At 44.0% G+C, this 144,179-nt stretch overlaps 1 protein-coding gene across 1 annotated transcript; it reads right to left on the reverse strand.

The window, feature by feature from the left end:
- Positions 1–5,173: 5,173 nt before the first annotated feature.
- LOC143925686 (glutamate dehydrogenase 1, mitochondrial-like) lies at positions 5,174–77,315 on the reverse strand. The gene is made up of 2 exons (XM_077450148.1): positions 77,214–77,315; positions 5,174–5,962 (listed from the first exon to the last, which is right to left on the reverse strand). Exons 1-2 carry the CDS (start codon positions 77,313–77,315, stop codon positions 5,174–5,176), a joined length of 891 nt encoding a protein of 296 aa, XP_077306274.1.
- Between the last annotated feature and the right edge of the window lie 66,864 nt (positions 77,316–144,179).

Here is a 144,179-nt window from a genome sequence, read left to right on the forward strand (position 1 = left end):
ATAAACGCCAAGATCTGCTTCATATATTCCAAGTCTGCTGTGAACTGTGTCCAAACACACCCTACCCCGGGAAGATCCCTTACAGGATATATATTTATGTTTGTCTTTCTTTTTAAGATAGATAAAAACCTTCTGAAGAAGACCCCCAAGAGGGTCGAAACGCATAAAGGGTCTATATTATCCATCCTTTATTGCAATTACAGTTACAATAAGGTTCAAGTGCCACAAACATTGTATGCACATGTAATATTATATATTTTAACTTATTCAGTGGAGCTCAGTCCCTGACCATCGTGTTGCCTGTCTAATCCTCTTTTTTTTATTAATAAAATATTTATATTATTTACTACCCGTTCTATGTCGGTATTTGATACACAATTATTAACATTCACAGGTAATCTTTGCTGTAAAAAACCCCATTTTGGGGATATTTTCTCTTTTTTGTTTTCAGTTGCGTAATTTAGCTTAATTTATTCTGGGGGGAAAACTTTTCTATATTTTTTTTGGTCTGTGGTGGCTGCTATTTTTACTGGTCAGTTCAGGTCTATTACTGCTTTAAAAAAAATCAGATGTTGCAACCAAAACTAACTTCAAAAGACAATTTTTTATGTTAAAATTATTCAGATGGGGCACTGCTGTTGTATTTAGGCCAATCTAAATGTAAAAGTTAAAAGAAAATCTATTACACATCCAATATATATTATGCCAGGATACAATATTGCTAATGCTTCCTTTGAAAATCATACATGACACCAGATACAGCTTTGAGGCCTTTCCCAAGCATGTAATTAAAGGATTGGGTCGTTTTTTATTCGTTGTCATCCTTAACCGCTTGAGATCCGCACTTTAGCCAAATGGCGGCTACAGCGCGGACCTGCTTTGCCGGGACGACGTCTATTGACGGTGTCCCGTGCACGAGCGGCCTGCGCGCCCCCTGAGGGGCGCGCGCGGCGCGCTCTGTGATCAGTGAGTCTATGAGACTCGCCTGATCACAGATCGGAGCAAGGGGTTGATCCCGACCCCTTACCATGTGATCAGCTGACAGCTGATCATGTGATCACAACAGAGCCGGTAATCGGCTATTTTTCCTCCTCGCGCTGTCAGCAGATCACTGTCAGACTTCAGTCCCAATCACGGCGAGCTGGGGCCAAGTCATCAGTGCCCACCTGCCCCCTGCCAGTGCCACCTAATTATAGTAAAAGTGCCACCCATCAGTACCACCCCTTAGTGCCCATAGTGCCACCCATTAGTGCCCATAGTGCCACCCATCAGTGCCCATAGTGCCACCTATCAGTGCCCACAGTGCCACCTATCAGTGCCCACAATATGCCTCAACAACAGTGCTGCACCTCATATGCCACATATCCGTGCCCATCAGTGTCATCTACCAGTGCACATCAGTGCCCATCAGTGCCGCCCATCAGTGCCCTGCAGTGCCACCTATCAGTGCCACCTACCAGTGCCCATCAGTCCCATCTATCAGTGGTACCTATCCGCGCCCATCCATGCCACCAATCCGTCCCACCCATCTGTGCCACCCATCCGTGCCATCTTATCTGTGCCCATCTTTGCCCATCAGTGCCGCCTTATCTGTGCCCATTAGTGCTGCCTTATCTGTGCCTATCGGTGCCACCTTAACTGTGCCTATCAGTGCCCACCAGTGCAGCCTATCAGTGCCCACCAGTGTAGCCTATCAGTGCGCACCAGTGCCGCCTCATCAGCGCATTTCAATGAAGGAGAAAAATGACCTGTTTGCTAAATTTTATATCAAACTATTAAACATGATTTTTTATTTTTTTTTATTTTGCATCTTTTTTTGTTTGTTTAGCAAAAAAAACTCCCAGCTGTAATTAAATACCACCAAAAGAAAGCTCTATTTGTGGGGAAAAAAATGATAAAAATTTCATTTGGGTATGGTGTTGTATGACCGCGCAATTGTCATTCAAATTGCATCAGCGCTGAAAGCTGAAAATTGGTCTGGGCAGGAGGGGGGTTTAAGTGCCCAGTAAGCAAGTGGTTAAAGAAGCATTAGTATGGTCTTCTGGGTGTATGGTATTTTTAACAATTGTGACCAGCAACCAAGACCTTTTTTGACAATCCCTTGCCTATTAGCCTTGGAAATGGCCATGATTTCATATCAAGGTTCACCTCCCATAACCTTCAATGGAATTTATTGCTAAGTTTAGGTTTGGAAAATTTCAAACAGGATTAAATCCTATGAATCAAATGTACCCTTCCTTCTTTATAAAGTCATTTGTGTTTGTTTTACTAAGGACATACTGGGGGTTATTTACTAAAGGAAAATCCACTTTGCACTGCACTGCAGTGCACTTAAAGTAAAGTCGCTGTAGATCTGAGGGGGGCATGCAAGGAAAATAAAAAAACATCATTTTAGTGTGCGCATGATTGGATGATAAAATCAGCAGAGCTTCCACTCATTCAGATCTACCCCTTAGATTTAGAGCAACTGCACTTTCAAGTGCACTTACAGCACAAAGGGGATTTGCCTTTCCTAAATAACGCCCACTATATTGTCCAAAACCTGTAGGTACTTTTCATTTTTATATTGTTTAGTAAATAAAAGTTTTATGGACATACTGTACAGATAACCTGCTGATTGGAGTGTTCTGGCAGTGGAGCAGTCCCCTTGTCAGGAAACAATAGCTCAGAGGCGGTGATTGCTGTACTAACATCAGATTGTTTGTACATCAGCTCCTCCTGAGCTCCTCAGTTTTTTTGTTCATTCAGCCCACTGGGTTTGAATGGAAAAAAAACTGTTATGCCGCGTACATGAGGTGGGAATTTCCGACAACAAATATTCGATGTGAGCTTGTTGTCAGAAAATCCGACCATGTGTATGCTCCATCGGATATGTGCTGTCGGAATTTCTGACAACAAATGTTTGATAGCAAGTTCTCAAATTTTTTTCAAAATTCCGAGCGTGTCTACACAATTCCGACGCACAAAATTCCATATGTGCTCGGAATCAAGCAGAAGAGCAACACTGGCTATTGAATTTCATTTTTCTTGGCTCGTCGTACATGTTGTATGTCACGGCGTTCTTGACGTTTGAAATTTCTGACAACATTTGTGTGACCGTGTGTATGCAAGACAAGTTTGAGTCAACATCCGTCGGAAAAAAATCCACTGTTTTATTGTCGGAATGTCAGATCGTCTGTACGTGGCATTAGTGTGTACTAGACTTAATTGTATAGGATATGTTTCCTGAACATCCATGTTTATACTCAAAGCAGATATCGCGGATGGTTGCCTTACCTCCAAGAACAATAGCAGCTAGCTGTGTAAATCTGTCCATGAAAATTCCTTCAAGATTGTATTTGCCACAGACACACCACAGAACTTGCTCTCCAATCTGACAATTTGCTCTCCAATCTGACCCTATTTGCAGTAATATTTATCTCAGGCCTATAGGCAAATTTAGATAACTCTACGTTTCACTGATTAGGTAGCCTTTTTTACTCTTTGCCCAATGAACACTGAGTTGCTTACAGCTAAAATTATAATGCATGCTTACGCATTTTCATAAATGAGGAACAGATATCATGATTAACGCAGCCAGTAATTTGATTCTGCAGTAGTCACTGTCAGCTTAACAATAGCTCAGTTATATTGTTTTGTGTAACCACCTGTTAACAATATTGTTTGGCAGGAAATCTAATCAGTAAGTCTTGCATTACCATCGCAGTTGGTTAAAATAGCTCAATAAAAACCGCCAATGATTGTGTTAATGATGGGTAGTCATCAGTCACTAAGGCCGCGTACACACGGGCGGATTGTCTGCCCAACTTAGTCCGCTGAACCGTGTTTCAGCGGACAATCCGCTCGTGTGTGGGCTTCAGCGGACTTTTTCAGTGGACAGTCTGACGGACTAAGTCTTTCGGAATTTCCGTAGTTTTGTCCGTCCAAACTTGGTTTTGTCCGTCCAAACTTGGTTTCAGCGGACAGTCCGCTCGTGTGTAGGCAAGTTGGACGGACTAAGTATGGCGTATGCTCAGAAAGGATTTACACGGCCGAAGGTTGCATTGCAGTGTATTGGACGTCGTATTTCTAGGCCCTCGTACGTGCTGTATACGTCATCGCGCAAGCTTTCAGCGGACTGTCTGTTCATCGTGTGTGGTCAAGTCCGTTCATTCAAAAGTTGAACGGACTGTCTGTCGGATTGTCTGACGAACTTAGTTGGGCAGACAATCCGCCCATGTGTACGCGGCCTAAGAGGATGTATACTGTAAGGGATCTTCCCGGGGTAGGGTGTGTTTGGACACAGTTCACAGCAGACTTGGAATTTGATAAAGCAGATCTTGGCGTTTATTCGTGGTACAAACAGTCCAGCAAACAAAATATACAGCAACACCGTGCTTTCTAAGTACAACAAAAATAAAAAGTCCTAGCCCGGCTGGGCGCTTACTAACAGGTTCTGCTCACCTATCTGACACTTACAAACACAGCGTCTTTCGCCTGGATATCGCAGGGTGAGTTTTAGCTCCAGCAGTGGCTGTGCTTGCAGCTTCCTTCAACACACAGATTGTTCATTCCCTGGCTGACAAGCAATCACCTGCAGACCCTACAGAGCCTTTAGCTTCCCAGGCTAATTAGGATCCAAGCTCACCTGATCCCAAACCCAGAACTGGATCGGGGGATGTGGAATGACAGGTCCCTCTACCAAACCTACCTGCCATTCCATATAAACCCAGGCCCGGCAAAATTAAATAACAACTCAGCAGCATATCGCTGCTGAGAAACTGATCCATCCTGGATTTACCATCTCACACTGTGTAGCAACCTAGGTGAGATGTACACCCCCTCGATCACTTCTCCAGTGACATGTCTACATATCCCCCCCCTCTTTTTCAGACCGGAGGGCTGAGCCTTTTGTCCCCACAGACAACTTACCCTTGACAATGCGTCAGCATTTGCCTGTAATTTCCCTGGCCTGTGTTCCACAGTGAAATTAAAGTTTTGTAGGGAGAGAAACCATCTAGTCACTCTTGCATTTCTCTCCTTGTTTAACTTCATCCATGTTAGGGGGGCATGGTCTGTCACCAACTTGAATTTCCTGCCTAGCAAGTAATACTTTAAAGATTCTAGGGCCCACTTCACTGCCAAACATTCTCGCTCCACAATGGCATAATTTTTCTCGGCCGGGGTTAGTTTTCTACTCAAGTAAGATTTTGTCAGCTTCTGGGGTTGTGGGACCGTTGGCACCTTCAGCAATAATCTTTGCCTTGATTCTATGTGCATTCGATTTTGTTAGCTGTTTCTCACTGGCTGCTGGAATTAGAATATCACAGTCAGCCTCCAAGATGTTTCCATCATAAGCCTGGGCTTTTGGGAATCCAACTATTGTTCCATGTTGCAACTTGTAATCTTCAAGTTCTTTTGGATCAATGCCATCAGGATTCCAGATGGTCCCATCTATTTCACCAATTCCAACACACTTTGCACCAAAGCGATGAAGGTAACGCATAGAATGTAGACCTACATTACCAAATCCCTGAATAGCAAAAGTTTTGTCACCGAACCCAGGAGTCATTCCCAGCTGGCTCATGTATGAAGCCTCATTAATGAAGTTCTCAATGCCATGAAATACACCTCGGCCAGTTGCAGAAACACGTCCATGGATGCCACCTTGGCTTATGGGTTTCCCTGTGACACATGCATGTGCATTGATATCAGTGTGCCCAATTGTGTTGGCATACGTGTCTGCAATCCAAGACATCTCCCTCTCTCCTGTGCTCATGTCCGGGGCAGGGACATCAATTCCGGGTCCAATAAATCCCTTCTTTGCGAGCTCTATCGTAAACCTTCTGGTAATCTTTTCAAGTTCTGCATCTGAATAATTCTTCGTATTGATTTTCACTCCAGCTTTGGCACCACCAAAAGGCACCTCTATAATAGGGAGCGAAACCAAAGGACTGCGAAAATGTGACACTGGGGCACTAACCTGACATGTGGGGCACGACTCACAGTATTTTTTAATGTCATCATATATGGCCGGCCAAAAAAACCTCTGGAGAACCCTCTCTCGCGTTTTGTCAGTCCCCAAGTGTCCCCCAAGAACATGGTTATGTGCCATGTCAAGCACCTGACGCCGGTACGGCTTAGGTACCAGAAGCTGTTCCACAATCTCATCCTTAACCTTATTAACCCTATAGAAAAGATCATTAGTCACCGAAAAATGTGGAAATCTTTTTTCAGCATCTGGTTCCTGAGGTACCCCATTCATTACAGCAACCTGCTCTCTCGCATTTTTGAGAGTGGGGTCCTGTAATTGTGCAGCCCCAAAATTATCTCTAGACACCTCTAAGTCTAGTATATTTTGCTCAGTGGGAGGAGCCTCCTCCTCCCCAGCCAGGACCTGTAAAGGAAAACAATCATTTTCATCCTGCATACTTTTATCATTCACAGTGGACAAGGCAACCCCCTTAGAGGTATCCTCACTCCTTTTGGGGATTTTTCTTTTTTCCCAGAGAGCCCAGAATAATGGAAAATCGCGCCCCAATCTTACATTATGCATGAGGTTTTTAACCACACCCACTTCATATTGTACGGTGCCTTGTTCAGTCCCGACTTTAGCCAGCACTATAGGGTACAGTTTTGTATCACCATGTATGCACACAACACTCATATGCTTTTTAGACTCTAAGTCCCCAGTCACCAGGCTAGCATGCACCAAGGTTACAAGGCTTCCTGAGTCCATTAACGCTTTAACAGGAAAGTCATTGATTGTAATATCGCAGATTTGCGGTTCAGTCTCTAGTCCAGGAACTGCAGCACAAGATGGTTCCGCAAATAGCGACTGACGCCGGCTAGCGTCACATTCCATGGGTTCAGAGGTAAGAGGGCAATGGGCCGACACGTGTCCCGCCTCATGGCATCTCCAACACTGGATAGGGCCTGGTCTCTTTGGCAAGGAGTCCTTTTCAGAGCCCCTTAGCCACCCGGGACCATCACCAGTCTTTTGTCCCTGAGACACCACTTGAGCCCTTTTCCCCCCATCAGCACCCCTCCACACTCCCCCAATAGATGGAAGTCTCTTACCAGCTGACGGCACAGATCTGGCGCTCCGGGGAGGTGAAGATGCTGCAGGAACATCACGGAGGTAGTCCTCAGTCGCCTGGAACCTCTCCACAAGGTTGACAAGTTCGTTTGCATTCTTAGGATCACCTTGTCCCACCCAGCGTTGCAAGTCAGTAGGAAGGGCTCGGAGGTAGCGATCCATCACGACCTTCTCTAGGATTTGTGCAGGAGTAGAAGTGTCTGGCTCCAACCACTTTCTTGCCAAATGGATTAGGTCATACATCTGGGACCTCGCTGATTTGTCCAGACTGTAGCTCCAGTTGCGTACCCTCCGGGCACGGACTGCAGTAGTAACTCCTAGTCGGGCAAGTATCTCCTCTTTTAGCCGAGTATAGTCCTTAACCTCTTGCTCACTGAGGTCATAGTAGGCCTTTTGGGGTTCACCTGTTAAATAGGGCGCAATTACCTCTGCCCACTCAGCGGCTGGTAACTTCTCTCGCTCAGCCACGCGCTCAAATACTGTTAGATAGGCCTCAACATCGTCCTCAGCAGTCATCTTTTGCAGCGCTTTCTGCACAGTCCTTCTCCCAGAAAAAATCTCTGGAGCAGCTCCCATCACCACAGGCGCCTCTCGATTTGCTATCAGGTGCTCAATAAGTTGTTGTTGTGCAGCCATGGACTGTTCATGTCGTCTATTGGCCTCTATCTGAGCCTGCTGTTGTGCAGCCATCATCTGCTGTTGTTCAGCCATGGACTGTTCATGTCGTCTGTTGGCCTCTGTCTGAGCCTGCTGTTGTTGCAAACTCACTTGCATAAACTGCTTCAGCATCTCCTCCATGTTGCTGGACTGTTTTTGGAGTGTAGTTGCAGCTTTCACCCAGGACATCAGCAGCTGTAGCCAAGTCTGTCCACACCGTTGCCCCTAGCAACCGCGTTGCCCGCATTCTCCACCAATTGTAAGGGATCTTCCCGGGGTAGGGTGTGTTTGGACACAGTTCACAGCAGACTTGGAATTTGATAAAGCAGATCTTGGCGTTTATTCGTGGTACAAACAGTCCAGCAAACAAAATATACAGCAACACCGTGCTTTCTAAGTACAACAAAAATAAAAAGTCCTAGCCCGGCTGGGCGCTTACTAACAGGTTCTGCTCACCTATCTGACACTTACAAACACAGCGTCTTTCGCCTGGATATCGCAGGGTGAGTTTTAGCTCCAGCAGTGGCTGTGCTTGCAGCTTCCTTCAACACACAGATTGTTCATTCCCTGGCTGACAAGCAATCACCTGCAGACCCTACAGAGCCTTTAGCTTCCCAGGCTAATTAGGATCCAAGCTCACCTGATCCCAAACCCAGAACTGGATCGGGGGATGTGGAATGACAGGTCCCTCTACCAAACCTACCTGCCATTCCATATAAACCCAGGCCCGGCAAAATTAAATAACAACTCAGCAGCATATCGCTGCTGAGAAACTGATCCATCCTGGATTTACCATCTCACACTGTGTAGCAACCTAGGTGAGATGTACACCCCCTCGATCACTTCTCCAGTGACATGTCTACAATACTTATTGGCAAAAAATATAAACGGAAGATAAAGGGGCATTTTGGTTGATATTAAAATCACTGACATTTTGTACAATAACAGGTTTATGATAAGAAGAACCAAAATAGTTACATTAATGAAAAGTCAATTGCCCTGGTGTGAAATTCTCAGGTAATTCCTCACAGACTTGCTGTGAACTCTGACAGGGGTTATCCTGGTGCCATGTTCAAAGTACACTGCTCAAAAAAAATTAAAGGAACACTTTGAAAACACATCAGATCTCAATGGGAAAAAATATCATGCCGGATATCTATACTGATATTGACTGGGTAAAGTGTTAGGAACGAAAGGATGCCACTGTTTTTGATGGAAATGAAAATTATCAACTTACAGAGGGCTGAATTCAAAGACACCCCAAAAATCAAAGTGAAAACATTATGCAGCAAGCTAGTCCATTTTGCTGCAATTTAATTGCAGCAACTCAAAATGATACTCAGTAGTTTGTATGGCCCCCACGTGCTTGTATGCATGCCTGACAATGTTGGAACATGCTCCTAAGGAGACTACAGATGGAGTCCTTAGGTATTTCCTCCCAGATCTGGACCAGGGCATCACTGAGCTCCTGAACAGACTGAGGTGCAACCTGGCAGCATTGAATGGACCAAAACATAATGTCCCAGAGGTGTTCTATTGGATTTAGGTCAGGCGAGCATGGGGGCCATTCAATGGTATCAATTCCTTCATTCTTCAGAAACTGGCTGCATACTCTCACCACATGAGGCCCAGCATTGTCGTGCACCAGGAGCAACCCAGGACCCACTGCACCAGCTTAGGCTCTGACAATGGGTCCAATGATTTAATCCCCATACCTAATGGCAGTCAGGGTGCCATTGTTTATCCTGTAGAGGTCTGTGCATCCCTCCATGGATATGCTTCTCCAGACCATCACTGGCCCACCACCAAACCGGTCATGCTGAACGATGTTACAGGCAGCATAATGTTCTCCAAGGCTTCTCCAGACTCTTTCATGTCTGTCACATATGCTCAGGGTGAACCTGCGCTCATCTGTGAAAAGCACAGGACACCAGTGGCGGACCTGCCAATTCTGGTGTTCAATGGCAAATGCCAAACAAGCTCCACGGAGTCGGGCAGTGAGCACAGGGCCCACTAGAGGATGTTGGGCCCTCAGCCGACCCTTATGAAGTCTGTTTCTGATTGTTTGGTCAGAGACATCCATACCAGTGGCCTGCTAGAGGTCATTTTGCAAGGCTCTGGAAGTGCTGATCCTGTCCCTCTTTGCACAAAAGAGCAGATACCGGTCCTGCTGATGGGTTAAGGAAATTCTATGCCCCTCCCATCCTCGAGGAGTTGGACTGCCTGTGCAACCTTTATAGGGGCCAGGTATCGCCTCATGCTACAAGTAGTGACATTGACCCTAGCCAAATGCAAAACTAGTGAAAAACAGTCACAAAAGAGGAGTAGGGGGAAAAAAATATCAGTGGCCTCCACCTGTAAAACCCGTAAAACCACTCCTGGAGGTTGTCTCATTGTTGCTGATCTAGTGCACCTGTTGTTAATTTCATTAACAACAAAGCAGCTGAAACTGATTAAAAACCCCTCTGCTACTCAACTGACCAGATCAATATCCCAGGAGTTTAATTGACTTGATGTTATACTCTGATTAAAAAAATGTCCTTTAATTTTTTTTTTAGCAGTGTATATCTAATTTAATACAGAGATCCCCAACCTTGTTTTGTTAATTAATTATAATTTAAACTTCTTTCAAAGGAACACAACAACTAACACAAAACAGTGTATGATATTTAAAAAGGAAAGAATTGGCAATTCTGGCAGCCAGTTTTTTTTTCATATTTCTTGTATAGGGCAATTATAGTGATTGTGTTGATATTTCCTCTTCTTAGCCATATATCTTTCACAGCAACATGGACAGTAAATGTAGGCATACCCCATGGGGTTTATTTACTAAAGCTGGAAAGTGCAAAATCAGGCTCACTTTTGTATAGAAACCAATGAGCTTCTAACTCCAGCTTGTTCAATTAAGCTTTGGTAATAAAATCTGGAAGCTAATTGGTTTATATGGCAAAGTGAGCCTGATGTTACACTTTCCAGCTTTAGTAAATAAACCCCATTGTGTACTTAAAAGTGGGGTATGCCTGTATATTTTTAATGCTTTATCTCTTCTACCTTACTGTAATTGGACTTACCTACTGGCATATTCATACACTATGTTTTCCTAAAAATCGACTTTAGGATGTTTTAAAAATATTCCATCCAGATCCTCCTTGATTCCTCTTATTTCAGAGTTCTTTATCATGCCAAATCCATCCAGTTATCTTACACATTTTCTATTTCCTTCAATTCTTTATTCTATTCTGTTTTTCTCTCTACATCTTTTCTTGTTGTTCTAGTTGCTTTTTCCCCATGAAGTCACTAATGTTTACTCGTGTTTGGTTAAGCATCTTAAGTCATGCTGTATTGTTACCTGCAATTATAATTTCTCATTGCACCAGTCATTAAACTTGGTTTCCTTTGTTTAGGTATAAGCACTGCAATAAAAGCAATATAAACACATTCAGTGGGTAAATATTACACATTTTGTATAGAGATCTGCATATCTGACCTAACATAATGAGGGCATGAGTTGGGTCCAAAAGGGACTGTCCAAAACAAGGGCCACATGGTGCTGTTTTAGATACATTTCATTCTAATCAGTTGTACTAACTCTGGCCAAGTGGACTTTAAGTCAAATTACCAAAGGCTCTGTTACAATATTATATCATCATTGGAAAAGTCATGTATTACAATATGCAGGAATCTTTTCCCAAATGGGCAGTAATTCCTTTGTGTAGGCCAGAGTTATGATTCATTTATAGCTGAGTGACAACATAATGCTTAGGTGTCACAATCTATTAATGCTGTTCAGTGTCTTCTATTTATTTTTAGAAAAGGTTGAAACTTAACTGATGGTGAAAAATATACAGCTACTGTGTTTACTTCACCTTTGCAAAGAATCTGCTATAGAACCAATTAATTTGTTATTCCTGTCACAACTGGTAGAGTATACTTCACAAATGCCATTGCTTTCTGTGTCTCTGCAACTTGACAGCTATACTGTTCTTAAACCCATCATCACATCCTCTTCAAATAAGACATTTCTTATGTTTGTATTAATTAATGGATTAGATAAAGCGGGAACAGAAATGTACATATCTGTCGTTTATCAATTTCCAGGTATCTTTCCTTTTTTTATGAAATCAGTAATACTAATTCATTTGAGAATTTTCTAAATGAATAGGAGTATAAACAATTTTGAAATGTAATTTTAGGCCACATAAAGCAGACCTAAATCCTATTCTAAAAATAACCTTTTTATATCTCCCTAGTGTCCTTACACTTAACTTGATGCTATAATACCAGGCTCCTTGCAGCCACAGGCACCCAAACACATTCACAGTGTTGAGCCACAAGGTCATTGTTAAAAAGCAGGATTTGTGTTCAGAGACAATGATTGGTTGAATCTGCTAGGATGTAACCTGTTATCAGTTCAGGTGTCCTACCATGGTTGCTGTGATCAGGAGCAAACATTAAGTCACTGAAAGGTTTGTGTTACAAAGCTTTTTTTATCAGTTTAGGTGATACTACAGCTGCATTTGTAACATTGTGTTTATTGTATATTTTTTTTTAGACCTGTTCTGCGTAGACACTGACAGCAAGCTAAGCTGAATCAGTTTTTATATTTGATATTTTTCAAAAACAATTGAAGGGGAAACATTTATAGCATCCAACATTTGCTCGGTATGTTTTATTTCTTTTTAAGACTTGTCAGCAATAGACCTACATAGTTATAACTCAGGGAAGGACTTCCTCCTTTGAACTATGCAAATGGATGGTTTTTCATTAAACACTACATATAATTTGTTATTTTAAGTTTTCTCCTTTAACATCACATTCTATGTATTTCATGTATGCTATCGTTTTGTATTTCTTTCATAATTCCCTAATTACCATGATTGGAATATGCTGTGAATGTCCTCTTTATCCTCATGCATGCTTTATACTTTTAATGCTCCTTTTTTGGCCTACATGCATATTTGCATTTACTAACCTCCCCAGCATGCTATCCTTGGCCCATACACACCTAGCCTAGTCACTCCATTGTGTCATATTTTGTCAGCTCCATTGTAGTGCTTTACCCTAAACACTTCCTAAAAGGTGTGCAAATGTTATTGTTGTCCTTAAATTAAGGCAGAGTGCCAGAGGCTTTTTTTTGGGGTCCCAAACTCATTTATAACCCTCCCTCCCCTAAAATTTTTCCAATGGGCCATCAGAGGAGGTAAGGAATCTGATAAGTGGACATTATATTTTTGTCTTTAAATACTCCTTAAAATAAATGTTATACTGATGTTGGCCAAGAATGTTTGTGTCTAATCTGCTTGCAATGTTAGGTGCAAAAGTACTATTTTTTTTATTTTTTGACTCCACACTTTCCTTTAACGCCACAGGAATGGCAGACTGTGGCCTCCCATTTTGCTGAATGTTGGGACTTTCCTAACTCAGAGGGGCAATCGATGGGAAACATGTCCACATTGTCCCACCACCCCACTTGGGGTCATACTATAATGCCACATACACATGACAGGACTATGATGAGAAGCATGGATAAGACTATGATGGATAGCATGGATTCCGGCAGAAAAGGTCAGACGGAATCATTCTGTTGGATATTATGTGTGTATCATGTGTATGGGCTTCATCTGACTTTTTTCTTCAAAAATTCAGACGACCCAGTAATAGAACATGTTTCAAATCAATTTCTATCGGGAAAACCATTCGTCTGTATGCTGGTCCGATGGACCAAATACGACACAAGGGCAGCTATTGGCTACTGGCTATTGAACTTCCTTTTCTAGTCCTGTCGTATGTCATCATGTTCAAAAGCAAACAGACTTTGGTCCATTCGTGTGTAGGCAAGACCGTTCGGTCGAAAGTCCATCGGAACTCCGTCAGAACTCCATCAGGAAGACTGTCAGACCCTTTCAGACAGAAATTCCGGTCGTGTGTACGCAGCATTAGGGGTTTAATAGTATTGTGAGATAATAAAAATAAATATAAAAACTATAATTAATTAACAGATAAATAATTAATACAATTATGCAAAACATCTTGTTTTCGTCAGGTATGACGAAACGCGTCTGGGAAGGCACGCAGTGACGCCACCACGTTGTAGGAGAGGAGGACGGGTTCCTGTTTGCCGGCCGGCTTTTTACATTGCTCCTATATGCTGTGTTTTATCTACATACTTGTAAGTGCATTACTTTTATTTTATTAAACTGTGCCTACGTTATTACGCTATGTCAGTCCCTTTCTTTTCTGTGGGCCTCTGAGTTTTTTATTTTGAGACCACGGAACAGATTACTATCCTGGAAATACCGCTAAGAGAAGGAGTGCTGACCCAGTGAAGGAAGGTTAACTTGGACGTGATCCACCGACCATATATATATGCTTCATTTCATATATTTTCTGGTAAGCGCATTCAACATATGGTGACGGGCACTTCATGCGCTTCGGAAAGTGTTGAACCACTGTGGTGCTGTTATTTAGGAACACTAACGTTCATTATTTGGATTCACCTATGAACTTTTCCTAGATTGGACTTTTTTTCTTTTGCCATTTTTTGACTTTTTTTGCTATCTATACACAATTTGTGGTGTTTTGCATAATTGTATTAATTATTTATCTGTTAATTAATTATAGTTTTTATATTTATTTTTATTATCTCACATTACACATATTGGAGGGTTGGCGCGGCTTTATATATTTTTCTATTGCTGTTGAGTGCTATATCGCATTTATTGCTGCTGCCTATTTTGTTAGTTTGTTAGCTTTACACTATTTTTCCTAGCGCGGTTTACATTTTTCCTATTTAATAGTATTGTGTTGATGGTGGTGGCGTCGACGACATATGAATTTTTATATGTGGACGTGTGGAAGAATGGCCGGATGTCTGATGGTGAAGTCTTTGCCCAGACCGAGTTCTACCGACGTCTCCAGAGTGGTGGCTTGGGATTGCCACCTGCAGAAGAGAATGTGGAAGGACTCCCATTTGTGTTTGTCGCAGATGAAGCATTTGGTCTGGGTGATCACCTGATGAGGCCATTCCCCCAGAGGACCCTCACACCGGAAAAGAGGGTTTTTAATTACCGGATGGCCAGAGCCCGAAGAGTCTTGGGGAAAGCCTTTGGGATAATGGCCAGTCGGTTCCATCTTTTTCTTACGGTAATAAATATGGAGGAGTACAAACTGAAGCACATTGTTCTAGCATGCTGCATACTTCACAACTTTATAAAGAGAAATGCTCCTAATTATGTTGCCTCAGTTGGGCCTGATGCGGGACTTCCTGAAGCTACCCTGATGGCCCTGGAAGCTGTCCATCCTGGCTTGCCCCCCCAAAGCGCCCATGAAGTACGGAAAAAATATGTGGGTTATTTTACGAGTAAGGGGTCCATTGCTATGCCAGCAAATTTGTAAATAATTTCTATTTAAAAAAAATGTATCTGATAAAATCTTGATTTTTGATTTACTGCTTGTGTTTCTTTTAGCTGTCTCCTAGGTTCTCCTAGTGCACTTTTAGTGCTAAGTGGTTTTTACATTATTAGCTAACCCCCATTGTCACTGTAAACATCAACTTAATAAAAAAAATTTGAACCACACATTGTTGAGTATAAAACCTTTTTACTCAGTGCACATGCAGATGTGCGTTAGAAAATCTATTTTGGTAAAAAAACACCATCTTGGTTTTATAAAGTTTTACCTTGAAATTGTTTTTTAAGTACATAAACAGGCATGTTTCAAAACATAACACACATCTCAGGAACTTTACAAAGTTCAACATTGAAAAACTGAAGGCAATGTGTTGGTCTTGCCTTTGTCACATGGGGTGATGTCACCCCTGTAAAAGCCAAATTTTGAAGATGCACACAAATTGAGAGTCAAACTGGAGATTTCCCTCCTGACCCCATGCCTAATGTCAACATGTGCTATCTTCCAACATGGGGGCTCAATGGACGTGTTTTGGGGGTGCTACTAGAGTTGTGAGGAAGGACTGGCACCCATAAATTGCGTACATTGAAATCCCCTGATGGCAGATAGCACATGTTGACACACTGTGTGCATCTTCAAAATCTGGCTTTTAAAATGCGAGAAAAATGTTGTAAAAATGTTGTAAAAATGTTACAAAAACAAAATAATGGTGGCATTTTGTGGTTATTTAGATTCTCCCTGACACATCAATCATGTTCTTCATTTTTTGTTCAACCTCATTTTTTTTTTGCTGTATGTCTAAATCCCGACTACATACCATTATGTCTTGGATTATTCTTTGTGCACTGTCACTGGTGACAACCTGCACATCACCTAGAAGAAAAAAATACACACCATGTATTATAAATATGCAGCCATAACTCTTTTACCTGAATCTGTGGTGTCTGACACTGACCTGTTGTTGTATCAATTTCAACCACTTCTTCCACCTCTCCTTCCTTTACATCCTGAGGTTGTGGTGTCCTCTGTCCCCCTTACATAGTTACATAGTTAGTAAGGTTAAATAAAGACACAAGTCCATCCAGTTCAACCTGAGTGAGTGTCTACAATTGTACCTATCCCTGTACATTGCACACTCACATCGGTCCCTACCCTCAAGGAGCCCACAATCCAAGGTACCCATTTATATACTAGGGCCAATTTTGGACAGAAGCCAATTAACCTACATGCATGTCTTTGGAGTGTGGGAGGAAACTGAAGTACCCAGAGTAAACCCACACAGGCACAGGGAGAACATGCAAACTCCAGGCAGGTAGTGTTGTGGTTGGGATTTGAACCAGCGATCCTTTTTACTGCTAGGTGAGAGTGCTCACCACTACACCACTGTGCCACCCTTCTTTTGGAGGTGGGGGGTCCCTGTTGTCCTCTGATGTCCTGAGTCTTTTTCCCTCTATGAGGATGAAACAAAAGGTATACTTAGCACATAGATATTTGAGGCCAGAAATAGGAATATGAAACATTGCTTGGAAGTGGGGTGCAATTGTCTGTTTTGAGTTCCAAGCTGAAGACATGATTTTTTTCCTTTAACAAAGCTGGAATATTTACCTTTTTTGGACAAGTTTTACAGATGGAGGCACCCCAAGTATCCACTGCTGCACCTGTGTGGGTCACCCTAAAAATTTTGCTCTGGTGTCCCACACTAGTGCTCCTGAGTCTAGATGTGGAAAGAGCTGCTGAGTGTCCTCTCCTTACATTACACTGAATCAAGTTTGCAATTCATTCTAGTTTCAAAGACATGCCAATTCAAACAATGTCCCCAACTTCTTTTCATACAAATTGGCATAACCAAATGTAGTTAACTCTTTATCTGCCATAAATATCGTATTTAGTTGGCAAACGAGCAATGATTCCTACGACTGATTACTGTGCCCATGAACATGAAATTAGCCATTTAAAACTGTACAACAGTGCACAAGAAAAGCACATGGAGCAACATGCAAGTAATAATAATAATAGGAACACATGACAAATACTTAATTTTTAGAAGCACTTTCTTGATCCTTCTGTACTGATCTTGCTCCCTCAATTTCAGGTCTGACCAGTGTTTCCTCAGTTGCTCCTTGGATCGTCGTACCCCAAAATTCCGGTGCAGACTCTTCACAACTTTAGTCACGATTTTGGCCTTTCTCACATTTGGGTTTGGGTACGGTCCATGCTTCCTATCATAGTCGGCCCTCTTCAAGATGTCCAACATCTCCACCATCTCAGCAAAGGACATATTTAACGCCTTAAATCTCCTCCTGGATTGGATTTTCTTGCTCCGGGCTTTCCTCCGTCTCATTACTGCTATTATGCACCTGCTGTGTCTCCGACCATGTTCCTCTCCCACTGTGACAAAAGAGACGGGGCAGAGAATAATGTAGAAAGAACGTCATGGGCGGGCGAAGCAGAGGGAGTTTCACGCATGCGCAGTGTATATAAAGTTAACACGCATGTGTCATACGTATGTTCTGTGTGCGGAGGAAGGAGGACGAACGTTCTAACAAAGGTAACATTTTAACTTGGGACATCAGTGAATGAATGAATGAATGAAATACTTGTATAGCGCACAATGCGAACTGAATCGCCTCTAGGCGCTGTGGCGAGCTTTGATCATCTGCTAAAAGTGGCCTTTACTGATTCGAGATTGAGGCCTATATTGGGTTAAAATTAGGAGAGTTTAGCTTGATATTAGTGTTTTTGTCTTGTGTTTTGTCTTGCAGCAAAGATGAAACAATTCAAAGACCCTGAATTCATGGGCCAGTTCATAGACAGATACAGGTATATGAGAAATTTGTGGGAGGTTAAAAACCCCTTATATCGAAATAAACCATCTAGGAAGGCATCGCTGGAGAAATTGCTGCAATTCGTGAAGAAGCAGGTCCCCGATGCAGATATCGAGTTTGTGGATAAGAAAATTGGTAGCTTGAGAAGCACGTATAGGAAGGAGCTTAATAAGGTCCAGGCTTCAATTAAATCAGAAGCAGCAGCAAAGGATGTGTATGTACCTAGTCTGTCGTACTACAACAGGATGTGTTTTCTGGAAGACCAAATTGAAGCCAGGGAATCACTTTTTACACTTCCACACACCCTTCCGTCAACCCCAGCTGAGGCTTCCAAGGACCAACCTGGGCCTTCCATCCCGGAAGATGTTGAGGAGCCCAGCTGGAGCCAGGTATAGTATTTTTTAACATATTTATTGGTTGAAGATTATTGTTGTTAACTAGATGTTATTATTGATAACAAATGAATTATTTAACAAAGTGTTTTACATATCAATAGACAGTAGGGGCCAAAAAGGATTGTGACAAGAATGAAAAATACTGGAGTCAGAATGATAGTCTTTTCCATTTATTAACATTCAATTTGAAAACCTGGGCCTTCCATCCAGGAAGTGATTGAGGAGCCCAGTTGGAGCCAGGTATAGTATTTTTATACATAGTTTTTATGGGAAAATGATTGTTGGTAACTAGATGTTATTATTGATAAGAAATGAATGATTTAACAAAAAGTGTATCACATATCACTAGACAGTTGGGGCCAAAAATGATTGGGACAAGAATGAAAAATGCTGGGCTCAGAATGATAGTCTTTTCTATTTATTAAAACAGTGAATTTGCAACAGTCATGAGCTGAAAATTGTGTGTGATTGATGAATCAAAAACGAAAACTATGTCCCTTTTTCATACACAGGAAGACCTCAGCCAGGACGAGGCTCTGGAATGTGTCAGCCAGGAGGTGGGGATAAGTGTAAGCCAGGAGGTGGCCAGGCCCAGTAGCCTCACCCAATCCCAGGTGCCTCCCCTCCGCCTTACAACAAAAAGGGCCAGGAAGGTGAGTAACGGGGAGGAGGAAGCATATTATTATTATTTTTCAGGCCCTTCAGAAGGGGTTGAGGGGCCAAATGAGTGATAACATGCACTTATGTGAGCTCGCCCATCCTCCTCCTCCTCCTCCTCCTCCTCCTGCCAAAAGTCCACCTCCAGAGCCGCAGCCTCCAAGGAAGGCTGCAGGGAAGTGTGGAGGGAAGGCTGTAGGGAAGACAAATAAGTGATGGCCTGGGTTCAGTCTGGTCTGGCAGAAGACGCAGGCTTTTGTAGTACCACAGCCTGGGGACATATATGTCATCTGCTGCTGTTCCTGATATCTTGGAGTCCTGGACCAGATTGTGCTCCCTATTCTATGGACTTCTCAGGCTACCAATTTTTAGTTACAAAGAGTTGATGTGTGCCCTAGAGTACAAAGGCTTTGCAAATTAAAGTAATTTCTCCAGCATTGCCTTCCTCTTTATTTTGTTATGAGCTACAATAAATGGAGATATTTTGATATGAAAATACTTGGCTATGTGTTTTTCTTCAAATAGGACAGTGTGTTTGTGAGTAGGCAGGTACATTTCAAAAATACAATGTCTAATTAACATGGGACACCAACCAACCTCCTTGAGGTTAAAAAATGCAAGATAATAATGTTGTTGTTGAAACTTGACACACAATAAACAAAACAATTATGAGATCACTGGAAAATAATTTAAAATGATCAAAAACAAGTAGCTCTTGATTGAAAAAAAAAAAGATGGCAATAAATTTTTTTTCTAAACATTATTATGGAGATTTGGCTTGAAAAACAAAAAAAAAGATTATTCAGGAGATATAATCAAGAAATACGTTTATGAGACCTCTGTGATGAATATGAGCAACAAAACAACTTCATTCTTCTAACATTATAAAGAAGAAGGGAATGCGCTGCATTAAACTATTTAAAAAATTGCAGCATGACGAATGTGCTATCTCCATTATGAACAGTAATTTTACCAGACCGAGTGCTTCCGTCTCGTACTTGATTCTGAGCATGCGTGAGTTTTTGTGCATCTGAATTGCATACAGGTGAACACTTTTTCGGAAAAGGTACTTTTTCCGACCGAAAAATAGGGAACCTGCTCTCAATCTGAATCGGAAATTCCCGCCAGCAAAAGTCCGATGGAGCATACACACGGTAGCATTTTCCGACCAAAAACTCTCTTCCGACTTTTGCTGGCAGAATTTCCAATCGTGTGTACGGGGCATAAGGCTCGCCAGTTCCTAAATATCTTGCAGGACAATTTCATGAGTCAGATGGTAGATGCACCAACTAGAAAAAAGGTGTTACTAGATCTACTGATTACCAACAATACAGTCCTGATCACGGATGTGGAAATACGGGGCAATTTAGGAGACAGCGATCCCAGGTCAATTGGCTTCAGTATAAATCACACAAATAGGAAACATAAGGGGAATACAAAAAAATTAATTTCAAAAGAGCCAACTACGAACCTTGGTAGAAGGTATGAATTGGGATAAAATCTTAGGAACAAAGAACACGGAGGAGAGATGGATTTGCTTTAAGAGCATATTAGATAAGGGTTTTAGCCAATTCATCCCATTGGGTAATAAATGTAAAAGAGCGAACAAAAGTCCTGGATGGCTTAATTCCAATGTAAAAATGCATATAAAAGCAAAGGAGAAGGCCTTCAAAAAAAACAAAGTTGAGGGATCATCATCAGCATTCAGACTTTATAAAGAATGCAACAAGAAATGTAAAGGTGCAATTAGAGTGGCTAAGATAAAGCAGGAAGAACACATAACGGAGGAGAACAAAAAAAATCCCAAGAAATTCTTTAAGTATGTAAACAGTAAAAAAGGGCCATATTGGCCCCATAGAAAATGAGGAAGGACATCTGGTTATAAAGAATGGGGAGATGGCGAAGGTATTGGTGAAGGTATTTATTCTTCTCTTTAGTCTTCACAAAGGAATCAGGGGGGCTTCAGTAACCAAAACTGCAATGTTTATCCTTATGACACATCGCAGGAAGAATCTTCATGGTTAACAGATGACAGAATTAAAATTAGACTTGGGAAACGTAACATTAATAAATCACCGGGACCAGATGGCTTGCATCCGAGGGTACTTAGGGAACTCAGTCAAGTAATTGCCAGACCACTGTTTCTAATTTTTACTGACAGTCTACTGACTGGAATAATGCCAGCTTATTGGAGAAAAGCCAATGTAGCACCAATATTTGAAAAGGGCCCAAACTACAGCCCTGGGAATTACAGACCAGTTAGCCTAACATCAATAGTATGCAAGCTCTTGGAGGGGATGATAAGGGACTATATACAAGATTTTAGTAATGAGAACAGTATCATTAGCAGTAATCAGCATAGATTCATGAAGAATCGTTCTTGCCAAACCAATCTATTAACCTTCTATGAGGAGGTGAGTTGCCATCTAGATAAAGGAAGGCCCGTAGACATGGTGTAACTGGATTTTGCAAAAGCATTTGACACAGTTCCCCATAAACGTTTACTATACAAAATAAGGTCTGTTTGCATGGACCATAGGGTGAGTACATGGATTGAAAACTGGCTATAAGGGCGACTTCAGAGGGTGGTCATAAATGGGGAATACTCGGAATAGTCAGGGGTGGGTAGTGGGGCCGCCAAGGGTTCTGTGCTCGGACCAATCCTATTTAATTTGTTCAGAAATTGACCTATAGGATGGGGTAAACAGTTCAATCTCTGTATTTGCAGATGATTTTAAGCTAAGCAGGTCAATATCTTCTGCGCAGGATGTGGAAACCTTACAAAAAGATCTGAACAAATTAATGGGGTGGGCAACTACATGGCAAATGAGGTTTAGAGTAGAAAAATAATGCATTTGGGTGGCAAAAATATGAATGCAATCTATTTACTGGGGGAAGGACCTCTGGGGGAATCTAGGATGGAAAAGGACCTGGGGGCCCTAGTAGATGATAGGCTCAGCAATGGCATGCAATGCCAAGCTGCTGCTAACAAAGCAAACAGAATATTGACATGCATTAAAAAGGGGATTAATTCCAGAGATAAAATGATAATTTTCCCGCTCCACAAAATTCTGGTCCATTCGCACCTGTATTCGCAACATTAAAAATAAAAATATCTTGCTTTGTTAAACCAGATTTCTTTTTTAAAGCCCAGTTCCAGCCAAAACATTTTGATTTGGATAAAACCAGGAAAGGGTTAGGTCTATTCATTTTTTTTCTTACTGTTGATCTGTGTTCCTATTACAAACATTTCTTTAAAAATGTTTTTCTATTACCAGGGCAGGAAATTGGAGAAACCTCCAAAAAAGGGACATGGAAAGCAATTAAAAAAAGTAGTAGTGGTGGGAAAGACTAGAATCTCTAGCAGCTCTTAATTGTTAACTGGAGAAAATGGCAAAAAAATGTGCCATGTTTAAAATGAGTGGAAGCAATTAAACAAAATTAAGGTTTAAAGAATAATACATCACTGTATTACTGATACAGGCGGTCCCCTTGTTACAAACATCCAACTTACAAACGACTCCTACTTACAAACGGAGGGAGACAACAGGAAGTGAGAGGAAATCTACCCCTAGGAAGGGAAATTCACTCCTGTAAGAGTTATTATGGGAAAAAGTTACCTCCACTGATGCTTTATCACCAAGGCTTGTTTCCACGACAACCCAAATTTTTCAAAATCCAATTGTCATTGGGACAGAAAGTGAGGTGAAATCTTCTGAACAGGGGCACAAACAGCAAAACAAACAATGCAAGGGTGTAACCCTTCCCTATGCTATCCAAAAAGCTTTTTTTTTGGCTGGACCTACACTGTTCCGAATTACAAACAGTTTCATCTTAAGAACAAACCTACAGACCCTGTCTTGTTTGCAACCCGGGGACCGCCTGTATACAGTATGGGTTTTAATTTTTAGTTCACAGTTTAATCTACGCCTTTTTTATATACAGTATATCACAAATGTGCCATTATTACTTTCTTAAAGTGATTGTAAGGGTTTTTTTTTTTTTTTTAAATAACAAACATATTATACTTACCTCCACTGTGCAGCTCATTTTGCATAGAGTGGCCCCAAACCTCATCTTCTGGGGTCCCCCGATGGCTCTCATGGCTCCTCCCTACATCAGATAACCCCCTAGGAGAAGCGCTCTCCCGAAGGCGCGCTCCCAAGTCCAGCATTTGGCGTCCATAGCCGTTGTATGTATGATTCGACCCCGCTCCCTGGCGACCGCCTCATTGGATTTGATTGACAGCAATGGGAGCCAATGGCTGTGCTGTTATCAATCTATCCAATCAAAAGCCGAGAACCCTGGGCAGAGAGACAGTGCGTCCCCACCGGGTCAAGTTCCTGGGCTCAGGTAAGTAAAATGGGGGGGGGGGGCTGGGGGGCGGTCACTGCCAGGAGTTTTTTCACCTTAATGCATAGTATGCATTAAGGTGAAAAACATGAAGGTTTACAACCCCTTTAAAGTCACAGGCCCCATTCAAAAGCATAATTTAAATACAACTAGAACATTTAGGTAGTCCAAGTCTAAAGCTGGACATATACTATACCCGTAGAGGGCAATTTATTGAGACTGAAGAAGCCAGAATCTGGAGCATTTGTGCATGACAAATCAGCTTCTAGTTTTCATTTTCACAGCAAAATTGAACAAGCAGAAATGAGAAGCTGATTAGTTACTATTCACATCTGATCCAGATTTTGTCTGCTCCAGTTTTAGTAAATTCTCGATATAAACTCTAAACTCTATACACCGCGACTAATGTATTGATTCAATGCAGGCTCTGTTTGACCGACAATTTTCACCTGGCTACTACGAATGCAAAATGTCATGTCAGTGGTGTGGTGCTGAAAGAGCAACCAGATGAAATTCATGCTTTATATGGGCAGAATTAGGTTCAAATAAGGGCTTAGCAGGAATGATAACAGCACTGTTTTCCCTAACAAAAAGGGGGTTTGGTGTGGGGGTATTGGGACAGCTGTCTGATCTCTTATTAACCAACCAACTGTTTTCCCTAAGATGATAAAAAAAACTAACATAAAGTCTCACCGTGCAGTTTAATTAAAGCAGTAGGCTTCCAACATAGTCTCTGTCCTAAGCCACACCCATCAAGGATGATATTGATGGACCACCACTGATCCAAAAAACATTTGTAGAGATGAGATGGCCCACTAAAAGTTTCCAAATGTTGAAGGTACAGATAAAGGTATCCTTCAAAGATATAATATTTCCTATCCTTCAATGTCCCATCCAGCCATACGTGCACACAGAGATACATTAATTAAGTCTCCAGTAGTTCTTGTGTTCAGTATGAAAATTTGCTTATTGCGGTTTGTTTTCAAATTAAAGTCCATATAATACATACCATTTTCTTGAATTAAACAATAATTAAGATGGTTCAACAAACTGTAATAACCAGAAATGTATCCAACACTGGCATCATCACTGGGTGTCAGTACAAGGAAGTTGGATCAGTAAGAAAAATTTAAGCAGATCTTCATCCTAATTGAAGGACCTTAAAGTGATTCTAAAATAAAATACAAAACACTTTTGTATACATGTAAAAAAATTATAAATACCTTTTTTCCCTTTTTTATAAGTGATCACATTCCCTCTGTTTTCAGCTGCATAAGAGCTGGGGGGAGGAGAAGCAGGGGCACACTGATTTTCCCACTGAATGGCTGTGCAGCGGAGGCATGTCAGGACAAGTCTGATCATTGGAGGATAGCATGCTGAGTTCCCAGCATAGCTAGAGAACAGACCATGGTGTGCTCTCCTGCTTAGAGTGGTCAGTTTATAATAGGAAAGCAAGAGAACTAGCAGGAACACCGGGGATTTCACACAAAGGAAACAATGCAAAGAGAACAGGATACTTTCTCATGCAAGTACATGGTACAGCAGTCACATATCAGGAATATGACGTACTGGGGTAACAAATGCTTTAAGTTTACTAAAGCAACATGTATCATAAACAGTTGCCATTTTTTTTAAATAAAATACAGTACTTGATTTCTAGTTAAAAAAATGTTGTCATCTTTATTTGCATCTGTGATCATCTGCTGCTGATCTTGTTCTGCCTCTTTCAGATACTATGGGGTTGCCTTACTAAAGCTGGAATGTGCAAAATCTGGTGCAGCTCTGCATAGAAACCAATCAGCTACCAGGTTTTATTGTCAAAGCTTAACTGTGCAAGCTGAAGTTAGAACCTGATTTGCTACTATGCACAGCTGCACCAGATTCTGAGTGCAACAGTTTTAGTAAATCACCCCATAAGCCGAACATATTATTATTATACACGATTTATAAAGTGACAACAGTTTACTCAGCGCTTTACAATGTAGAGGGGAGACAGCACAATTACAGTACAGTTCAATACAGAAGGGACAGGAGAGCATACATTCTAAAGGGAAGGGGTGGTGGTACAAAAACTAATAGATGCGGGGAATGATTTGATGGGGCTGGCTTGGGGACAGTTGTTAGGTGGATGTGGGATACGCTTCCCTGAATAAGTTAGTTTTCAGGGATCTCCTAAAGGTGGACAGGTTAGGGGGTGATCGGACATAACGGGGCAGGGAGTTCCAGAGGATGAGAGAGGCTCTGGAGAAGTCCTGAAGGCGAGCATGGGAGGAGGTAACAAGGGAGCTAGAGAGCAGGAGGTGCTAGGACAAGCAGAGGGGATGATTTTGGCAAAATCTGCAGATAAAGTTGGTGATGTAGTTGGGGGATGATGTTGTGGATGGCCTTGTATGTTGTGGCTAGCATTTTGAATCTTAGGCCGCGTACACACGGGCGGACTGTTCGCCCAACCTTGTCCGCTGAACAGTGTTTGGGCGGACAGTCCGCCCGTGTGTGGGCTTTCAGCGGACAGTTTCAGCGGACAGTTGGACGGACAAAGTCTTTCGGAAATTCCGAAAAACTGTCCGCTGAAACTGTGTTTGAGCGAACAGTCCGCCCGTGTGTGGGCCTGTCCGCTGTACTTTCGAAATGAGCGGACTGTTCCCGCTCGGAAAGTCCGCCCATTTCGAGCGCGTGTACAGGTAGGCGGGGCCCGCGAAGGAGACGTCGCGGGCTCCGCCGCCTGGAATGGGCTTAAAGGGGAACCCCAACGCCGAAAAAAATCGGCGTGGGGGTTCCCCCAAAGTCCACACCAGACCCTTGTCCGAGCACGCTACCCGGCCGGCCAGGAAAGGGGGGCGAGCGAGCGCGCCCCCCCTCCTGAGCCGTACCAGGCCGCGTGCCCTCAACATGGGGGGGTGCCTTGGGGAAGGGGGGGCCGTGCGGCCCCCCCACCCCAAAGCACCTTGTCCCCATGTTGATGAGGACAAGGGCCTCTTCCCGACAACCCTGGCCGTTGGTTGTCGGGGTCTGCGGGCGGGGGGCTTATCGGAATCCGGGAGCCCCCTTTAAGAAGGGGGCCCCCGGATACCGGCCCCCCACCCTATGTGAATGAGTATGGGGTACAATGTACCCCTACCCATTCACCTGTGAAATAAAGTACAAAAAAAAACACAACACAGGGAAAAAATATTTTATTGCACAGCTCCGGGGGGTCTTCCGTCTTCGGGGGTCTTCTCGCCGAAGTCCGGCTTTCTTCCTCCCCGCCGCCGGCCTCTTCTCCCGACTTCGGGGGTCTTGTCCCCCTCTTCGGTTCTTCTGCTGGGCCACCGCGCCTTCTTGTAGCTCTTTTACAGGCGGTGGCCCGGTCTTCTGTCGCCGCTGCCTTCCGTTCTTCTGTCGCCGCCTTCGGTTCTTCTGCCGGGCCACCGCGCCTTCTTGTAGCTCTTTTACAGGCGGTGGCCCGGTCTTCTGTCGCCGCTGTCGTCGCCGCCGCCGCCTTCCGTTCTTGTTCTTCTTCTTGTTCTTCTTCTTCTTCTCCTGGAGATGTTGACTCGACGAGCTCTCCGGCCGGAATGCCAGAGCCGCGCTGTGCGGTCACTTATATAGTGACAATGGGGCGGTGTCACATGGTATATGTCACATGGGTTGGTCACATGGGTTGATGTCACATGGGGACTATGACATCGTAAGGGGGCGGGGTCACCATGTGACCAACCCATGTGACATATACCATGTGACACCGCCCCATTGTCACTATATAAGTGGCAGCGGAGCGTGTCCCTGGCATTCCGGCCGGAGAGCTCGTCGAGTCAACATCTCCAGGAGAAGAAGAAGAAGAACAAGAAGAAGAACAAGAACGGAAGGCGGCGGCGGCGACGACAGCGGCGACAGAAGACCGGGCCACCGCCTGTAAAAGAGCTACAAGAAGGCGCGGTGGCCCGGCAGAAGAACCGAAGAGGGGGACAAGACCCCCGAAGTCGGGAGAAGAGGCCGGCGGCGGGGAGGAAGAAAGCCGGACTCCTCCGCTAGTAAAAGAGCTACACACACATAGCGGAGGAGTCCGGCGAGAAGACCCCCGAAGACGGAAGACCCCCCGGAGCTGTGCAATAAAATATTTTTTCCCTGTGTTGTGTTTTTTTTTGTACTTTATTTCACAGGTGAATGGGTAGGGGTACATTGTACCCCATACTCATTCACATAGGGTGGGGGGCCGGTATCCGGGGGCCCCCTTCTTAAAGGGGGCTCCCGGATTCCGATAAGCCCCCCGCCCGCAGACCCCGACAACCAACGGCCAGGGTTGTCGGGAAGAGGCCCTTGTCCTCATCAACATGGGGACAAGGTGCTTTGGGGTGGGGGGGCCGCGCGGCCCCCCCTTGCCCAAGGCACCCCCCCATGTTGAGGGCACGCGGCCTGGTACGGCTCAGGAGGGGGGGCGCGCTCGCTCGCCCCCCTTTCCTGGCCGGCCGGGTAGCGTGCTCGGACAAGGGTCTGGTGTGGACTTTGGGGGAACCCCCACGCCGATTTTTTTCGGCATTGGGGTTCCCCTTTAAGCCCATTCCAGGCGGCGGAGCCCGCGACGTCTCCTTCGCGGGCCCCGCCTACCTGTACACGCGCTCGAAATGGGCGGATTTGCCACCTCCTTACGTGGGCGAGTCCGTTCATTTCAAAAGTTGAGCGAACTGTTTGCCCAACCTTGTTCGTCAAACAGTCCGCTCGTGTGTGGGCAAGTCCGCTCATGCAAATTTTGAGCGGACTGTTTGCCGAAACTGTTTGACGAACAAGGTTGGGCAAACAGTCCGTGCGTGTGTACGCGGCCTTATATCGTGGGGTGGAGAAGCCAGTGAAGGATTTGGCAGAGAGGAGCAACAGTCACGGCAGTTAGTGAGATGCATTAGTCTAGCAGCAGCTTTCATAATAGACTGAAGGGGGGATAGCCTGCATAAGGGTAGGCCATTAAGGAGAGAGTTGCAGTAGTCATGGTGGGAAATAATCAAGGAGTGAATAAGTTGCTTTGTCGTTTCAGTAGTTGGGAAGGGTCGAATTCTGGAGATATTGCGGAGGTTAATGCGGCAGGATTAAGCCAGTGATTGGATGTGGGGGCTGAAGGAGAGGTAAAAGTCAAGGATTACACCCAGCACCCTGGCATGTGTGGAGGGACCAATGGCTGTGGTGTTGATCTTAATGGTAAAGTCATGGGGGGGGCGGGAAGAAGGAATTATAACAAGCTCAATTTTAGAAAGATTGAGTTTGAGAAAGTAATGTGACATCCATACCGATATGTCATTCAGTAAGTTTGAGGTCCGTGAGGTGATCAAAGGGGTGAGTTGAGGAGTGGAGAGATAGATCTGGGTGTCGTCGGCATAGAGGTGGTATTGGAAGCCATGGAAGGTTATCAACTGGCCCACGGAAGAGGTATAGAGCAAGAATAGGAGGAGCCCAAGGATGGAGCCTTGGGGTACACCAACAGAAAGAGGAAGAGGAGTGGAGGAGAGGGAGTTGTGACACTGAAAGTGCGCTGAAATAGGTAGGAGGAGAATCAGATAAAGCAGAATCACGGAGGCCGAGGGAGTGTAGTTGGCTGAGGAAGAGCAGGTGGTCAACTGTGTCAAAGGCAGCAGAGAGGTCTAAGAGTATGAGTATGGAGTAATGGCCATCGGTTTTAGCTGTTAGTAGGTTATTGGTGAGTTTTAGTAGGGCAGTTTCAGTGGAATGTTGTGGACAGAAGCCAGACTGTAGGGGGCGAGAAGGTTCTTGTCCGTGAGGTAGCGACTAATTCGGTCATGGGCAAGGCGTTCAATGAGCTTTGGGACAAATGGGAGCAGGAAGATGGGTCTTAAGTTATTCAAACAGGTGGGGTATAGTGAGGGTTTTTGAAGTATGGGGGTAACCAGTGCATGTTTGAGCAGGGAAGGAAAGGTGCTGGAGGAGAGGGAGAGGTTGAAGATGCGGGTTAGGAAGTTTAGGATACAGCGGGAAGGTGGTCTCATTAATTGTGAGGGGAGAGGGTCCAGGGGACAGGTAGTGAGGTAGGCCATGGAGAGGAGTTTATCAACTTCATTGGTGGTAACTGGGCAAAAGGAGGAGAGTATTGAGTGTGGTGTTGGACCTAATGTGTTGGGTAGGGGAGGAAGTTGAATGCTGGATATCTCCTTGTGAATTGTGTCGATTTTGCTTTTGAAATGGTTGGCAATCTGTTGAGCGGTAAGCAAGTTGGTGTGTGGGGGTGAAGTAAGGAATTAAGCAAGTACGTCTAGGGAGGATGACAGCATGTTGTTGTAGATGGAAGTGGTTAGGTCTGGGCAGGACAGTGGTACGATTTTGACATAAAGGCCATCAGTATCAGCATAAAGAAGGGAAGGCTTGAGGTTGCGAAGGTTTCTGTGGTTAGTGGTTTGTGGGTTGGCAGAATGGGAGGCAGGAGACAAGGAGAGTGTGAAACAGATACGGTTGTGATCAGAGAGAGGAAAGGGAGTGTTAGAGAGGTTGCAGGGAGTACAGCGATGGGAGAATACAAGGTTGAGAGTATTGCCGTTGGAGTGAGTGGTGGCTTGTATCCATTATGTTAGGTTAAAATAGGAGGTTAGGTTAAGTAGTTGAGAAGTGATTGCAGTATTAACATTGATTGGAATGTTAGTCACCTAGGATAATGGCAGAGAAAATAGGGTAGCCATGCAGAGAAGTCATCCAGAAAGCGTGACACTGGTCCAGGAGGTCGATAAATGACTGTGACACTCAGACCAGTTGGAGAGAAAAGACAAAGGCAGTGCACTTCGAAAGAGCAGGGGGAAAGAGAGGGAGGTGTGGGAAGAACCTGGAAGGTGCATTGTGGGGAGAGGAGAAGTCCGACGCCACCTCCTTTTCGTCCACTGGGTCCATAGGAGGCCACTGTGGGACAGGGCAGCTGGAGAGGTGTCGAATTGCTGGAGCCAGATTTTGGTAACAGAAAATAGATTAAGGGATTTGGAGAGGAAAAGGTCATTGACAGAAGCTAGTTTGTTGAAGACTGAGCGGGCATTCCAGAGGGCACATGAAAGAGGGGAGCTGGCTTGTGGAATATGGGGAATTGGGATGAGAAAGTGGGAGTTATGACTACTCTTGGAGGACGTAGACAGCCAATTTTGGGGTGGAAATTAAGTGTAGGAAGGCCGGGGTTTGGTGCGATGTCCCCAGACTTTAGGAATAGTGGGAGGGTGAGGAGAACAACATAGAAGCAGAACTTGGATTTGATTGTCATCTGATAACAGAAGGTGCCTAAACAAAGAACATGGTAGTTTGCCAGGCATTCTGTTACTGAAAGCTGTAGATTTCAAAAGATGAAAATATATTTTGAAATTACAATTAGCATGTTAAAATGTTCATAAGTTTTACATTTATTTTAATTGTATTTTTATGCTACATTTTTCCATATTGGTCAGGCATGTTTGTAGCTTTGAGAACCACATGATGTTCCCCAAGAAGAAATAAGATATCTACGGTTGGTCAGGCCTCCATATTTGCCGTCTATCATTTTTTTAGCCTTTCCAAAATAAGCCTGAGTGCACATCTAAAACTGTGTGGCAGTATATGCTCTTAGATTTGCTTTCTCAACCAATGTGCTATTTTGCCTCCATTTGTCATAGTTATTTTACTAGACAGCCTTACAATGAAACGCAACACAATTTCAAAACAGCTATCAGCAGCCATCTTACACAGCACAGAGCCAAGATATGTTTTCTCCTTATTTGCTGTGTAAACTTCACTACTTTTAATCCTTTGTAGCTTTAGGAAAACCCTGAAAGAATTACGCTTAAGCACTAACCAGGCTTGTGCAGAATGTGATATAAAAAGCTCACAAACAAGCTACAAGGATTTTTGTGCGCGCAGTTATGGTCTATCATTATTAAACGTCTCTGGCTGGACGGAAGAGGTGCTTTATCACAAACAGCCATTCATCAGCGCTTGCCAAGCCAGCTCACATCTGACCTCTGCAGCAATAATGCTGCATCAAGTAGGCCAACTACCCAGTTTAGCTGCAGAGCAGGGAGCATAAGATGGCTTGAAGATTAAGTGCGCTGCTTCATGTTTTCATTCCCAGGAGCCTTGCGGGCTGATGTTGTATTGATTGGTAAAGTTTACCAGTAAGTATCACAAACAACAATAGCCAGGTCAACGATCGGTGATGCCTGAATGTGAATTCCCCTGTGGAGCTCAGGAATGCTGGACTAAGGCAATGCTATCATGATGTCTGAGTGCAGGTTGAATAAGGTTTCGTCGGAAATCGAGAGACTGAAAACCCGCTGGCTGAAATGACATTTAAACAAGCTGCTTGTGGGAGCATGGCAAGCAGTAATGGAACAATTACATACAGCCGAACAGTGAATCCCCAGGAAAACAAGACCTGCTTGTTAAATAAATTGCCAGTTTAAGGATGATTAATTAATATATAATGACGAATTAATATCAGAGCCTCTACACTGCACATAAAAGGAGAATATAATTGTAGTTAACTAAGTGCATTAAATTGAACCGTTGATGTGTTCTATCACAACATATTTGTGTCTATTTTCTTTTGTGCTTTTGTGGAGATGGTTGTACACAGCCCAAATTTTTTTGAATGATGCCACTGATAGCAGCATTACTTGTAAACATTAGATGTGAAGGAGTTAAAATTCAGATGCATCTAGAAAAAATTTAATATCATAAAAAAGTTAATTTATTTCAGTTATTGAATCTCGACTGTAAAAATAGGATCAATTCAGATTCTGGACCAGAGGCTTTAGCCGGCTGTTGGCTGAAAATGGGTCACAGGAGTGCAAAATGAACTGCACTCCTGTGATCCATAGAAGTAGGGCCAAAATAGCTTTGACCCTACTTCTCCTTTAACCTCCCTGGCGGTATGATTCAGTCTGGATTTAGGTGCTGAAAGCGGTACAATTATTTTGCATGGAAATTTGGCGTCTTATATTGTAGTCATGTAATTCTTAGGAATAACTCTCTTAAATATGTTCAAACCAGAGTCTAGCAGACATCCCGGGTATGATAAAGTTTATAATATAATAAAGAATAATAAAAATTATTCAATAATGTAATCAAATCCTAAAACATTGAAAAAGGGACACTTTTTGGTTGCTATGGACAATCTCCAAATTCCAGGCAGAAAAAACAGTATTTATAATATAAAAGTGCATGCAGGGCACTGCACAGACCACTAGGGACAAAGGGGGTGTGTAATTTTGTAATACAGTACTGTAATCTGTAAGATTACAGTGCTGTGTGTGTTTTGTGTACTTTTACTTTTTTGAATTTGCCGCCGTTCTCCGCTCCCATGCGCCGTAACGTCGCAGGGAACGGAGCTCGGCGGCATTCGGCACTGTGAATCGAGCGGAGGACAACTCGATCACACAGCGCGGGGGACATCTCTGGATCCAGGGGACAAGGTAAGTAACTCTCACTGTGTCCTCCCCTGCATCCAGCGAAGCGATCCCGAGTCTGGCTCGGGGTTACCGCTCCTATCAGTAAAATCCTAACCCGAGCCAGCCTCGGGATTACCGCTAGGGGGGTTAATAAAGACACACAAAGAAATTCACTCAGGACCTTACTGGGGCTCTAACAACAGACATTGGGGTTGATTTACTAAAACTGGAGAGTGCACAATTGGGTGCAGCTGTGCAAAGAAACCAATCAGCTTCCAGTTTAAAATTTTAATTGAACAAGCTGAAGTTAGAAGCTGATTGGCTACCATGCAAAGCTGCACCAGATTTTGCACTCTCCAGTTTTAGTAAATCAACCCCATTATCCCATTATATACAGTTTAGTATGTATATATATATATATATATATATATATATATATATATATATATATATATATATTGTGGATACTATGTACAGTATATATACAGCTTCAGTGTAAATCACACAAATAGGAAACATAAGGGGAACACAAAGACACTGTATTTTAAAAGAGCCAACTTCCCTAAACAACGACTCTTGCTAGAAGGCATGAATTGGGATAAAATCGTAGGAACAAAGAACATGGAGGAGAGATGGGTTTGCTTTAAGAGCATATTAAATAAGAGCATTAGCCAATGCATCCCATTGGGTAATACATTTAAAAGAACAAACAAAAGTCCTGGATGTCTTAATTCCAATGTAAAAATGCATATAAATATAAAGGAGAAGGCCTTCAAAAATATAAGGTTGAGGGATCATCATCAGCATTCAGACGTCATAGAGAATGCAACAAGAAATGCAAGGGTGCAATAAGGACGGGTAAGATAGAACATGAAAGACACATAGCGGAGGAAAACAAAAAAAAAAAAACAAGAAATTCTTTAAGTATGTAAACAGTAAAAAAGGGAGGACAGACCATATTGGCCCCATAAAGAATGAGGAAGGATATCTGGTGACAAAGGATGGGGAGATGGCGAAGGTATTGAATTTCTTTTTCTCCTCAGTCTTCATGAGGGAATCGGGGGGCTTCAGTAACCAAAACTGCAGTGTTTACCCTCATGACACATTACAGGAAGCACCTGCATGGATAACAGCAGACAGAATTAAAATTAGACTTGGGAAACTTAACATTAATAAATCACCGGGACCAGATGGCTTGCATCCAAGAGTACTTAGGGAACTCAGTCAAGTAATTGCCAGACCATTGTTTCTAATTTTTACTGACAGTCTACTGACTGGAATAATGGCAGCTGATTGGAGAAAAGCCAATGTAGCACCAATATTTGAAAAGGGCCCAAACTACAGCCCTGGGAATTACAGACCAGTTAGCCTAACATTAATAGTATGTAAACTCTTGGAGGGGATGATAAGGGACTATATACAAGATTTTAGTAATGAGAACGGTATCATTAGCGGTAATCAGCATGGATTCATGAAGAATTGTTCTTGCCAAACCAATCTATTAGCCTTCTATGAGGAGGAGGTGAGTTGCCACCTAGATAAAGGAAGGTCCGTAGACATGGTGTATCTGGATTTTACAAAAGCATTTTACACAGTTCCCCATAAATGTTTACTGTACAAAATAAGGTCTGTTGGCATGGACCATTTGGTGAGTACATGGATTGAAAAATGGCTACAAGGGCGAATTCAGAGGGTGGTGATAAATGGGGAGTATTCTGAATGGTCAGGGGTGGGTAGTGGGGTCCCCCAGGGTTCTGTGCTGGGACCAATCCTATTTAATTTGTTCATAAACGACCTGGAGGATGGGGTAAACAGTTCAATCCGCAGGATGCGGAAACCTTACAAAAAGATCTGAACAAATGAATGGGGTGGGCAACTACATGGCAAATGAGGTTCAATGTAGAAAATGTAAAATAATGCATTTGGGTGTCAAAAATATCAATGCAATCTATATACTGGGGGGAGAACCTCTGGGGGAATCTAGGATGGAAAAGGACCTGGGGGTCCTAGTAGATGATAGGCTCAGCAATGGCATGCAATGCCAAGCTGCTGCTAACAAAGCAAACAGAATATTGACATGCATTAAAAAGGGGATTAATTCCAGAGATAAAACTATAATTCTCCTGCTCTACAAGACTCTAGTCTGGCCACACCTAGAGTATGCTGTCCAGTTCTGGGCACCAGTCCTCAGGAAGGATGTGCTGGAAATGAAGCGAGTACAAAGAAGGGCAACAAAGCTAATAAAGGGTCTGGAGGATATTAGTTATGAGGAAAGGTTGCGAGCACTGAACTTATTCTCTCTGGAAAAGAGACGCTTGAGAAGGGATATGCTTTCAATTTACAAATACCGTACTGGTGAGCCCACAATAGGGATACAACTTTTTTGCGGAAGGGAGTTAACAAGACACTCATTAAAATTAGAAGAAAAGAGGTTTAACCTTAAACTTCGTAGAGGGTTCTTTACTGTAAGAGCAGCAAGGATGTGGAATTCCCTTCCACAGGTGGTGGTCTTAGCGGGGAGCATCAATTGTTTCAAGAAACTATTAGATAATCACCTGAACGACCACAACATACAGAGTTATACAAGGTAATACTGACATATAATCACACACATAGTTTGGACTTGATGGACTTGAGTCTTTTTTCAACCTCACCTACTATGTAACTATGTAAAAGAGGTGAGATGGATCAAAATCACATCTATGATTTCATAATAGAAGCACAGTAGAAATATAGTATCTCACAAAAGTTAGTACACCCTCACATTTTTGTAAGTATTTTATTCTATCTTTTCTGACAACACTGAAGAAATTACACTTTCAAGTAGTGAGTGTACAGCTTGTATAACAGTGTACATTTTCTGTCCCCTCAAAATAACTCAACACAGCCATTAATGTCTAAACCTCTGGTAACAAAAGGGAGTACACCCCTAAGTAAAAATGTCCAAATTGAGCCCAAAGGGTCAATATTTTGTGTGGCCACCATTATTTCCCTGCACTGCCTTAACCCTCATGGCCACCCCCTCGCGTTCGCTCCCGACGAATGGAAATGCTCCGTGACATCACTTCCTCTCCTGTAATGTAAACACAGGAGAGGAAGTGATGTAATCTCTCCTCCGTGTCGGTATTTTTCGTTCCGGCACCGAGGAGAGAGGATCGGTGAGTTGCACCAACACGACACTACACAGTAGAACATGCCAGGCACACTCACACCCCCCCTTCACCCCCCGATCACCCCCCCAATTACCCCTGCCCCCCCAGTCACAGTGACACCAATTGCATTTTTTTTTTTGCATTGGTGTCATTTGTGACTGTAATAACTGTTAGGGCAGTTAGGTTTAGCCCCCTTTAGTTCTAATGTACCCCCCTAACCCCCCCCCAATAAAGGTTTAACCCCGTTAAATGAGAGAGATCGGATGTGATTTGCACTGCAGTGCGGTGCGAATCACATCCGATCTCTGTGCGATTCGAGTTCAGCCATACAGATAGTATGGCTGAATTCGCGCCGCACCCGCCGCACCCGCCGCAAATTCGCACGGGACCCTTTTTTTGGTCCGCAGCAGAATCGGATCGCATGGGTGTTCACACCATGCGATCCGAGTTTGCAGATCGCACTGCGATATGCGAACTGATCTGGGGGTGTCATTAACATTTCACTGACTCTCCCAGCAGTTCGCATAGGGCAGTGTGAACTGCCGCCGGAAGGCATGCGATGCGGGAACCCGCCGCGGATTCGTGGCATTCCTGCATCGCTCCAGTGTGAACCCAGCCTAATAAGCGATCATTTTTCTGATCGCTGTATTAGTGTCACAGGTGACGCTAGTTAGTCAGGTAGGTATTTAGGTTCGCCGCAGCTTTTTATAGTGCCAGGGACCCCCATATACTACCGCATAAAGCCCCCTGATTGCCCCCTAGTTAACCCTTTCACCAGTGATCACCATATAACTGTTACAGGTGACGCTGGTTGGTTAGTTATTTTTTTATAGTTTCAGGGCACCCGCCATTTATTACCTAATAAAGGTTTAACCCCCTGATCACCCGGCGGGTGTCATTTGTGACTGTAATAACTGTTAGGGCAGTTAGGGTTAGCCCCCTTTAGTTCTAAGGTACCCCCCTAACCCCCCCCAATAAAGGTTTAACCCCGTTATCACCCCCCATCGCCAGTGTCACTAAGGCTGGGTTCACATTGCAGCGGTTTATGAGAACGGATGTGATTCGCACCGCACTGCAGTGCAAATCACATCCGATCTCTGTGCGATTCGAGTTCAGCCATACAGATAGTATGGCTGAATTCGTGTCGCACCCGCCGCACCCGCCGCAAACTCGCACGGGACCCTTTTTTTGGTCCGCAGCAGAATCGGATCGCATGGGTGTTCACACCATGCGATCCGAGTTTGCAGATCGCACTGCGATATGCGAACTGATCTGGGGGTGTCATTAACATTTCACTGACACTCCCAGCAGTTCGCATAGGGCAGTGTGAACTGCCGCCGGGAGGCATGCGATGCGGGAACCCGCCGCGGATTCGTGGCGTTCCTGCATCGCTCCAGTGTGAACCCAGCCTAATAAGCGATCGTTTTTCTGATCGCTGTATTAGTGTCACAGGTGACGCTAGTTAGGCAGGTAGGTATTTAGGTTCGCCGCAGCTTTTTATAGCGCCAGGGACCCCCATATACTACCGCATAAAGCCCCCTGATTGCCCCCTAGTTAACCCTTTCACCAGTGATCACCATATAACTGTTACAGGTGACGCTGGTTGGTTAGTTATTTTTTTATAGTTTCAGGGCACCCGCCATTTATTACCTAATAAAGGTTTAACCCCCTGATCACCCGGCGGGTGTCATTTGTGACTGTAATAACTGTTAGGGCAGTTAGGGTTAGCCCCCTTTAGTTCTAAGGTACCCCCCTAACCCCCCCCAATAAAGGTTTAACCCCGTTATCACCCCCCATCGCCAGTGTCACTAAGGCTGGGTTCACATTGCAGCGGTTTATGAGAACGGATGTGATTCGCACCGCACTGCAGTGCAAATCACATCCGATCTCTGTGCGATTCGAGTTCAGCCATACAGATAGTATGGCTGAATTCGTGTCGCACCCGCCGCACCCGCCGCAAACTCGCACGGGACCCTTTTTTTGGTCCGCAGCAGAATCGGATCGCATGGGTGTTCACACCATGCGATCCGAGTTTGCAGATCGCACTGCGATATGCGAACTGATCTGGGGGTGTCATTAACATTTCACTGACACTCCCAGCAGTTCGCATAGGGCAGTGTGAACTGCCGCCGGGAGGCATGCGATGCGGGAACCCGCCGCGGATTCGTGGCGTTCCTGCATCGCTCCAGTGTGAACCCAGCCTAATAAGCGATCGTTTTTCTGATCGCTGTATTAGTGTCACAGGTGACGCTAGTTAGGCAGGTAGGTATTTAGGTTCGCCGCAGCTTTTTATAGCGCCAGGGACCCCCATATACTACCGCATAAAGCCCCCTGATTGCCCCCTAGTTAACCCTTTCACCAGTGATCACCATATAACTGTTACAGGTGACGCTGGTTGGTTAGTTATTTTTTTATAGTTTCAGGGCACCCGCCATTTATTACCTAGTCTCACTAGTGTACCCCTAAATTTAGGGGTGTCTACTTTCCAAAATGGGGTCATTGGGGGGGGTTTGTGCCATCTTGGCATTTTATGGCCTTCAAAACTGTAACGCCCTTAGAAAGCCTGAAGGCGGTGCTTGGTTTTCGGGGCCCCGTACGCGGCTAGGCTCCCAAAAAGTCCCACATATGTGGTATCCCCGTACTCAGGAGAAGCAGCAGAATTTATTTTGGGGTGTCATTTCACATATGCCCATGGCATGCGTGAGCAATATATCATTTAGTGACAACTTTGTGAAAAAAAAAAGTAAAAAAAAAAAGTTTGTAATATTCCCGCAACTTGTGGCAAAATATAAAATATTCCATGGACTCAACATGCCTCTCAGCAAATAGCTTGGGGTGTCTACTTTCTAAAATGGGGTCATTTGTGGGGGTTTTGTGCCATCTTGGCATTTTATGGCCTTCAAAACTGTAATAGGTAGTGAGGAGTGAAGTCAAATATTTACGCCCTTAGAAAACCTGAAGGCGGTTCTTGGCTTTCGGGGCCCCGTACGCGGCTAGGCTCCCAAAAAATCCCACACATGTGGTATCCCCGTACTCAGGAGAAGCAGCAGAATTTATTTTGGGGTGTCATTTTTTACATATGCCCATGGCATGTGTGAGCAATATATCATTTAGTGACAACTTTGTGAAAAAAAAATAAAAAAAAATTAAAGTTTGTAATTTTCCCGCAACTTGTGGCAAAATATAAAATATTCCATGGACTCAACATGCCTCTCAGCAAATAGCTTGGGGTGTCTACTTTCTAAAATGGGGTCATTTGTGGGGGTTTTGTGCCATCTTGGCATTTTATGGCCTTCAAAACTGTAATAGGTAGTGAGAAGTGAAATCAAAAATTTACGCCCTTAGAAAGCCTGAAGGCGGTGCTTGGTTTTCGGGGCCCCGTACGCGGCTAGGCTCCCAAAAAGTCCCACATATGTGGTATCCCCGTACTCAGGAGAAGTAGCAGAATTTATTTTGGGGTGTCATTTCACATATGCCCATAGCATGTGTGAGCAATATATCATTTAGTGACAACTTTGTGTAAAAAAAAAAAAAAATTTTTTTTTGTCATTATTCAATCGCTTGAGGCAAAAAAATAAAATATTCAATGGGCTCAACATGCCACTTATAAATTTCCTTAGGGGGTCTACTTTCCAAAATGGGGTCATTTGGGGGGGTTTTGTACTGCCCTGCCATTTTAGCACCTCAAGAAATGAGGTAGTCGTAAACTAAAAGCTGCGTAAATTCCAGAAAACGTACCTTAGTTTGTAGATGTGACAACTTTTGCGCAAACCAATAAATATACAGTTATTGACTTTTTTTTTTACCAAAGACATGTGGCTGAATACATTTTGGCCTAAATGTATGACTAAAATTGAGTTTATTGGATTTTTCTAATAACAAAAAGTAGAAAATATCATTTTTTTTCAAAATTTGCGGTCTTTTTACGTTTATATCGCAAAAAATAAAAATCGCAGAGGCAATCAAATACCATCAAAAGAAAGCTCTATTTGTGGGAAGAAAAGGACGCAAATTTTGTTTGGGTACAACATTGCATGACCGCGCAATTACCAGTTAAAGCAGGGCAGTGCCACATTGTAAAAAGACCTCTGGTCATTGACCAGCAAAATGGTCCGGTCTGAAAGTGGTTAAAGAGAAACAATAAAAATGCTTGGGGAACCCCTTCATCTGCCTGTAAAGTGAAGCATCTGTACCGCGTAGAGAACCTGCTGCTACAAAACTGACATACATAAAGAAAAAAAATTACATTTAAATAGATTTTTCTCTGCAAGCTTTCTTTATTTGGACAAGCTGGAATTTAGATGCTGGGCATGTGGGTGGTATGGAGTGTAATTTTTTTTGATGCAGCAGCTCGGGCAGAGAAATTTGCCTGCAATACTCTACAACTGGTGGTGTGCTGTTGGCAGACGTGTTGCAAGGACCTGTGACACCCTTTGCTACACCATCATCCCTGTCAGTGGAGGCTGCTGAGAGGTCATGAGATATAGCAGGGGTAGACATGAAAGTTGAGAAGTGAGGAGGAGAAGAATTGTGTCCCATATGTATGGCTTTCAGGTTCTCTTGCTAAGGGGTGGTGGGAGGTTAGATGCCTTGTCAAGCATGTAGTACCCAAATCGTTGGTGTTTTTGCCACACTGGAGCTGCTTGTGGCAGAGATTGCAAATTACCACAGTGCGATCAGCTGCACATGTGCTAAAAAAAGGCCCAGACAGCTGAGCTGTGGGAAGTGGGCTAGGCGATAACAGCTTCACAATCTGATGGAATAGAGTGGCTGCTCTCTACTCTTCCATGATGGCTGCCTTGTTGGGGTTGTGCCTCACCCTCACTTTCCTCCTCTGCTCTATCTGGCAACCACGTTACATCAGTGACCTCATCATCATCATCTCCATCCTCATCATTACTGGAGCCAACTTGGCAATATGCTGTGGCTGGGGGAACACGACTAACAATTTGTTGTTTATCAGTGTTCTCCCTCTCTGTAGGCCCATGTTACCCCCTTCATCTACCTTAGAACCAACATCAGAATCAAGTAATGTCTGTGCATCCTCAAGAAGCAAGTAGCTGACACTGTGTTCAAAAAATTCAGCTGACTACTCCATGCCTGATGCTGGGGCTATGACAGGATTAGCTGTGGACAAGGAGGTAGAATAAGCTGCTCTGGCAGCTGCAGTGGACTGCGCACTAATGTTAGCTTGGGTCATAGAGTGTGAGGAGGATGAGTGTGGTTTAGTAAGCTAGTCCACCATCTCCTTTGCAAATGTGACCCTGCCCGAGGACAGACCATGTCCAACTTTGCCTGAAGACACAGACTAGGGATGAGCCGAACACCCCCCGGTTCGGTTCGTACCAGAACTTTCGAACGGACCCCACGTTCGTTACGAACGTTAGAACCCCATTGAAGTCTATGGGACTCGAATGTTCGAAATGAAAAGTGCTAATTTTAATGGCTAATATGCAAGATACTGTCCTAAAAAGGGTTTGGGGACCTGGCTCCTGCTCCAGGGGACATGGGTCAATGCCTAAAATGTTTTTAAAAATGGCACTGATTTTAATGACGATTAAAGTGAAAAAAAAAGTGAAATATTCCTGTAAATATGGTGCCTGGGGGGTGTCTGTAGTATGCCTGTGAAGTGCCACGTGTTTCCCGTGTTTAGAACAGTCCCTGCACAAAATGACATTTAACGGAAATAACACCATTTAAAACTGCTTGCGGTTTTAATGTTATATCTGGTTCCTGCAATATGGTTGAAAATCATTGAGAAAAATGGCATGGGTAGCCCTCCCTGCCCATTACCAGCCTATTTGGGTCTTGTATGCATATTAAGGGGAACCCCGTACCCATATTAAAAAAAGGAAATGCGTGTGGCCCCCAAGCCCTATATACTCAGAACAGCAGTATACAGGCGGTGCAAACAAGACAGGGACTGTGTAGGTTTGTTGTGTTAAGTTGAATCTGTTTGTAATTTTCAAATGGTACATTTTGAAAGTGTAGCTCCAGTCAAAAAAAAGATTTTTAAGCTTTTTGGAAAACATAGGGAAGGGTTATCACCCCTGTATAATTTGTTTTGTCGTCCATCTTTTTTCATCTCACTTGCTGTTGTCTCCTTCCGATTGCAAGTAGGAGATGTTTGTAAGTTGGATGTTTGAAAGTAGGGGCCTGCCCTATATGCTCTGCAGAAATGGCGGAACAAGGTGTTGGTTTTGCCACAACATTGTAAGCCCTCAAAGTGACTCTTGGTGGGCGCTGGAGCGCCCTGCTGTGAACGATTATATCAAGAATTGTAATTACATGCCATTGTTGAACAGTGGTAGAAAAATTGACCTTTGGTGGTTGTGGTGCTGGTGCCACAACACTATAAGTCCTCACCGTTACTCTGGGTGGGCACAGGAAGGGGCCCTCCTGTGAAATATTATATCAAGAATTGTAATTACATGTCCCTGTTAAACAGGGGCAGAAAAATTGGGCCTTAGGCACTGCTGCTGGTGCCACCACACTGCAACCTCTTCCATATACTCTAGTTTTTATGCTGGAATTAGCACTGCTGCAAAGCATTGCATCAAAAATTGTACTTAAACGCCCCTGTTAAACAGGGGCAGAAAAATTGGGCCTTAGGCACTGGTGCTGGTGCCACCACACTGCAACCTCTGCCATATACTGTAGTTTTATTGCAGGAATTAGCCCTGCTGCAAAGCATTGCATCAAAAATTGTACTTAAACGCCCCTGTTAAACAGGGGCAGAAAAATTGGGCCTTAGGCACTGGTGCTGGTGCCACCACACTGCAACCTCTGCCATATACTCTAGTTTTATTGCAGGAATTAGCCCTGCTGCAAAGCATTGCATCAAAAATTGTACTTAAACGCCCCTGTTAAACAGGGGCAGAAAAATTGGGCCTTAGGCACTGGTGCTGGTGCCACCACACTGCAACCTCTGCCATATACTCTAGTTTTATTGCAGGAATTAGCCCTGCTGCAAAGCATTGCATCAAAAATTGTACTTAAACGCCCCTGTTAAACAGGGGCAGAAAAATTGGGCTGCTGGCATCACCCAGAACCAAAAATGTTCTTCCAACATATCAGCGGAGGAGGAAGAGGATAGACAATCAACATAATAGGACAGTCACTCAGCATCAGCATAGGCAGTCTTGAAGGGATGTGGTATTTCAAAAAAAATTATTCGGTTACATCAGCTTCAGGTGCTTGGTAGCTGTGGGTGATCCAAGACTGATTCATTTTGATGAAGGTCAGTCGATCAACTGATTCGGTGGACAGGCGCACCCTGTGATCGGTAACAAAGCCACCAGCAGCACTGAAGGTGCGTTCCGAAAGAACGCTGGATGCAGGACAGGCCAGTAGCTCAATTGCATACTGTGCAAGCTCTGGCCAGTGATCCATCCTCAAGACCCAGTAAGCCAGAGGATTTTCGGTGGGAAAGGTGTCCAAGTCTGACCTTGCCCCTAGGTATTCCTGTACCATGTAAATCAGACGCTGGCGATGGGTGCTGGAACCGATCATACCTTGGGGCTGCGGACTAAAAAATTGTCTGAAAGCATCAGTCAGACGGCCACCTTCTCCACCGCTCCTTCTGACCGATGCCTCAGCAACACGTTGTCCAGGACCAGGAGTTTGTAACCTCCCAGTCTCTGGGAACGCGTTGCACAGAGCTTTCTGCAAGGCCTCCCGGAGATGTCTCATCCTCTGCTCCCTCTGCGATGGCAAGATAAGGTCGGCAACCTTACCCTTGTACCGTGGATCAAGGAGAGTGGCCAGCCAGTAATGGTCCCTCTCCTTGATCCGAAGAATACGAGGATCCTTCCGCAGGCTTTGCAGGATCAGGGAGGCCATGCAGAGTAGGTTAGCTGAGGCATTCGGTCCGGAGTCCTCTGGGTCACTAAGGACAACATGATCCACAGCTACCTCCTCCCAGCCACGTACAAGTCCACGTGTTTCTTGGGACTGTAAATCATCCCTATAAGACTGCTGCTGCTGCTGCTGCTGCTGATGCTGAGTGCCAGCCTCCACCTCCATGCTGACACAATCATCCTCCTCCTCCTCTTCCTCCTCCTCATCCTCTTCCTGTGTGATGGGTGGCACAGCAGGAACACTGTCTGGATAAAGGGGGCCTTGAGAGGCAAGGAAGTCCTCCTCTTCCTGCCTCTGTTCTGCCTCAAGTGCCCTGTCCATTATTCCACGCAGTGTATGCTCCAAGAGGTGGACAAGAGGTACAGTGTCACTGATGCATGCACTGTCACTGCTCACCATCCTTGTGGCCTCCTCAAACGGTGACAGGACAGTGCATGCATCCCTGATCATGCCCCACTGGCGTGGTGAGAAAAAACCAAGCTCCCCTGACCCTGTCCTGGTGCCGTAGTCGCACAGGTACTCATTGATGGCCCTCTGCTGCGTGTGCAGCCGCTGCAGCATGGCCAATGTTGAGTTCCATCTGGTGGGCATGTCACATATAAGGCGGTTCTTGGGCAGGTTCAACTCCTTTTGGAGCTCAGCCAGCCGAGCACAGGCATTAAATGATCGGCGGAAATGCACACAGACTTTCCTGGCCTGCTTCAGGACATCCTGTAAGCCGGGGTACCTGCCCAAGAACTGCTACACCACCAGGTTAAGGACGTGAGCTACACAGGGCACATGGGTCAGTTGTCCCTGTCGGAGGGCGGAGAGGAGGTTGGTGCCATTGTCGCAAACCACCATTCCTGGCTTAAGCTGGCGTGGCGTCATCCACCTCTCGGCCTGCCCCTGCAGAGCTGACAAAACATCCGCCCCAGTGTGGCTCCTGTCCCCCAAACAAACCAGCGCAAGCACGGCATGGCATCGTTTTGCCTGCGTACTTGCGTAGCCCCTGGAACGCCTACGGAGCACCGCTGGTTCTGAGGACAGAGCACTGGAAGAGGCCATGGAGGAAGAAGAAGAGGAGGGGGTGGAGGAGAGAGGTGTGTCACAACCAATAGTAGCATTTTGGAGGCGTGGTGGCGGAACAACCTCCAACACTACTGCACCTTGTCCTGCATCCTTCCCAGCAGCCAGAAGAGTGACCCAATGGGCCGTGAAAGACAGGTAATGTCCCTGTCCATGCCTGCTGGACCATGAGTCAGCGGTAATATGCACCTTACCGCTGACCGCCCTGTCCAGCGAGGCAAGGACATTGCCTTCCACATGCCGGTAGAGAGCCGGAATCGCCTTCCGTGAGAAAAAGTGGCGTTTGGGGACCTGCCACTGAGGAACCGCACATTGTACAAACTCACGGAAGGGGGCCGAGTCTACCAACTGAAAAGGCAGCAGTTGAAGTGCTAGCAATTTAGCCAAGCTAGCATTCAACCGCTGGGCATGTGGATGGCTGGGAGTAAACTTCTTCCGCCGGTCCAGCAGCTGGGGCAGGGACATTTGCCTGCTATAATCGGACGTGGGTGTACCACTAGCAGAGTTCCCGGAAGCACTTGGCTGTGACACACCTAATTCTACACCTTCATTCCTCTCAGAGCAGGTTTCAGAGAGGACTGAAGGTCTAGTGGGGTTGGAGATGCCAGCTGATGAGGAGCAAGGAGAGGTCCGCTTTGTTCTTTGGTGTGGGTCTTTGAGGTACGCTTGCCAACGAGCTGCATGGCAGGTCAACATATGTCTGGTCAAGCATGTGGTGCCCACGTGAGATACGCTTGAGACATATGTTGCAAATAGCAGCGGTGCGATCTGATGCACTCGTCTCAAAAAAGGCCCACACCAAAGAACTTTTAGAATAACGCGCAGAGGCAGCGCTCTGCACAGGCGGAGCTCTGCGGTGTGATTCAGTCGGTGTGCTGCCCCTAAGCTGGCCCCTGCCTCGTTGGACATGTGCCTCCTCTTCCTCCTCCCTCCTTCCAGGCACCCACGTGGAGTCAGTGCCCTCATCTTCCCCTCCCTCTTCATCGCTGTAGCAAACCTGGCAGTATGCTGCAGCTTGTGGAACATGACTGCCAGATTGCTGTCCTTCTTGAGCATCCCCTCTCTCTGCGCTCACGCTACTGCCTTCCTCTAGCTGAGTGTCATCATCAGAGCCCACCAAACACTGGGCATCCTCCTGGAGCATGTACCCAACACTGTGCTCAAAGAGTTCAGGAGACTCCTCAGGAGGACGTGGTGGGTCTAGGGAAGGAGTCACTGATGATGACATTGAGAGGAGGGAAGACGATGCGTTGGCAGCTGCTTTGCTACTACCCTGAGACTGGGTGAGAGAGGATGAGGAGGATGAAGAGGGCTTGGTCATCCACTCTACCAAGTCGTTGGCATGTTGCGGTTCAACATGTCCAGCTGCCGAAAAGAAGGACAAGCATGTCCCATGGCCACGTGCTGATGACAATGCACCACGTCCACGACCAGCACTGTTGTCTCTAGACACAGAGCCTGCTTGCCCTCTTTTATCGGCTCGCGCCTGTCTGCCTCTCCTTGCTGGCCTTCCAGACATGGTAATGGCCTGAAGGGAGTTGGGTAAAACAGCAGTTGGGTAGTTTATATTGTGCTGGAGGCACACAACACCCACTAACTCCTGCAGATGCCTTTTTTATAGAACACCAGAGCTAAAGGGGTATATACAGATGTATACTGTGCTGTGCTGGAGGCACACACAACTTCCAATAACTCCTGCAGATGGCAATTGGGCTCAAATAGAGAACAGCTATGTAGGTGGATTATAGCGGTATGTACTGGGTACAGAGCACGCAGACAGCACGCACTATCTCCTAACACTACTGACTGCAAGCTCTATTATTAAAGATAGATCACTAGCTATATAGGTGAGGTGAATATAGTGGTGTATACTGCGGTCAGGGCACAGACAATAACCACTACACAACAGCAAGATAGGAAATCAGCCAAAAACGATCGGTGTGTACTGTGTTGAAGGTACACAGAACACCCACTGCTTCAGATGCCAACACACTACACGAGGCCGCCTCAATGGCGGCCTTATATAGTGTGGGGCGTGCACTACACAGCCTGAGCTATGATTGGCCACAGGCATCCTGCCTGTGGCCAATCATGGCTCTCCTCGCTGCTGGCGCTGCGATTGGCCAAGCATGCGGGGTCACAGTGCATGCTTGGCCAATCATGAGCCAGCAATGCACTGCGCCATCGCAGTGCATTGTGGGCCGTGAGCGCCACGCGAATTTTGACGCGAACGGACCAAGTGTTCGGATTTCGCCGAACGGACGAACAGCCAATGTTCGAGTCGAACGTACGTTCGACTCGAACACGAAGCTCATCCCTAACACAGACACTGCTGGCCCTCTCATAGTGGCATGGGAACATCTGCCTCTCCTTGTTGGCCTCCCACACATGATGGGGGGCTTATTACCCAAATTTAATAGAAACTGGGAAATGTGTGATTGGATGCACTTTAAATTGAAGACTGACGCTGACAGAGATGTAAAAAAAATATGAAAAAAAAGAAAAGAAAGGGGAACACCAGCATCACAGTCAGAAAAACTGCGGCTGACAATTTAAAAAAAGGGGGGCAGGCAGGGGACAAAAAAATAACTCCCCCTAAAAAAAGATATACAGCACTAAATGTTGTGTAAAGCGGTGTTAAACATTGCACTACCCTAACACACAACACTATACTCATACTATACTGACACACTACACTATACTCACACTATATTCACACTATACTGACACACTACACTACTGTATACTTATACTATACTCACACTATGCTGACACACTATACTCACACTATACTGACACACTATACTGACACACAACACTATACTAACACTATACTGACACACTATACTCACACTATACTGACACACAACACTATACTAACACTATACTGATACACTATACTGACACTACACTATACTCACATGACACTATACTGATACACTATACTCACACTACACTATACTCACATGACACTATACTAATACACTATACTCACACTACACTAACACTCTACACAGTGTCATAATAAGTGAACACACCAACTCGTTAGTAGCAAACCGAGCCCTGCTCTATCTCCACTACAGCAAAACACACTGCAAAAGCTTCCTGTGGGTAGGATATAGTGTTGGGTTGGACTATAAGCACTGAGCACTAATTGGACAAAGTCATCATCACTTTGTCCAATCAGGGCTCTGACAGTGCTCCGGATCATTTGATCCAATTAATGGTAGCTGGGTACCTGCCACTGTGGTGTAGCACAGGTTAAAAAAAAAAGGGGACACATTAGCAGTCCAATAAAAAAGGCTGCTCTGGTCCCTTAAGGTGAAGGGGGAAAAAAGCCATATATGGAATCAAAATAAATAGATGATCTGCACCGTTGTGGAGGAGTGTGATGGATCACCTGGAACCCCACTTGGGTGCCTCCACCAACATACAGCTTCCTCCACTCTGGGACCAGGAAACAGGTATTATAACTGAGAATTGCACCCAAGAATTAGATGACACTAGCTTAGGTGCAAACTGGAACTAGCTTTATTGTAAATTCACACATAATATATGCCACACAAAATCAGATAAGAGCTTGATTACATTATCCTAAAAAAATAAAAATTTTAAACAGTAATATCTTCAGTACATATAACAGTACATTTAAAGAACAGCTAACATAAACATAAACAGTAAGCTAATCAACAGCTAGCAACTAACAGCTATCAGTGATCTCATAACAGTAAGCTAATCAGCAGCCAAGCACCCAGACAATGCTTTTTTTTTTTTTTCAAATATAAACTTTATTCATTTTAGAGATGCCCAACATGGGCGTTAACAAAGCATTACATGTACATAAAAGGAGCAAAGGGGAAGGAAGGGAAGAGAAAAAGAAAGAAAAAAAAGAGAAAATAAATAAATAAATAAATAAAATAAAATAAAAAAGGGGGGGGGGGCATGCTACCTCCATCACATGGACGGAAGGAGAGGCAGATAAAATATACATTGCAGACATATCAATATACATCGGGTATAAGATCCTTCTTGACCTGGCATCATGAGGTCGAAACCTTCTTGAACACATAATAAACACATAAAAAAAAACCCAGACAATGCTTTGATTAATCGGGAAGTCCACCACAGTCTGGCAACAAGCCCACCCTAGAATACACAAAGTATATCACATATGCTGTCTTTCAGGTACAGTAGAAAAGTAATTTTAAGAAATACTGACATTTATTTATCTTCATAGATTTCTTGAGGGAAATTGTTGATAAATATTTATGTGCCAAGTGCAGGAACTTCTCCAACCCAGTCTGCAGGAGGGCCACCCTATTTTCTCTCACCATTAACCTGTACAAGACTAATATTACACCTTTCAATCCACTCCAGAAGGGAGGCTTTATTATTATTATACAGGATTTATATAGCACTGACAGTTTATGCAGCGCTTTACAACATTAGGGCAGACATTACAATACAATACAATTCAAGACAGGAGGAATCAGAGGACCCTGCTCATTAGAGCTTACAATCTAGGAGGGAGGGTCAAGTTATACAAAAGGGTAATAGCTGTGGGGGATGAGCGCATGGAGAAAATAGTGCAGTTGTTAGATGGAGGCAGCATAGGCTTCTCTGAAGAGGAAAGTTTTCAGGGATCGCCTAAAAGTGGATAAATTTGGAGACATTGTGACAGATTGGGGTAGTGAGTTCCAGAGGATGGGCGAGGCTCGGGAGAAGTCCCGGAGGCAGATATGGGTGGAGGTGATGAGGGAGCTAGAGAGCAGGAGGTCTTGGGAGAAACAAAGTGGACGATTATGTTTCTATTTTGAGACTAGGCTAGTGATGTTGCTGGGGGCAGAATTGTGGGTGGCTTTGTAAGTAAGTGTTAGTATTTTGAATTTAATTTGTTGGGCAAGTGGCAGCTAATGGAGGGATTGGCAGAGAGCGGTAGCAGACACTGTACGGTTTGTAAGGTGGATGAGTCTGGCAGCAGCATTCATGATGGACTGAAAGGGGGATAGTCTATTTAAAGGTAAGCCAATGAGGAGGGAGTTGCAGTAGTCAAGGCGAGAGATAACCAGGGAGTGAATCAGGAGCTTTGTGGTTTCATTGGTTATAAAGGGACGTAGTTTAGAGAAGTTTCGGAGGTTGAGGCAGCAAGCTTTGGAAAGTGATTGGATGTGGGGCTGAAAGGAGAGTTCAGAGTCCAGGATAACACCTAGCATCCTGACATGTGGGGATGGGTGGATGGTTGTGCCATTGCTCTTGACAGAGAAGTCAGGGGAAGAAGCATGGGGGGGAGGAAATATTATAAATTCGGTTTTGGACAAGTTGAGTTTGAGGAAGTGGTGTGACATCCATACAGATATGTCTGTTAGTAAGTTAATGATGCGTGAGGAGACTGATGGAGTGAGTTGAGGGGTGGAGAGATAGATTTGTGTGTCCTCATGCGTAGAAATGATATTGAAAGTTGTGAGTGGCTATCAGCTGACCCAGGGAAGAGGTGTAGATTGAAAATAAGAGAGGTCCAAGTACAGAACCTTGGGGGAGTGGAGGAAGTAGAATTGTAAGTGACACTGAAGGTGCGTTGGGATAGGTAGAATGAGTTTCACTGAAGAGCACAGTCACAGAGACCAAGGGAGTAAAGTTTTTTTTAGGAGGAGGGGGTGGTCAACCGTGTCAAAGGCAACTGAAAGGTCCAGACGTAGGAGTACAGAATAGTGTCCATTGGTTTTTGCAGTTAGTAGGTCATTTGTGAGTTTTAAAAGAGCAGTTTCTGTTGAGTGTTGAGGGCGAAATCCAGATTGAAGGGGATCAAGAAGGTTATTTTTAATGAGGTAGTCACTCAGTTGGTATACTACCAAAGCCATGAAAAAAGATCATAGTAAAATAAGATAAAACATACCTTCATAAAATAGAAACCTTAATTTGGAAAAATGCAGGCAGCCTAGGGCTGTAGAATTGTACACTCAAGTTTTGCTACTGCCTTGCTTTCTCCTGGTCTATTGGATTTTCCACCTCCATTTAACTTCCCTTCCCTGGCCATAGGTTTCCCCCCTGCAGCTATGCCTCCAGTGCAGGGGGATCCTTGCACTATCAAGAAATATGGAAAATAAGTTGTCACAGTTCAAATCCCCAAGGTAGGGCATGTTAGACTGGCAGTAGATTTACCCGATTGTACCCCAGTATTGGGGAGAGTTGAAATGTCCCCTTTGAAGCCTCCCACCAATTTTCTCCTCACCACCAACCCCCTCCAACTTCTTATCACCGCCAGCACCGCAAAACTCCTCCCCACCATCAGCACCCCAACCATCCTAAACACCAGTACCACAACATTCCTTCTCCTCACCTCCAGCACCCCTACCCTACCCCTCCTTCTCACCCCCAGAACCTAACCCTTGTCCTCCTCATACTGATCCTCTGCCTTCTGCTGCCTTGTGGCACGCCACATGCTGGTGCATGACAAGAATTACCTGGTGGGATTTGCCATGCTGGAATGAAGCATGGCAAATGGAATGATTTAGGGAGGTTTTGATGGAGGTTTTGATGGAATGATTTAGGGAGGTTTTTCTTCGACTTTCCGCAGCAAGCAGGGGTCTGTGGACCACCCCTGTGGAAAGCAGTCAAAAAATTCTGCTGACTCCTAATAGCTATTTTGCAGGAAAATGGCAGGAATAGCTGAAAAGGAGGAGGAAAAGGGTGCATAAGCATCACTAGAAAGTAAAGTGGTTGCAGTGTGCCCCTGAGGACAAGGAAAAGGAAATAAAGAAACCAAAGAGGAATATTTTGTAAATATTTGCAGGGGTATGGCAGTATATAAGGAGGTAATGGCCACATTAGCGGCACTTAAAAAGTGGCTGCTATATTTTCATGAGGAGGAGGAGGAAAAGAGGACATAAGCAGACCAAATAGCAGCTATGCAACTTAAGGAGTAGAAAAGGGGCACATTAGCAGTGTCACGTACCTGGTTTGTGAGCCTGACACGTAGAGGAGGGCTTCTCATACCACTCTGGCTTGTGGGTTACTGAAGGTGAGACTGCAGCCCCAGAGTAGGACCCAGATGTGGATTGCAGAACAGAGCCATGACAGGCTGGATGAGCAGGTGCAGCGTCAGTCAAGCCGGGCCAGTAATGTTCAGGCAGATAAATAGAGCAGCAGGCAGAAGAGGAGTCCAAAACAAGCCAGGGTCGGGGTATCAAGCAGACAACGTTAGTGAGAACAAGACGGATCACGATCAAAGGACAGCACAGGTAATAGGTCAGAACACACAGAAGCTGCCGACCAAACTGCAATGAGTCTATGCAGAAGCTCAGTTTAAATAGCCCGCCTTGTGTATGCCAATGCGCGAGTGCACATGTACGTACGTTGATGTGCCAATCTGCCAAGAACCTCTAAATGTACTGCGGACCTGTCTTTCCTGACAAGCAGGCCCAAAAAATGGCTGCTATGGGTTCTTGAGGAGAAAAGAAAGAAGGAAGGAAATAGCATATTAACAGTAGACATGTGCACATGGAAATATTTTGTTTTCGTCCAAAAAATAAATTTATTTAGTTACTCCTGAAATTAGTTTTTTCTTTTAAATATCTCTTTATTCGTTTTTTTACATATCCATTATACATTTCACCATTCACATTCATTCTTTTTTTTCTCCCTCTTTTGGTGTGGCTTGCCCTATCTCCATACTGTTTTATCCTGATGCCGTTATGCAATTTTCTATCCAACTTGCCCATACTCTCTCATATTTCTCTCCATGTCCTCTACTCCAATATGTTTCCCTATATAGTGGTAGATTACTATTTAATAAATGTTTCCACTATGTTAACGTTGGAGCTTCCGCCTTCTTCCAATTCAGCACTATTGTCTTTCTAGCATAAAAAAGCAACAGACCCACCTGTATTCTCCTTCCTATAGGGGTGATATTATTCCCTAATAGTCCTAATAGGCAGATCTCTGCCTCTTGATTTAAATAGACTGATATTACTATAGTAATTACTCTCAAAACATCCCTCCAGAATATCACTATCTTTGGACAAGACCAGAAAATGTGGATGAAATTTCCTGGGGTGCCTGCACATCTCCAGCAGTTTTGAGTTTGTTGGAAATATTTTGTATAATTTGTATGGTGTATAATAACTTCTATGTATTATTTTAAATTGTATTAATTTATCTTGCAGAGATACCGTATATACTCGAGTATAAGCCGAGATTTTCAGCCTCTTTTTTGAGGCTGAAAGTGCCCCCCTCGGCTTATACTCGAGTCACCGCTGTCTGACTGCCCGAACAGCGTGTCGAGCAGACAGACAGCGGCCATTCTACCTTTCAAAAGCCGCGCCTCCGCCTCCGCCTCCGCCTGTGATAGGCGGAACACTCAATTTCCCAGCAGTCAGTGTTCCGCCTATCACGGACATCGGCTCATCCTCGGATGAGCCGATGTCCGTGATAGGCGGAACACTGACTGCTGGGAAATTGAGTGTTCCGCCTATCACAGGCGGAGGCGGACGCGCGGCTTTTGAACAGGGGAATGGCCGACAGGGCGCCGACGAAGAGCGGCGATCCTGGCATGGGACGACACGGAGGCTCGGGACGGGACGACACGGAGGCTCGGGACGGGACGACACGGAGGCTCGGGACGGGACGACACGGAGGCTCGGGACGGGACGACACGGAGGCTCGGGACGGGACCGGACGGAGGCTCGGGGCACAGGTAGGCTGGACACACAAGGCTGCACGGACACACACACACACACACACACACACACACACACACACACACACACACACACACAGGGATGGATGGATGGACACACACACACACACACACAGGGATGGATGGATGGATGGACACACACACACACACACACACAGGGATGGATGGATGGACGCACACACACACAGGGATGGATGGATGGATGGACACACACACACAGGGATGGATGGATGGACACACACACAGGGATGGATGGATGGACACACACACAGGGATGGATGGATGGACACACACACAGGGATGGACGGACACACAGGGATGGACGGACACAGAGGGATGGACGGACACAGAGGGATGGACGGACACACACAGGGATGGACAGGCATATCTCACCCTCGGCTTATACACGAGTCAATAGGTTTCCCAGTTTTTTGGGGGTAAATTGGGGGCCTCGGCTTATACTCGGGTCGGCCTATACTCGAGTATATACGGTACTAATATTTAGGCCGCGTACACACGGGCGGACTGTTCGCCCAACCTTGTCCGCTGAACAGTGTTTGGGCGGACAGTCCGCTCGTGTGTGGGCTTTCAGCGGACAGTTTCAGCGGACAGTTGGACGGACAAAGTCTTTCGGAAATTCCGAAAAACTGTCCGCTGAAACTGTGTTTGAGCGAACAGTCCGCCCGTGTGTGGGCCTGTCCGCTGTACTTTCGAAATGAGCGGACTGTTCCCGCTCGGAAAGTCCGCCCATTTCGAGCGCGTGTACAGGTAGGCGGGGCCCGCGAAGGAGACGTCGCGGGCTCCGCCGCCTGGAATGGGCTTAAAGGGGAACCCCAACGCCGAAAAAAATCGGCGTGGGGGTTCCCCCAAAGTCCACACCAGACCCTTGTCCGAGCACGCTACCCGGCCGGCCAGGAAAGGGGGCGAGCGAGCGCGCCCCCCCTCCTGAGCCGTACCAGGCCGCGTGCCCTCAACATGGGGGGTGCCTTGGGGAAGGGGGGGCCGCGCAGCCCCCCCACCCCAAAGCACCTTGTCCCCATGTTGATGAGGACAAGGGCCTCTTCCCGACAACCCTGGCCGTTGGTTGTCGGGGTCTGCGGGCGGGGGGCTTATCGGAATCCGGGAGCCCCCTTTAAGAAGGGGGCCCCCGGATACCGGCCCCCCACCCTATGTGAATGAGTATGGGGTACAATGTACCCCTACCCATTCACCTGTGAAATAAAGTACAAAAAAAAACACAACACATGGAAAAAGTATTTTATTGCACAGCTCCGGGGGTCTTCCGTCTTCGGGGGTCTTCTCGCCGGACTCCTCCGCTATGTGTGTGTAGCTCTTTTGCTAGCGGAGGAGTCCGGCTTTCTTCCTCCCCGCCGCCGGCCTCTTCTCCCGACTTCGGGGGTCTTGTCCCCCTCTTCGGTTCTTCTGCCGGGCCACCGCGCCTGGTCCGGTGGCCCGGTCTTCTGTCGCCGTCTTCCGTTCTTCTGTCGCCGCCTTCGGTTCTTCTGCCGGGCCACCGCGCCTTCTTGTAGCTCTTTTACAGGCGGTGGCCCGGTCTTCTGTCGCCGCTGTCGTCGTCGCCGCCGCCGCCGCCTTCCGTTCTTGTTCTTCTTCTTGTTCTTCTTCTCCTGGAGATGTTGACTCGACGAGCTCTCCGGCCGGAATGCCAGAGCCGCGCTGTGCGGTCACTTATATAGTGACAATGGGGCGGTGTCACATGGTATATGTCACATGGGTTGGTCACATGGTGACCCCGCCCCCTTACGATGTCATAGTCCCCATGTGACATCAACCCATGTGACCAACCCATGTGACATATACCATGTGACACCGCCCCATTGTCACTATATAAGTGGCAGCGGAGCGTGTCCCTGGCATTCCGGCCGGAGAGCTCGTCGAGTCAACATCTCCAGGAGAAGAAGAAGAAGAACAAGAACGGAAGGCGGCGGCGGCGACGACGACAGCGGCGACAGAAGACCGGGCCACCGCCTGTAAAAGAGCTACAAGAAGGCGCGGTGGCCCGGCAGAAGAACCGAAGGCGGCGACAGAAGAACGGAAGACGGCGACAGAAGACCGGGCCACCGGACCAGGCGCGATGGCCCGGCAGAAGAACCGAAGAGGGGGACAAGACCCCGAAGTCGGGAGAAGAGGCCGGCGGCGGGGAGGAAGAAAGCCGGACTCCTCCGCTAGTAAAAGAGCTACACACACATAGCGGAGGAGTCCGGCGAGAAGACCCCCGAAGACGGAAGACCCCCGGAGCTGTGCAATAAAATATTTTTTCCCTGTGTTGTGTTTTTTTTTGTACTTTATTTCACAGGTGAATGGGTAGGGGTACATTGTACCCCATACTCATTCACATAGGGTGGGGGGCCGGTATCCGGGGGCCCCCTTCTTAAAGGGGGCTCCCGGATTCCCATAAGCCCCCCGCCCGCAGACCCCGACAACCAACGGCCAGGGTTGTCGGGAAGAGGCCCTTGTCCTCATCAACATGGGGACAAGGTGCTTTGGGGTGGGGGGGGCCGCGCGGCCCCCCCTTCCCCAAGGCACCCCCCATGTTGAGGGCACGCGGCCTGGTACGGCTCAGGAGGGGGGGCACGCTCGCTCGCCCCCCTTTCCTGGCCGGCCGGGTAGCGTGCTCGGACAAGGGTCTGGTGTGGACTTTGGGGGAACCCCCACGCCGATTTTTTTCGGCGTTGGGGTTCCCCTTTAAGCCCATTCCAGGCGGCGGAGCCCGCGAAGTATCCTTCGCGGGCCCCGCCTACCTGTACACGCGCTCGAAATGGGCGGATTTGCCTCCTCCTTACGTGGGCGAGTCCGTTCATTTCAAAAGTTGAGCGAACTGTTTGCCCAACCTTGTTCGTCAAACAGTCCGCTCGTGTGTGGGCAAGTCCGCTCATGCAAATTTTGAGCGGACTGTTTGCCGAAACTGTTTGACGAACAAGGTTGGGCAAACAGTCCGCGCGTGTGTACGCGGCCTTAGAGTGGAGATCTCCATGTCTCCTCCCAGTTTTTATCTGCTAATGTTGGAACATCTCTTGTCCAGCTTTCACATAGCTTACTTATATCTGAAAATGTAGTTTTGGATAAGTAGCTATATAAAATCGAAATTTTATTTTTTTTGGTCTTTTTCCTTACCATTTGCTCTAATTCTGTTCCTATCAATTGTGGGATCCCCTCCGGGAACTGAGCCAATAAAGTATGGATCAACTGCATGTATCTAAAAGTGTAGTTCCCAGGTATATTCCAAAGTTTCCTTATTTCGGCAAATTAAATTACTCTCCCTTCAGGTACAACTTGTGATAGTTTTTTAATCCCAAATCTAGTCCATGCCCCTGGATCTTGGATGGAATCCAAATGTGGGAGCTCTGGATTTCTCCATAATGGAGAGTTTGGGGATAAATCCCCTCTCAAATGATCCTCTTTTGCCATGACTGCTCTCCATATTATGTCGTAATCATCGAGGGAGTCAGATCTGACCTATATTTTAATCCACTGAACGGCAATGACTGCAGTGCCTCCCACGAATGGACCACTGCGGCCTCTACCATTGTGGCAGAGTCAAATCCATCCGGATTCAGCCATCTCCCTATCGTCACCAACTGTGTAGCCATATAATATTTATAAAGGTCTGGGAAAGCCAATCCCCCCTGTACCACGGACGCATAAGTACGCTTAGTTTAATTATAGCTGGTTTGCCTTTCCATATAAATGTAGAAAACATACCGTGTAGCTGTGTAAAAAACTTCTTAGGCAACCACTGTGGAGAATTTCTAAATAAATACAGAAATTTAGGAAGAATCTTCATCTTTATTAAATGTATACGTCCCAGCAGCGATAGGGGCTATGCCTCCCAGATCTTTAACTTTTTCTTACACTCCTATATTACTGAATCTAAATTCAGCATTTTAACGTCTTTGACCTGTCGAGATATTATTATACCTAGATACTTAAATTCTGATACCCATTTTAACGGTAGATCTGGGGGAGCTGTGTCTCGGGCCCCTTTGTCAATAAAGAATAACAAAAACTTATCCCAATTCACTTTAAGTTCTGTAAACACTGAAAACGTATTCAGTAGTTCTAGAGCTCCTTTCAATGAAGGACTGCATCTCTCAAAAACAGCAACATATCATTGGCATACAGGGCTACCCTGTCCTCCAGCCCCCCAATCCAAAGTCCCTGAATATTCAGCGAGGTCCTGAGAGCCTCTGCCACTGGCTCTATTGCAATCACAAAGAGTGCTGGAGAGAGAGGGCAGCCCAGCCTCTATGCAGCTGAAATGGGAACGAGAGCCTTCCTCCCAATTTTACAGATGACATGGGTTTTTTATATATTGTTTGTATCCATTTAATAAATATGAATGGAAATCCCATCCTTCTAAGTATTTCCCAAAGAAAAGGCCATATCAAAGGCATTCTCTAGATCCCTCACATACGTGGTGGGTATGTATGTTTGTATGTAATCTACGTAGATTAACATCTGTCGTTCTCTCTGGCATGAATCCTGTCTGATCCGAATCTATGATATTCTTTAATAAATGTTGTAATCTCAATGTTAATATTTTCCTCAGTATTTTCAGATCTATATTTAATAAAGCTATCGGCCTGTATGAAGAACATAGTTTTGGGTCTTTCACTTCCTTGTATAATAAGGTTATATTTGCATACCTCATTGAGTCTGGAAGGACTCCTTTCAATAGACCATTTGTAAATACTTCTGCTAATTTTGGAGCTAGTAAAGCTCCATATTTCTTATAAAATTTCATAGGAATTCCATCTGGGCCTGGTGCTTTCTCCCCTGGGAATGTATGTATGACCTTTATGATCTCCTCACCTGTAATTGGACATATCAATGCCTCTCTCTCCCTATCCGACAACCACCCGAGGGCTACATGGTCTAAAGGGTCTACCATAGCTGTCGGGCGGAAGTCGGAGGGGAGAGAAGAGGCATAGAACCGGCCATAGTACTCTCTGAAGGTCTCTAAAATCTCCTCAGGTTCTTTTACTCTCTTTTTCTGTAGGGTTTCGATTTCTGATATAGTTGTAGGTTGATATTCTTGTTGCTCTAATCTTGCTAGAAATCTCCCACCTTTATCTCCTTGCTCAAAAATATTTTGTCTATTTTTATGTAGTTCCAACCTTGTTATTTCTACCATATGTAAATGGAGATCTCTTTGTGCAGCCATCATTTGCTCAAAATTTACAACACTGGAGTCTTGACCATATTTCTCCTTTTTTATTTCTATCTGTTTTTACAATTCCTGTATCCTAACCTTCTGTTTTTTTTTATGAATCGCAGCAATATTTGAGATGTATTGTCCCAGTATATATGCTTTAAACGCATCCCAGACAATGTCCACCGAGGACGACCCTGCATTATTTTCCCAGTACTCCATTATTAGGGATGCCATTTTTCCTTCTATCTCGGGGTGTGACACCCACTACGGAGTTAACCTCCACAATGATGCACTCCTCGGGGTGGGGACACGTATTGACAAAAATAAAGGAGAATGATCTGATAGGCCACTAGGTAAGTAAGTTACTTCTGAAATGTCCATTAACATTGTTACATCTGCAAATGCTATTCTGGACGCTGTTTTATAGGAGGCAGAAAAACAGGAATAGACTCTTTTTTCTGGATTTCTCCAACTCCAAATTTTCGTTACTCCTGTCACCTGAGCCCAATTACACAAGTCCGCTGAATATTGCTTAGGAGGTTTTGGTCTATCCAGCTCTGGCAATAGAACTGAATTAAAATCTCCAATAAATAATAACTTTGCTGGGAGATATTCGATTTTTTTCTCCATTATCTCATTCAAAATTCCCACCACAAATGGGGGTGGTATATAAATTGCTACTGTAATGTATCGTTGCTGCCCAATTGTATAGAATAAAATAACATATTTCCCTTGTATGTCTAAAAAGGCCTTCTCTATTTCTCCCGGAAAAGTTTTATTTACTAAGACGGATACTCCTCTAGCATAGGAGGAATACGTGGCATGGTATGTTTTTTTATCCAGGCTTTTTTTAAAGTTGTTAATCTTTCACCCATTAAATGTGTCTCCTGAAGTATGATCAATTGAGGACTATATTTTCTTATATATTGAAACATTAATGCTCGCTTAAACTTTGAGTTCAATCCTCGGACATTCCATGAGAGTATTGAATAGCTATTATTTTTACCTATCATTATATTGGAAGTGTGGGAAGGTTAATCATCATAGAGAACGTCCATAGGGTTCTAAAGCCACACCCTTGTTGCACCCATCCATACTTCCCCCTTACACTTCCTTCACCTCTCTCCCCCCCATCCCCCCCCTTCTCCTTCCACACCTCTCTCCACATTCACTTCACCCCCCTACTCCCATCCCACCCTGTCCCCTTTCACTCCCTTCCCTGTTCTGCAACCCCATCCATTCATGGATGGGAATGGAGAGGAACTTCTCCTTACCCCTTCTTCACTGAACATAGTATATATTCCATGTTCAGTACCCAACATATCCAAACAAAACTACAAAAAAACTGTCACCCTTCTATTCCATTGTGGGGCGGGCTCTCTATTAATGGGTCTCAAACCGCACCTTTATACATAAAAAATTATAATTTGTTTTTATTTATTTCTTTTTTCATAAAAAAAAATGCATTCGTCCGAAAATCCAAATTAATTAAGGTTGAATCTGTCATTGAAGGCTTATGGTGTCGACTTTTGTATGTTTTTCGCTGCTTTGTCGAATCTTTGTCATTCATGTTGAATGTACATAGTTCAAACAGAAAATGGACTGGTGATAGTGATCACTGATCAGACAGGTAACAAGATAGGGAATATGGAATCTATATAGAATCTCAATCTATAATATAGAATCTATAATAATAAATCCCCCCCACAACACGGGCAGCCTCTGAGGCTATCACAACACTAGCAACACTAGTATCACTATCAAGTTTACAACACTAACACAGATTATTATGAAATATAAAAAAATAATTATATGCTTCACTATTGTTCTGCTGCTGTGCTTATGCTTAATTGCTAAATAATTCAGGTTCTCTGACAAACGGACCAGATAAGATTGATTGTCTTCTGAAATTATTCAGTGTGTGTGTCTCTCTCTGTTAGCAATCGTAAGTGAAAGTAAGTTGGCTGTACATGTGTACTTAGTTCTAGCTACCGTATTTATGGGTGTATAACACGCACCCCAAGTTTAGGAGGGAAGTTTAATGAAAAAAAACTTTTAGGAGGCAAGTTTAAGGAAAAAACCTTACATTTTAAATGCCCATCAATGTAGCCTTCCACTGTCCCCCTGCAGCCCTACACTGTTCTCCTGCAGCCTTCCACTGTCCCCCTGCAGCCCTACACTGTCCCCCTGCAGCCTTCCACTGTCCCCCTGCAGCCTTCCACTGTCCCCTGCAGCCCTACTCTGCCCCCCTGCAGCCCTACACTGTCTCCCTGCAGCCTTCCACAAAATTGCAGTATGGTTAGTTTTAAATTTACCGCCGCCGACGCCATCTTCGGCTCCTCCCGCCGCCATCTTCGGCTCCTCCCGCCACGATCTTCGGCTCCTCCCGCCGCCGTCGTCGAGATCTTCGGCTCCTCCCGCCGCCGCCGCCGATCTTCGGCTCCTCCCGACATAGACCAAGCCCAAGCCGAGCCGAGGGTACTCAGCTACTCGGCTCTGCTCGCAGTAACGCCCCCGTCCCGCCCCTTGTCCTGGCTCCTGTGATGGACACAACACCGGGCCAATGGTGGGACGTATAGGCTAGGAGGCAGGACTGGGCGTGACTGAGAGCAGAGCCGAGTACACAGTACACTCGGCTCAGCTCGGTAAATGTCGGCGGCACTCCACAGAGCGCAGATCGGTGTATAACACGCACCCATGATTTCCCCCTGATTTTAAGGGGAAAAAAGTGTGTGTTATACACCGATAAATACGGTATTTTACTGGTCCTCCTCTTTGGTTACAATCAGCCAATAACATTCATCATCATCATTATTTTAATTTTACTTGCCCCACCCAATTCATGCAGCTATCTTTTCTCTCTATGTCAAATCTTTCCTTCTATGTCGAATCTTTTCTCTCTATGTCAAATCTTTTCCCTCTATGTAGAATAATCCTGGACCAATAAGTTAAGGTTAGGCACGTTCGACCACAGGTTCGATAGACACAGATTGTTATTGTCAGCATCATGTCGAATCTCCTATCTATATCGAACTGTTGTCACAACAAAAACAAAAATAAAGAATCTTTTTATGTCGGATCTTTTGTTTTTCGGATTCTGCACTTTCGTTATCGTTTGTTAAAATGATAACAAAAATACCTGAAATTCAGACAAAAATACATTCGGATGAAAACGAATGCACGTGTCTAATTAGCAGTACTCTAAATAAGTGGCTGCTCTGCAGAGGAGGAGTGTGTGATTTTTCCTGCCAACTTGTTTCACTGAGGTGCTGCTCCCACCAAGCTCTTTGGCAAAGAGTCATTTGTTTCTTGTACCTAAATTTCTGGTAGTTTTATCATAGCTGACAGATTGCAGGCAGAGGCTGCTGTCAGCATCAGATTTGTTTTAAATATTTTCTACCTATTCTAGTGCTTGCCAACTGTCCTGACACACCAGGCTCTGCTGTTGTTTGCTGCAAGACACATCCTGAAGAGGTTATATACGTCACTCTGCTAGTGACAGAGTAAAAGGAATATTGCCACCAGCTATTGAAGGAGTGGGCCAGAGATCAGCTGTTAGAATGCATTCGTCTTGCTCATTCCCTAGTTGTCAGAGTTGGCTTTGTCCAGTATTCCTAAAGGCAGTGATGACTTTTCTTCACCCTTTAGTATGGCTCAGGTAGAATCGCTGGTATGGCTATTGGAGGTTGGCTCTGCTTATTTCTTTGAGCACTATTGAACATGTTCTCGAAAGGTGCTAGTGGATAGTATTAAAGCAGTGCAGTCTCTAGGTAGACAACTTTGATGAGTGTAAACTGAATTTTGTTCAACCATTACAACAAGCATGGTCAGATATGTTGCACTCAGCCTCAGTCAGCTTGCACCAACCCATTTCCGCTGCTAGATACCTGCCTTCTCAAATATCTCTGTCTCTATCACCCACAGCAACCATAGTTGCAGCCCAGTATACCCTGCTACCAACTATATGTCAGTACCCTGTTTCCACTCACTGCACCTACGCTGCCTTTAATCCGTTGAAGATTACCTATTCTCAGCTGCATGCGGCAATCCCTCAGAAATCCTCTATAGCAACTGCTCCCTCTTTTACACCATCCCTCTGTCCTTCTTTTCCATCAGCTGCACCCCCAGCCTGAATGTCCTCAGTCTGCTGCCCAGCCTGATGGTACTCTGCCTGCTGCCCAGCCTGGTGGTGCTCTGCCTGCTGACCAGCCTGATGGTCCTCTGCTTGCTTGTTCTGTTCCAGCTGCTTGCTGGTTCTGTTCCTGCTGCCCAACTTGATAATCCAGTTCCTGATGCCTAGCTTGGGGGTCCTGTTCTTGATGGCCAGCCTGATGATTCGGTTTCTGATGCTCAGCCTGATGATCCGTTTCCTGATGCCCAGCCTGTAATGGAGCTCCTCTCAGAAGCGACCTTCCAGTTCCGCGCTGTGCATGCCCCCCTCCCCCCCTTATTAGAGTTATATGTGTGTTTTTATATTCAAATTCACTTTTGCGAGCATGTGATGGATTTTGTCCTTTCATTATATATGGATATATGAATTGTTAGTAATTGTATCAATAAAATATTACTATATGCTTTAAACTGTTCCTTATGATGTCTATTAATACCTTTTTTGGTGACCATTGGGGGTGGTCTGTGGCTTCTTTCCAAAATAATCAGGTATCGCAATCAAGACATATCTGGAAACCCCTTTTATTCAAGTTGTAGTGTGCTGGTATATTTAAACCAAGCAGTAATGAAGTGGTAACAAAATACTTTTCCCTAATTCCTTGCATATTAGCTTATTAGCTAATATGGGCAGAACTGATTTTCAAGATTTTCAAAACCCATTTCAGCCTGTGATTTGACAATGACGGCTCTGCAGCACAATTAGGACTTAATTTCTGCTCTTCTCAGGATGCTTTCAGAATTTGGCAGACAATATTGTGAAATTAATTAAATCCTGGATTGGTTTGCTGAAAGACTGGGCTCTAGTTTTTGTTCCTGCATTGTATTGCCTATGGACTACCACCATTGTCCCCTTGTTTCCATGTATCACAATGTTTGTTACCAAGGAATTTACACAACTACCATTTGTTTATTTTAATAACTAGCAACCAGTGCAGTCCTCTCCATTCCTCCCAAAATCTCCTGCTCTCTGGGTCCCCTGTTACCTCCTCCCATGCTCGCCTTCAGGACTTCTCCAGAGACTCTCCCATCCTCTGGACATCCCTGCCCTAGTATGTCCAATCAGCCCCTATTCTGTCTGATCCCTGAAAACTCACTTATTCAGGGAAGCCTATCCCACCTCCACCTAAGAACCATATCCAAGCCACTTCCATCAGATCATCCGGCCGCAGCTATTACCTTTTGTGCCACCTCCCCCTCCCTTTAGAATTGTAAGTTCCATGAGCAAGGCCCTCCCGTCCCTTCTGTATTGAACTGTATTGTATTTGTACTCTCCCCCTCTACAATGTAAAGTGCTGTGCAATTTTTTGGTGCTATATAAATCCTGTATAATAATAAAAATAATACTTGCCCAAGTATTGTCAGGGCTACCCATTTAAAGATGCATACTCTTGTGTGGTCATCCCAATTTTGTCTTTAGAAACTAAAGGGTCATAGATCTGGAACAAGATGAACGTTCAGATGGCTGACCAATTTACATGTTTTTGACCAGTACAGAAAAAAATAACACTCCACCATTCCTAGAAAATATCTTAACAGTCAGCCTGTATTTTTGTCACATGTTCCCTTCTGGGTTCAAATTGCCCAGAATATTAATCTGTAGCAAGCAAAAAGTTCAACACCCATGATACAACAGGAACATTAGCTGCCGTGCTCTTATGTTAGCTGTCCCCACAATCAGCAAAATGAAGAGCAGCTGGTAAGCATAAACCTACAGTTTATTATGAGGGTATTGAGTACTAGATTGCTTTTCATATCAGCTGCCATACCTTGAAAAGAATGTATTTAAACTAGCTAATTTGTTATATTTACAGATTTCAACAGCTAACTATATTTAAACAATGTCATACCTTTAAACATGTTTTAACTTTTCTTATAATTTTATAAATAACATAAAGATCAAGATTTTTGGTACCGCTGTTCATCATATGGAGTCCTATGTTAATATTTCCTAATCATAGTGACCTCAGCCTGCCAGAATGTACAGACTCCTAATCCTTGCTGTAATGTTTTCTCATTAACCACCCAGCATTGGCCACACCAGTCGTATCAGCCCAGCAATGCCTCAGGCACCACTGGAATTAATTACCAGAAGAAGCACTGCTGTTTTGAATTGTCATCTTGAATTTATCACTTGCCACTTAATGCAACTCATCTGACCTAATACCTCCAATGTGTCACGGGGGCTCTGGCTCTGTTTCCACCGGTTGTAATATCAGGGGTGTTCTGTATGCCTAATGTTCATGCAGTGTAGAGCATACATCTGCTGGAGACCTGGATAAAAGATCCTACCCTAGAGGCATAGCTTGCTAACAATGCCCCAAGCAAATTGCAGATAACCCATACGTCATGTAACATTTGAAGTTTACAGCAGAAGCTGACACGTTTAATTTTCACTTCTTAGAGATGATAATCTTTCATTTCATTGGCTGTAACAACTGCGACCATTTGTGTCTTTCCCGTTTCACTTTTTAGAGTTTAATGAAGCTGCCTGTCCTCATGTGGATAAATAAATGGCTCTAGGGGGCTTTTGGTATTAGGCCTGCTTTCCTACAGTATAAAATGAACAGAAATAGCTCATTAAATAACTCACAAAATATATATAGCCTACAGTACAGTTCAGTTAAAACCCATGATGTTTTAAGGTGCTTTTTTCAGTCTTTTAGAATGTTATAACAGTGATCCAGCTTTATACTTTCCTGTGCTCCTTTTATTGAATGAAACTATGATTCCAGGCAGGAAACAATCAGGCTGATTTTGTAGAATGGAATTATAATGATAGAACAGCTGTTAAATCGACATATCAAGAGCCGATGTTAGATTTTTGTTAGCTATCTTGTAAAATACCATCAAATGGCTTGATGTGAGCTGCACATATTTTACAATGTCTATGAAATATGTACAGTTTTGTTACTATCCACTGTAAATGTGATACTGTTTTTTCTGTTATGTTATGCTGTATGTTGTAAGGCTTTGCTTATTTATTATTATTTTCTTTTGTTACCAGTGACCTTGATATATAGCACATAAAAATTTGATCATTTTTCAGGATTGTTTTTAAAAGGGATGGAATGAGACCTATGGGAGAATTGCGATATGTATAATATTGTAGTTGACAAGAAGGAGAAAATTATTAATACACGCAAGCTGAGGATCATAACTATAGTTATAGCAGCCATGTGGCTCCTATGGGGCCCAAGGGCATGGGGAGCCTTGTCAATGGTGCTTTCATACCTGACTATAAAGGACCAACGCCTTAGGCTGGTCAGAGGAATTGATCCCCCTGTCCCTTCCTACTACTGCATTAATTTGCCTCTAAGTGAAAGTATTAGTCTCCCCCGTGCTTCATTATGTGACTGATCTTTAAGAGGTGACAAGCAGTGAAGCAGTGAGTGTCCTATTTGTGTATTATTATTAGTGTATTATTCAAATCACTTTTAAAATTTGTGTTCAATGTGCACCATCAAGAAATGAAGAATACCCCATTGCCTGACTCCTCTTGGAGGAATGGGAGGGCATTAATAATATTGTTAAGCAATAGTTGTCATCATCGTTAGAAAAGAAAGCAAATACAAGTAGGGAGACAAAAGGAGAGACCTAAAGAAAGTCACATAAATAGCCAGGTGAGAAAAAGACAAGCAAAAGTGCCCACACAAATAAAGAATAGAAAAACATAAGCCATTATATAGATTCAGTGAGAGGTCAGTGTCACATTCAGTATGTGCTATAGATTTCCACCAGTTTTTTTTTTTTTGTGCTGGGCCCTGTTATTTCTAGTTATGTCTTATATGACATTATATAATACGATAGTACAAACATTAAAGATGTTGTGCAAAGTGCATTTACTTACTTCAAGCAATTGCATTTCACCTTTGGTATGTGTAGATCAGTAAGAGCACTGGAAGTAAATAACTGGCCACTATGTGGTCACATGCCTCCTGACACTAAAGACCAATCAGTTATACAGGTACAATCAGATCACCCTCAGGCAGTTGTATCTGACAGTTAACTTCAAAAATGTGGTGGAGATTGCTCCGTAGACATTTCTTTCATCAGCATATCTCAGAAGAACCCATAATGCTAGACAATATTTTCAAACTGTTCAGTAACTTCTTTTTCTAAGGTGCATTGGCCAACATTTTCAATGGGTACCACATAGACTGAAATCCTTCAGGCAGTATTGAACATTACTCTTTGAACTTTGTTGGATGTCTTGATCGTTGTTGGTAAGAACTAAATGCTACTAGCATTGAACTGAATGCTCACCATGTTCTTTGGTTATGGGATGTACGATACGTTACAGACATTGTTCAGCACACTCTCCAGCTAGTCAGCACAAATAAATGAACAAAAAATCAACATCATAGTTTAAAAAGAGGTTTCTTTTTGCATACAGTACATTTTGGCAACCAGCCTGCCACTTCAAGATACCCCTGCATTGGGTGGTCTTTAACTCCAAAAATTCTTGAATTCCCAACTATAAGTAATACATAGCAATGCCAGTGGTGTATCAACCATGTGTGCAGGGAGTTCAGGGCATATGGGCCCAGAGCCCTAACATTGATTTAAAAAAATAAAAATCACAGCCAACATTTCCCTGAGCCGAAAGTGGGTAGAGTAGTGTTTCTATGCATCAGGAGCTTTGGTACACCTTTATCCATCTTACTTGCAGATGCTATGATTATAGTTTCGGTTGCCGCTGCCTGCAACCGCTGTTTGTAAGCCCTGGCTGACACAGAGCGATATATTAACTTGCTCCTCATGTGGGAGAGTGGGCTTGTGAGAGTGGAAAGGAACATCAGGTGGTGGCTGAAAGGACGGGTATAAGGAGGGCAGGGAACCGTGCAGGGAACCGTGCTGAGGGAGGACACGCTGGCGATGTGGCCGCTCATCCTGCTCCTCACTAACAGAAGTGATTGTGAACTCACTCCTGTCAGAAGGAGCAGTGGATGAAAACTGCAGCTGGAGAGAGGATTCCACTTTCTCCTCCCTCCAACCTGCAGGTGGCAAAAGAAAGCATGTGCTGAGACTGAAAGTTTCAGCACAGCATGGCTGTGGAGTGAGGGCAGACTGCCATTCTTCCTCTCTGCCCTTGTCATGTCACATGACTGGAGAGAGGAAGAAGAAGCTGTCTCATAGTGTAATCTATGAGTACAATGGGAAGAGTGGGGGACAACTCAGCCCTAGACATCCCCTCTTTACTCCCTATGTCCCTTCTCCTCCTCAGACACAGCCAGACCTCCTTTCTCTTCAGACTCCCCATATCTCCCAACTCTCCTCTTCAGACCCACCTTCTCCTCCTCAGATCACCTCTCTCTTCCTCAGACCCCCCAGACATCCCCATTCCTCTTCTCAGATCCCCCTCCTCCACAGACACCCAGACCTCTTATCTCTCCTATACAACCCCCCAACCCCTTTCTCCTCTTCAGACCCCCCTTTCTCCTCCTTAGACACCCCAATCTCCCCTCTCTCCTCCCCAGACTCCCCTTCTCCCCCTCAGAACCCCCCAGAGCCCTCCTCCTCCCCCTTCTCCTCCTCATATCCCCCGACTTCCCCTCTCTTCTTTTCAGCTCCCTAGACCCCCTCTCCTTCTCAGACCCACCTAAACCCCCTCTCTCCTCCTCAGACCCCCTTCTCATCCTCAGGTCCCCCCAGACTCTTTCTCTCCTCTTCAGACCCCTGACCTCCCCTCTCTCCTCCTCAGACCCCACTCTACCTCTCAGATCCCCCCTCTCATCCAAACCCCACAGACCACCCCTTTCTCCTGCTCAGACTCTCCCTCTCCTCCTCAGACCCCCCAGACCTCCCCTCTCTCCTCAGTTCCCCCAGACCTCTCCTCTCTCCTCCTCAGACCCCCAAGATACCCCTATCCTCCTTTTTCCTCTTCAGAGCCTCCAGGCCTCCCCTAATCTCCTTGGAACCCCCCAGACCCCCCCCCCATCCTCCTCAGACCCCTCTTATCTTCCTTATTTGCTATTCTATTACTACTCCTGACAAGAAGAGTAATAATAGTATACAGTGCAAACATTGTCTGCATCCATATTGTGCCACAGCACCTGTGATCATCATGCTGATCACATAGTACAGGCAGTATACAGTATGTTAAGACACAGGCTGCAGACAGAGTTTGCACTGTATCGTATACTATTACTATTCCTGACCTCCTTAAGGCCCCTTTCAAACTCCATGCTGCCGTTTCCTCACAGCGCGGGTGAAGGGCAGTGTAACTGTGGTTTTAATGCGAGTTACCTGCACTTTCCCATGGATTTCATTTGTATCGGGTGTTCTTGGTGCATTTTCTGAAAGTACATCAAAGAGCAGTGTGAAATGGGCCAAATAGTATGCAGTGCAACACTGTCTGCAGCCATGAATGAATGATGCAGATGCAACACCTGTGATCATTATCATGATCATGATGATAGCACAGTACAGCCTGTGCTATGTGATCATCATCATGATGACAATGATAACATAAGCACAGTGAGAGGATTCCTTTTAGCCCTCTTTTACACTTGTTCTTGAGGGATGGTAAAAACGAACAGCTCCGTCATGCATTTTTACTGCCCCCATCTGCTCCTCCCTATGTAGCAAAGGCAGTGGAGAGGGGGAGAACAAATGCAGTAGCCACTGTTTTTATTTGAATAAATACAGATGACATCATGAACTCCACCTCAGCCAATCAGAGGAAGTTTTGTAATCATTCAAAGAATAAAAAAGCTTTATGTGAGCACTCAGCCCAACTCTATTTTATTCTGGTAGTGGGAAGTCCCTCTCCTGCTGCTGGAACAAAGCTCTTTATACTGTATGTAGCTGATGCTACATACAATTAGTACAGCGTGTTAGTGCAGAAAATAGTTAAAGTGGGGTGCCCTTAAAAAAAAAAATTAAAAGACAGCAGCTACAAATACTGCAGCTGCTGACTTTTAATAATCGGACACTTACCTGTCCCAGGGTGCAGCGATGTGGGGTAACGAAGCCCCCCTCGTTCTCCGCTCCGCTTGCGGCGCCGTCATTCATACTGTGGGCACCCGGCTGGGGCTTCACAGTCAGACACCCACTGCGCATGCGTGAGCAGCGCAGGGCGCCGTGATACGCCGCACAGTCATCTGGGACATGTGACAGGTCCCAGATGACTGTGCAGCACGAGGGGAAGTGATGTCACCAGCCCAGGCAAGGAAGAAGGCAGACAACGAGGGACCCCCTAGCAACAGGTATCTAGAGGTGAGTAAAAATAATTTTTTTTTCCAATTATTTTTTATTTTTTTTTTAAGAATTTTAAACTATTTTTATTTTATGGTGGCAACACCACTTTAATTTCAGCCAGCTTGGCCCAAATTAACTATTTAAAGGTACATTAACAAAGAGGTTAGGCTTTAAAGGCACACATAGAAAAACAATAGTTTTCTGTGAGTCCTTTCATTGACCTGCATATATCTAGCACATAGTTTTAACAAGCCCCCACTTTCATGTGTGTCATTTCCATGTTGTCCAGGCAAGAGCTTACACCAAACAGTTGCGTTATAACCCCTTCTGTTTTTGTTTAACCCCTTTACTGCCTTCAGTGTATGTCATAAATCAGTGGTAGCGTGGAGTGAGTGTCTATATACTGTATACCGGTAAGCATACTGTTGGCTTTCAATTGAAAATTGCTTTCTCTAACCCCATGGAAGCTAATAGAGTACAATCCGTGCACTATTAGCTTCAATCGAGGGAATGCGAGATATCAGGGGTCTAAAAGACCCCTGACGTCTCATCAAAGAGAACCTATCATAACTACATCATATCACATAGTGTCAAAAAATTGTTACATGCAAGCACTTTCCCCTCCCCTCCCAACATACACAAATGTAATGTATGCAAATGTACAAAACTAAACATACCTGTTGGGGGGCACCTACTTATGAAAATATTGCTTGTACTACATATGTTACATATTGCTGCACATCAGGAAAAATTATAGGCCCATTATTCACAATTCACTCAAAACTGATGACCTGCAGTGCCACACCCAATAGTGTCTAAAACCCAACTTATGATCCTCCACACAGGCCCAATACTTTCATTAAAAACCATAAGCATAAGTTAAGAGCAGGTTTATCTTAAGCAGCCCCCTCTTCCTTAACCCTTTCGCTTCCAGGTCCATACGTCGTACAGATCTGACAGCGGAGGTATCACACACAATCTTGTGGCTGCAGCCACCATGATTGAGTGTGAAACTGACAGACAGAATCCCGCCTGTCAGGTGAGAGCATTCGGACGGCTGTGCTGTTGCCCAATTGCGCTCACACCACCCGGTACTGGTGCCCCCCCCCCCTGTGTGCATGCTTACCGGTCTCCGTTTGCTCACCTGCGGACCAGGTGTTGAAGTAGAAAATATAGGGTACTGAAGTTTGTCGCCATTTCAGAGGCGCATGCAAATTTAAGGTTTGGCATGCTGGGTATCTATTTAATCTGCGCAATCTTGTCTTTTATATATTACTAAAAATGTGGGTAATTTATTGCGTTTGTTTGTCCTAAAGCTCACTTTAGTGTGTTTTTTACAGAAATGTTGTGTTTCCTAGACCTCTGCAGTAATATCGTGTGACATAAAAAATTAGAACTACTACTATTTTATTCCCTAGATTGTCTGCTTTCAGAAAATAATATAATGATTTGTTAAACATGTGTGCAAAAAAAGGCTCTGGCAGCAAAAGGTTTCTGCACCAAATCCAAAAGTAACAATTGCAGCCTCTCAGAGCAATTAAAAAGTAGCAAAAAAGGGTCAAAGTACGCACGGGAATGCCAATATACAGAGTAATATAAAAACTGCACATTCTCCAGCTAGCAAGCGTTCCCAGGTTAAAAACAGAAATGGAACTTTTGGTTGCATATATTTTGTAAATAAATGTGAAGCCAAACTGTTGTGCCAAAATACCTCTGCATTGTGGGATGATACATTTGACATGGTCTATGGAGGATATAGAGTAACCTGTCATCTGTAACAATAGCTACTACAATACTAAATGGGGGCTTAGGACATATAAGTAAAAATTTCAAACATTACACAAGCAATTATTATGATTTGTGATAGGTGTCCCGGAAGCCACACATCAAATAAAAGCCTGCTGCTTCATAGTGAATGGCATTCTCAGCCTGGACCAGGGCAGCTGATAAGGCAGTACAACTGGTCCTGTTGTAGTGGGCCCAGGCCTCATAAGCTAAACAAGGGGGCCCAGGGCAGCTTTATTATTAATGTCTGCCTAAATTAATAAATTGCTTTTACTAGGGCTTTAATTACATTTCCCTGGACCCCGTCAGGTTAATAGAGGAGCCCAGGAAGTGGAAGCAGAGGAGAAACTTTTCTTTTTTCATTTTCCGGCCCTGGCTGGAGAAGGTCAGTGTGCCACTGTTCGACTTCACCAGAAGGGGGGGTATAGGCAGGGTTGGGACGCCCCATCAGGAAGAATATATGGGGCCCCATGATTTTTATCAGCAGTCCTGGCCTGGACCCCACCGCCAGGCCCCACTCCCAACATGTTTCATACAGTGAAACGTGTTGAGAGTGTGGCCTGGCAGAAGTCCAGGCTGAGACTGCCATTCACTATCACACAGCAAGCTTTGATTTGATGTGTGGCTTCCGGGACACCTATCACTCTCTATCATTGCCTGGAGCATAGACGAGCTCCCGTCCCAGCCAGCACTCACAGTGGTGGGCACAGGACTTCATTCCCATACAGCCTGAGCAGCTCACACACATATTTTGGTTTGCAATTAGTATGATTTCTTTTGATTAAAACTGTCATGAAAATGTCTTCTTTATTGGGCAGCACAGTGGTGTAGTGGTTAGCACTCTCACCTAGCAGTAAGAAGGGTCACTGGTTCAAATCCTAACCATGACACTACCTGCCTGGAGTTTGCATGTTCTCCCTGTGCCTGCGTGGGTTTCCTCCGGGTACTCCGGTTTCCTCCCACAATCCAAAGACATGCAGGTAGGTTAATTGGCTTCTGTCCAAAATTGGCCCTAGTATATGAATTGGGACCTAGGATAGTGGGCTCCTTGAGGGAAGGGACTGATGTGAGTGTGCAATGTACAGGGATAGGGACAATGGGACTGGTGTCTTTATTCAACCTTACTAACTATGAAACTATGAAAACTATGACACAGGAAACTTTGTTTTTCCTCGGTGCCAAAAAGGGGAAGCTTGGAATATTGTGATTAGAAACGATTTGACACTAGCCAATAAAAAAAATCAGTTTCTTTGCAGTAGGTTCTAACTGAAGCCCATTTTTGACAGAGAACCCAGCAAATTATTAAGCATAAATGTTGGAGATGTCTAGCAGGGCTGCAATTATAGTTATTGGAGATGGACAATTAGCTAAGTATTGTGTTATATGTGTCTGCTCTAGTGCTGTGATGTCTTCTTATCTTACATGAAGAGCTGTTCTTTATTTCAAATTATTCCTTCTGTAAATCGCAAGCTCTCAGCAATTGTCAACATAATTATGGCTGATTTAAGCAGAATCATTTCAAAAACTGTTTCTAATCAGGGTGTAATTATTTTCTTTGGGGGCCCATAAAAATAAGGAGAAATATGGTGTTAAACAGTTGAAATGAAGCACAATTAAAGAAAACTTAATCTAAGCACTATTTGTCTCTAAACCATTTAACATAACCGTAATACCAGAAAAACAACACTTCCTGTGCATGAAGTCCCCATGGGCTAATAATAGGCATACACGTATAAGCATTTAAAAAAATAAAATAGGAGTCACTTCTCATGCTCAGTATGCTATAACTGTCAGTGGCAAGCAGAGACACATCACACCCCTCTATGACTTCCAATCATAAAGCAAAATAGGGTATTTACAACAAATGAAGTTGGTTGTCTGGTTAAAGAGATCAACTAATTTGCATATTTATAATCAATTCAGCTCCACAAAATGAAACAAGTTAATAGGATTTATTTATAGATAGAAACATTTTTAAACAGTTTTGTCTCTTGAGGTTGTAGCAAAGATTTTATTTGTGGCAGTGTTTTTCTATCTAGTATAGATTATATAGAAAAAGCGAATAAATCAAAAAAACACTGTATAAGAAATTCAATCAAAAAAAGTTATACATAAAGAGAGAAAAAAAAGAGCCGATCACTGGCGGCCATGAGAGGGACTTCAGTCCCGATCATGGCCAAGTCATCAGTGCCCACCTTCCCCCTGCCAGTGCAACCTATTTATAGTAAAAGTGCCACCCATCAGTACCACCCCTTAGTGCCCATAGTGCCACCCATCAGTGCCCACAGTGCCACCTATCAGTGCCCACAATCTGCCTCAACAACAGTGCTTCACCTCATATGCCACATATCCGTGCCCATCAGTGTCATCTACCAGTTCCCATCAGTGCCCATCAGTGCCGCCCATCAGTGCCCAGCAGTGCCACCTATCAGAGCCACCTATCAGTGCCACCTATCAGTGCCCATCCGTCCCATCTATCAGTGGTACCTATCCGTGCCCATCCGTGCCACCCATCCGTGTCATCTTATCTGTGCCCATCTTTGCCCATCAGTGCCACCTTATCTGTGCCCATCAGTGCTGCCTTATCTGTGCCTATCAGTACCGCTTTATCTGTGCCTATTGGTGCCACCTTAACCGTGCCTATCAGTGTCCACCAGTGCAGCCTATAAGTGCCCACCAGTGCAGCCTATCAGTGCCCACCATTGCCGCCTTTAGCAATGGCAGATATATTGATGAAATCTTGCTTATTTGGGTTGGTGGCCCAGATTTGTTCTCTTCCTTCATGGCCCATTGCAATGCTAAGTCTATGGCACTGTCTTTCACACATGTCCTAGATCTCAAGGAACTTGTCTTTTTGGATTTGGTCTTGTCACATCAGGGCCAGACCATTATCACGAATAACCATGTTAATCCCACTGGGAGTAATTCCTAGCTTCATTTTTCCAGTTGTCATCATCCAGAGAAGAGGAATATCCCCAGCGGGCAATTTAATAGACTAAGAAGGAATTGCTCTAGGGACGAGGGTTGCACTCTGCAAGGAGCACTAATGTCTCAAAAGTTTTTAGACAAAGGATACAAGAAGCTTTTAATCTACACAGGGATCCAGAGGCACTATTGGTAGTGGACAATATAAATGCAGTACGATTTATGAAAACTTATTAAAATGACCAGTATAGAAGCATTACCAAAATCATGCACAAACATTACAATATATTAAAGTTAGATCAGAAACTAGGCCCTATATTACCATCTGCTCCACAGGTTACTATCCGTAGAGCGCCTACTGTCAAAAACATCTTGGCCCCAAGTAAACTGCAGAGTACTAACAATAGACCCACTTCAGGCATTATATCCTATTTTGACAACAGAGGTATTTAAATGTAGGAAGAGAGATTGTCTGACGTGCCAATTTATATCACATGGCCGTTCCACCATCTCAGACAACAAGGGTAACATATTTCAAATCAAACAGTTTATTACATGCTCAACATAGGTCATATATACACGTACCATGCGTAAACGTATAGGGAATCATCATAGATACAGTGCATTGCTAAAGGCTGTCACCAGCATAGTGTTCCTGGTGACTTTTTAAAGGCCCACAGGCAGGACATCCATTGCATTGAAGTTATAGCGATTGAGGCACAATGACAGATAACAAGAGATTCTCCCTTTTATGCAAAAGGGAGACCTTTTGGATTGTCAAGTTCGGATCTCTAGCCACTAATGGCCTCAATGAAAGCCTTGAATTACACACGATTATATAACATAGACCTCTGGCTGTATCACGAAGGCCACTTTTAGGTTATACATGTAACAGTACATATGTACATATCTGGGTGCTCTATTGCACATCATGGTGCTCTCATGCAGCACATGGTGTTTGTATTTATTTTTATTTTTCATTTTTCACTGTCACGTTTCAGGCCGCGGAACTGGACATGACATTGATCCTCTTGATCAGTATACACTTTTGTAAGAGAACCAAATAATATGGTTTGGATATCTTCCCTATACCATATTTTGATTAATACAATATGATTATAATGATAAGTTATTGTTTATTGTTAACCACTTCCCATCTGCACTATAGCCGAAAGATGGCTACAGCGCAGACCTACTTTGCTGGGAGGACATCCATAGATGTCCTCCCGTGCTCGAGCGGCCTGCGTGTCCCCTGATGGGCAGGCGTGGTGGGGGGTTTAAGTGCCCAGTAAGCAAGTGGTTAATCATAATATATTTATTTTTATTTTTACACTTAATCCATTTTTTCACATATTTTTCATTTATTTTTATTTTTGTTTGTATGTTTTCTAATTAGTATTATAACATATTATTTTTAAAATGTATTTAAAATTAATTTACAAATGATTTTTATAAATATTTAATCTTGTACTGTATAAATTCAATAGCCCTTTGGATTGAGGGTTAACAATGGGTTAATCTCTGTGTGTGTTCAGGTACTGCCCTGCCCACTCTCTGCCCTCAGCTGTAAGGGCTTTAAATTCATCAGTTGCCGTCACACTCTTGACTTGACAAAGTCATCACAGCAACGAGCTTGACTGACAGGTCCCTCCTGTCCCTCCTGTCTGGCCCTTCCACCCTGACATCATGGTGAGTGACAGCGAACTCCAGCTTGGCTTCCAGTGTCCATGGCCTTACCCCATAGGTGTGCTGCATGATTACGGCGGATTATTTCCTTCCTTCTGCCCACAAGACCCAGCAGACATTAGCCTATCTTCATCCATCTATGCCAGCCTGGTATTGTATGTACTGTAATTGTTCAATAAACAGTTTAGCCTTTACTTTGGCTCGGCACTGTTTGAATGGAGGCTCCACATCCCCATTGAATTCCAGATAGCTCTGTCTGCATCTTCTCTTCATAGAAGGGAAATTGTTAGCTATGATTGGGTCCACTCAGGTGGGTAAAAACCCTAGCCCAAACGGGTTCCACTCAAATTTTACATAACCAATAAAGATCTTCTCACAACCTTTCCACAAATGTTTGTACTCAATCTCTACAGAGTCCATCTTCCCTCTCAATGCTTTGGAAGCCCATAATCCAGATAAAGATCACATACTTTGCTCCAATTACCATTCCATATCCTAATAGAAGTGGATCTAAAAAATATACTTTAAATTAATAACTAAAAAAAATCCAACCACTTTTCCCCAAATCAACTCTATCCCCAACAAGACCACACTGACATCCCTCACCACCTTTGAAAACCTACTCCTACAGAATTCCCCACCTACATTGTATGCCAAATTAATTTTATTTTGTCATACCACTCTCAACCAAACCTACCCAAATACACAGTTACCTGGGCTAAAGATTTAGCTACTACAATAAAGCTTCATTACTTGAGATTTTACGTTCTCCCACAAACTTTCACTTTCAAGTAAAACAGAAATAATTTCAGTATCATCACAATCTGTTACAAATGCCAAGATGTCATCCACCATTATTACCCTTCCCTTTTGGATTATTGTTTGAGATATCAGACCACCAGTAGTAACATGATATATATTGGGAGTAAATCCCCCCTCCCCCATTTTTCCCACTGACTCCCCTCTTTTTCCTATCACCCCCCCCCCAGTCATCATGTTCGTATTCTATTCTATTTCCCCTTATCTTTTTTTATTTCAAATCAAAACTTACTGAGCCCTGCCTGCAAGCCCTACCTAAGCCATAAATGTTGTACCAAGATCCTGCTAACCTTTATGGCAAAGCACAAAGGCAGGAATATTTTTAGATCCACAGATTTACAAATGCTTTTACTTGATATTCCCATCCCTACTGGTATAATGAATGTGTTCCCTAACCTACAAAATAGCTTAATGTGTATTTACATATTTCCAACCAAATTTGAATAGCACCCACTTTATATTTGTTACATGTTCCCATTACCATAGCATATCTTAAAAAAAATAATAATAGTTACCTGTATAAGTGATTTTTATTTGCTTAAAAATACGTACATGTTCCCCCTGCTTTGTAATGTTTAGGAAGGGCTGTAGAGTATTGTTTAAGAGAAATAATCCTGTCTTTACTGTGTTCGCAGTTCTTCATTATCAGCTGTAAACTAGATATGAACACTGTCTGTCCTAAGAAAGAGTTAAAAAAATTATTAAAAATGCATTTTGCACAGTACGTTAATGAGTGACAAAGACACTGAGAGACTGTTCAGAAATTCTTAGAATCAGCAATGACAACTTCTCCTTAGAAACATCTAAAGGGTAACATTTTTTTATTATTATTTTTTTTTTACGTATGCTGTTTGAATGGGAACACATAACAAACACGTAGTGGGATTTTCTCAAAATGTATTGCAAAAGTGTAATTACCCTTTAGTATGCCACTTTGTATCTTACATATCACAAGCATGAGTTTGTTTTATTTTATTTTATTTTATTTTGTATCCTCTATACAATGATAAGCCAAATAAAATCAGATCAGTGCTCATCAAGTTGCCCTCTAACCTTCGACCACATGAGAGGATCAGGAAACCGTTAACTAGTCCTCAGTGTTCTAGGAACAGCTGTTATCAGATTTACAACAGTCGCCTTGCACTTATTAGTCGGAGATTCTGCCAACCTAATCCGTCGGATTTTGCCTGTCGGATTTAGTCAGACGGATTGTGTCCGAAACTGTTGCATACACACGGTCGGACTAAGTTGTCGAAAAGTCAGATCTTTCAGATCGTGATGACGTAATTTCGTTACGATGGGACTACATTCAGGCTAGTAGCCAATAGCTTTGATGTAGGAATTTTATCTGAGCATGCGTGGCACTTGGTCCGATCAAAATTCGCTACGCATGATCGGAGTATGTCCGATCAAACCAGTTGGTCGGGAAATATTTCCAACATGTTGGAAAATTGGGTCCGACGGAGATTCGGACGGAATCAGTCCGATGCATACCACACACAGTTGGATTATCTGACGACACGGTCCGATAAGACACATTCTGACGGATTCTCCGACCATGTGTATGCGGCATTAGACATAAAAGATCTCTTAAATAAAGAGAAGAAAATTCTTGCAATGAAGGAGGGGAAGACAATATAGTGTAGAGAATTTTAAACCCCTGCAGAATTTAGAAGATGGAGCATGTTTGCTTATTAAACTTGTATGTCTCCATGATTACATTAAAAACAATTTAACCACTTCAGCCCCGGAAAGATTTCCCCCCTTCCCAACCCACTTTTTGTGATTCGGCACTGCGTTGCTTTAACTGACAATTGTGCGTCGTGCGACATTGTACCCAAACAAAATTGACGTCTTTTTTTATATAGAGCTTTCTTTTGGTTGTATTTGCTCGCCTCTGTATTTTTTTTTTGTGCTATAAACAAGACAATTTTGAAAAAAAAGCAATATTTTTTTCTTTTTGCTATAATAAATATCCCCCAAAAATATATTAAAAATATTTTTTTCCTCAGTTTAGGGCGATATGTATTCCTTTACATATTTTTGGTAAAAAAATAAATAAATCGTAATAAGCGTATATTGATTGGTTTGCGCAAAATTTATAGAGTCTACAAAATAGGGGATAGTTTTATGGCATTTTTATTATAATTTCTTTTTTATTAGTAATGCCGGCGATATGCAATTTTTATTGTGACTGTAACATTATGGCGGACACATCGGACACTTTTGACACTATTTTGAGACCATTGTCACTTATACAGAGATCAGTGCTTTAAAATGCACTGATTACTGTGTAAATGACAATGACAGTGAAGAGGTTAACCACTAGGGGGCGATGAAGGGGTTACGTGTGTCCTAGGGAAGGATTCTAACTGTGGGGGGATGGGCTTCAACACACATGACAGCGATCACTGCTCTCGAATAACAGGAAGCAGCGATCTCTGTCATGTCACAAGGCAGAACAGAGAAATGCCTTGTTTACAAAGGCATCGGACTAATGGGTGTCTATTAGGTCCGTAAATTTTTGAAAAGCATGTGATTTGAAGCTGAAGCTCTAATTGACTTGTTTCAGGTTGTCGTTGGGGCGCACCCTCCCACTTTTAATTTGAGAAAATCAATATTCGTCGTCGCATCACTTCCGCAAGGTGTCCTCTGATGACCTGTTTGCGCCTCCCAAACTCCAGCCAAGCCAAATTCCAGCTAACACTTCATAAACAATTGCAGCACACAGCTTTTCCTTTTGGACTAAATGTTTTTTTTACAAATAAATAAAAGCTGACTATTGTAAGCATCCCTGTCAGTACTAAATGGTTTGACCATTTCAGGTCAGATGCTTTAAAGTCTCTTAAGCCTAGTACACATGGGCCAAATGTCAGCCAGCATTGGCCGGTTCAATAAAAAACCGGCTGACATTTGGCTTATGACCACAAAAGGCCTGCTGACTGGCTCCCGATCAGTGCTCTCAGCCAGTGCTCTGGAGGGGTGAAAGTCCCCCTGTCAGAACACAATAGCACAGCAGGGGAGATCGCTGTACTAACATCAGATTGTTAGTACAGTGGCACCGACCTGAGCTGTCAGTTTTTTTTGTTAAAAAACAAAAACTTGTGGGGTGTACTAGGCTTTATATATGTTCTTGCACAATGTATCTGTTCGTGTGGTCTGTGCACAAGCACTAATGTAGCTAAGGGCACTCCTCCCAATTTCTCTGTATTTCTCTAAAAAGATTTCTCTAAAAAGATTATCCATGATCCAGTTGCCCATTACAGAGCCAACTTAAGGGGTGTATACCTGACCTCTTGTATCTATTTTGTACCCCATATCCTTGTTTTATTCTCAGTCCTGGCTCTTGTCATCCTGTCATTGAAGCATTCCTAGTTCCATTCCATGTACTCCTATCAGTTTGTTTTCACTCCTGATTCTTGTCTAGTTCTAGTCTTTGTTCTATCTTGCCTGTTATCCATGACCTGCTGTATTTGACCACCTGTGTCTTGACCTCACTAGTACACCTCCTGCCTTGAGCTTGGCTTTATGATTACGCCCAAGCTCAAAACTTTGGCTTAGTTGCTTAGCTCTTTTTATGATAATGACCTTTACTACTTACCATGGCTAATCCAGTCCTTTGCTCACTCCAAGTTACCCCTTTTAAAAATCTGGCAATATATTTCTGAGGGTACCGAAATATGAGCTATTCACATAAAACGTTCCTGAACAGTGGCTGCTAAGTATCATCAGACCTAAACAGAATCCCAACCTTTAATAGGGACATATGCAACTTACTCCCATACTATAAAAAAAAACCAAGACCCGATTTTTAAATAGCTGGATAAACAGATACATCTAAAGTGCTTGTTACCCCAACACTTCATATACCTGATATGTGACTGCTGTACTATGTACTTGTATGAAAACGTATTCTGTTCTCTTTTATTGCTTCCTTTAGGTGAAATCCCTGGTGCTCCTGCCAGTCCCTCTGCTTTCCTATTAAAAATGACCACACTAAGCAGGAGAGCACAATGTGGTCAGTTCTCTAACTATGCTGGGAACTCAGTGTATTCTCCTCCAATGATCAGACTTGCCCTGACACGCCCTCACTGCACAGCCTGTTACAGGGAAGCTCAGTGTGCTGCTGCTTCTCCTCTCCCCCATCAGCTCTTATGCAGCTGGTTACAGAAGAAGGTGGACACTTATAAAGAAGGGGAAAAAATGTATTTATAATGTTATTTTTTTATATCTATACAAAAATGTTTTGCCTTTCATTTCTACTTTAACTGCTTGCGGACCAGCCGCCGCAGTATTCCTGTGGCAGGTTGGCTCCGCTGCACGAAATCATGTTATTGTACGTGGTCCCGCAAGGCTTGCATAGCAGGCGTGCCCGACGCGAGCTCCGTGAGTCCGACCGCGGGTACCGAGAACTCGATGTCCACTGGGATACCCGCGATCGTCTCACAGAGAGGAAGAATGGGGAAATGCTTGTTTCCCCGTTCTCCCTGTCCATGAGATGATCGCGGGTATCCCAGCGGACATCAAGTTTGTGGGACCCGCGGTTGGACGCGCCTGCTATGCAAGCCTAGTGAGATCACGTACAATAACGTTCTGCCTAATGACACTGACACTGATCAAAGCTCCTGTGATCGGGTGCGGTGATCAGTGTAGTGTCACATACAGTCTCCCCCCGGAGTTAGAATCACTACCTAGAACACTTAACCCCTGCAGAGCCCCCTCCTGGTTAACCTCTTCACTGCCAGTCACATTTACACAGTAACCAGTACATTTTTTATTGCACCGATCACTGTATAATTGTGAATGGTCCCAAAATAGCACGAAAAGTGTCCGATGTGTCTGCCATAATGTTGCAGTTTCGCTGTTATTACTAGTAAAAAAATTATTAATAAAAATGCCATAAAACTATCCCCAATTTTGTAGACGCTATGACTTTTGCGCAAACCAAATAATAAATGCTTATTGCGATTTTTTTTTACCAAAAATATGTAAAACACTATGTATCGGCCTAAACTGAGGGAAAAAAAATGTTTTACATATTTTTTGGGGATATTTATTATAGCAAAAAGTAAAAAATAATGTGTTGTTTTCAAAATTGTTGCTCTCTTTTTGTTTATAGCACAAAAAATAAAAACCACAGGGGTTATCAAATGCCATCAAAAGAAACCTCTATTTGTGGGGAAAAAAGGACGTCAATTTTGTTTGGGAACCACGTTGCATGACTGCGCAATTGTCAGTTAAAGCGACAGAGTGCCGAATCGCAAAAAGTCCTCTGGTCTTTGGCCAGCCAAATGCTCTGGGGCTGAAGTGGTTAAACTGAATGGGCTGTTTTACAAGGTGATTGTTTACAATCACTTTAAGAACAAACTAAAGTCCATCAGGTATTAAAGCTAGTAGGTACAACAGCTTTCTTACACAAATCCCTTAACTTAAGAAAGCACACATTAGGTAAAGAAAAAAAATACAGAAATAGACAAAATGAGCACTCAAGTTCAACCAAGAGAGTCAAACCTCTAAAGAATAAAAAAAAAATAAGCTGAATGGTTCTCATTCAAAAGTGCTGTATTTTATAGCAGAACCTTTCATCCAATGCATTTCAGCCAATTAATACACCCCCTTCATCAGAGCTGTAAATGCAAATATTGGCACACTGCCAGCCTTAAATGTTCTGAACACAAAAGCTGATTTACCACCATATTTGAAGCAGTTCTGTTTTATGATTTATATCACATTTTGTGATTCTACATTATTGACATCTATTATAACAATTTAGTCTAAAGACAATTCATTCATATTTTCAAATACTGATATAGTATTTTATTTGCAACATGTCTACTTTGAATGCATGTTAGATACCCTAAATTGCACTGTTTTGTTGTTTTCAGAAATACCCCAATTGTATATTTAATATTCTAAAAATAATGTATTCCGACTGGCAGAGTAGTTACTGTTGTAATGGCCATGACAAGTACAAATATCTGAGACATTTTGGTGTGCTGTCAGAAAGTGCACCACACCTGCAGGATATAATAGAAGTCTATGGCAAAGCACAACTAACCCAGCAGCGTTATAGCGGGCTGAGAACAGTAAGGTTTAATTTACATTTTCAGTTTGTGGTGTGGTGTTTTTACCACCCCCGCCCCAATCACACTCCCTTTAGCTGTAGTGGCCAGGGGTGTACACAGCAGGATGTTTTCGCCCTGTAATGGTTGGTGGGTGTAGCACCTGTCAAACATGACCCATTTGAGTGAAGGCAACCACTCTGCAAATGCGCTGCAACTTTTTGCAGTACAGCAAATCAGGAGTTAAAGAATGTAGCATTCTCAAGCTTTCTCACCACCTACTTTAACCCCTTGGACCCCGCAAAAGGATGCAGTTGCGGGACACTTGCAGAGTGGCCCCATTTACTTGAATGGGTCTCGATTGGCAGACGGCAGCACCCACTAAAGCGACAGGGGGTTTAATTCCTTCTGCAGCATGTGTACACTTTTGGCTGCTGCCTCAGCCTCACCTGATATAAACACATGATTGCCGTGCACTACACGTGATTGAGACACGGTAGTATGGTAATTAGAGGTTTAAATTCGGTGTGAGGTGCCGGCACTGCGCTCGGTAATCTTTGACTTCTCCCATGTTGTTTAGATAGATCTCTACCTCTTTATCTCTCCACTTTCACTTTTAAATTGTATTAAGTAGCTTGCAGTTAACTAGAAAGAAACAATTAGAAAGGCAAGGCATCTTTAAAAAAAAAAGAATATTTTTAGGTATTCTTGTAGATGAGAACTCATAACAAGCACATAGTGGGGCTTTCTCAAATTTGACTGGCAAATGTGGAACTACATTTTAAGCAAGCTTGCCCAATTTATATTGCCCAACCCAAGCCCCCCCCACTCCCTCTCATTTACCTAAGAGCAGTGTCCGTTCTTTCCGTCTTTCCTCCACCCTTTCCCTCTCCATTCACATAAAGGTTTGTGCTCAACCAATCTGGCTGTACAAGTTTATGAAATGCTCTGCAGCACAATTATAATTATCTATGAGTATTTGTGCAATGCGGTAGCCTACAGATCATTTTGACATTGTATTTCTGCTTGATTGACAATAATTTGTTATATCTAGAACACTTGAGACAGGTACTTGAAATTCTTTTAGCAAGAGATTTATCATTTGGTGTAAGAGCTTCATGTATATCCTCTTAAGCTTGTGTGAAAAATGAAGTGCTTCTTCTATTTATTTACTATTTACTGAATTTCTGTGTATAAGCAGGCCATATTGAGTAATAGGGCAAAATGTCTCCCCGAAGCATACTTACATATAAGGCACCATCATCTTTTTGCTCATACAGCAGGGAAAATACTATACCAGTTCAATAAACAAGTTGTAAAAAGGGTTTTATGCAACATTAAAAGGTAACATTAAAACATTTATTAAACAAGGTACTGAACTGCCTGAGTGTTTTCTCTCAAATTTAAGGCGATTACTGTTCAATGATGACATTGTTTAACTCAACACATCAATATATTTATTTAAGTAGGTGAAACTATTACAGCTTTGTATATTTATTAGATGTATCTGAAACTTCATAATAAAGTAAATGACCTTCCCCAGAGCAACATCTTTATCTCGGTTATCTTCAGTTTTGCATAGCTTCTAAAATTTGTGCACATATATCTGCAGATGTTATTATAGCATACCTATGCTGTTCATTTCGCTATGTGTTGGTTTACATCATCTAGAACCCAAAGCTGGTAGTTTTTGAAGTAGAGCATTTAGTGCTAAAATCAAGTGGGAAAAAAATGTATTCCCCCAGATTCACTGATCTCTAACCTTTACCTGACCCTTCACATTTAACTTCCCTACATCCAAGCCCTAAAGTGTATTTTTAAGTGATATTAAACCCTTGTTTTTTGGGCACTTTCAGCAGCTGATTTAATCACCTACTGGCATGCAGTTTCTTTATAATTAAAGTCCTTCATATGTTCCAAATTAGGACCGTGCTATGATTACTTCCCTATGGTTTCAGGTGCCGATTCGTTTCTCTTGGAGTCACCTTTGCATGCAGGGACTAGAATTGTGTCTCCCTACACTGTATGCATCAATAGAAACACACAATCCTGTAGCTTAATCAATTGACAGCTGCGCTATAACCGAATGATGGCTACAGCACGACCGGCCAGTTTTGGGAGGGTGTCATATGATGTCCTCCTGAAAATGCACCTGCTGCGGCACGCTCTGTGATCACTGTGTCCTCTAGGCACAGCTGATCACAGATGGGGGTAAAGAGCCAATCAGCAGCTCTTTACCACATAACGAGCTGTGTCCACTCGGCAAGCCGTTAAAATGAATGCATCGTTCTAAAAAGGTAGCACAACACTAAAACCCCTACAACCCAACATTTACCATAATCCTTAAGGACTTACTTTAGAGTGGGCAAGAAAATGCTCTCAAAGGGACAACCATACAAGGAAAGAGTTTTGGTTGTGGCCAAAACATAACAGAAGAAGTCAGAAATCAGAAGTTTCTTATCGTTTGTACAACTTATGTAAAGATTTCCAGGAAGGAAAGGCAGATCTGCCCACTAAAGACTCAAAAAATTTAAAACCTCACAAAGTCTCTATTCCTTTCAGCTCTACCCAAAAGATTTTAAAAAAATCATAAACATAATAAAACATTTGGGATAGAGTTGGAATGTAATTGTAAGCCATAAACCCTGATCCAAACCCTAACACAAACCATCAGTGGCCAAAACAAAGCAAGATTCTGATTCAGAAAACCATTGCTTATTCTCATAAACACTTTGTTTGGAATCTTCTAAACTTGGCTCCCATTAGAGGCCTTTTATGTGCCTAAATTTTTCCACACAATTTCAGCTGAAGTTGGTTTGTTGATGTGACATTTGGGGAAACCCAGCTAACTGGTGCCTTGCTGCTCACTAATTGGACTCCTGTGACCCATAGAAGAAGCCCAGCCTAAAAAACTAAGGGCGGTCTTCTCCTTTAAGCCTTTAAGGATCAGGAGAAATATTTGGACCCTGGATCCCCTTTTCAAATAGTAAAGGTATTGGCCCACACTTTGATAAAACCAATTGTGCCTCACCACTGAAAGCATCAATAATATACATTTTTTTTACTTACAGTATTAGGCCCCTTTCACATGGGACGGATCCGTAATGATCCACCCTGTGATTATCCGCTTGCTCAGTTCGGATGGCTGTGTTTATCCCCACTGAGCCGGCGGATGACAATGTGCAGGGACCGTCCTGTCAGCTCTCCGCTCTCCTCTATGGGGGTTCGGATGAACACGGACCGTCTGTCCGTGTTCATCCGATCCACTCTGCAGAGATTTTCCTCCGTCTGCAGAATCGGACCATTGCGGAGACGGACGATATTGGGTGATGAACATCCGCAGACACCCGCTATCCCATAGGATTGCATGTATGTCCGTATTTCATCCGCAAATGGATGGATGAAATATGGACATACTGTTCGCATGTGTGAAAGGGGCCTTAGCACCACATATTCTGCCACTTTACATAACATTAAAATAAAAGCATCTTGTCATGCTCACTGGAAAACAGAGCTGGCTCCAGACACTGATCAGAGGGGAGTGTTGAACTTTTAATGTGTACAAGCCCTTATTATGAAAGAAATCATAGGACATGTTATATGAAAGATATGTAAGGTGGCATATACTTCATTTTGGTGAGGCATCACCTTCCTATGACTTCAACTGTTGGGATATGTACCAATGTCTTCACCTGAACTTAATTTTCTCTCTTGTGTGGGTGATATTTGTACAACTGATTTTCAGTTGGAAAGGTTAAGGGCCCTCTACACCTCTGGGCCCTGGGCTATGACCTAGATTGCCCATGTTGTAATCCACCACTATTCTAAACATTCCAGTGAAAATGTCACAGAATGACAGTTCTTGAAGTAGATCATCTCCTGTGCATTATATGTGACATTTTTGAATTTTGAAACATAAAATGTACCTTTTCTAAACACTTATACCAAAAGAAACATAGCTACACACATATATAGATCTATATATAGATATATATAGATCTATATCTATATATAGAAATATATAGTGCCTTGAAAAAGTATTCACACCCCTTGAAATATTCCATTTTCCACATTTTGCTATGTTACAACCAAAAACATAAATGCATTTTATTGGGCTTTTATATGAAAACAGTGTAGCACTAAGAATCAAATGTTGAGTATGGGCATATCAACATACTGTGATATACAAAATAAATTGTGATTAGCATATACAAAAAAACTCTAACACCATCATCTGATTGATAGTGTCTCTAAATAAAGTGCACAGTTCAAATTATGAATCAACATTGGTAGTATAGTCCCATTGGAGATTAAACATTAATCCATTAGTATATATTGATGGGAAGGAATCCAGGAGTGCAGGACTAAAGGAGTCACGGCTCTCTGTGTGCATCCACCACCCAGGGGAGAAGATTAAATAAGCTTACCAGAAGATAGCATCAATCAGGCATGTGATATCAAAGCTCTGGATAGCGAGTGGTCCAATTCCTCCTTCTCAGCTGAGCCACCTCAGGCATCCTCGACCCCGCATATGAGAATATGGATCAGGATGGCAATGTCCCAGATGGTAAAAAAAACCTCCTTCCACCACAAAACTGTTTGGTAGGTTTATGGTTAACAGCATCCATAAAAAACAACAAAAAGCCTCCACATGAAATGAAAAACCGCGTGGTTATGGGTTTATTTGGAATAAAAGGGCTTACATAGATACCAAGATGTATTACGTCAAGTAAAAAATCCCCTCTGTGTTCACAAAAGCATAACATTCAAAAAGGCGCAATAGCATGGAAAGGATTCATCATACCAGATGTGTTTCGTCTACAAAGACTTAAACTGGTGTATTCTTTTATACGATAGACCAACACAAAGTGGCACATAATTGTGAAGTAAAAGGAAAATGATAACTAGTTTTCACATTTTTTTACAAATAAATATTTGAAAAGTGTGGCATGCCTTTGTATTCAGCCCCCTTTACTCTGATACCCCTAACTAAAATGTAATGGAACCAATTGCCTTCAGAAGTCACCTAATTAGTAAATAGTTTCCCATTGTGTGTAATTTAATCTCAGTATAAATACAGTTGTTCTGTGAAGCCCTCAGAGGTTTGTTAGAGAACCTGAGTGAACAAATAGCATCATGAAGGCCAAGGAACACATCAGACTGGTCAGGGATAAAGTTGTGGAGAAGTTAAAAGCAGGGTTAGGTTCTAAAAAAATATCCCAACTGTTGAACATCACGGAACACTGTTCAATCCATCATCTGAAAATGGAAAGAGTATGGCACAACTGCAAACCTACCAAGGCATGGCTGTCTAACTAAAATGACAATCCTGGCAAGGAGAGCATTAAACAGAGAAGCAGCCAATTGGCCCATGGTAACTGGAGGAGCTGCAGAGATCCACAGCTCAGGTGGGAGAATCTGTGTACTTCACAAATCTGGTCTTTATGGAAGAGTGGCAAGAAGAAAGCCATTGTTGAAAGGAAGCCATAAGAAGTCCTATTTGCAGTATGCGAGAAGCCATGTGGGGAACACAGCAAACATGTGGAAGAAGGTGCTCTGGTCAGATGAGACCAAAATGAAACGTTTTGGTCTAAAAGCAAAATGCTATGTGTGGCAGAAAATTAATACTGCACAGCACCCTGAACACACCATCTTCACCACGAAACATGGTGCTGGCAGCATCATGTTGTGGGGATGCTTTTCTTCAGCAGGTCACCTTCCAGCAGGACAACGACCCTAAACATACAGCCAGAGCTACAATAGAATGGTTTCGATCAAAGCATATTAATGTGTTAGAATGTCCAAATAAAATTCAGACCTAAATCCAATTGAGAATCTGTGGCAAGACTTGAAAATGCTGTTGACGGAAGGTCTCCATCCAATCTGACAGAGCTTGAGCTATTTTGCAAGGAAGAATTGGCAAACATTTTACTCTCTAGACGTGCAAAGCTGGTAGAGACACCCCCAAAAAAGACATGCAGCTGCAATTGCAGTGAAAGGTGGTTCTACAAAGTATTGACTCAGGGGGAAAAAATACAAATGCATGCCACACTTTTCACATATTTATTTGTAAAAAAATTAGAAAACCATTTATCAGTTTCCTGCCACTTCACAATTATGTGCCACGTTGTGCTGGTCTATCACATAAAATCCAAATAAAATACATTTACGTTTTTGGTTGTAATATGACAAAATGTGGAAAATTTCAAGGGGTATGAATACTTTGTGATAGACAGATAGATAGACAGATAGATAGACAGATAGATAGATAGATAGATAGATAGATAGATAGATAGATAGATAGATAGATAGATAGATAGATAGATAGATAGATAGATAGATATACAAATAATTAAATAAATATACATCTAACAGTATATATATATATATATATATATATATGTACTGTATATCTGACTTGATATTCCACAAAATGTGAATTTTATTATGTTATTCAATGATTACTAGCCATAGTTTATATGTATTCATAATGCATCACTATTTAGTACCAGATGTCAACTTTTCAAATGATCTTTACAATAACTATGTGAAAAGCTTGTGAATGGCTAAGAAACATAGAGATACAGGGTAGGGTTGTTCTGCCCCTTAGAAACCAATCAGATTAAAACATGCACTGGAGAATTGCATTTGAAAAATGTAAGGCAGAATCTAATTGGTTGCTATGGGGCAAGACAGACAGCTTATATTTCAGACTGTGATAAATGAGGCTGGCCATTTTACATACATAAATAAGCATATGTTTTTGTATAATCTGTCTTGAAAAAAGATCCAGACCAATGACTGAAATATCAATTGTTTTAGTGCTGTAATAAAGTTTATACTTTATGGCGTCATCAGCCATTTATTTACTGTGCTGATAGATCTGCACCTTAGCTATTTGTAGAGCTGATTTTAGTTGCAATTGAAACAAAATGTAACAAACTTTGAGCAAAGTAAAGGAGGTTTTTTTACTTTCAAATACAGAATGGAGAAACTGTTCACATCAACTACCTCTCTTCCCTCCAACCACTCGTACTAGCCCAAAGTGTAGTTTTATGTTAGGCACAGCACTAACCCTATTAGAACCCACCTTTAAGCGTATTTATACCCAAAAATAAAAATAAATTTTACTGCAGCTTACCAGTTCTTAGATGTGATGGCTGTATTTCCTAGAGTGACAATGCTCATATTCTGTATCTACAATCTAATTGGACTGCAAACACATTCTCTTCACCTTATCTGCTTCTTTGTAGTTTATAAAAGATAAGATACCGTATTTTCCGGCGTATAAGATGACCTTTTACACGTAAAAAAATTGGCCAAAAAGCAGGGGTCGTCTTATACGCCGGGTCAGCTCCTCGGATGCCGGCTGGGTGTTCGGTAATACTGTATGTAGCTTTGGCTACATACAGAATATACCGCTGAGCCAATCCTGGTGAGCGATGTATTCAAATTAATACAAAGCCTGCTCGGATTGGAGTAACGACCTCTGCCAATCCGAGCAGGCTACTCTGTAGCCTGCTCTGATTGGCTTGGAGAGTCAGAGCGGCACGGGCTGATGATGTTACAGCCTCTGCCAATCCAAGCAGGCTTTGTATTCATTAATAGAATACATCGCTCGCCGTGATTGGCTCCAGCAAATGCAGGAAGAAGGAAGAAATATGAAGCCTCGGAAGCCTCGAAAGCCGGGTCGTCTTATACGGTAAGTACAGATTTAAAAGCATTTTTGTCCTGTAAGATTAGGGGGGTCGTCTTATATGCCGGGTCGCCTTATACACCGGCAAATACGGTAGTTGAAAAAGCTGATAATATTGTTTAACCACTTGCCAACCGCTGCACGCCACTATACGTCAGCACAATGGCAGGCGTGGGCAAATGGGCATACCTGTACGTCCCCTTTAAGAGGCGGGATAGCGGATGCTCAAGCGCCCGCTACGTACAGTGTGACCGTGCCCGCGGGAGCGGTGGACTCAATGTAAACAAGACAGTTCTCCTTTCTGCTTTGTGTCAAGACAGAAATCACTGCTCCCTTCAGTGCCGGCGAATTTCTCAATGGTGCTTCTGTCTCAACTTAAAGTGCTTAATACAAACACCGACCCGGTGCTCCCACCACCACCGAATAGAATGGCCACTCACCAGACCTAGTCTGTGCTTTCTCCTTTGGTTCATTTAGGGATAACCATTCCTTCACTGATCACATCAATAGTTTCTCCTCATGAAAAGTAAAATCTCTCGTACTAGTTGACTCAAAGAGATATACAAAGGACCATCATAGTGTAGCAAGTAAATGCAAATTTATTAAAAATTTGTTTAAAATCTATCAGGTGTGCACTCACATAAGCCAGTGCCCCGGCCGGCACCAAGCTTGTCCAGCAATGTACGTGGAAATGGGAAACAAATCTACCTCTCCCTCCGTTCACAGCCTTCAGTGGTGACCCAGTGGTGGCCATTCTATTCGGTGGTGGTGGAAGCACTGGGTCAGTGTTTGTATTAAGCAATTTAAGTTGAGACAGAAGCACCATTGAGAAATTCGCCGGCACTGAAGGGATTGCTTATATTCATGCACTATATATATTTATGCACTATGCACTTTTTCTATAGGAGGAACTAATGCATTTGTGATATTATTGTTACATTATGCTATAGTTTGGTCTATATTGTATGTGGTCTACAAAAAGTATTTTTTGTCACATTGTTGGAGTTGTTTCCTGTAGATAATTTTTAAAGATATTCACAGCAATCCTATATAATTTGGGGTATTTGAGCACTTTAGCCATTTGTGGTCTGATTAGGGCAAATTTTATATATATTTTGCAGTATAATATATATTTGATACCAGTGCGGAGGTTGGTGACTTGGCTGACAGGCATACCCTGCAGTGGTGCCATCACAGTTTTGGGTTTATAGTTTGAAAAGCGGTGTTTAGTTTTGCTATATTTTTTTGTTTTAGTGAAATATTTTGTAGTGGTATTAACACATTGATAGGTTTATAATTTGAATCACAGGGTTTATATTCTACCGAATATGTCTTTGGAAGTACGGTAATATAATAAAAAGTAAAGTTAGCACAACCCTCGTTATATATACATACAAATTAGATTGACTCACCTAGTGATATTTCTATATTAGGTTGACGCAAACAGATACATTTTATATTGTACATTGCATATTTTTTAGCCCTGATCACTGTATTAGTGTTACTGTTCTCCAAAAAGTGTCAAAAGTGTCAGTTATGTGTCTGATTTGTCCACCACAATATTGCAGTCTCGCTATAAGTCACTTATCACATTCAATACTACTAAAAACAATAAATAAATAAAAAAATCCCATAGTTTGCAGATACTATGGCAGTTATTTACTAAAGGCAAATCCACTTTGCACTGCAAGTGCACTTGGAAGTGCAGTCGCTCTAAATCTAAAGCCGCGTACACACGGGAAGACCCCCGAAGACGGAAGACCCCCGGAGCTGTGCAATAAAGTATTTTATCTCGTGTGTTGTGATTTTTTTGGTACTTTTATTTTACAGGTGAATGGGTAGGGGTACATTGTACCCCATACTCATTCACATAGGGTGGGGGGCCGGTATCCGGGGGCCCCCTTATTAAAGGGGGCTCCCGGATTCCGATAAGCCCCCCGCCCGCAGACCCCGACAACCAACGGCCAGGGTTGTCGGGAAGAGGCCCTTGTCCTCATCAACATGGGGACAAGGTGCTTTGGGGTGGGGGGGCCGCGCGGCCCCCCTTCCCCAAGGCACCCCCCCATGTTGAGGGCACGCGGCCTGGTACGGCTCAGGAGGGGGGGGGGGCGCTCGCTCGCCCCCCTTTCCTGGCCGGCCGGGTAGCGTGCTCGGACAAGGGTCTGTTGTGGACTTGGGGGGGGCGATTTTTTCCGGCGTTGGGGTTCCCCTTTAAGTCCACACCAGGCGGCGGGGCCAGCGACGTCTCCTTCGCGGGCCCCGCCTACCTGGATACTTGCTCGAAATGAGCGGACTTTTCTCCGGGCGGGAAAAGTCCGCTCATTTCAAAAGTACGGCGGACTGGCACACACACGGGCGGATTGTCCGCTGAAATGCGAGTCCGACGGACAGTATTACGGAAATTCCGAAATACTTAGTCCGCCAGACTGCACGCTGAAAAAGTCCGCTGAAGCCCACACACGAGCGGACTGTCCGCTGAAATGTGTTTCGGCGGACTAAGTAGGCCAGACAGTCCGCCCGTGTGTACGCGGCTTAAGGGGTAGATCTGTAATGAGTGGAAGCTCTGCTGATTTTATCATCCAATCATGTGCAAGCTGAAATGCTGTTTTTTATTTTCCTTGCATGTCCCCCTCCGATCTACAGGGACTTTACTTCCAAGTGCACTTTCAGTGCAAAGTGGATTTGCCTTTCGTAAATAACCCCCTATAACTTTTGCGCAAACCAATTAATATCATGAAGAAATTAGATTTTTACATTTTTCTTTTATTGGGTATGTTCTATAGCAGAAAGTAAGGGTCTGCCCATTACACATCCATCAAAATGTTCACCACCCACATAGAGCAAAAAGCAGCCCATATAAGACTCTTGGTCTGCCAGTTATTAACTCACATTACATAATGGATAACTCTGCAAATATCAGACCATGGGGATTGAATGGCAGGACACACATACAATATGTGGATGCAACACACTGAAATATAACCATATCATACATGGATCTGAATATCTCTGAATATATCATATATAAAATAATATAACACATAATCAAATATATACAGCATAAATATTCATAAAGTGCTTGAAAACAATAATATTGAAAGACATGTTAAATAAAGTGTTCATTATAATAATATGCTATATGCAGAGCTGGACTTACCATTGGGCTTGACTGGGCTCAAGCCCATGGGCCCCACCCAATAGGGGGCCCCGCCGAGATACATAGCTGAGTGTACTCGGCTTGGCTCAGCTCACAGTCACGCCCAGTCACGCCCTATGATGGACATAACCAGGGACTGGGCGTGACTGTGAGCCAAGCCGAGTACACTCAGCTACTCTCGGCTTCACTCGGGACTGCGAGAGGACCCGAGAACCGCTGTAACGACATATTCTTGCTACACCCCACACTAGTCCACATTAAGGATACACTAAGAAGGGGGAAAGTGGACATGTTGTTACACTCACTGGACTTTTGCATTTTAGACGTAACAGTAAAGTGATTTTCTGGAGTGAAATACAGGACTTACAACTCCGTTTGACTGTTTAGATGTTGAATTTTAAAAGCAACGAACTTCTGTCAGATTAGCAAACCTGTGAGATGAGCAGGGATGCTGCTGCTTTTAAAATTCAAGACCTAAGTAGTCAGACGGAGTTGTAAGTCCTGTATTTCACTATATATACTGACTTTACTGTTATAAATACGTGTAAAATACAAAATTCTGGTGGGTGTAACAACATGTCTGCTTTCCCCCTTCTTAGCCCTTATACACACGGTTGGAGAATCCGTCGGAATGTGTCCTATCGGACCATTTTGTCGGATAATCCGACTGTGTGTGGTATGCATCAGACTGTTTCCATCGGAATATCCGTCGGACCAAATTTTCCAACTTGCTGGAAATATTTTCCAACAAACTGCTCCAATCGGACATACTCCGATCATGTGTAGAGAATTCCGATCGGACTAAGTGCCACGCATGCTCAGATCAAATTCCTACATCAAAGCTATTGGCTACTAGCCTGAACGTAGTCCCATCGTAACGAAATTACGTCATCACGTTCTGAAAGATCGGATTTTCCGACAACTTTGTCCGACCGTGTGTATGCAACAGTTTCGGACACAATCCGTCGGACAAAATCCATCGGACGGTTAGAATGTCCGACCGTGTGTACAAGGGCTTAGTGTATCCTTACTGTGGATGCATGTGGGGTGTAGCAAGATGGCAGCGACAAAACGTCACTAGCAAACTGCAATGGATCGCCGAAAATGTAGTTTCACTGCCGAGAGGACCCGAGAGCCGCCGTGATACACAGGACTCTATCTCGGTGGTGCCATTTTTAAACTTCAAGACTGCAATGACAAGGCTGCACATGACACTGGGGCAAGGCTACACAAAGGCTACACAAAGGCTACACTGACAAGGCTGCAATGACACTGGACAAGGCTGCAGATGGATGGGCAAGGCTGCAGATGGACACTGATAAGACTGCATTGATGGGCATTTAAATGTAAGTTTTTTCCTTAAACTTCCCTCCTAAAAGTTTTTTTCCTTAAAATTCCCTCCTAAACTTGTTATACGCCAATAAATACGCTAATCTATAGAAGCTAGGGCCCAAAAGTGACTCAAGCCCAGGGACCCCCACCATCCTAAGTCCTGCCCTGGCTATATGTAACTGTAATTAATCCCAAAAACCAAAATGTAATATGTTGCAGCTTACCAATCATTAGATGTGGTGGCTGCATCACTTTGTTGTCTTTTTGTTTTGGCTTTGTTCCCTCTGTTTTTACCTGGTAATCTGGCCAGTAACACACTTTCTGTATTAGTGAGACACCACTCTGGATGAATGAGAACAGGAGGTATAGTAGACAGTGACATTGTCAATCTGGGGGGAGGCAGGTGTTAAATGTATTAGCAGATTTAAATACACCAACAGACTAAAGCCAAACTCCAGCTAATGCCGCGTACACACGAGCGGACTGTATGGCGTACTTAGTCCGTCGAAACACATTTCAGCGGACAATCCGCTCGTGTGTGGGCTTCAGCGGACTTTTTCAGCGTGCAGTCCGGCGTACTAAGAATTTCGGATTTTTCGAAATTCTGTCCGTCGTACTTTTGGTTTCAGCGGACAATCCGCTCGTCAGTATGCTAGTTCGACGGACTAAGAATGGTGCATGCCCAGAAAGGATTTACACGGCGGAAGGGTGCTTTGCTGTGTCTTGGACTTCCTATTTCTAGTCCCGTCGTACGTGCTGTACACGTCATCGCGCAAGCTTTCGACAAACTGTTTGTGCATCCGTGTGTGGTCAAGTCCGTTCAGTCGAAAGTACGACGGACTGTCCGTCGGATTGTATGACGAACTAAGTACGCCATACAGTCCGCTCGTGTGTACGCGGCATAATACCTTATAATCAGTTACAGCTGTTTTTTTTTTTTTTCATTTTGGGATAAAGGTTTTACATGAATAAATAAAAAGCTGATCTTTTATTTACACCCCTGTCAGTGTTAAATGGTTTGTCTCATCCATTGTAAAATGATACATTCTGCTAGAGAGCTTGTGCTATTGAAAAGCAACAGACTTGATGGCTGGATTACCAGATGAAAATAGAGAAAAGCCTACAAAAGAAAATAACTGAAAATAACTCATCTAAGCCCTTGTACACACGGTCGGAGAATCCGTCAGAATGTGTCCTATCGGACCGTGTTGTCGGATGTGGTATGCATCGGACTGATTCCGTCGGAATATCCGTCGGACCAAATTTTCCAACATGTTGGAAATATTTTCCGACAAACTGGTCCGATCGGACATACTCCGATCATGTGTAGCCTACTCCGATGGACAAGGTGCCACGCATGCTCACATTCAAATTCCGACACGGAAGCGTTCGTTCAGGTAAAACTACTGCTCGTAAGCGATATAGCACATTCGTCATGCTGCAATGTTAAAAATTCTTTCATCAAGCGCATTCTCTTGTTCTTTACAATGCTACAAGAACGAACTTCTTTGGATGCTCATAGTCACACACACTTCTCCCGAACGTATTTCATTACTCTTTTTTAACCATTTCAGCAATACAATTTTAGTTTGCGTCACATCTACACAATTTTAGATTTTGTTCATTCTTTTTTGGATGTTTTTTTATTTTTAATTCCTAAAAATCTCCTTTAAAGACAGTTTGCCCATTTCTCCTTTTTTTGGGGTGTTTTTTGTGTGTAAACTTACCACAACAACATTATTTTATTTTTTATCTTTTTTAATCTACAGGAGGTTTTTTAGTGTTGGTACCCCTTGTTATTCATTTCACTTTGTATTTTTGAAATGTACCTGCCTGCTCACAAATAAACTGGCCTTTTGGAAGGAAAACACATTACACAAGTATTTCATCAAACAAAAAAAAAACTTTATATTGGTCTCTATAAAATAAAAATAGGAACGCAGCGCTGGAGAAACTTCTTACTTTGGTGCAGCCTTTGGTCCCCAGGGCAGACATGAACAAATTAGAATAGAAAAAATTGGTGGCCTGAGGAGTACATATCTCAGGGATAGAAGTCTGGTCCCAAAGTCCTAGAGAACAGGAAATGCAGATGTCATTTATGTCCCCAGGATTTGGCTCTTCAAGAGGCTGCATCTTCTGGCAGACCAGACTGAACTCAGGCCATCACTCTCTCGTCTTCCTTGGGCACTTCCCACCAGGCATCCTTCCAGGCTGTGGCTGGGCTCCTGTAGTTGGGGCAGCAGGAGAAGGAGGGCATTGGTCGACCTCCTGGCTGCCACTTGCCACAGCCTCCCCCCGACTGAGGTCTTCCTATGTATGAAAAGGGGACATAGTTTTAGTTTTTTGATCATCAATCACACCATTTTGTGCTCCTGGCTTTTGATAATTGAATGTTACCAAATAGAACAGACTATCATTCTGAGACCAGCATTTTTTCTTTCCCGTCCCAATCATTTTTGGTCACTACTGTCTATTGAGTTGTAAACCACTTTGAGAAATCACAACTTACTGATCAAGAAGAACATCTAGTTAACATCATTAAATGTAACACAAGAAATAAGTTCAACGATGCAATACCTGTCTCAAGCTGGGCCCCACCACATGTTGCTGCCTGGAAGGCCCAGGTTGGACGCTGGAAGCCTCAGCTGGGGGTGAAGGATGCCTTGAAGGAAGACTGGAGAGTGGTGGCCTGAGTGGTGGCCTGGGTACCCCTTGGTCTACCAGAAAATGCACCCTGTCAAAGTGAACCATCCTGGGGTAATAAACAGCATCTGTATCTCCTGCTCTCAAGGACTCCAGGTGCTTCTTTCTCTCCCTGAAATATGTAATCCTCATGGCCCCAATTTTCCTATTCAGATAGGCCATGTCTGCCGTGGGGGCCATGATCCGCACCAAAGAAAGCAGTTTCTCCAGCGCTGCATTCCTCTTTGTTATGTCGGCATAAAACTTGTTGTGGAACTGCCACAGGCAGGCCATCTCCTTGTACAGTTCTATGATTAGCCACATAAAATTTTCATTTTGGAATGGATCCATATTGTCTGCAAGTCACAACACAAGACAAACCCTCAAATACTAATAATGCCATTAAAAACCCTCCTAATCTTGTCCCAACATCAGCCTAGATTGAAGCAGTCTAGTCTAGTGAAGCACCAAGTTAAAAATGTTACCTTCGTTTGCATGTTCGTCACGTCCACGCCTCACTCATTCCCAGATCGTACGGACGATACACTCGTGTTGCGTTTTATATACAATGTGCATGCGTGAAACTCCGCCCACCCCTGACGTTCTTTCTAGACTATTCCCCGCCCCTTCGCTTCTGGCGCAGTGGGGAGAGCACATGGCGGAGAGAACGCAGGTGCACACTAATAATAGTTCCACTAACGAGGAGGAGGGTGAGGAAAGCCCGAGGCCTGAAACGTCCCGATCCAGCAAGACAAGATTTAAGGCCTCAAATATGTCTTTTGGAGAGATGTTGGAGATGGTCGACATATTGAACAGGACCGACTATGATGGGAAGTATGGACCTTACCCAAACCCAAATATCAGAAAGGCCAAGATCATGAATAAAGTTGTGAAGAGTCTTCATAAGAATTTTGGGGTACACCGATCCAAGGATCAACTGAGAAAATGCTGGTCAGACCTAAAACTGAGGGAGCACGAGCAGTACCTAAGGATCAAGCGTGTTCTTAAAAAAAGTAAGTAGTTGTCGTGTGTTCATATGATTATTCTTGCTTGCATACTGCTCCATGTGCTTTGATTTCATGTTGTGCATTTTAAAATGGCCACTTTCAAGTTCATGGTTTCATTCGTTCGTAAGAAACATCGTTCTGCAGGGAAGTATTCCACCTTAACAAAGTGTACCCAATAATGTTCTCACCTTGTAACTCGGCCCAAAAACACAATTGTACAACACTTCCAAGCAATGTTTCAGATTCCTATTTCGGCCCTCTGTGTGCTAATTATTCTTTGTTTACATTCTCATAGGGGAGAGAAGACTCGGCAAGTATGAGGACACCAGGGACCACACCCCTCCCAAAAAAGGGCAACATCCAAAAGCAGAAACAGAGGAGCAGGAGGAGGAGGCGGAGAAGGAAGGAGAGATTGTGGAGGTTGGACAAATTGTCACTACAACAGGTGAGTGTCAGAGAACACAGCTTCCGGTAAGCTCAGCAATGTATATCACCATATTTTTATTACATGGTGTGTTTTTTTGCTTTGCTTTGTAGGTGATGTGGAAGAAGATTCCCGTTTTACCAGTGAAAGTGCCCAGATCTTGATCGGGGAGATAATGGGGTGCAATCGTGATTTGGAAATTATCCAACAAAACATCAATGATGTAAAAAATAAAATGAAGAACATCATTGATGTTTTGGGGAGAGTGTGAAACAACAAAAACTAGATAGGGTTTTATTTTTGCTATTTTAAAAACAAAATGTTGTATTTATCAAAATTTCAAATTTGAAAGATGCACAGAGTGTGTAAACATGCTCTATCTCCCATCATGGGGGATCAATGTACATGTTTTGTGGAAATTGTCTGAGATGAAGGGGTTGCAGCCCCAAAGCATGTACATTGATCCCCCATGATGGGAGATAGCACATGTTGACACACTGTGTGCATCTTCCAAATTTGGATTTTTCAGGGGTGACACCTGAAGGCAATATCAGCCCAGTTTGTACATACTCAGGTCTGATATTGTCTTCACTTTTCAAAGTTGAACTTTGTAAGTTCCTGTGTTTAGTATTTTACGGTTTAATACATGCCTGTTTACACAAAAACAACAAGGAAACAAAATTCTGATTAAACTCTGTTTTGGATACACACAATCTTTTGGTTTGTTGTAAAAACCTTTTCAAAACGCACATGTGAATGTGCTTGTATTAAAAAGTTGAATTATCAACAATGTGTGGCTTCCTTTTTCATTGCGCATTAAAATGTATTTGTAGTCAAATTTTAGTTTGTGCTGAGAAAGAGTGTGATTTACTAAAAGCAACTCCACTTTGCACTCCAAGTGCAGTTTCAGATGTATTTTTGCAGTGCACTTGTAGTGCATAGTGGATGTGCCTTTAGTAAAAAACACCCAGAGTGAGGTGTAAATTTGGACAATCATGCCATTTTCCTGCCATGGTGCTGAAAATGAGCACGATTTTGGTCAGTAATGCACTACATACATTAGTTACAAAAAGAAGGTGTGTGTGTAGCAGACCCACAACATAATAACATTATCTGAGGAAGAGACGGTTCCCTCATCTCGCTTTGAACTTGGGTTTGCACTGTTGGTGAAAAAGGCACAACTTAAAAAAAAATGGCAAAGTGGGAGGCCACAGTCTGCCATTCCTGTGGCGTTGAAGGACACTGTGTAGTGAAACAAGAACAAAAATTTGTAATTTGACAAATCAACATTGCAAGCAGATTAGACACCCACATTTTTGGTCTAAATTAGTATAACATTTTGGGAACTGAGTATTTAAAGCCTAAAGTATAACCCCCCCCATCCCCCCCCCATATGATGGGCCCTTGCTAAAAAATGAGGGGGGATGTTTAGAACAGGTAACCCTCTACACTTGATTGAGAGCTGAATGCCTAAATAATGTGTGATACTTTGTGAAGCCCCTCCTTACTTACACTATTGGCAGCCCACCGGACAGGTAAGAAGTGTCATAATAACAAAATGAAAACAAAACGGAAGCACATTTTGACATTCTGCTATTACATAGCAAGAAAATTAATGTGTTAAAAACACATTTGAAAGTATTGAGGCAGGCCCTTACACTACATGCTTTGGTGAATTCGTCCATAAATGTGATCAATAAAGGTAGGTATAGTGTGTATTGGGTTTGGTCAAGTCATCAGATAGAGGATTGCTATCAGCTGAGCTAGCAGTTGGGGGGAGGGGGGTTCCTAATGAGTTTGGCACAACCCCAAAAATTAAAAAAATAAAATAAATAAAAAAAAGGTCACTTTGCATGAATTTAAGCACACACATCACATTTGTAGACATTTTAGGGGGTGTTTAGGGGAAAGCAATACTATGGAGCTGACAAAAGACATTGTTAAGTGACTAGACTATAGTTTTAGGGGCCAAGAAGAGCATGGTGGGGAAGTTAGTGAGGCAAATCTGCATGAGGACAAAGGGGCAGAGCATATGAATTAGAGCATATTGCAATGATGGTAATTAGGGAATGAGGAAAGAAATGCAAGACATTAGCAATCATGAAATACATAGAATGTGATGTTTAAGGATAAAACTTAGCTTCATATAGTCCTTCTGCAGGACCTGAATGATGGCAGAACAGGTCTCTGGCATAATGATCCCCAGAGCCTGGGGGGAGATGCCTGTAGAGAACTTGAGGTCCTGAAGGCTTCTCTCTGTCGCCAAGTAGCGCAACGTGGCGATGAGCCTCTGCTCCGGAGTGATGGCTTGCCACATGCAGGTATCCTGCCTGGTGATGTAAGGGGTCAGCAAAGCCAGCAGACGGTGAAAAACGGGGTCCGTCATCCAGAGATAATTCCTGAAATCATCAGGATTGTTCTCGCGGATCTCACGGAGCAAAGGCATGTGCGAGAACTGGTCACGCTGGCGCAACCAATTCTTGGTCCACAAACGCCTCCCCTCCCTGTTCATGGACCGGGCTTGTGTCAAAGTAAGAACCCCAACACGAAGCCCCTGCACAGCACAAACTCTACGACGAGTATGTAGACGAAACATGGTTTGAAAACGGTCGGCTGGTCAGAACGGACACCAGAAAGCACCGATAAACAGCAAGGCCTGAAAGAACGACCTGAATAGCAGAAGCAAGCAGACAATAAAAAATGCCTTTCAAAGCGTACTATACCAAGATATAGTCCACAATGATCAACAAATACTTAATGACTGCACGCACTGATTACACGGCTTACGTCACCGCGTTCTTGGCAACCGCAAAATCCGACAACTTGGTCCGACCGTGTGTATGCAACAGTTTCGGACACAATCCGTCGGACAAAATCCGACGGATTTGGTTGGCAGAATGTCCGACCGTGTGTACAGGGGCTCAGAATTGGTAAGCTGCAAAATTATGAATGCTTGCTTTCGGGTTTAATGCCACTATGCAAATAAATGCATATAAAATAAATGAACCAAAGTTCATAAAGGTAAGTCACTTATGCCGAAAAATTATATCAATGATATTTTTTTAATATTTACTAAATATATGTACCCTTTAAAATTTAAGTTTACAAACAACTTCAGGTTTAGTTAAAAAGGCAATGAAAAGAGTAAAGAAAATGTGGGAAGTGTAGATACCTATAGCAGCCAATCTGTTTCCAACTCTTAGCATTGCCCTTCTACACTCCGTCTTTTCAGAAAAGCAACAAAAGCTGAAAACCCACCATGAGATTCTACTATCACTAGGGTAGCACTTCTTTAATCTTATTTCAGCAAATAAAATGCATTAGAAGTTCAATTCAGTAAATAGCTGTGGGGCTAATTTAGGGCCTCTGGACATTATAATGAAACCAGTAGTGTTAGCTGTAGAATGAGTTTTTCAGTGTTTTTTCAGTAGCGTTTTTCAGTGTTTTTCTAGCTTTTTATGCTGTAGCATATTTTAGCTAGCAAAATTTTACTCCCACAAAGAGTTATGGTATAAAAAAAGCTTCATATTGATCATATTGATATCATAATCACAACTCAGGATGGTCTCATTTAATTTTCTTCAAGATAATGGGGGTTATTTACAAAAGGCAAATTCACTTTGCACTGCAAGTGCACTTGGAAGTGCAGTCGCTGTAAATCTGAGGGGTAGATCTGAAATGAGTGGAAGCTCTGCTGATTTTATCATCCAATGATGTGCAAGCTAAAATGCTGTTTTTTATTTTCCTTGCATGTCCCCCTCGGATCTACAGTGACTTTACTTCCAAGTGCATTTGCCGTGCAAAGTGGATTTTCCTTTAGTAAATAACCCCCAATATGTAGCTACAAATGTTTCTATTCTTTCCAAAACAATTTTGACATTTACTCATTCATGTGTTTGTTTTTTCTAATTTGCGTTTCTCAGTAAATTGGACAAGAACTCTGAATCCAACTCATAGCAAGTTAAATATTGGAATTTAAAACAATTGGTACAAAAGCTCCTTTTTGCCTGACTGTTGCACAATCTATATCTTATTTCTGGGGACAGTTAATTGGCCTTGCTGATGTTTGCAAGCTTGATATATTGGTGTGTATCATTAGTATCAGGACCCACACATTGTGCCTATTCCCACAATGATGCATGCTGGGATGACACCAACTTAATGACTTTTGAACTGGAGTTCCAGCTGGCGAGAGCAGCAATCTCATCTTGGGGTTGCTGATTCTTGCAATAGCTGCTTCTGCGGGAATATCATTTCCTGGATTACTAATGTAAATACGACTTAAAATAGGTAGTATTTCAAAAGCTGGCACCGTCTGGCCTATGCTAATAATAAAATACAGTCATCTTTCATGGTATATTTAAGAGTCATCAAACAGGAGGGAATGCACCTGTAATCATATTCAGCAGCAGAGTTTTCTCTACAGACCTCATATAATAATCATTTAACAGCCTCGACTGTAAATCCTTTACTTATAGCAGAGGTAACAGCACACAAGCAGGTAACCTGGGAATGCCAAACCATAAAGAGAGAAAAGTATGAATCATGATACAGAGCAGATAGAAAGGTTTTGAAAAGGTTACAGCAACACAAAAACTGAGTGCTGAGGCTTATGCCATCATCAGTTACATGTGTTAACAAAAGTTGAAACATTATTCAACATCCTACCACTGGACTCAGTTTTGCAAAAATTTTGTTACATCAAGCCAATTAACGTCCACAACAATAATTATTAAAGAACTCCACCCAAAATTAGTCATTTTTTTCAGAAGTGAACAATTATGGTGGCTTTTGTGTTAACACTGATTTTCAGCCTTCATCTCATTAAAGTGGAAGTAAACTCCCCTATCGTTTTCAGCCAAGGAAGCTGCCATCTTTGCCTCTGTTTAATCTTCAATTGCAATGGTGCTGCACATGTGATTCGTTATGACATCAGCCATTGGATGGTTTGATAGTTTGGCTGAGAGCACAGCCAATGTGCAGTTAGCATTCCCGGCATGCCTTTTTTTTTTAACTGTTTACATCGATGGGTTTACTTCCACTTTAAGGAAGAAGTTCCACTAGAAGTTGAAAGACCTTGTTCTATTCCCCAGGCGACTCATAGCACATAGCATTGGGACCCCTTCAGATCTGTGCAGTGATTTTTAGGCTAGCGTGGTCAACAGCTACCCCCATTTCTGTGTGACTATGGTGCCCAAAATGAGACAAATACAGAGAGGAGAGGGGGCATGACAGAGCACAGAGAAGAGACTGCATAAGCTCCACCACCAGGTTTAGACCCACACATTATTCTGGTGGCAGAATGTCACACTGAGTTTCTGTATAGCTAGTAGAAGGAAGCGAGGGGGGTTGCAGTGATAGGATCCCAGGGCAGAGGTGAGTAAAGTGTATCAATTGCTGTCATTCTGCAGAAATCCTCAAATTACTTTTTAAGAGAGTTGGATAAGTATTACAGTACTGGCTGGCTGCTTGTGTTGTGAATAATGGTGCTCTGGAGAAGAGTGTGTCATGCATAACAACACAAGCCCACAGCAACACATGCCAGCTAATACTGTAGTGTCTTTCAGACAGGCACCTGAGCCCAAACCTGCTAGCTTGATTTTCTTGGGAGAGAGAATAGAGTAATGACATCAGAAGTTTAAAAAAAAATCATAGCCGCACTCTTGAGGGTCTGTGACGTATAAATCTGCCTTCCAAAAATACAATTCTTGCCTCCACGTTGCCAAGCAGAGCTATTTTATAACTCTCATTAGCACCTTCTCATCCAACTCTCTATTTTGTCCCCCACTGCCCCCACCCACTAACTCACTTGCTGCCTAGGAGATTGCAATCACTTCAAAAATAAGATTGATATCATTGTGATGAAATCTACATTCTACAGATAACCCCCCCCCCCCTCCCCTTAACACCACATGTCCACTCAATACTTCCCTTATTTAATCCTGCTACTATAGATGAGGTTGCTAAACCTTTTTCTAATGCCCATCTAACCACCTGTCCCCTGGACCCTATTTTTTCCCAAATACTACTGTCACCCTCTGGTGTATTCTGTACTCTTTAACTCACATCTTTAAATTCTCCTGCTCTTCTGGTATATTCCCCAAACTCTCTAAAACATGCACTAGTCGCACTCATACTTAAAAAGCATTGGAATCCACCAATCTTAACAACCTATGCTCCATTTTCTCTCCAAACTCCTTGAATGTCTGGTCTACAACTGACTGAGTGACCACCTCATTAAGAATAACCTTCCTTATCCCCTTCAGTCTGGATTCTGCCCTCAACACTCCACAGAAACTGCTCACCTAAAGCTCACAAATGATTTACTAACAGTTAAAACCATTGGACACTATTCTGTACTCCTACTTCTAGACCTTTCGGCTGCCTTTGATATGGTTGACCACGTATATCCCTCATCATAGGCAGGGGGAAAGTCAACTTTAGGGCTTATGGAGTCGAGTACTGTTGATGAGTGCTGTGTTTGAATACAAAAGGCAGCACTCATCAACATCAACTATTCAGCAGTGCATGATTTCAAATGTAAAACTATTTTGAGTGCTGCCTTTGACCTATTTTGCCTGCAATACTGTCAGGGCTGGGCTGGGCTCAGACCTCCCTTCTCTGAGCTGGCCGCTCACCTGTTGGCTAATTGCTAGCTCCTATCTCTCCACAGTGACTCACCTGTTGATGATATCCTGAGGTCCTGTCAAAAACAGACTTTAGGTGGCATACTTCGTCCCCAGTTATCCTGAAGGATAAGCCCCTGGTTTCGGTTACCCTTTCTTGGGCTGAGTCACCGTCGAGATACAGGCTCTAATCGACTCTGGGGCTGCAGGCCATGGACAACTGTTCCGTTGTCCATGGCCTTAGGGGCTCTTCACCATGAGATAATCCAATTCCAAGTTATTTCCTCACCTAATTTTCTGTTGGTTATTTGTTATCCTTAGTTACAGAGGCATAGCCCCTTTTTTGATTGGCTCTGTGCTGAGGTTTTCTCCTAGTCGCCACAATGCAGTAAGACATGCTTTCAGAAGGTAGCCAAGGTCCTGTGCACCTCTTCAATCTCCTCCGGAGGAGTCCTGCGTTTTTAGTGATGTCTTTGACAAAGGTCAAGTCGGTAGTTTGCCTCCACAGCGGTCGTATGATTGCACAATTGACCTTCAACCTGGTGCCATACCCCGTTGTAGCCAGGTTTACCATTTGTCGGTCTTGGAGGATGAGGCCAAGGAGGAATATGTTGCAGATGCACTTTCTTGAGGTTTCATCTGCAAATCCTCATCTCCTTCTGGTGCTGGTTTCTTCTTTGTGAAGAAGAAGAGTGGTGAACTGAGACCTTGTATTGATTATAGTGGTCTCAATCGTTTCACGATTAAGAATGCCAGATGATCAGATTCCGTTGATTACGGGGGTTATTTGACTGCCTCAAGGGAGCAACGGTTTTCACAAAGTTTGATTTGAGAGGTGCATACAATCTTGTAGGATTAAGGAGGGATACGAGTGGAAAACTGCATTTAATACCAGAACAGGCCATTATGAGTACCCCGTAATCCCTTTTGGCCTTAACCATGTCCTCCGAGATTTGTTGCGGTTATGTGTGGTGGTTTAGCTTGACGATATCCTCATATTTTCCTATATAAGTCCCTGGAGAGCTACCACACAGATATCTGTCTTGTGCTTCAGAAACTAAGAGAGAACAATCTCTATTGTAAATTGAAGAACTGCAAATTCTATCCTGAACATTTCTGGGTTATGTCATTTCCACTGCTGGTTTTTCGATGGACCCAGAGAAACGTTCAGCAGGCCTACAGTGGCCCCGACACGTGGGTCTACGTCCTCTGCAGCGTTTTCTCGGCTTTGCCAACTATTATTGGACGTTTATTCGTAACTTCTGTCTCTGCTCAAGCCCCTGACTGATATGGCCAGAAAGGATGGTAACCCACAGAGTTGATCTCCGGAGTCAGTTAAAGTGGTTGTAAACTCTCCCCAACAAAATTTTTCCCATGTAAATCAGCATAAAAAACCCTAATGAACACTGCTTGTAGATATCTCCTTATTTGCTTAGTATTGTTGTAATCCTTTTTGTTCTTTAGAATGATGTCACTGAGCGTGCCCAGGTCTCTCCTGATTTACGGCACACTCTGTGTACTTATCTATCTATTATCAGGACTTCCTATGGCACACAACACTTAAATCCCAGGAGACTGCATAATCACTCAGAGCTTCCTCCTATACCCCATGTGACCATGTGACATCACATGGAATGTAAACCATGGTAGATAAGAATGACACAGGCAAACATTAGATAATTGGCACAAGTAAATACTATGAAATAAAACAAGTCAGCTATGAACAGGGAAGCAGGGTTGCCACAGAAAAGTTGGATTGAGAAGGAGGCTTGGTTAACAGTACAGGAAGTGCTCAATGTAAGGGCAGAAATACACTCCACTGTGGACTCAGAAAACAATACTTAAGATGGCGCTGCCTAACCCCTGGAAACAGGTTGTTTAAAGTTTCTTTAAACAGTAAGTAATATGCGATTTGGGATGGATTACAGTGGCTATAGTTTGATAATTACTTATTATAATGGACTAAATGAAAAGAAGCATCAGAGTGGGAGAGTTTACTTCCTCTTTAAGGCCGTTGAGAGTCTCAAGGCTGCCTTTGTTTCTGCTCCGGTGTTGGCACATCCTGATCCTACGTTACCTTTTATCCTTGAGGTTGATGTTTCTGAGACTGGAGTTGGCGCTCTTCTGTCTCAACGTTTTACCTGTGAGAGCACTATGCATCCTTGTGGCTACTTTTCCAAGAAATTGTCACCTGCAATTACAAGATTGGTGACAGAGAGCTGTTAGCGATCATTTTAGCACTGAAAGAATGGAGACATCTCCTTGAAGGTACCACTGTGCCGATTCTCATTCTTACAGACCATAAGTATCTTACATTTTTGTCTGAAACTAAACACCTCTCTCCCAGAAGGGTGTGATGTGCTCTTTTCTTGTCTAGTTTCAACTACATTGTCTCATTCTTACCCAGTACTAAGAATGTAAGGGCTAATGCTTTGTCACGACAATTTGTCACTGAGTGCCAACCCTTTCTTTTGACAATATTTACAGAAACCACCATGAACTGTTCAGCTTATAAAAAAAATGGATCGATTGGGCTGCGTAGAAGAAGGGGTCCATCCCAACTGCAACGTATCTTCCAAAACTATTACTGAAACATTTTAAAAATACAATCAAGCATTCAGCTTGTGAGTCATTCTGTGCTCTGTAGAAGTCGAAAAATATTTTGTGGGGGCCTGTAAACCCCACGACATGCATATATTATTGCAAGAATCTTGTGTGTTGGCAACCCAATGTGCTAAACCACATGCACTGTTTGTGAACAGGCTTTGAAACAAATTAAAATTTTAAAGAGGTAGAGTATTCTTACTGAAAGCAGATCTTTTGTAAAACCTAATAAAATGACATTTACTTTTCCAAAGCACTGTGACTCATAGGCAACTGTCTTGATTTTATTTTCTTATCTTCTTTTGTATATCAGTGATGTTAATCTCCTCCTGCCTTTTTCAGTCCCTTCATGTCTCCATGCACTTGCTAAAGTTTTGGCTGCACATCTTTGCTATGGACTGGTTTCCTGATAGCACATGCCTATGTAATGTGTCAGTATGGTTTCTTGTACTCTCCGCCGTAAGTACAAATGACGATGTTACAATGCAGGATCACAACTGAGAGACAGTTGTCACTTTATAACAGGAAGTGCCCAAACAAGGACCTTCAAATCACAATCAACAGACATTCTTTAAATTAAAGCTTAATATTTAACAAAGATGAAACACAATGTTTGAAATTACATTAACATGTTAAAACTTAGATGAGATCTGGCTTTGTTAACAGCAGCTTGGCATTGCAGCCTGGCGTTGCATGCTATTACTGATCATCTACTAGGACCCCCAGGTCCTTTTCCATCCTACATTCCCCCAGAGGTTCTCCCCCCAGTGTATAGATTGCATTCATATTTTTGCCACACATATGCATTATTTTACATTGTTCTACATTAAACCTCATTTGCCGTTTATTTCTCACCCCATTCGTTTGCTCAGATATTTTTGCAAGGTTTCCACATCCTGCAGAGAAGTTATTGCCCTGTTTAGCTTAGTATCGTCCGCAAATACAGAGGTTGAACTGTTTACCCCATCCTCCAAGTCGTTTATGAACAAATTAAATAGGATTGGTCCCAGCACCAAACCCTGGGAGACCCCACTACCCACCCCTGACCATTCTGAGTACTCCCCATTTATCACCACCCTCTGAACTCACCCTTGTAGCCAGTTTTCAATCCATGTACTCACCCTATGGTCCATGCCAACAAACCTTATTTTGTACAGTAAACGTTTATGGAGACTGTATCAAATACTTTTGCAAAATCCAGATACACCACATCTACCTTTAGATGGCAACTCACCTTCTTGTAGAGGGTTAATAGATTAGTTTGGCAAGAATGATCCTTCATGAATCCATGCTGATTATTGCTAATGATACCGTTCTCATTACTAAAATCTTGTGTATAGTCCCATATCATCCTCTCCAGGAGCTTGCTTACTATTGATATTAGGCTAACTGGTCTGTAATAGGGATGAGCTTCGAGTTCGAACAATTTGGGGTGTTTGTGGCAAATTCGAAAAGCCACGGAACACCCTGTACAAATCTATGGGAGAAATCTAAAGTGCTAATTTTAAAGGCTTATATGCAAGTTATTGTCATAAAAAGTGTTTGGGGGCCTGGGTCCTGCCCCAGGGGACATGTATAAATGCAAAAAAAGTTTTAAAAACTGAAGTTTTTTTGGGAACAGTGATTTTAATAATGCTTAAAGTGTAATATTCCTTTAAATTTCGTATCTGGGGGGTGTGTATAGTATGCTTGTAAAGGGGGGCATGTTTCCCGTGCTTAGAACTGTCCCTGCACAAAGTGTAATTTCTGCAGGAAGAAAAAATCATTAAAAAGCAGGGGGGCCCAGGCCTAAAACTGTCTAAGGGGCCCCATCATTTCTGATGGCTGCCCTGACTGTGACCAATCACAGCTAGCAACACAATTGTATACAACGAATGGCTTGAAAGGAAGCCATTCATTGTTTACAACTGTCATGTGACCTGCTGTGATTGGTTACAGTGGTCACATGGTACCGGCAGTGGGCTGGTAAAGTGATCAGTCATTGGCTGTGTTCGGTGGACGCAGCCGGTAACAGATCATGCTGACCTCCACCTGGATTAATGAGAAGCTGATCCTGGTGTCATTTGCCAATAGGCTGAGCAGGAATTGGTTAAGCTTTATTCTGAGCCAGTTCCTTTTGGTACCTCTGTCTCTAGAACTAGCAAGAGGAAAGTTCAAAACTAATCTTAGAAAGTATTATTTTATGGAAAAAGTAGTTGATGTTTGGAATAGAATTCCGGCAGAGGTAGTGAGTCAGTCAGTAAGTGACTTCAAACATGCTTGAGACAAAGATAGATCTACGATGTGTGGTCCTGCTGACAGGATTGAATAATTGACCGTGATTATTACTTTATATTGATGCAGTTCATGGGGGGCCAGCCTATACCCCAGGTGATGTCTTAGTGGACGAAACGCATTGGATAGTACTGTACTGGCTCCATGATACTGTGTTCTATACTATTCCCTGTGATCACATTATATATAGTGCCTGTATCTGTTTACATTGATGTAAGTGCATTACTTTACTCAATAAAGTCTTAGTTATGTGGCGATTTCTTTCTTCTATGATCCTTCCTATTATTGGCGAAGCCTAAGAATTTTTGGATGCTGGGTCGGTGTTGCTGCACATCCCATATTCTGATTCCTGCGAAGTCCAAGTCTCTTCAGTTTTTCCATTGTTTGGCTCCTTGTTGCTGGCAGGAGGCCCACACGATTTGGTAAGAGTACCTGATCATCTTGTTTGGTTGTGGCTGCACATTGGATGGTGAATTCTTTCCATGGTGGCTCTCCTTCATAGAGGCAGAACATTCATCTTCTAACGTTTTTTAACTGTTTTTCTCTTCAAGTCACTTTTACTAGTTTGGACTCACTTACGTCTCTTCAGATTCATGTTTGATGGAGATTATGATTTATTACTGTTCTGTACAATTTTTTTCTCTATCACATTCATTTATTAACCTATGTTATAGGTTCCAGACATTGGCCATTGTTTTTGATATATTATAGTGTTGCACTGTCACTTTAATTGTTTGCACATTTGCACATTTATTCATTCATTGTCAAAAAAGTAACAGTTATTTTCAGGTAAGTCCAATAAGAATTAATAATGACAGGCCATGGCTAAAATAATGACCCTTATCCTTCTGTTAAAGCTTTGTGAATAAAGCCTAATGAGCAAACCTTTCCCATCATCATTAAGTCAGCTGTTCATTGTACTGGTTTGAACATTATGGAATAGAAAGTATATAGCACACAGTACTGCTAAAAGGAGTAAAAAAAAGAGAAAAAAATGTTAAATTCATGGTATAGGTAATAATATATTTTTCTGTCTTTTATCTTTAGAATAAAAAACATGGCCACTTTAAGATATGAATAGGTCAAGTCTAGGATCATTTTCTCAAGACCGGAAACATTATATTATTTAATCCTTGAAAGAATATCTAACACATTTAAAAAACAAATAAATCAAAAATGTTATTTACAAGTCCTCTCAACATAAAAACTATTTAACACAACCTTGTTTTTGATTGCTTTAGATGGCACGGGGAAGGCTTACAGTCTTGGACAGATTTTTTACTGCCATCTTTCATATTGGAGAGATTTCCATTGACTTCTTATTCGGACAAAAAAGATGGGAAAGATCTAAAAAAAATAACAAAAAAATTGCAATGTTAGAAAGGATGATTTCCCACGATATTTGTAATGCTTTCCTTTCCTGGTTACCACTACATCATTTTTTGCATAAGAAAGAAAGTGAAGGAAAATCCCCCAAATGTCACAGGCAGAAATTTAAACATGACAGAAGTTTTAAATCTTTCCTGCCATATGTAAAAGGGCTGTAAAAGACAAACATATATTTGACCAATGATATAGTTAGGGCCATGCTGACCTTATAATGTTCAGGAAAATATCTCCCTCTTTAATTGAGCAAAAGCTAGTACAGTCTTTCTTACAATTTGAGTTCTATTATTTATAAGCTGACTAGAGTTCAGGTTTAACATATCCCTGATGGAGAACAGTGCTCAGCAGCCTTCAAGAATTTAGGAATCTTACATACAAACCTTGGCTACTCTACAGTGGCATGCTATAAGTGACATTACTGTCCTATAATAAATGACTCAAGGGCTACAAGAAACTACTGGGAAGACTCCACTTTGTCTGTTCTACCGTTCCATGTTCTTAGTAGCACTGAAGTGCAGAAAAAAAAAATATGGTTGTATTTTTGAGACCTGCTAAAATGTAGTCACTGTTAATTCCAGCGAGGATTGGGGCTGGACATGTGAGGCTTTGTTTGTATTTATTTACTAGAGGGTTATATGAACAGGTTGCACAAATCTTCGAGTAGAGTTCTGTGTATATGTAGAATGCAACTTAAACATAACCAATTGGTGTCTTATCTCATAGTCCCCTGTTAAATAGCAGCTGGACCCCATGTGCCACACATATACTCACAGTGCTGGAGAATAGTTCTTACAGAGAACCACTGTATATCAAGGCTGCACCCACAATATCAAGGCTGCACCCACAATACTATATTTCACCTACAAGTAGCAAAGTAGTTGAACTATAGTGGTTAAAGTCCTGATAAAACTGGGACTTACAAGGACTTCTTCTATTTCATCAAATCCAAAAGTTCCAAACCTTTCATTTCCATTGTCTCTGAAATATCCTTTAAGCAAAACTAAATGCTTAGTATGTAATGTTTGCTGCTAACCGGGAATACCTATCTATTAATGTCAGAGAATATTTTCTAAATAAATCAGGCCCAAATGAACTAGAAGTAATTCTAAGAGCTCAAAGAGAGTGTCTATTTGGATGTGGTCTCTTTCTTCTCTCACTGATTTTCTGGAATTCTTAATGAAAGATCACCAATAAAGATGATTAATTGTTTTGGGTTGTGGCATGGTATTAAGTTAATTGGTGATTATGCATTTACAGGAAGTGAGTTGTGGTTAAGTTCATAATTGGAACTAATGAAATCGTAAACAGTGGGATGGGACCAATGAGGTTATAGGTGTATTAGAAGTAAATAATAACAAATTGATAACAACTGAAGCAAAATGCAAACCCCAATGGGTATTAGAATGGAGGTTTCAATAGCAGAATGTTCAAAATAAATGTACATTTATTATCTCATTATATGAAAATTCATTCTATATTGCTGTTCTGGTCTTCAAATATTTGCATACCCATCACCACATAAAAAACAATTGGTCATTAACCTTAAAGTATTTCCAAAATCTAAACATTATCTGCATTAAGATAAAAAAAAATGCCCCACTACCTGTCCTACCTTCTCCACCTGTCCTTAACCACTTCAATACCAGGCACTTAGACACCTTCCTGCCCAAGCCAATTTTCAGCTTTCAGCGATGTAGCAATTTGTATGACAATTGCGCGGTCATACAACATTGTACTCAAACAAATTTTTTCATAATTTTGTTCCCACAAATAGAGCTTTCTTTTGGTGGTATTTAATCACCTCTGCAATTTTTATTTTTTGCGCAACAAATAAAAAAAGACTGAAAATTTTGAAAAAAAACACGTTTTTCTTTGTTTATGTTAAATTTTTTGTAAATAAGTAAGTTTTCTTCTTCAATGACGGGCACTGATATGGCTGCACTGACGGGCACCGATGAGGTGGCACCAAAATGGTGGTACTGATGAGGTGACACTGATGGTCACTGATGTTGGGCACTGATATATGGGACTGATGGGCACTGATAGGTGCCATTGGTATGCAGCACTGATGGGCACTCATAGGTGGCACTGATTGGCACTCATAGGCGGCACTGATGGGTACTTATGGGTGGCACTGATGGGTACTTATGGGTCGCACTGATAGGTGGCACAGATGGGCACTGATGGGTACTGATAGGTGGGCACTGATGGGCACGGATGGGCACTGATAGGTGGCACTGCTGGACACTGATGGCTGGCACTGATAACAATGATGGGTGGCATTGCTGGGCATCACTGATATTATTTTGTACATGATGGTGCCAATCAGTGCACATTTGTGGGCACTGATTGGCACAGATCGGGCACATTGGGCACATGTGGATGGCCAGGGGTTACATACCTGGCATCCACATGTTGCCCACCACCCTGGTGGTCTTGGGGGCTTCCCTGGCGGTCCAGTGTGGGCATCCAAGGGGGGGCTGCAAAAATAAACAATCAGCGCAGATCCCCCTGTCAGGAGAGCTGCCGATCGGCTCTCCTCTACTCACGTCTGTCAGACGTGAGTGAGGAAAAGCTGATCAACGGCTTTTCCTGATTTCCTGATTACATTGTGATCAGCCGTGATTGGACATGGCTGATCATGTGGTAAAGAGCCTCCACTGGAGAGGCTCAGACTGACACACCGCTCCACCGATTGCCGCGATGCGCGCCCCCACGGGGTCGTGGCGGCATGTTATCCTGAAGGACGTCATATGACGCCCAGTCGGGATAACAGAACCACTTCCCAGACGACAATCTCCTATTGACCGGACGGGAAGTGGTTAAACACCTGAATCCATCTGCTTTGGTCAGTCAAGAAGCAGGTGTTTGCTTACTGCCAATGGGAGTGCACTTGCACGGGCGCCTCCTTAGCTCCTGGCTTGCTACAGGAGGCACCGGAAGGAAGAAAAAGCCTACAACAGAGGAGGAGGAAAACAATATTTTTGTGCATTAGCAGAGCAGGTAAATTTTACTTCTAGTTTTATTTATTTATTTTATTTAGACTTTACCATCACTTTTAAAGAAACATGTGATAGAAATTTCTGGGTGTGACATCTGAAAATTCTTGGCTGTCTGTGGCTTGTTGCAGGTTAGTAACTCGGTATGTATGAAACCACCAGATCAGCAAGACAGCCAGGGACCTGACATTATTGGAAGCATAGGTCATCAATAAAAACTTGCATACAAAGTATAGTTTACAGAGACGCTGTTACCAACTTAAAGTATAACTAAAGGCAAAACAAGCACCTCTCAGATTTCATCGCTGTCCGTGCCCCCCTTATGGAGATTATCCCTCTCTGTTTGTCCTGTTTACAATTATTATTGAAATTAAAAGAAAATACCACATTTTGGGTTGTTCTGAGAAAAGTAATAGAGGAGAAATTTTCCAATGGTAACACTAGTTTTGGTGACCTGGAAGTCTCCAAGGAACTTAATTAGCAGGGATTCCATCTAAATTCCTTTTTTGGCTATGAGACAGGAAGTGAAGGGAAATCTCCACAATGGGACACAGATGGCAAAAAAAAAAAAAAAATCTGATAGGTTAAAACCCTTCCTAACTCAACTCAAAATGTAAAAGAAAAATGTTGCCTATAGTTCTACATTAATACTTACCAGTAACAGTCCACAAAAATCAAGTATTTTGTAAATTGTATGCTAAAATCCGTATATCTATATTACTTACAGATAGGATTCTTTACTCTGTAATTGATACATGACTAACTTCTGTATGGAAAAAACTCTAATTTCGATAAATTGTTTTTGGGGAATAAAAACAAGTATTTTAAATGCCTACTTACAGTATTTTCCCTTTGCATTAATTATTTTTTATTCACATAATATGTGTTTGCACTTGCTTGAAAATGTGACTACTCCAGGAAGAATCAAATCCCTAACACATCCCCCTCCTTCCTTTCAAATCATAGCCTTCTCCTCTTCTGAGAGTTCCTAATTTTGTTGTGTGCTGGCCCAACTTCTCTGCATCTCACCTGTCAACATATCATTTGTGTAGCAGCCAGGGGAGGAGCAAAAGTAAATACAGAGTGCTATCTGAGTTACAACTTTGGGGCTGCTAATATCATATCCAAGATGGCTGTGACCAGTGGCAGTCCTAGGGCTTTTGAATGTTCACACAAGAGAGGTTTTTGGGGTAAATTGCGTGCATAAAATACAGTATCTTAAATGTGTTAAGAATTACTAGCACTGCGAATTCTTCTGGCATTGGTGCATAATTGTGAAGTGGAAGGAAAATGATAACTGGTTTTAATTTTTTTTTACAAATAATTATCTGAAAAGTGTGGCATGCATTTGTATTCAGCATCTTTACTCTGATACCCCTAACTAAAATCTAAAATTTGTAAATAGAGTCCACCTGTGTGTAATGTAATCTCAGTATAAATGCAGCTGTTCTGTGAAGCCCTCAGAGGTTTTTTAGAGAGCATTAGTGAATAAACAGCATCATGAAGGTCAAGGAACACACCAGACAGGTCAGGGAGAAGTTTAAAGCGGGGTTAGGTTATAACAAACATTTCCCAAGCTTTGAACATCTCATGGAGCACTGTTCAGTCCATCATCCCAAAATTGAAAAAAATTGAGTATGGCACAACTGCAAGCCTACCAAGACATAGCCGTCCACCTAAACGTACAGGCTGCGCAAGGAGAGCATTAACCTTTATGGAAGAGTGGCAAGAAGAAAGCCATTGTTGAAAGAAATCCATAAGAAGTCCCGTTTGCAGTTTGCGTAAAGTCCTGTGGGGGACACAGCAAACACGTGGAAGAAGGTGCTCTGGTGAGATGAGGCCAAAATTGAACTTTTTGGCCTAAAAGCAAAATGCAATGCTAAATTAACACTGCACATCACCCTGAACACACCATCCTCACTGTGAAACATGGTGGTGGCAGCATCATGTTGTGGGGATGCTTTACAGGGAAGCTGGTCAGAACTGATGGGAAGATGGATGGAGCCAAATACAGGGAAATCTTAGTAAACCTGTTAGAGTCTACAAAAGACTTGAGCCTGGAGCAGAGGTTTACCTTCCAGCAGGATAATGACCTTAAATATACAGCCAGAGCTAAAATAGAATGCATGCCACACTTTACACATATTTATTTGTAAAAAAAATGAAAAACTTTTATCATTTTCCTTCCACTTCACAATTATGTGCCACTCTGTGTTATCATGACAAAATCTGGAAAATTTCAAGGGGTATGAATACTTTTTCAAGGCACTTTAGTTTCTCTATCACCAATAGTATTGATAAAGAGGAGTGTTTTTGCCCAATATAGTTTCTATACCATATAGGGAGACTACGGGGGAGTTGCCAGCAAATATAGATTTCTGTTGACCATAAGAAGAATTGTGCATCATGTCTACGTCATTTTCTGGTATACATGTCATTCTGAGAGCTACTGAGCATCAAGCATTACTATCTGAGGCTACTCACATGCTGCTATGTCATTCCACTATGTTAAAGAATAAATCAAGCCAGATGACAACATCTGGAGCTGAGCTATCAACAAAGAAGTCTTGAATCGAGTTTGATTGACATTAATAACATGCACATATAATCTTAAGGAATGTTTTTTGTTAAAATGTATGGTCTGGCAACAGGGTCTATTTAAGGTTTGTCTCTTAGGTTTAGTAGCACCTTTGTGATCCCTTATACTAGGTTTAGTCATTCAAAAAACATAAACATTTTTAAATAAATGTCATCAGATGAAGAGAGTGCTGGTTATAACTGACACTAACCAGTGTCACCCAGAATATTCTAAAAAATGAATATATAACAGGATGGCTTGAGATTCAGAATACATAATGTGTTTAAAAATGACCAGAAGAACAATTTAGTTAGAAGAGAATGAAATAGTGTAGTTTGTAAGTAATGGAGGTTTTTGGAGACTAATAAGGATGAAGTCGTGTTTACCCAGTAGATTGTTATGCAAGCTCAGTGTTAGGTAATAATGTAGCCTTTAATGACTGGATGATGGAGCTGCCAGATAGTAGCTCCTGCTATAGCTTGCTTGCATTTTCCTGCTGGTGACTACAAAGATATCCATCTGGGAGTTATTACCATACCCTCGTCAATTCAGAACGGCTTCAACATAATCCATATTTGCTGGAAAAACTCCAAGAGCAGCCAGTCACATGACAGAATGACACATATCAGGCTGCACACACATAAAGTATGCTTGGGCGGCTAAGCAATTCAGTAATGCAAATTGAGTAGATGTTCCCCTGACTAGATAAAAAGGACAAATCCTTTTCCTAGACATACATTTGTGTGTATTCTAAGTACTCTATGGGTCAAAGAATGACTGAAGAGAAGAATGAGATACATTGTTAGTTACTGACTTTATTTTTTGCAACTTGGTTATTCTGAAATTATTCCTGGAGTGTCAGTCGTGTGTAAGTGCATACTGCATACTGTCAGTGAGTCTGGTGCTGGTACTGTGACAAACAGAAATTATTAGCAATGTGACCTTGTATGGGTACATACGTACAGTATGACAGAAAAATGTGCATGAGCCTTTCAGATTTTTTTCTACTGCAAGCAGAGTCTGCATTTTAAATGGTCTTGGAAATCAATCATCATGAACGTGGAAACAATGGTTACATTTGGACTTACTTTGTCTCCAGATTAAAGCATGACTATGCAACATTGTTTTGATGGTATACTAATATTCTGTTGATATCACTTACCAAGACTGTAACGCAAAAATTAAAACAAGTAATATTAATTGATGCAGTTCTTTACCTATGGATTTATTGCAGAATTTCTTAACTGATTTATTGTATCTTTTTTGAATGTAAGCATCCAATGAATTTATTTAAAGTATTCCCAAACCCTATCCAATTTCCTGAAGGTATTCCCTAAATACTGAAAGTATTTTTTTTTAACTATTAAAATATAAAATAAATATTGGTGTGTGTATTATTTGAACATATTAGCAAACACAGCAAACAGTTTTACTGGAGGACACATATCTTGTTGATGAAGATACAGCTGCTCTAATTTCCCAGTATGTTCTTGAGAATTTTGATGGCTTCAGCCATTTAGTGCTAGCCTTGTGTACTGAAGAAGATGCCAAGGATCAATTGCTAGATATGCAATTGATCCTGTGCCACAGAAAGGCATACTGCAGTTTTCCAGATGAGACTTTTGCTTGTCATGCAACCTTAGCCCTTTTTTAGCTTTTCTTCAACATATCGCAATGATGTACATCATATGTTATACCCCTTCATCATCTCACAGATCCTTCTTTAAATCTACTTTTGACCCTTATTTGAAAGTTATTATAGAAAGGCAGCTCTTGGAAGTAATAAAACATGCATCTATAAATTATTGGAACTTTTGCACTAATGTTTCCACATTAAAAATATTAGCCAGATTCGGGAAGATGAAAAGTTGCATTCTACATACAGAACATCACGCCCGGTCTTTCACTTGTAAGGCATAATGTTGCTATCCAAAATGGCTTCCAATCCAACATTTAATTCCTGGTACAGAACAAAAAAGGACAACGGTAACAAAATGATCACATTCATCCTCCTATTAGATTTGGCTTTACACTCAGGCTCTAAACTTGTTCAAATAAACTTGCCTCATACAAAAAGCAACAGTATAAGTCAAGCTAAAGACCCTGTGTTCTTTAAGGAATCAGCCATTAGAACTAGAGTGAGCTATCTGAATAGATGTTTTGAATCCTTTGAATTCCTTTAATTTCTCATTTAAAACCAATAAAGTATTTTCTTCTGCAAACCATACCACACAAAAGTCTTTTCTCTACATCCTGTACTCTGCTATACATCCCAATCAGTTTCTTCCACCTAAGGAGAACTATACCCAGTTTTAGCCAATTAAACAAAGACCTACGTTCTACTTTTTGCATAAAGTGGTTGTAAAGGGAAAACTTTTTTTTACCTTAATGCATTATCTGAATTAGGGTAAACATCTTTTAATAGTAGCACACTCCGTAGCCCCCCTTAATACTTACCTAGCCTGTTCACGATCCAACACTGTGGATGTCTGCAGCAGCTCTTGTTTCACAGGCCTGGCTAAGAGCAGCAGGAGTCATTGGCTCCTGCTGCTGTCATTTAAAATTTGTAAGCGGAGTGAGGCCCGGTTCACACTGGTGCGACATGCGCTCCGATTTTGAGAGCACTTTTTGCATCACATGTAAAAATCAATGTTTCCCTATGAGAGCCATCTTAACTGGTCCGACTTGTGTCTGTCTAACTTTGGAAAAGGTTCCTGCCCTACTTATTCTCTCTGGAGATGAGACGCTTGAGAGGGGATATGATTTCAATTTACAAATACTATACTGGTGACCCCACAATAGGTATAAAACTTTTTCGCGGAAGGGAGTTCAACAAGACTCGTGGCCACTCATTAAAATTAAAAGATAGGAGGTTTAACCTTAAACTACGTAGATGGATCTTTACTGTAAGTGCGGCAAGGATGTGGAATTCCCTTCCACAGGCGGTGGTCTCAGCGGGGGGCATCGATAGTTTCAAGAAACTATTAGATAAACATCTGAACAACCACAACATACAGGGATATACAAGGTAATACTGACATATAATCACACACATAGGTTGGACTTGATGGACTTGTGTCTGTTTTCAACCTCACCCACTATGTAACTATGTAACTTTGGTCCAACTTCTATCCAATTTCAGCCCATAACATTGAATAGAAGTCGCATCCAAGTCGAATCCTCATCTTAATTGAAGTGATTTGGATCTGACATTACATGAAGTTTACACAGACATTCCCTAAAGTTGCTTTGAAGTTGCTTCTAACTCACGTCAAAGTTGTGCCAAAGTCGCCTGGCAAAATCACGCAACTTTCATGTCAGAGCAGTGTGAACCTGGCCTGCGAGGCAAGGCTCAGCTGGGCTGTGTGTCTGAATAGATGCAAACAGCCCAGCTCTGAATTGAGCATGCATGGCTAACACCATAGGAAGCAGTTTTCTATGGGTGCACTTGGCGGAGGGGGTAAGCCAAGAGTGATGGCCGGGGGACCCCAGAAGAGGAGGATCGGGGCTGCCCTGTGCAAAACCATTGCACAGAGCTGGTAAGTATAACATGTTTGTTGTTGTTTTTTTGTTAAGGGCTTTATATTCACTTTAATAAACATTTAAAATGTCCATATAATTTCTCACAACTGCTATCACTGTGTGACACGAGGAAAATAACTAATTTCCTATCCTCCATTTTCAACCCAGTTATTTATGTATTAGACTAGTTTTTGTCTAAATGGGGAGAACTCGGAATGGTCCGGGGTGGAAAGTGGGGTCCCCCAGGGTTCTGTGCTGAGACCAATCCTATTTAATTTATTCATAAACGACCTGGAGGATGGGATAAACAGCTCAATCTCTGTATTTGCGGACGATACTAAGCTAAGCAGGGGAATAACTTCTCTGCAGGATGTGGAAATCTTGCAAGAAGATTTGAACAAATTAATGGGGTGGGCAACTACAAGGCAAGTGAAGTTTAATGTAGAAAAATTTAAAATAATGAATTTGGGTTGCAAAAATATGAATGCAATCTACTCACTAGGGGGAGAACCTCTGGGGGAATCTAGGATGGAAAAGGACCTGGGGGTCTTATCAGATGACAGGCTCAGGAATGGCATGCAATGCCAAGCTGCTGGAAGCAAAGCAAACAGAATATTGGCATGCATTAAAAAGGCAATTAACTCCATAGATAAAACAATAATTCTCCCCAAGACTCTGGTCCGGCCGCACCTGGAGTATGCTGTCCAGTTCTGGGCACCAATCTCAAGGAAGGATGTGCTGGAAATGGAGAGAATCCAGAGAAGGGCAACAAAACAAATAAAGGGACTGGAGGACATCAGTTATGAGCAGTAAACCTATTCTCTCTGGAGAAGAGATGCTTGAGAGGGGATATGATTTCAATGTACAAATACTGTACTGGTGACACAACAAGAGGGATAAAACATTTCTGCAAAAGGGAATTTAATAAGACACGTGGCCATTCACTAAAATATGAAGAAAATCGGTTTAACCTTAAACTGCATAGAGGGTTCCTTACTGTAAAGCCTTGTACACGCGGTCGGAGAATCCGTCGGAATGCGTCTTATCGGACCGTGTCGTCAGATAATCCGACTGTGTGTGGTATGCATCGGACTGAGGCCGCGTACACACGCGGGGACTGTTCGCTGAAACTGTCCGCTGAAACCAAGTTTCAGCGGACAGTCCGCTCGTGTGTGGGCTTTCAGCGGACAGTTTCAGCGAACAGTCCGCTGAACAAGGTTTTTCGGAAATTCCGAAAAACTGTCCGCTGAAACCTTGTTTCAGCGGACAGTCCCCGCGTGTGTAGGCTTGTTCGTCAAACAAAGTTGCGCGCATGCTCAGAAAGGATTTTCACGCCGAAAGTTATAATGCAGTGTATAGGACGTCGTATTTTTCGTCCCGTCGTACGTGCCGTTCACGTCATCGCGCACGGTTTCAGCAAACTGTTCGTCCGTCGTGTGTGGCCATGTCCGTCCATGCTAATTTTGAGTGGACTGTTTGCCGAAACTGTTTGACGGACAAAGTTGGGCGAACAGTCCCCGCGTGTGTACGCGGCCTGATTCCGTCCGAATCTCCGTCGGACCCAATTTTCCAACATGTTGGAAATATTTCCCGACCAACTGGTTTGATCGGACATACTCCGATCATGTGTAGCGAATTTTGATCGGACCAAGTGCCACGCATGCTCAGATTAAATTCCTACATCAAAGCTAATGGCTAATAGCCTGAATGTAGTCCCATCGTAACGAAATTAGGTCATCACGTTCTGAAAGATCGGACTTTTCGACAACTTAGTCCGACCGTGTGTATGCAATAGTTTCGGACACAATCCGTAGGACTAAATCCGACGGACAAAATCCGACGGATTTGGTTGGCAGAATCTCCGACCGTGTGTACAGGGGCTAAGAGTGGTTAGGATGTGGAATTCTCTCCACTGGCAGTGGTTTCAGTGGAGAGCATTGATAATTTAAAAAAATGATTAGATAAGCAATGTAATACTGACATAAAATCACACGCATACTATGTAACTATGTCTAGTTTTTGTATTTTTTTTGTATTCTTACTGGTGGCATTAGTAAATGTGTTTTAGGTGATGTTTGTTGGGTACTTAATACCCTGTTTTATACTTTTGATTGTAAAACCAATAAAACCAATAAAAACTAAAATTAAAAAAAGAAACCCTAAAGCTTCATGTCAATATAGCTGAGCCATGACATTTTAGCTGTATTCATTACATCTTTGCGAAACATGGGGTGACGTCTTTGCTCTCTTACATCCTTCAGGATGTACCTCAATCAAGACTTACCTCTCAAATGTATGTCTAGGGGCGATTCTTGAGCAAAGTACCCCTTGGTACAACACTTTAGAGGCGTAACTGAGTATTTACAAGTATTAAGGACATCTAAATATTGTAAACAATGTGTAAAATGGTCAAGAAGGAAATTAAGAAAATTTGATGACAAAATATAGGCCACTACAGGTGTCCACAAATACTGCCTTTCAATACCAGACAATAGTTGGGACATGCTATAATAGAAACAATGTCCAACATTTGAAGAGAATGTCCACTTTTAAAAACCTTTTCAAAAAATGAATTGTGAATTAATCAGATCTCATAATGAGCATAATGTGCACTTGTGATCGACTATCATATTCAGATCTGTGGAGATTATTTTCCAGTACCCATGTGAAAATGTATTATTATCTATCATACCAGGCTTGGTTGCCTTAGCAAAGAAAGTATTAGGCAAACACTTTCTTACAGCAGCTCACAGTTTTATATCACTGGAGCTTTTCTGTAAGACTGATTGTTGCAAAATATGCTTCTCAACCAGATAATGCAAAGCTCATCTTGAATATGCAGTTTAGTTTTGGTCACCAATCCTCAGGAAAGATATTGCTGAATTAGACATAGTTCAGCGAAGGACAACACAATTAATAAGGGTGATAGAGGACATCAGCTATGTGAATCGATTACATAGGTTATATTTATTCACTCTAGAGAAGGGGCGCTTAAGAGGGGATATAATTACGATGTATTTATTTATTACAGGTATTTCATATAGCACAACACACTCAATGCTTTATATATACAGTATTTATTGTATATTAACATCTGCCCCTCCCCTCAAGGAGCTTACAGTCAAATGTCTCTAACTCATATTCATACATACACATACTAGAGCAATTTGAACAGGAGCCAGTTAATCAGCATGTCTTTGCAGTGTTGGGGAAACAGGAGTACCTGGAAGAAACCCACTTAGGCACATTGAGAACATGCAAACTCCAAGCAGATTACAAATATATCAAAGGTGACTCCAGTAATTGTGATCAACTGTTTACTGTAAGGTATGTGAAGAGGATATGTGGCCACATCTTGAGGTTAGAAGAAAATAAAATTAACCTTAGATTATGGAAAGGGTTCTTTACAGTTATAGCCGTAAAAATGTGGAATTGTCTCCCCAGGAAGTGATACTAGCTAAGAGTGTTGAAGCAGATTTGACAGGGTTACAGGAATTGTTGTAGAATAAAGTTCACATGAATATTCACGCTCATAGATTGAACTGGATGGACCTGTGCCTTTTTTTCAACTTAAAAGAGAAGATTGGTATTTAAAAAAAAAAAAAACACCTAGGTGGATGTAGCATCGATCCGATGCTGCATCTGTCCCCTGCCAGCTTTTCAGTGAGAACTGAGCGATCAAACCCTCGCTCAGTTCCCCCCTCCACTCTGAGCAGAGAGCCCTAAGTGTCAGTCAGCAGCTCTCTACTCTCCCCTCCAGTGCTCACTGGAGCGCTGGACTGTGGGGGGGGGGGGGGGTGGGAGAGGCTGAACACTGAAAGGCTAAGCCAGGTGCTGGTCCAGGGTACTGGGTGGATCCAGACCATATGGTTGGGACCTCTGCCGAGCCTGGACTGGCTGAGTGACATCAACCGACAGCTAACTAAAGCGAACTGCATTCCTGTGATCCATAGAAGTATGGCCAAAAAAGGTTTGGCCATACCTCTCCTTTAGTAAACTATGTAAATAAAGACTTTGGCCACATTTTAACCTGTTTAAACTACTTTGAATTAAGTTCATGCCTCCCAGGTGGTTGCTGGTCTTGAATTTTTATAGAATACATTATTACACTTGTACACCTATACACCTACCATCCCCCACTCTTTTTTCTGTCCACTGTGCTAGTTTTTTTCTTATTTACTCTTCATTTTTTTCAACACTGTCATAATGCATACATTTTTTTTTTTTATCAAATAACTTTTTATTCTTTCAAAGAGTGCATTACACGTCATGCATTACTACGTCACAGTAAAACAATAGGAAAATAAATGAGTAGGCTTTAGGGACCTCCCACCCAATGGCCCGTCCCCAGGGGGCCCCCCGGGGCCGGCACATACCAGACCAGGGGGGGCCCCCCGCGAACATCCGGGCCGACCCTGAAGATTAAAGAATGGCGTTGCCCACCATAGGGTCCAGTAGGGTAGCCCTATACTTAGATATAAACATCTACAAACAGTGTTAACCACTCATTACAAGCGTCATCCTCAAAGTAGCATTCTAGAGGAGCAACAAGGCACGTGAAAGCACAAGCCAGGCAGAATAGAGGAAAGAGAGGCAAACAAAAAGAAATAGGAAATCCAAGCGGTAGGGAGAGAAGAAAAGCGAGAACAGAGACGGGGAGGATAGGAGATAGGAAGGGTAAGGAAAGAGAGAGAAAGCATAGCAAAGGAGGAAAAGAAAAGAAAAGGGGGGGAGGAGGATGTGGGGGGGAGGGGTAGGGGAAGGAAGTAGGGGCAATCACCGTGTGTGGTCCCTGCGGCTGTTTCACATCTGGTCCTCCCGGGAGTTCCATGGGCTCCAGACCACATCATGGGCCTCGAGCCGGTCCTGTATCCTGGCGGTCATCCTCTCCATCAACTCCACGTCCTTGATTCTAGCATGGAGTGCACCGATAGCGGGGGCAGCACCTTTTTCCAATGTAGGGCTATTAGACATCTCGCCGCTGTCAGAATATGTCGTGACAATTTCTTGCGGGACTTCGTCAGCTTAGGGAAGGGGAAGCCCAACAAGAAGGTTTTAGGATCCAGGACCACTCGCCGATCCAAGAGATCAGACAAGAGGCGCCGGACCCCCTCCCAGAAGGGAACTATAAGGGGGCACTGCCAGAAAATGTGGAACAGCGTACCCTTATGGGTCATGCACCGCCAGCATCTGTCGGAGGTGGTGGGGTAAATGGTGTGAAGAACGTCCAGGGTCATGTACCAGAAAAATAAAATTTTGTACGCGTTCTCCCTGTAGAGCGTGCATATAGAGCTTTTTGAAGTCTGGGACCATATCGTCTGCCATTGCTCCTCTGTAATCTCCTCACCAACTGTTCCGCCCACTTGAGCATATAAGCATGTTTGCCTATTGGAGCTAAAGGGGGGGCATTAAGTATTTTATATATAACTGATATCAATCCCCTTTGGGCCGCGCCCTCTAGGATTACGGTCTCAAAAGCGGAGGGTGGGGAGAAGCGCAGGTCAGAGGATATGGTCTGGGCGTAATGTCGTATCTGCAGATAGCTGTAGAAGCTCTGTCTCGGGAGGTCGAATTTGGACTGAAGATCAGCATAGGACAGCAATCTCCGCGATCTGGGGTCCACTAAGGTCCCCAGATGAAAGAGATTCCGGGATGACCATGGATGGGACATCGCATACGTCAGGCTATCTGGCATCTTAGGGTGGTACAGGAAGGACGTCAGGAGCGATTTGTCTGAAGACAAGACATATGTCTTAGATAGCTTGCGCCATAGGCCCTGTAAGTGGGACATAGATCCCAGCAATTGGGTCCGGAGAACCAGTGCTGCTGCACTCCATAGCATACTATTAGGGTGAACTGGAGCCAACCAAAGCTTCTCGATTTCCGTCCATCTGTTGTACGACCTCTGGGTGAACCAGGAGGTGACTGCATGGAGCTGGGCCGCCTGGTAATACTTTACGAGGTCCGGAAACGCCAGACCCCCGTCTGAGCGAGAGGCTGTCATTACCGAGCGGGGGATTCTGTGACGTTTGTAGTTCCATACGAAATCCAGCAGGTCCGCTTGTAATTTTCTCAGGTGGTGATATGGTACGGGAATAGGAAGGGTCTGGAAAAGGTAGAGGAGTTTCGGGAGAATCGTCATTTTCACCGAAGCTATCCTACCAAAGAGGGAGATCTGGTGCTTCCGCCATTGGGAGAGTAATTGCCTAATAGCGCCATACAGGGGCGGGAAGTTTGCCTGATACAGAGAGTCGAAGGTCGGGGTGATATGTATCCCCAAGTATTTCAAGGAGGTGGTTTTCCAGTGGTATGGAAAAGTGGCTTGGAGATGTTCAACCTCCAGGGGCAGTATATTTACCGGGAGGGCTTCCGATTTTGATGCATTAATTTTATAACCCGATAGGGCGCTGTAGCGATCCAACTCCTTATGTAAATTAGGCAGGGATATCCTGGGCTGGGTCAAGGTGAGGATAACATCGTCCGCGAACAATGATACCTTAAATTCCCTGTCCCGAACCGGGACGCCCCTGATATCCAGATTCCGCCGAATGGACACCGCCAGGGGTTCTACACAAATAGCAAATGATAAGGGCGATAGGGGACATCCCTGGCGCGTGCCATTGGAGACCGAAAATGTCGAGGAGGTAGCGAAGGGGGTCTTAACTTGGGAGGACAGGTTGGAGTAAAGGTGCCGTATAGCCTGCAGGAACGGTCCCCTCATCCCCATGTGCTGTAACGTGGCGAACAGGAAGGGCCACCCCAATCTATCAAATGCTTTTTCCGCATCCAGACTCAGAAGCAAGGACGGGATGCCCCCCCTATTCGCCACGTCGACTAAGTCTATGACCTTCCTGGTGTTGTCGCCAGCTTGACGGAGAGGGACGAATCCCACCTGATCTTTATGAATGAGGGAAGGGAGGACCATATTGAGCCGGAGGGAAAGAAGTTTCGTAAAGATCTTCAGATCCGCGTTCAGGAGTGCAATGGGCTTATAATTGGCACAGAGGATAGGGTCCTTATCGGGCTTGGGTATCAGGGTGAGGAAGGAGCGTTGCATATCGGGAAGGACCGGGGTATTCAACAGAAACGCATTGAACAATCTGCCCATGTATGGGAGCAGTAGGGGCAGGAACGTTTTATAATATTCGTAGGGTAGGCCGTCTGGACCCGGGGATTTATGAGCCGGTAGCGACTTGATGGTCAATTCTATTTCCTCCTCCGTAATGGGCCTATTCAGGGAGGCTAGATCCTGGTCTCGGATGTGGGGGATCCCGCTGTCCGTCAAGTATTGGTGCATGCGTTGGGAGAGCTCCGCCGACAGGGGGGCACTGGGTATGTCGCCGCAGTTGTACAGCTCCTCATAGAAGTTCGCAAACATGTCTACTATCTCCTTAGGGTGAGAAACGACAGTGTTGGTTTTAGTTTTAATCTGGTGCGGGGCGGACAGGAGGGTTTTATCTTTAAGTTTCCTCGCCAAGAGTGAGTGTGCCTTGTTGCCCCTGTCGTAATACGTCTGCCTAATCCGCAAAATGGTCTTTTCTACCCGGCGAAGCGCCAGGTCCTTAAGCGCCATGCGAGGCCTAGTGATCTTCCGGAGGAGTCGCAGCGACGGAGAGGCCTGCATAACCCTTTCTAACTGCCCAAGCTCCCTTTCCGTTTGCAATTTAGCGGCCTCGGCATCTTTCTTCAAGGCAGAAGAAAGGGCCATGCACTTTCCATGGATGACCGCCTTGTGGGCCTCCCACAAAGTGGGGAGAGCAACGTCCGGGGTTGCATTTTCAGCGAAGTAGTATTTCAAGTAGGGATGAGCTTCGTGTTCGAGTCGAACGTACGTTCGACTCGAACATTGGCTGTTCGTCCGTTCGGCGAAATCCAAACATTTTGGTCCGTTCGCGTCAAATTCGTGTGGCGCTCACGGCCCACAATGCACTGCGATGGCGCAGTGCATTGCTGGCTCATGATTGGCCAAGCATGCACTGTGACCCCGCATGCTTGGCCAATCGCAGCGCCAGCAGCGAGGAGAGCCATGATTGGCCACAGGCAGGATGCCTGTGGCCAATCATAGCTCAGGCTGTGTAGTGCACGCCCCACACTATATAAGGCCCCCATCGCGGCGGCCTCGTGTAGTGTGTTGGCGTCTGAAGCAGTGGGTGTTCTGTGTACCTTCAACACAGTACACACCGATTGTTTTCGGACGATTTTCTATCTTGCTGTTGTGTAGTGGTTATTGTCTGTGTGCCCTGACCGCAGTATACACCGCTATATTCACCTCACCTATATAGCTAGTGATCTATCTTTTATAATAGAGCTTGCAGTCAGTAGTGTTAGGAGATAGCGCGTGCTGTCTGCGTGCTCTGTACCCAGTACATACCGCTATATCCACCTACATAGCTGTTCTCTATTTGAGCCCACTTGCCATCTGCAGGAGTTATTGGAAGTTGTGTGTGCCTCCAGCACAGCACAGTATACATCTGTATATACCCCTTTATCTCTGGTGTTCTCTGGTTATTGTCTGCGTGCCCTGACTGCAGTATACACCGCTATATTCACCTCACCTATATAGCTAGTGATCTATCTTTAATAATAGAGCTTGCAGTCAGTAGTGTTAGGAGATAGTGCGTGCTGTCTGCGTGCTCTGTACCCAGTACATACCGCTATATCCACCTACATAGCTGTTCTCTATTTGAGCCCACTTGCCATCTGCAGGAGTTATTGGAAGTTGTGTGTGCCTCCAGCACAGCACAGTATACATCTGTATATACCCCTTTATCTCTGGTGTTCTATAATAAAGGCATCTGCAGGAGTTAGTGGGTGTTGTGTGCCTCCAGCACAATATAAACTACCCAACTGCTGTTTTACCCAACTCCCTTCAGGCCATTACCATGTCTGGAAGGCCAGCAAGGAGAGGCAGACAGGCGCGAGCCGATAAAAGAGGGCAAGCAGGCTCTGTGTCTAGAGACAACAGTGCTGGTCGTGGACGCGGTGCATTGTCATCAGCACGTGGTCATGGGACATGCTTGTCCTTCTTTTCGGCAGCTGGACATGTTGAACCGCAACATGCCAACGACTTGGTAGAGTGGATGACCAAGCCCTCTTCATCCTCCTCATCCTCATCCTCTCTCACCCAGTCTCAGGGTAGTAGCAAAGCAGCTGCCAACGCATCGTCTTCCCTCCTCTCAATGTCATCATCAGTGACTCCTTCCCTAGACCCACCACGTCCTCCTGAGGAGTCTCCTGAACTCTTTGAGCACAGTGTTGGGTACATGCTCCAGGAGGATGCCCAGTGTTTTGTGGGCTCTGATGATGACACTCAGCTAGAGGAAGGCAGTAGCGTGAGCGCAGAGAGAGGGGATGCTCAAGAAGGACAGCAATCTGGCAGTCATGTTCCACAAGCTGCAGCATACTGCCAGGTTTGCTACAGCGATGAAGAGGGAGGGGATGATGAGGGCACTGACTCCATGTGGGTGCCTGGAAGGAGGGAGGAGGAGGAGGAGGAGGAGGCACATGTCCAACGAGGCAGGATGCCCTCCGGGGGCCAGCTTAGGGGCAGCATACCGACTGAATCACACCGCAGAGCTCCGCCTGTGCAGAGCGCTGCCTCTGCGCGTTATTATAAAAGTTCTTTGGTGTGGGCCTTTTTTGAGACGAGTGCATCAGATCGCACCGCTGCTATTTACAACATATGTCTCAAGCGTATCTCACGTGGCCAAAACATCAGCCGCTTGGGCACCACATGCTTGACCAGACATATGTTGACCTGCCATGCAGCTCGTTGGCAAGCGTACCTCAAAGACCCACACCAAAGAACAAAGCGGACCTCTCCTTGCTCCTCATCAGCTGGCATCTCCAACCCCACTAGACCTTCAGTCCTCTCTGAAACCTGCTCTGAGAGGAATGAAGGTGTAGAATTAGGTGTGTCACAGCCAAGTGCTTCCGGGAACTCTGCTAGCGGTACACCCACGTCCGATTATAGCAGGCAAATGTCCCTGCCCCAGCTGCTGGACCGGCGGAAGAAGTTCACTCCCAGCCATCCACAGGCCCAGCGGTTGAATGCTAGCTTGGCTAAATTGTTAGCACTTCAACTGCTGCCTTTTCAGTTGGTAGACTCGGCCCCCTTCCGTGAGTTTGTACAATGTGCAGTTCCTCAGTGGCAGGTCCCCAAACGCCACTTTTTCTCACGGAAGGCGATTCCGGCTCTCTACCGGCATGTGGAAGGCAATGTCCTTGCCTCGCTGGACAGGGCGGTCAGCGGTAAGGTGCATATTACCGCTGACTCATGGTCCAGCAGGCATGGACAGGGACGTTACCTGTCTTTCACGGCCCATTGGGTCACTCTTCTGGCAGCTGGAAAGGATGCAGGACAAGGTGCAGTAGTGTTGGAGGTTGTTCCGCCACCACGCCTCCAAAATGCTACTATTGGTTGTGACACACCTCTCTCCTCCACCCCCTCCTCTTCTTCTTCCTCCATGGCCTCTTCCAGTGCTCTGTCCTCAGAACCAGCGGTGCTCCGTAGGCGTTCCAGGGGCTACGCAAGTACGCAGGCAAAACGATGCCATGCCGTGCTTGCGCTGGTTTGTTTGGGGGACAGGAGCCACACTGGGGCGGATGTTTTGTCAGCTCTGCAGGGGCAGGCCGAGAGGTGGTTGACGCCATGCCAGCTTAAGCCAGGAATGGTGGTTTGCGACAATGGCACCAACCTCCTCTCCGCCCTCCGACAGGGACAACTGACCCATGTGCCCTGTGTAGCTCACGTCCTTAACCTGGTGGTGCAGCGGTTCTTGGGCAGGTACCCCGGCTTACAGGATGTCCTGAAGCAGGCCAGGAAAGTCTGTGTGCCGATCATTTAATGCCTGTGCTCGGCTGGCTGAGCTCCAAAAGGAGTTGAACCTGCCCAACAACCGCCTTATATGTGACATGCCCACCAGATGGAACTCAACATTGGCCATGCTGCAGCGGCTGCATACGCAGCAGAGGGCCATCAATGAGTACCTGTGCGACTACGACACCAGGACAGGGTCAGGGGAGCTCGGTTTTTTCTCACCACGCCAGTGGGGCATGATCAGGGATGCATGCACTGTCCTGTCACCGTTTGAGGAGGCCACAAGGATGGTGAGCAGTGACAGTGCATGCATCAGTGACACTGTACCTCTTGTCCACCTCTTGGAGCATACGCTGCGTGGAATAATTGACAGGGCACTTGAGGCAAAACAGAGGCAGGAAGAGGAGGACTTCCTTGCCTCTCAAGGCCCCCTTTATCCAGACAGTGTTCCTGCTGTGCCACCCATCACACAGGAAGAGGATGAGGAGGAGGAAGAGGAGGAGGAGGATAATTGTATCAGCATGGAGGTGGAGGCTGGCACTCAGCATCAGCATCAGCAGCAGCAGCAGTCTTGTAGGGATGATTTACAGTCCCAAGAAACACGTGGACTTGTACGTGGCTGGGAGGAGGTAGCTGCGGATCATGTTGTCCTTAGTGACCCAGAGGACTCCGGATCGAATGCCTCAGCTAACCTACGCTGCATGGCCTCCCTGATCCTGCAAAGCCTGCGGAAGGATCCTCGTATTCTTCGGATCAAGGAGAGGGACCATTACTGGCTGGCCACTCTCCTTGATCCACGGTACAAGGGTAAGGTTGCCGACCTTATCTTGCCATCGCAGAGGGAGCAGAGGATGAGACATCTCCGGGAGGCCTTGCAGAAAGGTCTGTGCAACGCGTTTCCAGAGACTGGGAGGTTACAAACTCCTGGTCCTGGACAACGTGTTGCTGAGGCATCGGTCAGAAGGAGCGGTGGAGAAGGTGGCCGTCTGACTGATGCTTTCAGACAATTTTTTAGTCCGCAGCCCCAAGGTATGATCGGTTCCAGCACCCATCGCCAGCGTCTGATTTACATGGTGCAGGTAGTGATGGCCGAACGGTTCGCCCGGCGGTCGTTTCGCGGCGAATTTCCGACATTCGCGGTCCGCACGTTCGAACGCCTTTTTCCGTCGTTCGCCGCGGCGGACTTACGTGTTTAATGTATACAAGAACTTTAACCTTTGGTGACACGTTTATCATGTGATACAGGACAGCCAATTGAGACATGACAGCACATGGACACTTGTACATTCCCCCTAACCTATAAATACACCCGATCCGGTGGCCATTTTACATTCTTTCTTCTGTTAAGATAGGGACAGGTTCCTGTGTGGAGTAGGGAGAGATAAACCACTAGCTATTTGGTACACAAAAGTTCTTTTCAGGACTGGTATAGGTGTTAGGTGTTGATAGGTTTGCTGTGCTGCTGATTCTTGCAGCAGCCTGAGTGTCTTTTGTTAGTTTAGAGAAAGGGAAAGGACGGTGTATGCTACAGGGACAGCCAGATTAGTCTTTCATCATCATCATCATCATCATCATCATTAGCTGTTACTATCAAGGTCCACAAAAGAGCTGTTCCAGTAACCACTAATCGTTCTCTTTTTTTGCCAATTTGTATAGGGACAGGAAGGAAGCAGTGTTGTCAGGCAGTGAGGGTAATTTTAAAGACTTGCTGTTATTATTAGTTCCACAAAGGTTCTTTTCAGGACTGGTATCAGTGGTACAGTAATAGGCTTGTACATGTATAATATTCTTTCTTCCAAATATAGAAAGGATATTATACTTGACTGCTGCCCTTCTGCTGCAGTCTGCTAAACATTCACAACTCACTTGTTCCACAAAAGTTCTTATAAGGACTGGTAACTTGGTATAGGGTGCTACGGTACATAGGCTTGAGTGCGGTACAGTCTGCTGTTCTGTAAGGACCGCTATCGGTCCACAATAGATAGGGTTGACGTGCACCACTGCTGACCGCTGCCCTATACTGCAGCAGTCCTTCAGCGGTATAGGGACTGACGTACAGTCTGCTAATCACTAACACACAACCTGCTTGTTCCACAAAAGTTCTTATAAGGACTGGTAACTTGGTATAGGGTGCTACGGTACATAGGCTTGAGTGCGATACAGTCTGCTGTTCTGTAAGGACCGCTATCGGTCCACAATAGATAGGGTTGACGTGCACCACTGCTGACCGCTGCCCTATACTGCAGCAGTCCTTCAGCGGTATAGGGACTGACGTACAGTCTGCTAAACACTAATACACAACCTGCTTGGTCCACAAAAGTTCTTATAAGGACTGGTAACTTGGTATAGGGTGCTACGGTACATAGGCTTGAGTGCGGTACAGTCTGCTGTTCTGTAAGGACCGCTATCGGTCCACAATAGATAGGGTTGACGTGCACCACTGCTGACCGCTGCCCTATACTGCAGCAGTCCTTCAGCGGTATAGGGACTGACGTACAGTCTGCTAAACACTAATACACAACCTGCTTGGTCCACAAAAGTTCTTATAAGGACTGGTAACTTGGTATAGGGTGCTACGGTACATAGGCTTGAGTGCGGTACAGTCTGCTGTTCTGTAAGGACCGCTATCGGTCCACAATAGATAGGGTTGACGTGCACCACTGCTGACCGCTCACCTATACTGCAGCAGTCCTTCAGCGGTATAGGGACTGACGTACAGTCTGCTAATCACTAACACACAACCTGCTTGTTCCACAAAAGTTCTTATAAGGACTGGTAACTTGGTATAGGGTGCTACGGTACATAGGCTTGAGTGCGGTACAGTCTGCTGTTCTGTAAGGACCGCTATCGGTCCACAATAGATAGGGTTGACGTGCACCACTGCTGACCGCTGCCCTATACTGCAGCAGTCCTTCAGCGGTATAGGGACTGACGTACAGTCTGCTAATCACTAACACACAACCTGCTTGTTCCACAAAAGTTCTTATAAGGACTGGTAACTTGGTATAGGGTGCTACGGTACATAGGCTTGAGTGCGGTACAGTCTGCTGTTCTGTAAGGACCGCTATCGGTCCACAATAGATAGGGTTGACGTGCACCACTGCTGACCGCTGCCCTATACTGCAGCAGTCCTTCAGCGGTATAGGGACTGACGTACAGTCTGCTAAACACTAATACACAACCTGCTTGGTCCACAAAAGTTCTTATAAGGACTGGTAACTTGGTATAGGGTGCTACGGTACATAGGCTTGAGTGCGGTACAGTCTGCTGTTCTGTAAGGACCGCTATCGGTCCACAATAGATAGGGTTGACGTGCACCACTGCTGACCGCTCACCTATACTGCAGCAGTCCTTCAGCGGTATAGGGACTGACGTACAGTCTGCTAATCACTAACACACAACCTGCTTGTTCCACAAAAGTTCTTATAAGGACTGGTAACTTGGTATAGGGTGCTACGGTACATAGGCTTGAGTGCGGTACAGTCTGCTGTTCTGTAAGGACCGCTATCGGTCCACAATAGATAGGGTTGACGTGCACCACTGCTGACCGCTGCCCTATACTGCAGCAGTCCTTCAGCGGTATAGGGACTGACGTACAGTCTGCTAAACACTAATACACAACCTGCTTGGTCCACAAAAGTTCTTATAAGGACTGGTAACTTGGTATAGGGTGCTACGGTACATAGGCTTGAGTGCGGTACAGTCTGCTGTTCTGTAAGGACCGCTATCGGTCCACAATAGATAGGGTTGACGTGCACCACTGCTGACCGCTCACCTATACTGCAGCAGTCCTTCAGCGGTATAGGGACTGACGTACAGTCTGCTAATCACTAACACACAACCTGCTTGTTCCACAAAAGTTCTTATAAGGACTGGTAACTTGGTATAGGGTGCTACGGTACATAGGCTTGAGTGCGGTACAGTCTGCTGTTCTGTAAGGACCGCTATCGGTCCACAATAGATAGGGTTGACGTGCACCACTGCTGACCGCTGCCCTATACTGCAGCAGTCCTTCAGCGGTATAGGGACTGACGTACAGTCTGCTAATCACTAACACACAACCTGCTTGTTCCACAAAAGTTCTTATAAGGACTGGTAACTTGGTATAGGGTGCTACGGTACATAGGCTTGAGTGCGGTACAGTCTGCTGTTCTGTAAGGACCGCTATCGGTCCACAATAGATAGGGTTGACGTGCACCACTGCTGACCGCTGCCCTATACTGCAGCAGTCCTTCAGCGGTATAGGGACTGACGTACAGTCTGCTAAACACTAATACACAACCTGCTTGGTCCACAAAAGTTCTTATAAGGACTGGTAACTTGGTATAGGGTGCTACGGTACATAGGCTTGAGTGCGGTACAGTCTGCTGTTCTGTAAGGACCGCTATCGGTCCACAATAGATAGGGTTGACGTGCACCACTGCTGACCGCTCACCTATACTGCAGCAGTCCTTCAGCGGTATAGGGACTGACGTACAGTCTGCTAATCACTAACACACAACCTGCTTGTTCCACAAAAGTTCTTATAAGGACTGGTAACTTGGTATAGGGTGCTACGGTACATAGGCTTGAGTGCGGTACAGTCTGCTGTTCTGTAAGGACCGCTATCGGTCCACAATAGATAGGGTTGACGTGCACCACTGCTGACCGCTGCCCTATACTGCAGCAGTCCTTCAGCGGTATAGGGACTGACGTACAGTCTGCTAAACACTAATACACAACCTGCTTGGTCCACAAAAGTTCTTATAAGGACTGGTAACTTGGTATAGGGTGCTACGGTACATAGGCTTGAGTGCGGTACAGTCTGCTGTTCTGTAAGGACCGCTATCGGTCCACAATAGATAGGGTTGACGTGCACCACTGCTGACCGCTCACCTATACTGCAGCAGTCCTTCAGCGGTATAGGGACTGACGTACAGTCTGCTAATCACTAACACACAACCTGCTTGTTCCACAAAAGTTCTTATAAGGACTGGTAACTTGGTATAGGGTGCTACGGTACATAGGCTTGAGTGCGGTACAGTCTGCTGTTCTGTAAGGACCGCTATCGGTCCACAATAGATAGGGTTGACGTGCACCACTGCTGACCGCTGCCCTATACTGCAGCAGTCCTTCAGCGGTATAGGGACTGACGTACAGTCTGCTAAACACTAATACACAACCTGCTTGGTCCACAAAAGTTCTTATAAGGACTGGTAACTTGGTATAGGGTGCTACGGTACATAGGCTTGAGTGCGGTACAGTCTGCTGTTCTGTAAGGACCGCTATAGGTCCACAATAGATAGGGTTGACGTGCACCACTGCTGACCGCTCACCTATACTGCAGCAGTCCTTCAGCGGTATAGGGACTAAGAGTTTTGTCACAGGGTCATTTAAAAAATGACATGCAGAGGAAGAGGCAGGCCCTTCCGCAGGGGTGGTAGGGGTAGGGCAGGAGCAACAGGCTTGAGCCAAAGTGGGAAGTTGCAGAAGGTGCGTTCAATTACTTTAAAGGATGCACCAGACTTGGTTGAGTGGCTCGCTCAGCCTTACTCTTCTGCACCCTCCTCATCCTCTCGATCTGCACCCTCTTCTTCACTCTCTGCTATGTGCACCCCCAAAGACACTACCACCAACAACACGACCACCACCACCACCACCACATACCTTCCGCTTGAGTCACTGGAATTATTTTCCGATCCATATCAAGAGGACATTTCTGATGCGCAGCCACTCTTGGTATTGGATCAGGAAGAGGAGGTAGCAACAAGCGCTACTCAGCAGTCTGACGCCAGTACCCAGATCAGCCCAAGGAGGAGGTTGGTCCCCGGTGTTGCTGCCTACTCCGAGATCTCTACTTATAGCGGTGGGGAAGGTGACGTTGATGATGACGTGTCTAGTGATGTCACGTGGGTGCCCACAAGAGAGGAAGAGGAGGGGAGTTCAGAGGGAGATATGGACCAGCAGATAGGGAGGAGAAGCAGCAATGACTTACATTGCACAGCAGGGACAAAGCAGACTGCAAATGTATCAGGAGCGAGTCATCGACCATGTACGGTCACATCTGGCGCTCCCAGGACACCGGCACATGGCTCCGCAGTGTGGGCTTTTTTTAACGTGTCCGCTGCTGACAATAGCGTTGCCATCTGCAATCTTTGCAGTCAACGCGTTAGTCGCGGTAAGCCCAATACTCACCTAGGGACGACCGCCTTAAGAAGGCACATGAGCAGCCATCACCGAGCCCAGTGGGAGCAACGGAACACACAAAGCCACACTGCAGGCTCTCACCGTCCAGCCTCGTCTTCTACTTCTCCTTCTCCTCTCTCCTCACAATTGTCCTCCACTCCACCTTCCATCACGCCAAGCTCACATTTTTCTGCAAAAAGGCAGGCTTCCGTGGGCCTAATGTTTGAGCGTAAAAAAATGATGATGCCGGATAACCCTCTTGCCCAACGGTTGGCGGCTGGCTTGTCAGAACTCATAGCCCGCCAACTACTGCCATATAAACTGGTGGACTCGGAGGCCTTTCGCAAATTTGTGGCCATTGGAACACCACAATGGAAGGTCCCAGGAAGGAAGTATTTCTCAGAGAAGGGCATCCCAGAGCTATATGGCCATGTTCAGCGGCAAGTGAATGTATCTCTGGCACACAGTGTCGGTGCCAAGATACATCTGACCACAGACACGTGGTCTAGCAAACACGGGCAGGGAAGGTATATCAGTTTTACTGCCCACTGGGTGAACCTTCTGACGGCCGTCAAGCATGTAACCCGTGGCACCCGTGTAGATTTGGTTTTACCGCCACGGATTGCATGCAGGCCTGACTCTTCTTCTCCTCCTCCTACTCCATCCTCCTCCCTCTCCTCCTCAGCTGCCTCCTCCTTTTCCGCTGCTAGCGTCTCTTCCACTGCACCGCCCAAGCTCCCCAGAACCTATTCCACATGCCAGGTGAGACGTTGCCATGCCGTGCTGCGTCTGTTGTGCCTGGAAGCAAAGAGCCACACTGGCCCGGCACTCCTTTCAGCTTTGCGTTCACAGGCAGATGAGTGGCTAACACCGCTCAATTTGACAGTTGGTAAAGTGGTGTGTGACAACGGTGCCAATCTGCTTAGCGCATTGAAACAGGGCAAAATCACGCACGTGCCGTGCATGGCACACGTCTTAAACTTGGTCGTGCAGCGATTCCTTGTCAAATACCCTGGGGTCCAGGACATCTTGCGGCAGGCAAGGAAAATCTCGGCCCATTTCAGAAGATCTTACACGGCCATGGCTCGCCTTGCTGACATTCAGCGGCGACACCATCTGCCGGTCAGACGTCTTATTTGCGATTGCCCGACGCGATGGAACTCAACCTTCTATATGCTTGATAGGCTGCTCCAGCAGAAACGTGCAGTTAACGTCTACCTGTATGAACTCTGCGAAAGAAACGGTTCTGGGGAGCTGGGTTTTTTTTCACCGCGCCAGTGGCTGCTCATGCGCGACACATGCAGACTTCTGCGGCCATTTGAGGAGATCACCAAACTGGTCAGTCGCAGCCATGGCACCATCAGTGACATGGTACCTTATGCCTTCTTTCTGGAGCGTGCATTGCGTCGTGTCATTGATCAGGCTGTGGAGGAGCAGGAGCGGGAAGATGAGGAAGTCGCAATGCTGGATGAATTCCCAGGGGGGGCTACTCTATCTGAGACAAGTCAACAACAGGAGTCTGATGAGGAGTCAGAGGAGGATGGTGCCGGGGCGGATGAGCAGGAGCAAGAAGAGCATGCTTTAAACCTTTCTGGGATCCCTGTTGTGCGAGGATGGGGAGAGGAGAATGAAGAGGACGACATTATCCTGGATGATGAGCAGGAGCCAGGCCACCACACCGCTTCCACTTTAGTGCAAATGGGGGCCTTCATGCTCCAGTGTTTTAATAGGGACCCCCGTATAAAAAGCATGAGGGTCAAGGACCAGTACTGGGTGGCAACGTACTTAGACCCCCGGTACAAACACAAAATGGCGGAAATGTTACCGCCGTCGCAGAGGGCTGTCAGAATGCAGCACTTCCAGGCCTTGCTTCGAGAAATGCTGCATTCTGCTTTTGCGTGCGCTGGCAGAGGAGCAATTCCCACTCCCAGAGAAGGATTTGCGGGTACCAATCCAACAGCGCCTGCAAGAAGAGGCCGGTTTGAAGATGTGTTGGTGACTTCGGATATGAGGTCATTCTTTCAGCCGACCCATCGACAGGTGTCATCCGGATCCAGCATCAGGGAACGCCTAGACCGTCAGGTGTCCGACTACATTGGGTTAACGGCCGATGTGGACGCTCTGAGGAGTGATGAACCCCTAGACTACTGGGTGGGCAGGCTTGACCTCTGGCCAGAGCTTGCCCAATTTGCAATCGAACTGTTGGCTTGCCCCTCATCCAGTGTCCTGTCCGAAAGGACGTTCAGCGCAGCAGGGGGGATTGTGACCGATAAGCGTACTCGCCTAGCTCACCACAGTGTTAACTACCTCACATTTCTAAAAATGAATGAGGCATGGATCTCGGAGGAATTCAACACATGTGACCAGTAGACCATGTATATGTCTATAAACTATTTTTTTAATCAAGCACACAGACCTTCTTAATTCATTTGGCTCACTTCCTTGACCCAAAAAAGCACACCGTACTATATGCCCCTACCCTCCTCTTTGAAGAGGTTGAGCGGTGTCATATTTCTACTGGGGCTGCTTATGATATCCCTGTGCTGTGCTGACTTCCTCCTGGGGGTTCTTATTATGAAGGGATCACACTATCCCTGTGCTGTGCTGACTTCCTCCTGGGGGTTCTTATTATGAGGGGATCACACCATCCCTGTGCTGTGCTGACTTCCTCCTGGGGCTGCTTACGGTGCTGCTGTCAGTGCTGTATGTCACGGTGCTGCTGTCAGCGCTGTATGTCACGGTGCTGCTGTCAGCGCTGTATGTCACGGTGCTGCTGTCAGCGCTGTATGTCACGGTGCTGCTGTCAGCGCTGTATGTCACGGTGCTGCTGTCAGCGCTGTATGTCACGGTGCTGCTGTCAGCGCTGTATGTCACGGTGCTGCTGTCAGCGCTGTATGTCACGGTGCTGCTGTCAGCGCTGTATGTCACGGTGCTGCTGTCAGCGCTGTATGTCACGGTGCTGCTGTCAGCGCTGTATGTCACGGTGCTGCTGTCAGTGCTCTGTATTACGGTGCTGCTGTCAGATGCCTCTATCACGGTGCATGTGTCATTCCGGTATGTCACGCTGCTGGTGATCATCTCCTGCACCCTCTTCTTTGCCTACCCTGGTCCCTGACCTTCCCTCTCCTCCATTGCCTTCATTAGCTCCATAGTCCTGAATTGTTAGAACAATTTCCCAAATAAAATAAAAATGCTTGTAGTTATCGATCCCAAATTCACCTCATACATGTATTATGTCATTGTCCAGATGGTGGGACTACGTTTTACCCCCTAATAATTACCACGTGGCCGCAAATTCGACATGAAGGTTTGCAAAGTTCGCCTCCCATTGAAGTCAATGGGGCCCGCGGCGAACGGTCGGTTTCGCGAACGTTTGGGTCCGTTCGCATTTCGCGTTCGCGAAACGTCCCGTCGGAAGTTCGTCCATCACTAGGTGCAGGAATACCTAAGGGCAAGGTCAGACTTGGACACCTTTCCCACCGAAAATCCTCTGGCTTTCTGGGTCTTGAGGATGGATCACTGGCCAGAGCTTGCACAGTATGCAATTGAGCTACTGGCCTGTCCTGCATCCAGCGTTCTTTCGGAACGCACCTTCAGTGCTGCTGGTGGCTTTGTTACCGATCACAGGGTGCGCCTGTCCACCGAATCAGTTGATCGACTGACCTTCATCAAGATGAATCAGTCTTGGATCACCCACAGCTACCAAGCACCTGAAGCTGATGTAACCGAATAATTTTTTTTGAAATACCACATCCCTTCAAGACTGCCTATGCTGATGCTGAGTGACTGTCCTGTTATGTTGATTGTCTATCCTCTTCCTCCTCCACTGATATGTTGGAAGAACATTTCTGGTTCTGGTTGATGCCATCAGCCCAATTTTTCTGCCCCTGTTTAACAGGGGCGTTTAAGTACAATTTGTGATGCAATGCTTTGCAGCAGGGCTAATTCCTGCAATAAAACTAGAGTATATGGCAGAGGTTGCAGTGTGGTGGCACCAGCACCAGTGCCTAAGGCCCAATTTTTCTGCCCCTGTTTAACAGGGGCGTTTAAGTACAATTTTTGATGCAATGCTTTGCAGCAGGGCTAATTCCTGCAATAAAACTAGAGTATATGGAAGAGGTTGCAGTGTGGTGGCACCAGCAGCAGTGCCTAAGGCCAAATTTTTCTGCCCCTGTTTAACAGGGACATGTAATTACAATTCTTGATATAATATTTCACAGGAGGGCCCCTTCCTGTGCCCACCCAGAGTAACGGTGAGGACTTATAGTGTTGTGGCACCAGCACCACAACCACCAAAGGTACATTTTTCTACCACTGTTCAACAATGGCATGTAATTACAATTCTTGATATAATCGTTCACAGCAGGGCGCTCCAGCGCCCACCAAGAGTCACTTTGAGGGCTTACAATGTTGTGGCAAAACCAACACCTTGTTCCGCCATTTCTGCAGAGCATATAGGGCAGGCCCCTACTTTCAAACATCCAACTTACAAACATCTCCTACTTGCAAACGGAAGGAGACAACAGCAAGTGAGATGAAAAAAGATGGACGACAAAACAAATTATACAGGGGTGATAACCCTTCCCTTAAAAGCTTAAAAATAGTTTTTTTGACTGGAGCTACACTTTAAAAATGTACCAGTTGAAAATAACAAACAGATTCAACTTAACACAACAAACCTACACAGTCCCTGTCTTGTTTGCACCGCCTGTATACTGCTGTTCTGAGTATATAGGGCCTGGGGGCCACACGCATTTCCTTTTTTTAATATGGGTACAGGGTTCCCCTTAATATGCGTACAAGACCCAAATAGGCTGGTAATGGGCAGGGAGGGCTACCCATGCCATTTTTCTCAATGATTTTCAACCATATTGCAGGAACCAGATATAACATTAAAACCGCAAGCAGTTTTAAATGGTGTTTTTTCCGTTTAATGTCATTTTGTGCAGGGACTGTTCTAAACACGGGAAAGACGTGGCACTTCACAGGCATACTACAGACACCCCCCCCAGGCACCATATTTAAAGGAATATTTCACTTTTTTTTTTCACTTTAATCGTCATTAAAATCAGTGCTCCCGCCAAAACGGCCATTTTTAAAAACATTTTAGGCATTGACCCATGTCCCCTGGGGCAGGAGCCAGGTCCCCAAACCCTTTCTAGGACAGTATCTTGCATATTAGCCGTTAAAATTAGCACTTTTCATTTCGAACGTTCGAGTCCCATAGACTTCAATGGGGTTCTAACGTTCGTTCGAATTTGGGGTCCGTTCGAAAGTTCTGGTGCGAACCGAACCGGGGGGTGTTCGGCTCATCCCTAATTTCAAGGTTGAGACCAGTTCCGCCTGTGATGGGGAATGTTGCAGGAGAAAGGTGTTAAGTTTCCAATTGTAGGGTCTAACTGCAGGGACTTCTAGATCCAGTGTTAGTAGGATCGGTGCGTGATCCGACCACGAGATCGGTAGGATATGGGCCCGCCGGGCCACTCTCAGCGTGGTATTGTTGGTAAAAAAGTAGTCTATGCAGGAGTGCAACTGGTGCGGGGCCGAGTAGTACGTGTACTGCCGGT

Source organism: Lithobates pipiens, unplaced genomic scaffold (genome assembly GCF_037356315.1).
Source record: "Lithobates pipiens isolate NorthernLeopardFrog02 unplaced genomic scaffold, aLitPip1_a1.2 Scaffold_22, whole genome shotgun sequence".
Classification (NCBI taxonomy): Eukaryota; Metazoa; Chordata; class Amphibia; order Anura; family Ranidae; genus Lithobates; species Lithobates pipiens.

Coding starts and splice junctions, on each gene's coding strand:
- LOC143925686 (XM_077450148.1), bottom strand. CDS start 77,315: ATGGTGGATGACATCTTGGCATTTGTAACAGATTGTGATGATACTGAA. Junction 5,963..77,213: donor GGGAGAACGTAAAATCTCAA/GTAATGAAGCTT, acceptor CCCACATGTCAG/GTTAGTGCCCCAGTGTCACA.